This window comes from Peromyscus maniculatus, chromosome 13 (assembly GCF_049852395.1).
Source record: "Peromyscus maniculatus bairdii isolate BWxNUB_F1_BW_parent chromosome 13, HU_Pman_BW_mat_3.1, whole genome shotgun sequence".
Taxonomy (NCBI): Eukaryota; Metazoa; Chordata; class Mammalia; order Rodentia; family Cricetidae; genus Peromyscus; species Peromyscus maniculatus.
Genome location: NC_134864.1, coordinates 38,129,365 through 38,273,543, shown reverse-complemented (window position 1 = coordinate 38,273,543; position 144,179 = coordinate 38,129,365).

Below are 144,179 nucleotides of genomic sequence, written 5' to 3'. Positions count from 1 at the left end.
ATAAATTATCAACAAATTTGTATTATGTTTTACATGCATAAACTTTTAATTTTTACCAAAGGATTTCGGTATAGATTACATTCACTACCTCGTATTTTTTTTTTCACATCGCACTGTATTTGCTGGATCCATCCAAGTTCTAACTGCTTCTTCACCCATCATGGGACTCATCTCCACATGTAACTCCCCATAAGAACTGCTGCTGTAACTGTTTCAAACCTGTTCTTGAGTTTGAACTTGGTAATTTCTTTGGGATATGTACTTGGGGGAGAATTGTTAGATCAAATGGTAAAGCCATAGGAATTCAAATAAATACTGTCAGGTGATCCTAAACTAGTTGTACAAATATTCACCCCCACATCAATGTATCATGTAGTATTTTAAATCCACACATTAATTAGATAATCAAGAATTCCTTTTACGTGGTTATGCGCTCTTTGCAAGTTATTCTTTCCTAAAATCTCACATGAATATATTTACCTATTTTTCAATGGTCAGTCCTGATTTTTGCTTTCCATTTACTTTTTAAAAATTATTTTAATTTTAAAAATATGAGTATAATTTTCTCAATCTGCCATGTGTCTTTTTAAGAGTGCCAGGAGGCTCTTTTTAAATCTTTTTATTAGCATATATTACAATGGATTCCATTAGATATTATCATAATGTCATATGTGATGGACTTGGACCATATTTCAAACAAGAAAACCTGAATTCTGCCTGCTTTCTTTGCAGCCAAAGGGTACATGGTGACCTAGTTCTGGGCAATGAGATCTATGCAGATGCTTTTGTTTTCTGGAAAAGAGAACAAAGGCCATTAGTGGTTCTTTGAGGCTCTTCTTGCTCCTTGGAACATTGCGTTGGATTAAACAAATGCCATTTTCATTCTTGTCTGTCCTTCTGTGCCCCATCGAGTCTGGAAGCCTGGAGCTTGTCTTCACAGAGCTTCTGGCATCAGGGTTTCAGTGTAAAGCTGCTCCCTCATGTGGGATTTGGAAAGCAGAACTAGTTTCCTAGTTTTTTCAACCAGTCCTAAGGAGAGTCCTTTACAGGGGTGGCTGGACCTTTCTTTTCAAAGCATGTCCTTTTGGTTCCAACTGACAAAATGATGGTCAGCCATTTTCTGTGGTTCTATGGCTTTCTGCAGCCTCAACGTTGGGTAAAAGCACCAGTAGCCACCTATGCAGACGTGTGTTTTCCCTGACATACTCCAAATAATCTATAAGCCCTGGGTAACTTATACTAAAAAACGCCCCTTTTGTGCTTAACATACCTACAGAGTTTCCAACCTGAGGAAGAGGCTGATGCAAGAGAAAATTAGATCTTGGAAGGCACCACTGGGCTGCTTGCTGTATCAGCTCTACCCTGCACCACACCTTTCATTCCTTTGACATGAAGAAGCAGAAAATGTGTTGGTCTCAGGTGCTATTAGTCAGGTTCCCTCACATGTATCGCCCAAGCATTTCTAGTTTTCGCATTCACCTTTCTCATCTGTGAAATGGGCTCCCAGGTTGGGTATGCGCAGTCTCTGTAAGATACTTGCCCGAGAGGAGCCACTTCGGCGTCAGAGACTAATGCTGAATCCTTTGGCTAAGATCCGCAGTTTCAAAGACATATGTCTCTTCTCCTCAATGCCCTTTCAAAATGGAGAACTGGTGCCAAGAGAATCTGCTCTTGCAAATTCAAGTTGGACATTTGGTTAAATTAGTTCATGCTACGTGATATTTGAGTAGGACCGGCGAATAAAATTAGAGGATGTGTCATGCAGAGATCCATGTGTGAAACGCAAAAGTATCTCAAGGACATGCAGGAGAGGTTGAGCTGGTTAGACTTGTAAATTTGACTAGCGTCACCTGGGAAGAGGGACTGCCACTTGAGGTGTTGCCTCCTTTAGACTGGCTTGCAGGCAAGCCTGTAGAGCATTCTCTTAATTCATGACGGACGAGGCAGGGACCAGCCAACTGCGTGCTATACAGCCTGTGAGATGGTGGTCTTGGGTTGTGTAAGAACACAAGTTGAGCCGGGCGGTGGTGGCGCACGCCTTTAATCCCAGCACTCGGGAGGCAGAGCCAGGCGGATCTCTGTGAGTTCGAGGCCAGCCTGGGCTACCAAGTGAGCTCCAGGAAAGGCGCAAAGCTACACAGAGAAACCCTGTCTCGAAAAACCAAAAAAAAAAAAAAAAAAAAAGAACACAAGTTGAGGGGCTGGAGAGATGGCTCAGAAGTTAAGAGCACTGGTTGTTCTTCCAGAAGGGCCTGGGTTCGATTCCCAGCACCCACATGGCAGCTCACAACTGTCTGTGAGTCCAGTTTCAGGGGATCCGACATCCTCACACAGACATACATGCAGGAAAACACCAATGCACATTAAGTAAATAAATGGTGGGAAAAAAATAATAATGCAAGTTGAGCAAGTTGGTAAGCAGCATTCTTCCACGGTCTCCACCTCAGCTCCTGGTCTGACTTCTCTTGACGTTGAACTATGATGGGGATGTTTAAGCCAAATAAACCCTTTTCTTCCCAAAGTCGAATTCAGTCATGGTGTTTATCACAGCAGCAGGAACCTCACTAGAAGGGAGATTGAGCTGGAGAGATCCCTGTGCTATGTAAAGAAAAACAAACTTAAGTGTTATGGGTATGGTTCTCGGTAGTCTATAAACATTTCTCATTTTATAATAGCTTACTGTAAATAGAATAAGTGTTCTACTGGAATCAGAAAAAAAGAGAGAGAAAAGAAAATGTTGATTGTATCTCGTTGACAGAGGATAGCCAAGAGGTCATTATATTCCTTACAGCTTTCTGAAACCAAGACTATAATCAATGCTTTGGTCGAGCTAATCTATTTTTCTCACCCAGTGGTTTTTACATACTTAGTGTCTTTAATATGGAAAGGCATTTGGCTTGTCTAACTTCTCTAGCTGTGTTCATAAATCAAGATAATCATTATCAGCAGAACAAACAAGAGGAAAATATTGTGATAAAAGGTAAGTGAGACGTGAAATAACGTGTTCAGAGGTACAATGCTAATGAGAAACATAAAACCATTGCTTTTATCCCAAGGTGACTTATTTGCTGATGTCGAATCTTTCTAAGTTTATCCCACTTGAAGTGTTCTTAAGGACTACAGAGATATGTTCATATTCTGGCATGGAACTCTTCCAGTTAGCTAAATTTTCAAATCAAGTTTTACCTTGTCAGAGGTCTATAAAAATAAAATCTTCTCCTTTAGCGGCAGCACTGGGGCCTCATAATATTCTTTGAATTGTTATTGTGATCTGCAAGTTTTTTTTAACCCCCTGAAAGTTGAAGCTTTTGAAATGGCAATTTAAATATCTGTGACTAGCACCCCAGAATGTGTTCTCTCTCTCTCTCTCTCTCTCTCTCTCTCTCTCTCTCTCTCTCTCTCTCTCTCTTTCCCTCTCTCGCTTGCTCGCTTTATTCTCAACACATTGAACAATATTCTGCTCTCAGTGGATTGACAGCAAATTGACAAACCACAGCAAAATTGCTGCTGTACTGAACCTGGGAGATAAAATGGCTGAGTGACAGGTGGGACTAATCAGTTCATAGGTAAAAATCAAGATTGGATTTGATGAGGGGATTTCGTGGTCCGTGGTGGATTCAATCCTCTTTTCAATATACTGAAAAGCCATTTTTTTTTTTTTTTTGCCAAGTTTGATTTCCATTATTCCCCAGCCCGAGCTCTGTGAGTTTTCTACAAGGAGGCTTCTCAGGGCTGGCTTTCCCCAGGTCTGCAGTTAACCAAACTGCCTGAGGAAAGAATCAGAGTTAACAGAAGGGAGAGGAGAAAGATCAAATGCCTGCTCCCCTGTGAAATCTATTTGGGGATCCATTATTAGTTACGCCAGTGGTTAGTTGTGGAAATAAAACTAAGATGGCACACCATGAGGTGCCACCAACACTGTTATATTAAGCTGGTTTTAGATTGTTATATTCAGTTGGCATCTTGCCAGCTTGCCATACCACTAATAATGGCAGAGAGAAGTGAGTGATCATTTCAACATTCGATTCTATTTGCTCAGATCATCAGAAACCATTGGATCTTGCTCAGATGATTATTTTCATGTCCCACTCAGAAATTTTCAGTGAAAGGGTGCTTCCTTGCTCCAGAATGCACTTTGGCTATATAATCTCATGAATTCTTTCTCCACAGTTTGTTGTTGTTGTTGTGGGGAAAGGGTGGTATTGAACTCATGACCTTGGACACATGAGGTGAAAGCTCTATTCCTCTGCTGTCTTCCTTTCCCTTCCCCCACTTTGTCAAGGGCTTCGGATAAGCAAATTGCGAAGTCAATAAAAGTTGCCATGCCTTCTTCCTTCTCTTCTCCTCTCTCATTGCTGACTTACAGGGCTACCCTAGGTTGCTTTCAGGAGATAAATTGCTCATCTCTAGGTCCACAGGACTTCCTCGATGATGTGCACACTGATGTGGGTACCAAGTCAAGGAAGAGCCATTGTAACTCCTCTGTAGAACGGAACTGAGGGCCTATGTGCTATGTGGATTCGGGGCACTGAGGATTTAAGGATTACTGACAGAAAACCCAGCAGTTTAGTACTGCGAGGGAGTTCATCACCTCTTATCGCAAGATTGAAGCTCTTAAATTCAAATTGAAGATCCCATTTGAATTGCTTTTAGGAGCCAGCTAATACTGAGATGTTTATTTTAAAAGTAAACATTCCTGGCCACACCATCGTCTTGCCTCTTACCTGCATCTCTAAATGGATGCTTACATCCTTACTTGGTTTGTTCAGCAAGAATGTATGAGGTCCTCCTGTAGGTTTAGGCTGTGAGTAAAATAGTAAAAGTCACCATCTCTTGGGAGTTGACATCTTCAGTGGAGGGGGACAGTGAGCGAAGGAGAGAGGTGAAATACATATCACTGAGCAGAAAAGCAGAGCGGACAAGGGGGGAGAGCATTAATTACACCAAGGGGTGTAACTCTCCTGGGTGTAGGAGATTCCAAATAAGAACGTGCTGTTGGCCGGGCGGTGGTGGCGCACGCCTTTAATCCCAGCACTCGGGAGGCAGAGCCGGGTGGATCTCTGTGAGTTCAAGGCCAGCCTGGTCTACCAAGTGAGTTCTAGGAAAGGCGCAAAGCTACACAAAGAAACCCTGTCTCGAAAAAAACCAAAAAAAAAAAAAAAGAAAAGAAAAGAAAAGAAGAGGAAAAAAAAAAGAACGTGCTGTTGGAATGAACAAGCAAAAAAAAAAAAAAAAAAAAAAAAACCAAAAAAAAAAAAAAAAAAAAACCCAGAGGCAGTGACTCAGAAGGATATTTGAGGGTTAGAGAAATACAAGCATAGAAAACCAAAAATAGAGAGAGTTCCTATGTAAGAGCATATGAGGTGTGTTCCAGAAACAAGAACCTCTAGGAATCTCAGTGGCTGGAGGGGTGTGTGCAGAAATAATTGGCTGACAGTTGACACCAGAGAGGATTCAGGAGTTTGGAGACAATATGAAGGACCTTTTCATCATCAGGTTCTCTTGTCTCTAGGTGGCAGGGGAACCTGTTTGGTGTTACAAGTGAGGGCTTGAGAAGATCCCCAAACAAGATCTTAACTTACAAAGTGCCTGGCTGGTTCTGAGCCTAGCGCAGGAAGACAGGAGCAGGGGCGGTGAAAGGAGCGAGCAAGGATGCTACTTCAGCACAACCGAGAGGTGATGGTGGCCTGGATAAAGGAGAGACTCCTGTTTGGAAAGTAAAAGTTGGTGGGCTCAGCTGACTGATTGAAGGTGTGCTCCTTTCAAGGGGGACTTGGGGTAACCCCAGGCTTTGGGGCCTGAGGAACTAAAAAGAATGGATTTCTACTAAGGTGAGAAAGTTTAGGAAAAACAAGCGTTAGGGAAAAGAACCACTGTTTGGTTTGGACAGGCCAGTGAAGTCTGAAATGCCTCATGGGTAAGGTGCCTCTTGGCTGGCCTAGGGCATTTAAGTTCATGCTGTTTTCATGACATCATGCCTTAATCTTCTGCCAGTTGTCAGCATCTTCCTTTTGCTCTCAAAGTGACCCTGCTTTGATACTACATTGCTGTTGCATTCCTGTGGACGTGTGGCTAAGTAGTTTGAGCACAGAGACCAATGCTGGATGTAGGAATTTGGGGTGAGGGACAATCATAGAATAGATATAAATGCACAACAGTCTTTGGAGGCAGGTACCCCAGGAGGAAGAAGTGAGGCCAGTGGACAAATGGTACACATCTGGGTTTGGTTTCTGAAGAGTCTTGGAAGGGGAGGTCTGTTTACTTCTAAAGGCCGATAGTTGTTTAGATAATTATTTCTGACCATGGCAAAGGGAAACTGTAAACTTCTATCTCCCTTGGCTCAAGTGCTCAGTCTACCTCCTGTCTGATGTCTCCTGCAATATCTTTATGTCACAGTTTTTCATGTGTATGTGTGACGCACACCAGCATTGCTACTTAAAATTTTTTAATGCAAAGTATAATATTCACTGTTGACTTAAGCAGTATCCCAGAAATATGCCTTCTTTTCTCAATTAATCCCTTATTGACTTTATTTTTATTTGTGTGTGTGTGTGTGTGTGTGTGTGTGTGTGTGTGTGTGTGTGTGCCACCTGTGTGTAGAGATCAGAAGAGAGTATTGATTCTCTGGAGCTGGAGATATAGGCAGTTGTGAGCCACCTAACACGGAAACTGAATTTAGGTCCCTGTAAGAGCAGCGTGTACTCTTGACCACTGAGCCATCCCTGTACCATCCCGATGACTTTTTAGCTTAAAAAAAGAAGCAAAACATGTGTGTTTATATTTGTTCATGTGGGGGTGTGCACATACGCATGTGGGTGAGAGGTCAAAGGTTGACGATGGGTGTCTTCCAATATTGCTTTCCACCTTACCTTGTGAGACAGGGTCTCTCACTGAGTCCAGATCCCCCTGATTCTTGTAAGCTGGCTGGCCGGTTAGCCCAGGCATCTGCTTGCCTTTGCCCCACAGCCCTGGGGCTTCAGGTGTGCACCCGAATGCTGCATGTACATGAGTGCTAGGGATGCTGACTCGGTTCTGTATTCTTGTGCAGCGGTCATTTCACTGACTGAGCCAACGCCTCAGCTCCTACTTTCCAAACACTTTCAGCATTGTCTTCTGTATATTTTTAGACCTTCAACACCTCTATCGTATTCACATTGATAAAATGGTTAAATGCATTAACACTACTCTCCGTTCTCTTTGGTGATTTCATTCTGGGAGTTTATGTCAGCATTTCACAGTTCGGGGAGGGACAGAAAATAGAAGCACATTAACCATTTTTAACAGTGAGTTGACCTTTGGTATAAAACCTAGTCAGAAAAAGAAAGGCATTAAAAAAGAAATCCTATTTTATGTACATCTTTGAATTATATAAAAGGTGCACTGGAATGATCTTACCAAACCATGCTTCTACATAAGTTTCCATATTTCTAGATTGAGATAAAAACAAATGAGTAAGCTGGGTCAGTAGCTTTAAAGTCAAATTTGAAACATATTGGAGAAGAACAAGTATTGGTAACTGTTTCATCTTCTTTTGAAAGCGCTCACTGAGTCAGGAAGCTCAATTGACTATTTTAGCTGCCAGCTCTCCTGAGTGTCAAAGGCAGGTCTCTGTCAGCCCTGTTCACTGTGCTTCCATTTGCCTTTGTCTTCCTGGGACACAGGGTCAGGTCTGGAGATGTTTTGGATGAACTACTATAGGTCTTCTACCAGGAACAGAACCCAGTATCATGAAGCTCATATTCTAGACACTTTGCTTTGCAGGGTAGTGTGGTGGATTTCCCAGGAGGACAGGTAGGACCTCTTAGAAATCAGAGCAGAGTTGTAGGGGCCACTGGGGCCACACTGGTTGGACACAGGTCTGGCTGAGAGTCTCAGGACTGGTTACTCCACTTACCACCATTCCTCTTGGGTAGCTGCTTCTGGAACTGATCACAGTTTGAATAGAGTATTTGGTAATGAGAATGCCTACCTCCTGGAGTCATAGGATAGTTAAATGCGCTAAGTTAACACCTACACATGCCTGGCTTAGGGTCAGGACAGGGTACAGACTGTCATTATTTTAATTACTTTATTTTTAAAATAGTTGAAAATGGTATTAATCTTGTTTATTTACATGAATAAACTCTGACCATCGGCTCAAATTCTCCTTCAGAATCACTCACTTACTAGTGAGTTGGAAAGATGCCATTTTAGATTTTTTAAATAATTATATGCTCTCTAACTTGATAAAAATATATATTGTGGTATATAAATATATGTTATACATACTTCCATATATAGAGATTTATATGTCCAAAAGCTGAAAGTTAATCAGTTAAGTTATTCCAAGCTCCTGAGAAAAATTAATTCCTTAAGATATTTACCTATTTTTTTAATGAGTTAGTCCTAAATATTCTTGGAGATTTTTTATTTTTATTGTGTAAAAGAAATTTACACAAAAATCATGTTTTCAGGGTTCACTTATGAACATGTGCCTGCCTAGAGAAATATATGGTTTTCTGGTGTGTGTACATACAATTTCTCTTTTAAGTCAAATGCTAGCATGCTGCATATGTTGTCTGCGAGTTGTGTTTCTAGTCCGTGGCTTGTTTTTAAGATTTACCCATGCCGATTTGTGTAAACTTAATCCATTGCTTTTGACTGCCGAACACCATTCCAGCAAATAAATATGCTATATCTTATGTATTGGCAAGTCATCTGGATGCTCAATTGCCTCTAAACTTGGGACGTTCGCAGAGGGGTGTCTGAGTCATGTAAGCAGGTAGACACCTCCCCGAAACCAGATTTCTCTTCATTGCTCTCAGCAAGTCCCTCATTCTCCAACTGGGAGGTGTGTTTCCCTTCTTCACCTGACTGGAGACACCTGGCCAAGTGCCCTCACCTCCTATCCCCTTCTTATTTGATGAAATTCCCATGAGGTCAAAGCAGAGGCCTCAGGCAAATGCCCAGAGGTATCCAGGTGCTTGGCCTGCCTTTAATACCACAGATGATCAGGGCTGGTCCTGAGAGGAGGTGAGACAAAGTGTTTCAGGTGTTTCCTATGTCTCGAGCCTTACTGAGCTCATCTGAAATTAGACACCAGTGAATTGTTCAGGACATGTTTTGGGCAAGTAAACTCAACCATAAAATTATAAATACTAGTCACCCAAAGCTCTGAATGGTTGAGAGCAATAGCTAATTAAATAGACTGTGCAGTACATTTTATTTGCAGAACGCCCTGTTGGAGAGACAGAGGCTGCGAGGCTGGCATCGGGGCAACACAGAATCTTCTCAGGAAAACAGACTTCATCTTGCAAAAATCATGACGCTCTGAAATTTCTAATTTGAGGCTTTGTGAAAAGATGCACAATCTGGTGCTTCATGTAGTCCGTGGCTGGATCCGATCAGGCCCATCTGCTCATTGGAAAAGACTGGAGGGTGCTTTCTTTTCAGTATTTTAATTCCAGGTGTAGGTGTTTCAAAAAGGCAGTTCCTAAAATGAATCATCTTGAGACATGCAATGTAAATGTTTAAGTCAAGCTACTTGATGGGTCTGGCGAGCAGTTCATTCCCTCTCATGCTCCCTGTAGAAAGCTCTGGTGGACACAGGCATTTGAGACAGAGCCCCAGGCCTGTCTTTTCCCAGGAGCCAAAGGCATAGGAGGAGGATGGAGCCTGTGGCCCTTGGATGATTGTGGAGTAGAGTTCTCCTTGGGGTTTTCTGATCAATCTCCGACTTTGGTTTTTTGGATTTCTGCTCACCTGCTGGCTGTAAGCTATGAAAAAGGTGCTTTTGTGCATGGCCATTTGAATTCTCCTGGGGACTATCCAGTTACCATCTAAGGCAAAAGCAAAGGTTGACTCTCCAGGGCAGTGTTTTGTTGTTGTTGTTTTGTTCCCCAGTAGCTTGTCAAAAGCTGAATTTTATATTTTTATCTTCCTATAGCCTGAAAAAGAATAGAACACTATTAGGCCTCTTCCTATCAGTGTAGTTGATATGTAAGAGCATCAGAAAAACCTAACCAAACACAACAAACACACACCGGCCCCCCAAACACACACAAAGGTAACATGGTAGTAAGCTCCAGGTCATTTCGTATGGACTTTTTGTAACAATTTTTCACGCAACAACAAGCAAAACAGAAGATGTTTCAAATCCTGGCTCTATTGCTTTCTGTTCACGTCCATTTGAACAAGTTTCTTACGTAGCTCATCTTCAGTAAGCATCCTTGTTGTTGCGGATGTTGACAGCATCCTGTGCCTTGATGGAGGGAATGCATGGATGGATGGAGTACCATGGACATCGAGCCTGCTCTGAGCCATTTCTCCCCGATGTTAGCTCTTTTGAAGAGTGTCCTAACTGTGCTGACACAGTTTGAAGCTAGCATTGTAATGCCTCCATCTAGAAAAGCACAGCACCTTGCTTATCGCGTGGCAAATGCTGACGTTTTTTGAACTTACTTTCTTTTGAGCATTTTTCCCTTGAGATCCATGCCTCAGTTGTATTTCCCTGCTGGTTTCTTCTCTTCTAGAACACCAGGGTATTTATGTAGTCGCCATCTTAACTGGACACTGCCATGGAGAAAAGGTTGTTCTGATTTGAGACAAGGTCCCACTGTGTTGTCCAGGCTGACCTTGAACTTGTGAATGCATAATCCTGCCTCAGCCTCCAAAGTGCTGTAATTACAGACCTCTGTGACCAGGCTTGGCCATGAGAGAGCTAAATAAGTTAAAAGAGAATAATAAGTATTTGATATTTGGAAGGGTATTTGAGTCATCTTATCCAGACATTTCAAGTGAGAATTCTGAATCTGGGCTCTACCATACATTCATAAAATGAAAAAGATGGATTTGGGGACAGCCTATGTCCAGTCAGCTGATGGTTAGATGCCTAGCAGGAATGCCAATGATACTGCAACACTTACACCATGGCTAATTTCTATAAGCAAAATAAGTCATTTTCCACTGGATGTAAAATGTTCCTGTATACCATGACTTATCCAAATTTTCTCATTGATAGATTTTGGTGTGTGTGTGTGTGTGTGTGTGTGTGTGTGTGTGTGTGTGTGTGTGTGTGTGTGGTATGTGGTGTTATGTGCCTACCCCTATGGTGTCACAAACTAGGCATCCCATAAACACCTCAACAGATCCACCTATGCTCTTCCTCTGTGACTGTATCTAGGCTCTTAATTTCTGTTTCCGCCATCTACCTGGCTCTTCTACAGTTAATTTATGTAGACCTCACTATCCAGAAGAAGACTGAACTCAGGCCTGTATCCCCAAGTGTCTGGTAGCATCTCCCTTTCACCATCTCACGGAGAGGTCATTGAGGTCTACACTGAGGCAGAGTAGTCACAGGAAGCGCTTGGTTTGGAGAACAAGGTCTGAGTGCCAGTCCACAGAGTGACTTGGTAGCTTTGGCTAACTCTTTTAGGCCTCACTTTTTTAAAAAGCTTAAAGTGTACTGTGATATAGATTAATAAATCTCAACAGCTGCTTAGGAGCATGAGAATATTCATTAAATGAGGAACTTTTCATTCCACCCTCTTCTGTTTCCTTCCAGAACCCCCTCACTCTTCTCTCCTTTGACCATATCTCTTTGTCCCATTGCCCGCATATTCCTGGCACCTCTGCAAATCATCCCGAGGTTGCTAGTACTCTGGGGATGCCCAAATGCCCTTCTCTCTGTGGAGCATAGGTTTGGCCCTCACCCTGGCCACAATCGGAAAGAATTATTGTCCTTTCTACATCCCCTCTATGATGGAGAAATGGCCACTTGAAGCTTTCTATGGAATTTCAGCTAGCTAATCAAATCATGTCAGCCTGTTTATTTTTTAAAAGACTGTTTTTTAACTAATGAATTAATAGATTTATTCCTTCCAAATAACACCTGAGTTTTAGTCTGAGCTTTTGGAATAGAGTGCATTTGTTAACTCAAAGCAAGGGTTGCTCTGGAGGTAATCTGGTAGCTTTCAGGTAGTTTAAGAGTATTAGAGAAAGAGGAAATGCCCCATGCCGCTCAAATGATAGGACACATGGTAGCTACTCATCTATTAGTAATTCTTGTTGACTGAGTCTCTAACTCAGGGTACTGCTGTGGGTGGGGAGCCTCAAGTACAAAGTGATGTTGTATGTATCCCATAATAAGCTGTGTCACTATGGGCCTTAACATAATGCTTCTGTGATGCAGACTCCTCATCTGTCCTTTGCAGGTCTTAGAGCAGTGGTTCTCAACCTGTGGGTTGTGACCCATTGGTGGTCACACATCACATTTATAATACAACTCATAGCAGTAGCAAAATTGTAGTTGCAAAATAGCAATGAAAATAATTTTATGGCTGGCCTCCATAAAAATTCCTCATTACATCATGAGGAACTGTCTTAAAGGGCCATAGCCCTTAGGAAGGTTAAAAACCTGTCTTTGAGGGTCAGATAAAATAAGAAGCATGAAAACTCTGGTGCACATTTGTCTCAGTATATGTTCTTTACACTTCCCTCTGCGTCCTTCCCAGACCTCATATGCCTAGGAGCAAGAATCCTCATTTCGGTCTTAGGCAGTTTGCCTTTGATATAAAAGACCACTTTTCCTTTTTGTTTTCTTATCTCCTCCTTGATAAATTATCTAGAGAGTGATCAGAATCAGCAAAGTTCATAGTTTAAGAGGCTTTATAAGACTTTTTTTGGTCTCATTGTCTATCAGACACAGCGAAAGGTTAGATGGGATATTCAGTTTTTTTATGCACCGCTGTTTTGTTTTGTTTTGTTTTGTTTTTTGAGACAGGGTTTCTCTGTGTAGCTTTGTGCCTGTCCTGGAACTCTCGTTGTAGACGAGGCTGGCCTCGAACTCACAGAGATCCGCCTGGCTCTGCCTCCTAAGTGCTGGGATTAAAGGCGTGTGCCACCATCACCCGGCTCTGCTCTGTTGTAACCAAGCTAGCTGGATAGAAGTAACCTAAGAAGGGGAGGGTTTATTTTGGCATACAGCTCCAGGGCATACAGTCTGTCTGTCATGAACAGGCAGCATTTGACCAAATTGAGTCCACAGCTAGGGAGCAGAGAGAGAATAGCGTCACTTGAGAAAAATTGACCAGAGTGAGGGAGTAAAGTCTCCCACTCTCAGTGTGTGAGGGTGAATAGGAGACTTAAGCTGCAGAAGGGTTTCTTTTACAAACTTGGGTGCCCTTGTGCTTGGGGCACAGAAATGTACATCCTCTTGGTGGATTGATTTTTCCTCCGATGAACATGGAGTGTCCTTGCCTATCTCTTCTGATCGGTTTGGGTTTGAAGTCTATTTTGTCAGATATTAAAATAGCTACATCAGCTTAATGCTTAGGTCTACTTGCTTAGGTTCCCTGAGTATATATTATGGCTTCTAGTTCAGTGTTTTCAATGGGATTCCTGAGTGTGTGAATGAGTGGGTTTCTGATTTTTGTGCCTTCCCTTGGGCTTTTTTTTTCTTCTGCTGGTTTTTCTTGTCCTACTTCAGTGTGAGTCTTTGCTTTATCTTATTATATTTTGTTATATTTTTTAAAAAATGAATGCATGAATGAATGAATGAATGAATGAATGAATGAATGAATGAATGAAAACCAAGCCACTAGGGTAACTGAACTGTCACTTATACCTGCTGAGAAATGGATAATCAGTTTTCTCCAATAGAGTGACACTGGGTATATCAACCACTCCAGGACAGGCCTCAGGTTCAGGAGTAGCTGACCAGCATGTAGTGGACTCCACAGTTTTGTTTTGTATGTGCTTCTATTTGGTTACAGTTTGGTGGGTTTTTTCTTTCTGTTTTTGTTTGGTTTTGTGGGGTGTGGTTTATTTTGTTTGGTTGGATTTGGGTTTTTTTGTTGTTGTATTGGGTTGTTGTTTGTCTTTTTAGAAAGTGCCTAAAGTTGGGTGGGTACGGAGAGGGAAAGCATCTGGAAGGACTTGAAGGAAGGGAAGAATATGACCAAACTATATTTAAATTTAAAAATTGTTTTAGATAGTAAAACATATAATAATAATAATAATAATAATAATAATAATAATGAGAAAATGCCTTCAGAAGATCAGGCTGTAAATGGACAACTTGTAGGGCATTTTCTTAATTAGTATCTATGGGTGAAGGCCCAGCTCATTGTGGATGGGGACACCCCTGGGCATGTAGTCCTGGGTTCTATAAGAAAGCAGGCTGAGCAAGCCAGTAAGCAGCACCCCTCCATAGCCTTTGTATCAGCTCCTGTCTCCAGGTTCTGGGTGCTAGGCTGTAAAACCTCCAATAACCCACTTTTTCTGTTGAGGCTCCTCCTTCTGAAGCCTCCACAAGTTTCCCAAACACTACCCCAGCTGGGGACCAAATGTCCAAACCCATGAGCCTATGGGAGACATTTCCCCTTCAAACCATATAGATGGCTTGTTCAGCTTCCACAGGTATACAGTTAGTGCCTCCTCTAAGGGGACAGACCAAACTTCTTCAATTCCCAGTTACATCCACGTCCTAAACCAAGCAGCACACATACATCCTTAGGCTTCTATCCTACACAGAAGAAAGTGTTGAATCCAAACCTGCACCGACCGAATGCTTGGAGACGTTTGCTTAGAGCATCTCTAAGGCACAGAAGTGGCATATGCATCCTATTGTGTGGAGGAAATGATCAAACTCTTACATCCATGCAATAAGCAAGAAAATGGGTCATTTCGCTTTGACTGTCATTTTAAAGCCTGCTTCTGTAAGTAGCAGTGAAACCTGCCTTCATTGAATTTATTATGGGATGGAGGCTGAGCTTCTGTGTGCTGATGGCCTAACTCCGGGGAGTCAGCCTACCACTTGAACTTTAAATAGGCCTCTCATGTTGTATTCATTTTCCCGTGCAAAGCACTCCCTCGCCTTCTTGCTGGCATGTCTAACCATGGCACAGCCGGGCACAGCTGCCTCCCCGCGGCATAGTGTTTGCGGAGATAACTCGGCAGGCTGTGGGCCTTTCTCTCCACCCCTTTTCTCAGTCCAGAGCAACTGTTTGAGTCTCTCCTTGTCCCACCCTCCCTTTCCAAACATTACTGTCAGTAATTACTACAGCTCAAGGATGCTGTCCAATCTAAAATAGCTAATGAGAACCAGCCCTTCAATCCAAACCGTAATCAGCTTATAGCACGCTCCTGTTTCCTGTGCCTCGTTACTGTGACACCATCTATTTTTCATACCTCGAAATGATAAGGCATAGTTGGGGTGGGGTGGGATGGGGGGAGAGCGATAGCTCTCTATCACTAGGCTTGCAGGAAAGGGGGGTGGACTTGAGCATGCAGAATTGATTTATTTTCATTCTTCTATTGCTTTGGTGGCTGCATCTTTGAAAGCAGTTAATATCGCAGTTTTGATTTGGCCCTAAGAACAGCAGGCCCTGACAATCAAGCATGCTTATTACAGCCGGGACGGGGGTGGGGAGAAAAAAGAACCCGGCGTAGTTCAAGCAAATCGTGATGTATTTGGACACGTGCAGGGTTGGAGGCGGAAAGCATTTGAAATTTGGTTGGCGAGCCAGGCAGTACTCTCATGATCTCTGCGTTAAGTCCCCTGATCACTTCCTGTATGGTTGCTCGTCGGATCCCACTAGCGTCTTCTCTGTTTTCCTTTTTAGGTGCCTGTGTGAGCCCTTCATTGTTTATTTTTAAGGGAAGAACATGGAAGGCATCCATCACAGGGGTCCTCACTGGAAGTTTGGGGAATCTGCTTGGCTAACATTGTACAATCTGTTGATAAACACCCAGGCTATTTCAATCTCCTTTCCAAGTTTATTCTCCTGAGTTAATTTCCAAACTGTTATTTTTTTGGGGGGTGGGGGGGAGGCGCTGCTAGTGTGATTAAAGCTCCGCCTGTCTGCATGCTCCTGGCATGATTTTCTGGGCACCGAGGCTAGCAAAGCATGCCTATTAATCCCACCCTCATGATTAAAGCTGCCGAGAGCTGCAGCATTGATGGGTTAATACTGGCTTCTGCGTCCTTGGATTTAATCCAACTCAGCCATCACTTTGAATGAGGCAGTTTGATGGGCTTCAGGAAGGCTGCTTCTGCTGTCGTTGTCCATTTCAGACTCCCAATACCAAGGGGGGAAAATAAAAGCCAGCCTCAGTTAGACAGCTCCAAGAAGTATAGACGTCAACAACATAAAGATATAAAATGCAGATTGGGTTATCTTTGCTATATAAATGTTAATAGGCAGAAAAGTCTTACAAAGAGCCCCCCACTCTGCGTCACTTGCCTCTCTTCCCAAAACAGAAACAGAACCCACCAGCCAGCTTCGAAATGGTGTTTTTCCCTGCTTTGTCTGAAGATATGTAAAAGATGAAGCTAAATTAGAAAATCTTTTACTCCGTCTCTTCATTTGTATGAAATAAGTGCACACAACTCACTGGGAGTGGGAGGCCTGCAGATTTACTCATTAGAGACAATAACCAGTATGCTGGTGTCTGCACTCGAGTGGAGTCTTCATCAGGCAATTAGGGAAGGTGGTGCTTGGCTGCCTCTCCACCCTCAAGAGCCCTGGGATCCGACATGCTTTTAAAATAGTGGGGCTGTCAGAGGACTCCGATTGAGCATCTGCACTTCAGCTGAGTCCATAAATTAGCGTCTAGTACTCACGGCATTCTGGGGGAATGGAGCATTCTTCGGATTCATGATTTGGCTCTTTTAGGGGTGTTACATAACCATGCCTGTTATATGGGGAGAATTTCCTACCTCCAACATTTTCAGGAAAGATCTCTCTCTCTCTCTCTCTCTCTCTCTCTCTCTCTCTCTCTCTCTCTCTCTCTCTCTCTCTCTCTCTCTCTCTTCCCCCCCCAGCCCCAGAACATGTAAGCTGGAATGCCTTCACAACTTGGTGTCAGGATACAAAATTCACAGCCTCCTGCTGACTGCTCAATCAAGTCTTTCTTGTTTGAGTGTTAAATTTGAAGGAATTTGAGTCAGCTCATAGATGTCTGGATTTATACGTTATTAAATTATTTTCTTAAGGGGCATTGATTTCCCATATACATGATTTCTAACACTCTTTATACACCTGATAGTGAGTATCCCAATTCTGAATTGTACTGTAAGTGATTCATCTATATATGGATGAATCAGTAAACTGCCATTTGCTAATTTATCCACAGCTCTTTGCTAAACAGGAAAACAGGAGCCAAAGTTATTTCAGAAATAATATAAATTTACTATCCTGCGTTGTTACATTGAACTTAGTCAACATATTCACAATATGCACTAAATCATTGTTTTGTTTTTTTTTTTGACAAAATGAACATGTGTTGGTACTTTGTATGTACTGAACTAAGATACATGATGTTGAGGACATTCAGACTGACTGCGCTCAGTCTGAAAGCTCATGGGCTCATAGCTAGAGTTGATACATAAACAGACCTTTATTAACAGAAAGTAGGCAGATACCCTACTTTCATTTCTTATTGCTATGGTACGATAACCTAAAAAAAAAGCAACTTTAAATGGGGGAAGAGTTTATTCAGCTTGCAGTTCCAGGCAACAGTCCACCCCAGCAGAGAAAGCAAAGCAGGAGCTTTAAGCAGCTAGTCACAGTCACAGTCTATAGAAGAAAGAGAATACATGCATGGGTCCTCACTCAGCTCACTTCCTCGGCTTTTATACAGTCGAGGACTCTGGCCTAGGGAATGGTACCATATATCAAAGTAGGTCTTCCCACCTCCATTAATATAAGCAAGATAATCCCCAACAGATATTCATTCCCACAGACAAACATAATCTAGACAATCCTGCATTGAGAGTCTCTTTTCTAGATGATTTTAGATTGTGAGAAGTTGACAATTGAAACTAAGTAGGCAGAGCAAATAATAATAATGATGATAATAACAATAAAGGTCTGAACAAAGTATTTAAAAATGATTTTCAGATGGTTTGTGGTTTTTCTTTTTCTTCCTTTTAAAATCCATTATACATCAATGATACTAGTCATACAACTCAGTTTATTTATGACTAAATATTTGAAGTTGGCTAAATTAGCTGATAACTAATTTATAATTACAATGTAAGACTTCTCAAAATAAACCAGAAAGTAGATAAATTATTTTTAATACTAACTACCTGCAAATACTATTTAAGAGTAGAAAGATAGCCAGACAGTGGTAACACAAGCCTTTAATTCTAGCACTCAGGAGGCAGAGACAGGAGGATTTCTGTGAGCTTGAGGCTAACTTGGTCTGCAGAGTGAGCTCCAGAGCAGCCAAAGCTGTTACACAGAGAAACTTTTGAAAAACAACAAAAAAGAAAAGAAAAAAGAATGGAAAGATAAATAAAAGAATCACATGGAACCACTGAGATCTAAGCTGTTTATTCATATATTCTCTATTTATAAACCAGTTTAAGGAATGTTAGTACATTTTCAGTGGCTTTTAAGCAGAACAAAATTAAATAAGAGTTTTAGGGGCTAGAGAGAAGGCTCAGCAGTTAAGGGCATGCACTGATTTTGCAGAAGACACTAGTTTGATTCCTAGCACTCACGTTGGGCAGATCATGAAAAAGAGCTAAGAACTGAAATTAAAGTATCGTTCAATACTCATTGTTAAAAATTATAACTGGGCAAAATTTTCACATGATTGCCAAGAGTATGGGGCCATTGTAAAAAGGCAGGATGGTCATGCAGGGCACCTATATTGTGCCTTCCTAAGTCTTACTGCTGGTGCCAGAGCGGGCTCGAAATGTGGGTGGTGGGAGATAACACAGGCAGCAAGAACTAGAAAGATTCACATGCAGAGGCCAGTGTTCTAGAATTCATTTTCAGGGCAGCTTAGCCAGAGACAGATGTGGACATCAGTACTGGTACAAGCATTGCCAACTTCCGTAGGGCTCAGTCATGGTGAAGGAGCTCTCTAGGGAGATTTTGTGGAGGTGGTGTTTTAGATGCTGAAGCCAAGGGTCATCAATACTTGAATATTAGTAGAAAGACATTTTAGATAGAATGAACACTATACAAAGAAGAAATAGTCATGAGGCTGTTCAGCTGCAAATCATGGAAACCTCTCTCTCCACAGAACCACCATGTGGGGGCCATTGCTTTTAAGGGATGTGACAAGGAAGCTCATGTCCTCAGAAGTAGACAGGACAAAGGAATAGACAGGGTGCCCCTGACATTTCCCCACTTACTGTTCACAATGGGACTCAATCTATAGATATAATAACCTTGCGCATCAAAGACTCAAGAAAAAATGCTTGGCGATTTTCCTAAGAATTGTGGATCAGCTGGGTATGGTGGCATATGCCTGTGCTCCCAGTACTGCGGGCAGAGGAAGAAGGCTGGTTCATGAATTGAACCATGGATCTGGTCTATGTAATGAATTTCAAGAGCTTGAGTCTGTAAAACAAACAACCTCAATGAATGAGTGAATGAAAATGAATAAATAATTAAAAATAAGAATCACATCATTTTAGTACAAACAAAACCACAAGGTGTTATGAGGACTAGTATTTAGCTGGGAAAAACTACATTACAATTGTTAACGTGCTTACTGATTGTTAATTAAACATAAAGAAGAGAGTAAAAAATCCCTATTCTAGCAGAATTGTCATAGCTTTCTTGATGTTCTCTTTTTAGGTCAAAGTTAATCATGTGATGAGATCTGCTAAATAGAGAGTGAAGGATGTCTCCAGAGATGACTCTACTTTCTGGAGATGATCAAATGGCAATGAAATTGTACAAAACAAACAAACACCAAGTTTTGAAATGTCTAATTTCCTTTTGAATGAAAACCAGTACCCAGGGATGCTATTCAAGCTGCCTGTTCCTGCAATGTATGCTCTTATAGTGCAATGATCTTGCATCAACCTTCTACTTGTTAGATTTGCAACAATTCTAAGCAATGTTTCAGTGTGGCATAATTTTCCTCTCTGTCAGCTGTTCATGGAGGGAAGTTTAATCTTCTGTGATGAACATACTCGCTGGACGTGTTTTCTAGGAGCAAAGATCTAGACTGTATGTTGGCATGGTTTTCTGCTATTGTTTACTTTTTAAGTTTCTTCTGCTCTTCCAGGGCTAGAGGATGTGTGCATTGACACACACATGAAGCTGGAGAAAGCCCTGTAACAGGTGCTGGGAGACTAGACAGGCAGCATTTCTTAGTTCAAGCCTCAGATATCCCAAGGGCTTCTGGAAGAAGCCTGTTTGGTCACTGAGAATATGATGTCCAGCAGGATTCACTTCTATCTTCATTTTAGCTTTGGCCTTGACTTCACTGGGAGGAAGAATCATAGCTGCACACCTGTACCCCAAAACCTCTGTCCTTTTCATCTCCCAGCTTGATGGCATGACTGCCTCTTCAGTCATCAGCACATACTTGAAACATTTGTGTTTCAATACCACCACTGGCCAGCCAGACCTAAAGTCTGCAACTGAGGAAGGCACACAGACATGTCAAATTTAACATACTCATTAGGAATGGATAATGACTGTCATTCCTTTCTCCTTCTCTCTTTCCTTTGTGTTTTGTGTCTCTCCTGCATCCCTGAATCGCCTTCATGCTAAGGAAAATGGCTGCCAGTTTATTTCACTTCCAGATTCCAGGTATTCTGCCAGCAGTATCTCTTGGCGGCCATTGGTCTGTTATATCCACATTGTAGACAGGGTGTTAGTTATTTCTCTTAGCTGGGCTTCTTAAGCTGAGCACCGAGTCCTTTCAGAAAGAGAATTCTGAGTTGGGATGGTGCGCAGAGAGACTCTTGAGACCCCAGGCTGATGACCTCAGAGAAAAGACCTAACAGTTCTGAGCTCCAGTTTCCTCCCTGTCACTTAACAAAATGAAGACGTTGAGAGGATGACAGCAGAGATCCATTTACCATGCTTTGCCCGGCATCTGATGCGCATTAAATGAACCACGCCATTAGCTATTATTATATTCGTCTTCATCACCACCATCAAGATGTCAATAGTGTGGTACACCTCGTTGGGAGCATCAATTGTGCTTTAAGGCTTAAGGCACAGACTTAAATGATTCCTTCGGTAAATACTTTAAAGTATCATTTTACATTAGGATGCAAATAATCCCCTAACAGAAGACAAAAGTCACAAGTGTTTTAAGAGAAGGCTTAGCAGAGGTTGATTCTTGTGACAACCCACTCCCCACCCCCACTACCCGAAAAGGACAGAGTTGCTTTTTTTTTTTTTTTTCCTGTGATAGTATTCCAGGGAGACCTGGGAAGATTGTGGAGTGCTTAACACAATGGGATCAAAGAATCCCATGCCCCTTGGTTAAGAGTTACAACTTATTTTCTCATTTGTCTGCTTTTACTGAAGAAATCAGCAACTTTCAAATTCATATATTTTTAAAACTCCTTCTCAATAGTTTAAGTGTGTTCAGTGCATTTTATTAAAGTCTTACAGTGATTTTTAGTAGGAGTTTGAATATTTATTTTACAAGTGAGAAAGCTAGATAACCCTTGGGGTCACTGCACGATCCTCTAAAATTCCAGAGGATAATGTATGCCAGTTAGTTTTTCATTTTTTTTCTTTTTGTCAGTTTGACACAAGCCAGGGCCATCTGGGAAGAGGCAACTTCAATTGAGAAAATGCCTCCATGCAATTGGCCTGTGTGCAAGTCTGTAGGGCAGCTGTGGTACAATGAAATTATAATTATGAACACTTGAATTTCATGTAATTTTCACATGTCACAAAATTCCCATCTTTTGGTTCTTTCTAAGCATTTTAAAATGTAAAAAAAAAAAAAATATTCCTAGCATTCTGGGCATTGGATTAGAGTTTTTTGATCTTCTATCAAGAGAAAAGTCTCCATGATTCTAATTTAGCCTCAAATAGAAATGGTCACTAAGCTGGATATGGATGGTCACAAGACCATAGAGTCACCAGGGAGAGAGGTTCTAGTGTGGAATCCTGTGCCTCGTAAATGCATGTGAACAAGGACTGCAGATGAGCTATATGTATGATAAAATTTGAAACAATATTATTACATAGTTGTTTGATTCCTTCCCTTTCAGTTGTAAGAAGACAAAAATGTTGAGTGGGAGGCATATCTTAATTATAAAGGCTGTGACATACACATAAACAAATAAGCTCAATATTCCACTTACATATGGTGTGTGCACATACATCTATACATATGTAACTGGACATATATACATATGTAGATTCACCAGTGCATGCTCATATGGTTATGTATGTATGCACTGTTCTTCAGTGGTTCATTGTAGTGATGAAAATGATCAAATGGTCCTTTGAGAATAATAGCTGCTTCTATACCATGCATATGTTTTGACATGGAATGAAACAGAAATTATCATATGACACCCTCACCTCCCTCACCTCCGCTGAGCTTCAACAGAAGCAAGCATTATCTCCGCCAGGCTGTGAGCCTCATTAATATGTGTTGATGAAGTCCTCCATCACATCAAAGAATTACCGCCTTTAAAGGATGGTTGTTTTGAATAAGAGCTTTAAAATATCAGTACAAAGTAAGATATCTTAAAATACCTAAATGAGCAAACACATTCAAATATCATTAATAGAAACATTACTTTCTAATGGGCTCTGTAGTGATCTGATTCATTTGAAACAATTTTTAGATGAAAGAGGAAGCCATTCAATCTTCTGTCTTTAAGGTCATTCTCTTATTTGGGCATACTTTCATAGTCTGGTAATTTCTATAGTTTAGCTTTAACTTTTGAGTTCCCTTTCCCACTGAGAGAGATGTTCCCAAACACGAAAATAATTAATTCCTGGTGATGCTGCTGCTCAGGAGCTCTTCGCCAGCAAGAGAGGTGAACAGTGTAGCACATATCTCTTCATTTCCAATGTGACATATCATCTGTCAAGATAACACCCCAGCCAATTGTTTAATTGTGCATCAGGGTTAGGTGACAGAGCTTGGTTATGACACAGAGGTGACGGAGGAGGTAGCTCTCTTCTCTCCCCTAAGAACCGTGGTGTTGTGAATGAAGACATCTGCTAAGTCTCTATTTCCCCAGGCATAAGAATCAGCCTTCCAATCTTAGAATTTGGAAAGGGGTGAACTTCAAGAAGATGGGGTTATCATATTCAGTTTTGCTATTGCTGGTGAGTTTAATGGATCCCATCCCTTCCTCTTCTGATTCTCTCTGTTCATACCCCCAGGATGACTCCTCTTAGTTACATGTTCTTTGGTTTCCTTTTCTTATTTGCATATATTTCATTATTTTTGAAATGTTGGCCAGGGGAGGGAGAATAGAAAAATCTCTTTGCAGAAGTGATCCTTTCATTTATCCTTCTTTCCTCCCCTCCCTCCTTTCCTTCCTCCCTCCCTCTCTCTCTCCTTCCCTCTTTCTCTTTCTCTCCCCTTTTCTCCCTTCTCCCTCTCTTCTCTCCTTCCTTCTTCCCTTCCTTCCTTTGTTTCCTCCCTTCCTGCCCCCACCATTTCTCATGTCATTCCCCCTCCTTCTCTGTCTTCCCCCTTTCTTCCTTCCAAACTAGTGTCTATACTTTACAGCTGTTAAATGAATTCATTTAAGGAACAACTTCACTCATTGTCACATGCAAATAAATCTTTCTAAAGTTCAGCTTTCCTATAATTTTTACCAAAAGGCACTCAAAATAAAAGAGAATCTTCCTACATTGATCTTATTTTTATTTTAAGGTATGATAAAACTTTGAATACTCTTCTATTTTTAAAATTATTTCCATTTCAGTTCACATGAATGTTTTGTCTGCTTATATATCAGTATACTATGGATGTGTCTGATGCCTATGGAAGGGAGAAGAGGGCACTGAGTTTCCTAAGACTGGAGTTATAGATCGATGGTTATGAGTTGCCTGGTAGGTATGGGGGACCGAATCCAAGTTCTCTGGAAGAGTAGCCAGTTCTCTTAACTGCTGAGCCAACTCTCCAGCCCCTGCATTTCCTTCTTCTTATGAGTTTCTAACATTATTTTATTGAAACTGAAGATTGGGATTTTCAAATTACTCTTTTTGTAGGCATATTTGAATGCTCGAACAGTTGGTGTAGGATACGTCGGCAGTGAAGAGTGCTTCAACACCTCTTACCCAATGTGTATTTCCTACCAAAGTTCTACTGCGTGCAAATAAGTTGTTTTCACTTTAACCCCAAAGCTGAACCTTATGAACATCATATGGTATGTTGTCCATTCATCCATCCATCCATCCATCCATCCACCCACCCACCTACCCTTCCAGAACATTGTACCGAGTCTTTACTATTTAGTGGAGAGATAGAAGTGGGAGGAAATCAATTGTTTCTGTCTTAGGAAATTTTTAGTGAACTGTTAAGGGGGAAGAATATATTAAGACATCATAAAATAGAGCTGAGGACATGGACAGTGGTAGAATGCTTGCCTCAGTTTCCATGCCCAGATCCATATAAACTAGGTATAGTAGTTCATACTTATAATCCCAGGAGGTGGGAGCAGGGGGATCAGGAATTTATTGTCACCCTTAGCTATGCAGCAAGTTCAAGGCCAGCCTATGTTTCATGAAATTCTATTTTTTAAAAAAAGAATAAAGAAAAATCACACAAATCTTCCTCCTAGAATTTCAAAGATATGACATTTCCTTTCATTTTTAAGTTTTTTCCTTTCCTTTTCCTATGTAAATTTTATGCATGTTTGTCCATGTCTGGGTTCTTGGGGTCATAGAAGAATCTCTGGTCCCTGCTGGGAACCAAATACTGCATAACAACATCTGAGGGTCAATCATCTTAGAGGAAGCTTGACTCCTCATGACTCATTTGCAAACAGACTTCCCACTCTTCTCCATCAGTCTTTAAATGCATATTATCAGGAGAGATGTTTGATTGCTTTTCTTCTTCTTTAAAAGAATTTCATTTTGGGTTGACTTGTATATATTTACAAGGTAAAACATGATGGTTTTGATTGGTGCCTATACTGGGTAGTGATCAACACAATATAGTTAGCATATCTTATCTATCACCTTCGATGTTTATCACTTCTTTATCGTCAGAACCTTAGGAAGCCTCTCTTTAACTATTTGGAGATGGAGAATACATTATTGCTAACTGTACCCTGCCTACTGTGCCACATAACACCAGAACCCATTCCACCCAACTAAGAGTAACATGGACCAGCTCTCCACCTCCCAAGTTTCTCTCTGCTCCATCTCTGGTAGTCACTACTCTACTCTCAACTTACTTGCAGTCCTATATGTCAAGGGGATTGTGTAGTGTTTGACTCCCTCAACCTGAATTATTTCAGGGAGCCTAACAGCCTCCAAGTGTTTGGATTTTGCTGCAAATCACAAAAATGCATTCTGTTTGTGGCTGAATAATATTCTAGCATGTTCACCCATTATATTGTCTCTACCTACTCATGCATTGTCGACAGTTTGGATAGTTCCATTACCTGGCTATTTTTGTTTAGCAAATAAGGGTGGAAGTCCAGATGTCTTTTGATATGCTGAGTTCATTTCCTTTGATGCATTCTCAGCAGTGAGATTGTTAGTTTGTATGGTAACTCTCTGATTTTATGGGCTGTTTGTTTGTTTGAGGAATTTCTAATTTGTTTGGGAATAGTTTTGGGGTACTTCCTCCAAGAGCCAAAGACCACCTAACAAAAACCCCAATATCAGAGAGGAGAAGCCATGGATTTGAAGGATGGGGGAGGGGAATATGGGGGGTTGGAGGATGGAAAGGAAAGGGAGAACTGTTGTAATTGTATTATAATCTAAAAAATTTAAAGTGTTAACAAAAGAGAAAATTTGAGTTCTCTTTTCTTTACATCCTCACTAGGATTGCTCTTTATTTAGCTAGTTACTTAATTGGTATGCTGGATGGTTTTATGTCAACTTGATGCAAGCTAGAGTCCTGAGGTAGGATGGAGCCTTAATTGAGAAGATACCTTCAAAGAATTCACCTGAAAGGCTTTTTTAAAATTAGTGATCAATGGGGGAGGGTCCATCCCACTATAGACGGTGCCATCCCTGGGCTAGTGGTCTTGGGTTCTATAAAAAATCAGGTTGAGCAAGCCATGAAGAGCAAGTCGGTAAGCAGCACCCTTCTATGGCCTCTGCCTCAGCTCCTGCCTCCAGGTTCCTGCCCTGTTTGAGTTCCTGTCCTGACTTCTTTGGTGATGAACAGCAATGTGGAAGTGTAAGCCCAATAAACCCTTTCCTTCCCAACTTGTGTTTTGATCATGGTCTTTCACTGAAGCAGTATAAACCCTAACTAATCGGTGTGTGTGTGTGTGTGTGTGTGTGTGTGTGTGTGTGTGTGTGTACACATATGGAGGCTGGAAGTCACTGTCAAGTGTCTTCCTCAAGCTCTCTTCCACCTTCCTCAATCTGGGGCTCTCTGACTGAGCTGGACTGCCTGTCCAGTGAGCCCAGGCACCCTCCTGCCATCACCTCTTCAGGAGCTGAGCAGCTGTATCTGGCTTTAATTTTTTTTTTCGAAAAAATTTAATCTAATGTATTTTTGTTGCATTCTCTCTCTCTCTCTCTCTCTCTCTCTCTCTCTCTCTCTCTCTCTCTTTGTTATTCTTGGGCTTTTAAAAGTGATTTCTGGGGTACTGAACTTATGTCTTTGTGCTTGAGTATCAAGTATCTTACTGACTGAGCTATCTCCCAAGAACCTCTCCCCTTGTCCATAATAGCCATTTTAACTAGACTGAGATAGCAGTTCACTGGGATTTTGATCTTCATTTTTCTGCTACTCAAAATGATATTGAGCTTTTTTTTTCCATTTGTATCTGTTGCCATTTGCATTTAGAAAATGTGTATTCAGATCATTTACTTGTTTTTAAGCGGGAAAATCCGAGGGTTTTGCTATGTTGAATTTAAGTTCCTTATGAATCCTGGTAATATTATTTTAATGTTTTATATATGTTATGTGTGTTCTTGTGTCACAGCACCTGTGTGGAGGTTGGAAGACAAATTGTGGGACTCAGTTCTATCCCAGTGCTGCAAGCCACAGAAATAGGAGGCATAGATTTTTCTTATCTACTAACAGAGGCTATTTTTTCATTTAGTTGTATGCTCTTTGGTTTATCTCATGAATATTTGAATTTTTCACTGTACAGATTTTTATTTCTATGGTTAAATGTATTTGTATATATTTTACTTATTATATATTATAGTGGTAAATTGGTTTTTAAAGTTTCCTTTCAATACTTCTCACTATGTGTATATAGATATACTACCGGCTTGTGCAGCTTGCGGTTTTACTGAAAAAATTTTGTATTAGTTCTGAGAGTTTTGTTACAACCTTTAGGGCTTTTGACTATACAAGATTACATTGCATTAAACAAACTTAAGCCAAACTTACAGAAATAAAGGATAAAAGTTATGGTAGAAACAAACAAAACAGGAATTTAAAATACAATAGCGGCATGAATGTTGAGGGAGTAACCAACCATTTCATGATTGGCTCTAAGGCTTGTTCCATGAGATGGAGCCCATACCTGGCTAGACGTTGATATTGGAGGTCTTCCACAGCAGCTTTCTGTCTTACCTTTTGAGACAGAATCTCTCACTGAGCTTGGAGCTCACAGATTCAAATGGACTAGATTATCCCTGGAGCTGGCTGGTCAGAGGTGGGATTGTAGCCCATACTTGGCTTTTACGTAGGTGCTGCAGACAAAACTCAGGTCCCCATGCTTGTCCAACCAGCATTTCACTGGCTGAGTCATCTCCTCAGGCCCTCCTAGGTCACATTTTACATTGCATCACTCAGATTAGCCAAGGAGTGTGTAGTACATGACATTATGATGCTAACTTGGATTTGTACTTCTTTGGGGACCAAGAGGAATGGGAAAGACTAAGGTTACGGAGAGCGGAGATGGTGATCTTAAGAGGGTCAGTGAGACAGAAACCCAGATATTTACCATTGCAAGTGCAACTTTGTAACAAAGACCTCCCTAAGCTAGAAGTACAGTGGACCAGATATTGAGGGAAAGTTCCATTGGCTAGAGACCTAGCCTAATTTTCTAGAAACTATGTAATGATTCCCTTAGCTCTACTTTCTGATTTCCCAATAGGGAACCACATGCCAGCATAGGAACTTCTACACCAGAAGGAATCTTAGTGTTCATCAGTTCATGGACTTCTTCCTCACCATCAGGGGTTCCTTTGAAAATCTGTTCAAAATCCAAACCAACTGTTCATTATCACTACTAATCACATGCCATTTTGGGGGCAGGGGGAGGGTTTTGAGACAGGGTTTCTCTATGTAGTTTTGGTGCCTGTCCTGAATCTCACTCTGTAGACCAAGCTGGCCTCAAATTCACAGGGATCTGCCTGGCTCTGCCTCCTGAGTGCTGGGATTAAAGACGTGCACCACCACTGCCCGGCTTAACATGCCATTTTTACAGAATGACAGAACTGGTTTAAAAAGAAAAAAGAAAAATGAGTTCTTCAGCACAAGAAAGGACCTGGCTACAGTCCACCCTATGTGGTCCATTTTATGTTAGGGAAAATCAAGGCCCATTGAAGTGACAGTATGCCCTTAAGACTACTGTGCTGACTAGGCTTATGTCAACTTGATACAAGCTAGAGTTATCTGAAAGGAGGGAACCTCAATTGAGAAAATGCCTCCATAAGATCCAGCTGTAAGACATTTTCCTAATTAGTGATTGATGGAGGAGGGCCCAGGCCACTGAAGGTGGGGCCATCCCTGGGCTGATGGTCCTGGGTTCTTTGAGAAAGTAGGCTGAGTAAGCCACGGGGAGCAGGCCAGTAAGCAGCACCCCTTCATGGCCTCTGCATCAGTTTCTGCTTCCAGGAAACTGTCCTCTTCCAGTTCCTGTCCTGACTTCCTTTGATGATGAACTATGGAAGTGTGAATAAAATAAATCCTTTCCTTCCCAATTCAGGTTTCGGTTGTGGTATTTTGTCACAGCAATAGAAATCCTAACTTAGACAATTACATACAAGTTTACAATTAGATCTTGGCTTACATGATCCAAACTGTGTCTCAATGCTCTTGGCATAATGGGTACATATTGCCTTCATAGATTTAACATATTTGTGGGTGTCATGTTTAGTAATGAAGAGCCTTCGTGTCCCTCAGCATTTTTAAATCTTAGAAAGGCATTAGGCAGGAAGGTTTGGAGGTATAGATCTCCCACTAGTTTTCATTATTCCATTTTTTCTTAGTTCTCAGCTTCTATTTTAATTTTTTCTAAAATCTCTCCAGCTAACTTTTCTTTTCTCATGTCCAGGGCTTGCCTGGGGTAAGGCATTCACTGCATGCTCACCCTTCTCCAGTTAGTACTTTGCATTGATGAATCTCAACCCTGAGCACAGGAGCCCAGATCAGCTTGGGAAGGAATACTTGGGAGCAAGTGTTCTTTGTTCATCTCTTGGCTCCTGGCTCTGGCCATGTGTCCTAGGCAGGACTTCCAATTAGAACGCCTGAAAGGAAAGAGCAGATTGGAGCTTCTATGTCTTCCTTTGATGCCAGCAGGTCTGGGGGTGGCATTATGAGCTTCCCAAAAACTCACTGGGAAAGACTTGTTTCCAAAGAAAGAAAATACGGTTTATTAGCCAAGAGGTACAGAATGGGAAAGACAGTGTGGCAAGTATGTTAGACCTCGGGTGGGTTTTCATCTAGAATGATCCATCTGTGTCTATTCTGATAGACATTAGCCTAACCTAAAGCTGAACATGATCCTCTCCTCTCCTTACTGCATACATTCAAGTTCTGGCTTTCTAACTTAGCTGTCAGAAGCTTAAGTCTGATTTTGCTATTGGTATACCCAGTATCCATATTATGGCTTTCATGCATGTGTCTATTGGCCAGAGTAGAGGGGCCACGAATACAGGATCCAAAGCTTGATGTATTGCTATATTCTCAATGCCAGAGAGGCTGGCTCTCTCTCTCTCTCTCTCTCTCTCTCTCTCTCTCTCTCTCTCTCTCTCTCTCTCTCTCTCTGTGTGTGTGTGTGTATGTATCACAGTGGCATTAAAAGCATTTGACTGTTTGTGTCATTTATCTTTTCTAAACTTCAGATTTTCCTTGTGAGCTTGGGAGAAAGTAATAATAAATATGAACTATCCAACAATGGCCTTTATAGAACAACACACCCCTCTGAGGAAAAGGACATGGGCTTTGGGCTTGGGGAGGTCCCAGTTCTTATTCTTTGTCCTTTCTGTGTGACCCAGGACAGGTCAGCCAACTGTCCAAGTTGCTGTTTTTATCCACTGAATAATTCTTGTCTTATGGGACCATGTGAAGGATCCATGGTGATTCTATGTAAAGGCCTTTGCCTATGTCCCAGCACAATAGATCCATAGTTGATGGTTATTAATTGCTGCTTTGGGGAGGACTTCTCCTTTGTTATTTAAAAGGTTTGAAGTTTCTGCTTTTCCTGTTATGACCTCTGTGTCTGGATTAGAAGCATGTCAATTAGGAAAGGCAGGGAGGAAGGGAAGGAGAGCGCGGGAAGGGGAGAGAGGGAGAGGGAGAAAGAATGATCTTGGCAAAGTGAGAGGCAAAGGAGGTTTCACCCTCATGGCCTTCTGCCTGTCCTTTGTGCTATCACTCTGATCCCGGGGATGAAGGTGATATCCCAAGAGCAATTTCTGGGGACTAAAAGGTAGAACCCATGAGAAGAGTAGATCCCGAGGAATTACCCTGCGCTGTAAACTTGGAGTTGTAATTTCAAAGGTGTTATCTGGTGGGAGGGGGAGGAAGGGGGTACCTTAGCCACCCTGTTTCCTGCCTGTTCCCTTGTGACTCCTTACACCTCAGATCCAGCTGTTTACAGCTTGCAACAAGAGGACAGAGAAAAAGTGGTGGTCGTGTTATTCCCCCAGCTCTTACTATTTTTCACTTATATGTAATCAAACAAACAAACATAATTGAAATATAAAATCATGAACAGCTCTAAGCAAAGATTCATGCCAAGAGATAGGCAAGAATGTAATTCCGATTATAGCAAGTTGTCATAATTAATCTAACTTTTTAAAGTTGTGCCTCTAAGAGTAAATTAATACCAATGGGCTGACGATGTTCAGGCATAGTAAATTTTGTTTTGTATTCAACTTTTCTCCAGCAAGCACCTGCTTTTAATCTATTCCTGAGGCATTATTATTAAAATATAAGAAGTATTTGGGGAAATGGATATTGGTTTCAGGTATTCTCATAGGCTTCCTCCTTAAAACTTACATTTTTGGCTTCTGGAAAAATATTGGATAATATTAATATTCAGTACCAGTGAGGATAAATTCTTGGAATCAGTGAAAATACTTCTTTATGTTGGTAAGGGCTTACATACTTGAGTTAGAATTTAGATATTCTTATAGCCATAAACTAATTTGGGAAAATATGGCCAGGTCTCAGGAAACAAAAGTAAATTCTAAATTTTATTTTACCAATTTTTGATACAAGTAGGCTTGGGTCTCAACAGTACTGATAAATTGCTAAACGCAATAGTTAGCTAATCTCTTCCAAATCTCTCTCTTGATCCATGGTGGATTGGCTTTTCCCCCAAATAGATAAATGTTTATTTATAGCTGGTCTAGTTGTATGACCATAAAGAGATCCATGGTAAGCTGTTCCTTCTCTCCTAATGAATTGGCTTGGAAGGAGTACGAGATGGCAGTTTGCGAGTCTTGACTTTAAGGTCCCTCTCTGCCATTTGCCAGCTCGGCAGCCACTGGGAATCTACTTGTTCTGAACTCTGATCTCCTGTATTAATAGACTGCTTGCTGTGCCTTTTCAGAATAAACATGTATTCTAATAGTTGCATCAGAGGATTATTATGGGTAAGAATTTAGATAATGTATCACTACTCCAGAGCCTTATATAATTTGAACTCTGATTCTGATTTGGTGGAGATTGTCCATTTGCATAGACTGCACTGTTAACTTGATCAATGGCGTAGCTAATTGAATTAATGCAGATTTCAAGTCATATAATTAAGGCCTTAAGGGATTACTCGGAATAGGGTAATTCAAAGTCTCCCTGGGTAAAACATATTTTACCTTTTTCGGTCCCAGTTTTTCCAAATTCGAGGCAGATCTTTGTGTGAAGATGTGCGGAGTGGGTGCTAGGAGGATAAAGATTATTATTTTTTAAGTTATGCTCTAAATCTAGGATATTTGTAATAGCTTTAACTCTCTTCATTCAGACCATTCTGCAATTGAAAGTGAATCTGCTGCTGAGGTCTGTTAGGTTGGCACCACAGCTTCTAAAGATACCCAGCAAAGATAAACAGAGAAGGAAACTGGAAAGGTCAGACCGTCCTCGGGGAAGCTGGCAAACAGCACAGTGCCAGCCAGTCTCCACTTGCATGCTGGCCTGGAGGTTCAGAAGCAGTTGGCTTCCCTCTGCTTGTTGAGAAACTGATGTACGTCTCAGTTTCCTAATCTGGGCCTTCCTGTCATTTGGGGATCCATGCCTACCCCTGAACTGGCAAGCCGGCTTCATCAACGATGGAGTCTAATTGGATTCCCAGTCTCCCAAAGGCCTTTGTGTGTAACATGGTCTCACTGGGTGACTTGGATTTTCCTACTGCTACAACAGGGTAAAGCAGGGTGGGTGTGCACCAGGTCGTGAAAATGTGTGCAGTCAATGTTTCTACAGATGGATAGGGACTCAGAACAATCTGCCTCCACAGACACCCTGGTAAAATGGCACAGTCAGGATAGATGAAACTGCTCCATAAAATAATGAGTTACAGCATTGGGAAGACACACTGAGCACTCTTCTGCTTCCCACATGGGGCATTTGGTATTGAAGGAGGCACCATGACCTCCCTTCTCATCAGTGAATGATCAAATTGAGCCAGAGTGGGGTTAAATAATTGCCTACAACTTACACATATCAGGAAATTTTCTCTAATTACAGACACAAAACAAAAGACAAGTGGGACTGTGTCAGTCTGTAGCTCACTGAGCAGTGGGCACAAGATTCTCACTAATAGCTCTACATCTATGTGGGTCCTAAGCAAATCTGATATCGTCAAGTTACTGCACAGAGGAGAACTTCTTACTCTACAGCAGACAGTCAGTATTCTAGATTTTACTCAGTATCTATAGTCTATATTTTCTTTTCCATGGGACAAGAAGTAAGAATGACCATTTCAAGTTAGCTTCATATCGAGGAGGAAGGGTGGAGGGATGATGGATGCAGGGGTACCAAGTTCAAATGTCCTAACAAAAGTTGATTATAACACAACTTGATAATTCAACCAATTTGTGTGTGTGTGTGTACATGTGTACATGCATGAGAGAGGCGGGGGAGGAGAAGGAGGAGGAGATAGTCTGGGTGTAAGCATGTTCCTAGGACTATGAGGTTATTTAAGGAGAAAGTCTACTTGAAGAAAAAAAAAAGACCAAGTCAAAAAAAAAATAGCTTTCCTAGAATGTCTCAGAATTTTCCAGTTATATTCAGATTGCTATTTATTGCAGAAAAGTGGGGCAGCCTGGCATTATGTTCCTCACTTCTATGTAAAGTAGGAGCTGACTGACTGACACTAAGCCTTCATCCTAGCAGTTATTTTATGCCATGGAAAATGATGTCAATGTAGCTCAAAGCAGATATGGCTGAGTGGGATTTCATCCTGAGGGCAGCAACAGTGGCGATGTGGATCAAGTGGGAAGTTAAACAAGTTGAATATAGAACATATTTTAACTCTCTAGTATTATTTCAAGCTTTACCTAAAAATAAGAGCTTTATGAGAAGTCCCCTTAAGTACCTTCATGCGAATCTATTTTCACCTTGCTGGGAATTAGCTTCTTAAGTTTAGAATAGAAAGACTCACCAGAAACCCTTCAGGGCTAATACCAAAGTTGGATTCCCTCTGCAATTATGAGAGGTGTCATCGGACTCGACATTAGGGAGCTCCACACACATGGAGTGCATCTAACAACAGCACAGTGTAGCAGCTTGGAGAAGGTGGGGAGTAGGGACTTGATGAAAGACTGTAGCAAAATGGAGCTCTGTCATGACTGCGTTTAAAATGTTCTTTTGTTTGTTTGTTTTCAAGACAAGGTTTCTCTGTGTAGTTTTGGTGCCTGTCCTGGATCTCGCTCTGTAGACCAGGCTGGTCTCAAACTCACAGAGATCTGGCTGGCTCTGCCTCCCAAGTGCTGGGATTAAAGGTGTGTGCCACCACCGCCTGGCATTTTGTTTGTTGGTTTAAAATGTTTTAAAATGGCGTTGGGCCTTCTAGAACTGGAGTTACAATTAGTCTGTTGTAAACTGTTGTGTTGGTACTAGGAATAGAGGCCTGGTCTTTGGAAGAATAAGTACTTTTAACCTTTGACCCATCTCTCCAGCCCCATGGATTAGAAAATTCTACCAATGGAACTGTAGCCAAAATGTAGGTGTTACTAGAAACTGCTATATAATGGAAATTAAAGACTTGGTTCAATGACAGGATTATGGGTAATTTTGTCTTGGATTTATCTTCCTATATTTACATTTTTATTTAAGCATTATATTATTTTGAATAATTACAGCCTACAAATGAACCTGCATACCTTCAGTGAAATATACACTTAACATTTTCTACTCAAAAACTGCAGCATTTAACCTCAGAAGAAATGAGGTACAAAAGGCTGGGCATCATAGTTAGGTGCACTCATATGGTGGTTCAAATAAGAATGACCCTCATAGACTCATCTATTTGAATGCTTAGTCATCATGGAGTGGAACTATTTGAGAAAGATTAGAAAGATTAGGAGGTATGGACTTGTTGAAGGAGATGTGTCACTGGGGTTGAGCTTTGAGGTTTCAAAAGCCCACACCAGGCCATTGTCTATCTCGCAGCCTGTAGATCACAATGTAGCGCTCAGCTGCTGCTCCAACACTCTGGGCACTGCCCTGCTCCCCACTGTGGTAATAATGGACTAAACCTCTGGAACTCTAAGCAAGCTCCAATGAAATGTTTTCTTTTATGAGTTTCCGTGGTCACGATGTCTCTTCACAGCAACAGAACAATGACTAAGACAACTCATGTATTATCAAAGCAGGATTTAAATTCCTTCTCCACTGAGATTTCTATTTGCCATCTCCCACCCTGGCCAATGATTCTCCTTCCTTACCAATCTCATATTCTAATGACGCTTATAGTAGGTTAAATAATGGGCAACCAAATTTATTAGCTCCTAATCCCGGGACTCCGTTATCTCACTTGAGAAAATATGTTTCAGAAGATGTAGCTAAATAAGGATGTTGAGATCTGGATATTATTCCAGGTTATCAGGGTGGCCTGAAAGTGCTATTAAAGCATGCTTATAGTTAGAGGCTTATAGTTAGAGATAGTGGAGGATTTAACACACATGTACTCCTGGAGGCAAGAAGAAGAGGGAGCCAAAGACTGTAGTGAAGAGACTCCCGGCCAAGTATTGCCAAGGCATGGTGAAGTTCCAAAAGCTGAGAGAGTCAGGGGATGGATTCTACCAGAAGCCTCTTAAAGAGAGTAGCTGTGCTGGGTAGGCGGTGACACACATCTTTAATTCCAGCACTTGGGAGACAGAGCCAGGAGGATCTCTGTGAGTTCCAGGCCAGCCTAGTCTACAGAGCGAGATCCAGGACAGGCACCAAAACTACACAGAGAAACCCTGTCTCAAAAAATAAACAAATAAAAATAAGTGAATAGCTGTGCTGACAATGAGATTTCTAGCATGTATTCAGTCTTGAACAGTGAGAGAGTACATTTCTATGGTTATAAATTGCCCAGCTAGTGATAACTTGGAATGACCTTCCCCAAAGCAGTTCCAGTTCTCAAATGTATTTCCCTGACACTAATTTCTTTTGTAATCAATCAAAACTCAAAGATCTAATGTTGGTTACCCCAACTTCACTTCCTAAACCCCCTATCTGTCTGACCTCCTTCCCTCAACACGCTTCCTAGCTCAGCAGTTCCCTTCACTCTGGGGTTACCTTTTCCCTCTGATCCCCGATATCAGAATAGTTACAAAATGTGCTTGTTTGAATGTAAGTGGGCTTTATAATCTCATAGGGAATGGGCACTATTAGGAGATATGGCTTTGTTGGAGTGGGCATGGCCTCATTGGAGGAAGTGTGTCATCCCAGGGGTTGGGCTTTGAGGTTCCCCATGCTCAGGATACCACTCAGAGTCAGTCAACTTCTTGTTACCTGCAGATGTAGGACTCAGCTATTCCTACCATGGCTGCCTGCATGCTGCCGTGCTCCCTACCATGATGATAATGGACTCAACCTCTGAAACTGTAAGTCACACCCAATCAAATGTTTTCCTTTATAAGAGTTGCCGTGGTCATGGTGTCTCTTCACACAATAGAAACAAATCATGGTTGAGTTGACATGCTTTGGAACCTCAACTGCTTTCCTTTGCAAAGACTGCTAGTCTAGGCTGGGTTTTTTCTCACTCATGTCTCATCTCAGCTGTCTCCAGAGTCCTGTATTTTGATTGTCTAATTTTCTCTTTAGTCTACTAACAGATTTACCTTTCTAAATGGCAAACTTAATCTCCAGCTATTTGCTTGGAAATTCTTGTAGAGTCAAGTGCAGTATGAGAGCATTCTAGGACAACAACAGAAGGCAAGCCCAGGAAATGTGTCTGGGTCCACTCAGTCCCCCTGGTTACCAGCCATGCTATTCTAGGCAAGCTACTTGTCCATGCCTCAATCATGTTTCGGCAATTTAAGGATAATGGTAGCACCTGCTGTATAAGGGGCATCAGGATAAATGAACTGCATTCAGGTTAAAGTCTTAGAAACTCAAGAAATAAGCAGGAAACAGACAACCTCCAATCACAGCTATTATAATGTTGGAAGAGAGGTTGTTCTTAGTATTTGGAAATGACCTTCAAGATCTACTCACTGGTCCTGTTTGTTCTTTTATGACCATCTCTTTGGCCAGCCTGTCTTTGTTAGTCAGGATGTCCCACACTTACAAAACAGTAGGACTGTGTAAGGGTACCAGTATTCATTATGAAGCACCAGCTTCTCAGAAAGCTGGACGTTGACAAGGCCTAAGATCTGCCTCTGGCAAGCTTGAAGCCTGTGTGAAGATAAACAGCCATTGCCCCATTTCGAACAGCCAGGCAAGAGGCGCTCTGTGCTACTGGAGAGGGGCAATAGCTCTTTTTTTTTTTTTTTGCCACATCTTTAACTTTGGAAGAGGCAGGTGTACATTAGGAGGACAATCTTAACTTTCCCAGCCTATCAAATCAAATTGAATCTTATGGAAAATCCCTTCACAGAAATACTTAGCATGAATGGGCACGCTGTAGCCCATCAAGTTTATCCTATTCCATCTATACCAGTTCAATAAAGTCTTGGAAGTTTCCCAAACAAGGTTAGCTCTGTCTCTTATCTCATAGTCTTGCCATGGCTCAGATTTTTGCCATTGATTTTAGGTTTTTAAACAAAGGGGGGCATCTTTTATTTATTCTTTGACAATTCCATACGTGTAAACAGTTTATCTTGATCGTAGCCAGCCCCAATTTACACCCTGTCACTTCCTCCAGGACCCCCAACAAGTCTCCCTCCCATTGATGTTCTCTCCATTTGGGGTTCAGATATCTCTTGCTTCTCTATGCAGCAATTCCGTTATCTCTTCTCATCCCTAGTCAGGTTAGGCTATTCTGCCTCTACTCCCTGCTAACACTCCATTTATAGACATAACCATGCTCTGCTGAAACCAGACATGTAGCCATCGGCTGAAACTCAGACTCCACAGAGGACCTACGCCTAGCCTCACGTCTTGTTTTTCATAGCATTTCTTATGCCTGGCCTAATGCCTGGACCATCATAGGTGCTCAGTAAATATTTGTTGAATAGTCCTTGCAGCATTAGGAAAACAGAAGAGGCAAGAATTTCTAGTGAGCAAACTGTGGTTCTATTCACAAGCAATTCTGCCATTCCCTAAATGTAGACTTTCCAGAAGGCACCATGCCTCCCATTCATTCCCTCCAGAGGGAATTTGAGGACAACCAGCAGGAGGGCCCTGGCTGAGTTGAATCACTGTGGATGGTGCCTAGAGAGAGAGGCAATCTTTGAGGCACCCAGGCGGTAACCTTTATTTAATTGGCAAGATGGAAATCAGTGGTGCATATGGTACTCGCAATTTTAGATTTGGGATTAATTTTCAATGATAGCTGCTGATCAAAACAAAAAAATAAAGATTCAATTAATCTTCAAACCATTTGTGTGTGTGTGTGTGTGTGTGTGTGTGTGTGTGTGTGTGTGTGGTGTCCAGGACAAACCCCAACATATACTTAAAATCAGATATTGAAATTTGTGTGAAGAAAGGAGAAAAGGGCCCTCTAAAATGACATCCACAGTTATCTAAAAGGATGTGTATATTCAAATAAAACCTATAAGCTGAGCAAGCTGACACTGTTTGCCCCACCTCTGTTTTGGTACCAAGAAGGGGTGGGTACTGGTGAAGACATGTGTCCATTATTATTTCTTTCATTTAAAAAGCTAACAGGTGAAATATTGATGCACACTACAGCACTTCGAATGAGAATACCACCACCACCACCATTGTATCAGACGTTTGAATACGTGGTTCCTAGTTGATGGCACTGTTTGGGGAGATTTAGATGGTACAACCTTGCTGGAAGAAGTGCATCTCTGGGGGTAGGCTTTGAGAAAAACATCTGGCCTACTTCCAGTTGTATCTCTGCTTCATTTTTACAGAATATGATGTGAGCTCTTGGCCTTCTGTCCCTCCTTCCATGCTTGCCACTTCCTAACAAGTCCTTCCCACCCTCCAGTATGATGGACTCTTATCCCTCTGGAACCATAAGCCCCAATACACCCTTTCTTCTATATTCTGCCTTGTCCATGGTGTTTTATCACAGCAACAGAATGGTTATTAACACACACACACACACACACACACACATACACACACACACACACCATGAAGCTGAGAAAATTTTCTTTCCATTGGAATAAAATAATTGTCTTAATAATTAGTTACTTCATTTGAGTATTGGTGCAGAAAAATATTAATTTAGGTATTTTGGACAGCAAATAATTCATTCCGAGGAAAAGGGGGCCTAGACAAATGTTGGGAAGCCTAGAGATATGGATGTCAAGAGCCAGCAGTAGGGTATAGGGGAAGCAGCCTCGTGACCCGAAGCCATGATGGTACCACAGACTTCACCTGTCACCACCCACTCCTGATACCAGAAGCTGGTGATGCGGTTTGGGAAAGTGTCCCTGGTTCTTCACATCTCCATGACTTCCCTCACAGCAGCAGCGCATCCTGAAGAGCTTGTATGATGTCCACATTGCAGATCCAAACTAAGGCCTTTGTGTATTTTATAACACAAATGAAAATCTTAATTTACTACTGATACAAAGTGAGAAAACTATCTTCCATTTTTTTATACCGTGATTGGTGTTCTTCTATATCATTTTTACTTTTTTTCTATGTTGTGACATTTAATTTTCTTCTGCTATTATCCTTAGACCCTGGATCAGTTTACCAAGGCTTCCATAATAAGGTACCACAATTTGAGTGGCTTCAACATCAGACCTTGAACATCTTATTTTTCTAAAGACTACAAATTGGAGATCAAGAGGTCAGTGGGATTGGTTCCTCCATGGACTATGGAGAAGGCTCTATTCCCCATCTCTCACTTACTTTTAGTGGAAATATTAAGCATTTTCTACAAGCCTTGGCTTGTGGAAATATTACTCTGTTGTCTGTCTGCCTCTCTGCAAGGTATTCTTCCCATGTGTGCTTGTTGCTAAATTTTCTGTTCTTTTGCTTCCTCCTCCTCCTTTTCCTCCCCTTCGTCCTCTTGTATGAAGCATCAGGTGTATTGATTTATTTGTCTGACTCCATAGGAACTATTTTTGAAGTAATTAGACCCAGTGGCCCTCTTTCCACATTAGATCATCTTCTATGTCACTGGGATTAATAGTTTAATATATGAATTTTGAGCATGACACAATTGATCCCTGTCAATAAACTCTTACACACACCTTTCTGCCAATAGATGAACTACTTGTTTATAATACACTTATTTATTTGAAATATGATTTAGAATGTCTTGCTTGAAGACATTTTTAATCTTATCAGGACCTTTTCATAAAAAAAGAGTCCCACCAAGATTTTCTTCATAATTCCTATCCATTACCATGAAATCGGAACCCCAGTAGGGAACTTTTAGCAAAAGGCAGTGACTAATTAGATGCTCTTTGTTTTCAAGTAACAGCACCTCATTTCATGGAACAGCATTACAGTTGTGTTGGAGCCTTGAGATAAATGGCAGGCAGACAACACTTTCCAGTGCCTTTTGGAGAGAGTTTCTCCCTGATTTGTGTTTTCAGGTTTATCAGATCCCCCATGTAGACTTTGAGGTATGACGACTTCATAGTGATATCATGCACACTGGCCCATCCCTATGGAAAAAAGGATGTATATTTATTTCCCCAAAGGCTCCCACTGCCTCCTGATCCTGTGTCCCATTGTCTAGACCTGGACCACATTTGTCCCTGAGGCAGTCACTTCAGTTGTCAGGATTGACAGTACTCTAGGACTAAAGTGTACAGTGAGGAGGCATTTCACCCACAGGAAACCCAAGCTTTGTTTTCTTACTTTCTTATAGGGAAATAATAGATCCCAAGAAGATAAAACAAACAGCTCACCATATGACATCTATAGCTGCTGCTTACAGTTCTTTTCTATTTTGATTGGCACATCCAATAGATGAATATATGTGCATCTGTACAAATACGGTAGAATATCATCATATCTGCAGAAACTGCAGTGGCTATCATTTTTCAGCTATTAATTCAGAGTTTTCAGAACATACATCTCCATGGAGAAGCGTTACATGCTTTTAACTTGCAGGGATAATGTGTCAATTATCCTACATATTACATATAAAATTAAAATATGAATTCATCTTTTAATGATACTTCTTCTTGTGCTACCCACACTCCCTGTCTATGAGGAATAACATCAAGTGTCAGAAGTGAAATGTGACATGCTGGATCACAACGAATCATGCTGGGACCAAATAAGAGATGGAGGCAGATTCTTTTCTCTTGGATATAAAACCAACTCTAAACAGGAGTTGAACGTACTAAAATATAAATCACGTCCACTTTCTTCCCCAGCTTCTTTATGCATTACAAAAATGACCTTTAAACCACCTTGAGAGATAGCAGCTGACTAGAAAATTACAGTTATTAGCAGGATAACCAGAGATTAAAGTATTTAGAATATTGTAAAAAAAAATACTAAGAGACAGATGTTAACAATTTGCAACCTCAAAAGACAGCTACAATAAAACCCTATATTGTAGTGTTTCTGAAGGATGATTGGGGGATTTGGAATAATGCACTGTACCTAGAAATCTGAATGTGAATAGGTAAAATTACCTTTTTGGGAAACTATTCATGAAAGTTTGATTTCCTTAAATGATGATAAACGACTAATTATATTTATCAAGCATTCACCTCTGCCCCCAAGGTTTTTAAGTGTAATGCTTTCCTTTATTCTAAATAACTAAAATGTAGATTTACACTTTTGAAAGGCATCTTTAATATAACAGCCACATAGTGATTTTAGTCTGTTCACAGCCAACCCTTCAGCAAACAAGGCACAGGAACCACTGGCTGAAACCGTAAAGTGAGTATTAGAGATTATAGGTAGAGGAATCACTTTTAATTTTTGATCCTGGACCAATCATTTTATTTTTTTCGTGGGGGTGGGGAATCCCAGAGCCAGAGGACAGAGACGCTTGGGAACCCAACATCACTCTGCTGCCATTGGAGTCCCGAGTCCCGCCTCTTGCTTTTACTTGACCTCACTCAAATTCCCTGACTTCATATTCCAGAGTATCCTCACACCACACACGGGGCTACTGGTTGCCACTGGAATGATGAGAAATAAAGTTTCCATATTTTTTTACAGGATTTGAAGCCTTGTCTGGGGTAGGATTTGCTGCTACCTGAAGGGCTTTCGATGCTGAAAGCTCAAGTTATCCTCTTAGTAAAATAGAGTTGGGACAATAGAGTGGCATGTAGTTTACAAAATATTTAATCAGTTACTGGCATAGCTACCCAGTGTATGGTGGTTGATTTCTAGATGGTAAAACTTTTTTTTTTTTTTATGATTCTAGGACACAACCGCATATTTGTGTCCTCTGGTGACAACCTCTAATTTTAAGGATGTCTCTAGAATAGTCTTCTTTTACTGCTCTCACTGTATACTTTAGATGTTCGCTGTGGATTACACAATTCAGAAGCCACTTGTTAATTGTGTGCCAGTCTCATGGGTATTGGACCCAGAGACCGATTCAAAGAGCAAAACACATACTTGATATGTCTCATTAGACTCGTGTTTGCTCTGTTTGTGTAACTCTCATATGTTCCTTGCATGAGCCACGCTCAAGACCATCCCCTGGGTTCAACAGCCCGTTCTTGTGGAGTTTTTATGGGGGGCTTCCACTGCCTCTGTCCCAGGCTGGGTTTGCCTCATCCTTTGCTCACACTCTAATACATCCCCTATCTAGTGCATCCACCATCTCCTTTATTGTGTGCTCACACTGGGGTAACACATGATTGGCAGGACTTTGGCTACCTCGGAATGGCACTGGTTTCTCTGCTACAATTTCAGCATTCTTTGTATCTCTTCAGTGATTGCTTGAATCACTCAAATTGATGTTCTTCCCCCTGGTTACCTGTTTACTCATACAGCTTCTCCTTCAGGAGTTCCTACCACACATAACAGTTCCTATCCATCCTTAGAAGACAGTTCCAAATTTGTCCTGTTAGGCAACATCTCATTTCCTCCACTTCTTCACTTTAAGCCACAGCCCTGTCCCTGGCTATGGGAACAATCTCTGCCATTTCAGAACTTTCTAAATATTTTATCTTTACTTCTTTAACATCATTTGTGCTTACTTTGTATTATATTTATTTTCCTCCCTATATTTTATTCCCTGTGCTGTAAATTTTCACAGAATAAAATATAGTCTTATTTATTTTTATGTCTCTATAATGCTGAACATGGTGAATATGGACACTCAAAAATACTCATTTAATGACTGATGGGATAAATGGGGAAAAGTTATGGCATCTATCTTCCACAAGATCAGCATTTAGTATCTAGAGAGAATATTATGTGAATATAATCTGAAAAAGCAAAAAAATAACAAATACAAATATCTTAAGCAAATAAGCAAATGTAAGAAAATGACTACTTGGAGGATTTGTTGGGGCAGGACTTTAAGGGAGGGTAGAATTTAGTATTTCAGTTGGGGACTGTAAGAGAAGAATTTGAGGTTTCCCAAGAATCCATTTCTGGTGCGTGAGCAGGTTTTGTGGAGCCCACTACCTATGATGGGACACCTTGCGCAGCCTGGAGGCAGGAGAAGGGCTTGGACTTGCCTCTACTAAATGTGCCTCCCCACGGGAGGCCTTGCCTTCTTGTGGGTGGGATTGGGGGGGTTGGGAGGGGGAGGCTCTGGAGGGGAGAGGGAAGAGGGGGATCTTTGATTGGTGTGTAAAATGAATGAAAAATTTTTCTTAATAATAAAAAAAGAAAGGAAAAAAAGTTTGAGGTTGAGGCAAATGTTCAGCTAAGACCTAGAGGCAGGGGAGACCATTGCTATATTCAGGACACAGCACACAGCATCCTGACTGATCTCATTACCTGTGTGACTCATGAACTTATCTAAGTCCTTATTATCTGGAAAGATCTCAGGCAGATTTCTATACTGAAGGTTTTTCTTACCAATGTAGTTTAATCTGACTCAAGGTGAGAGAATCATTTCCTTAATATCACGGGGACAGCTCTGTCATTAGATAATAGTTATTTTGTGAGATGCAACCCCCTCCTCTTACTGATTGTAATTGATGGTTACTAAGAATCATGGGAAGAGAAGTGCTCATTTCCACAGTTTTATAACTCAACATTTTGTTTTATGGTTGCAGAGAATGCTGCAGATCAAACTTAATATGCCGTCAGTGTATTTTTCAGTGGTACACCAAGTTTAAAAGGAGTTGACTCATTTAAGTGTTATGATGAAGCGTGAAGATTGGCAAGCATGAAAATTTGAGTGGTGTAATGCCCTGTACATAAAAAAGCGATTAATAAATATTGGCTGAAATAGACTGGTCTAGTAGCTACCCGTTAGGTTGTCTGTGGAGTATTCTACACTTAGCCCTCCACATGACTGTGACAGTAGCTTCTATATTAAGTCTCTGTCTGTCTGTCTGTCTGTCTCTGTGTCTTTGTGTCTTTGTGTCTCTGTCTCTGTCTCTGTCTCTGTCTCTGTCTCTCTCTCTCTCTCTCTCTCTCTCTCACACACACACACACACACACACACACACTTATCTTGGGGTCTATAAAATGATCCATTATCTTTAAAAGTTAATTCCCTATTTTGTGTGCTTAGGTTTATTTGTCAATTGTATTTTTATCTTTACTCAAATAAATGGAACAAGTGCAGTGATTAGTTTCTTTTCTCATATATCATCACCCTTAATTTTAGAGCATTTTTATATAGCTTTAAAAATATAGATTAGGGGCTAGGGAGAAGGTTCAGTTGGTAATGTGCTTACAAGGTGAGCACTAGCACCTTAGTTTTATGCCCCCCAGAACCTAAATCAAGAAAAGCTGGGCATGGTAGTGTATGTTTTTAATCTCAACACTGAGGAGGCAGAGGCAGGTGGATCCCTGGGGCTGGCAGGCCAGCCAGCTTAGCTTACTAAGGGAATTCAGGGCCAGTGAAAGGTCTTGACTGAAAAGAAAAGAAGGAAAAGAAAAGGAAAGAGAAAGGTACACGGTGTCTGAGAAACCATCACCCATAGTGTTCCTCTCTATTCCGTGCCCTTGCATTCATGCTTGTATGCACATGTGCACCTGCATGTACCCGCATACATAAGCACATTACACATACATGCACACATACACACACACACACACACACACACACACACACACACACACAAACCTGAAAAAACTGACTTACAAGAACTTCCAAGTTGTGAAGGGTAGGCATCACACAATCCACTGATAAAGTGAAAGTAATAACAAGCATGGCTGTACACACATGTAGCCCATCTCCTGGGGAGGCTGAGGCAGGAACATTGCTAATGAATTTGAGGCTTGCCTGGGCCACACTGTGAGCTCATTTCTCAAAGACAGCAAACCCTACAAAGGATTTTAAGGTATCCTTCTATGAATGTAGTGTTAGTGGGTGGAGACTGGGAGAGATTTTCAACTGGTTATGCCCTCCCAAGTGTAGATGGCTGCAATTAGGTTCCTTAGAATCCTTTAGTAGGAATAAGTTCCAAGTGTCAGTGTATTAATGCTACTGTGAGGGTAAAGTTGCACATGCCAATGTTTTCAAATGCCCTCTCATTCTGGAAATGCTTCCCTTTCATACGATATAAACCTAAGGCTGATATGAAAACTGCCCACATCAGTGTATTATTTCATAAGGAGATGTGTTTTGATGGTGGTGGTTATTTATTTATATAGGGTCTCATAGTGTCATCTGAGCTGATCCTGAACTCGTGGGCTCAATGATCCTTCTAATTCAGCTTCTCAAGGAGCAGGGACTGCTGGTTCAGGACCCCGCTTCCAAGCTTCACAAGGATTTCTGAACCCTGTGAAGAGTTGCAGAGTTGAAATGTGTCTTGTAAGTGGCTGAGCCCTTAAGGATAAAACTCATGCATTATGTCTGCCATAGTCCCCACACAATACAGAACAATGGAGAGAAAATGACCATGGCTTCTAGAATGGAAAACTATAAGGGAAAAAGTTGGCCTTTAAATACAGGGGAGTTGTTGATCCCAGGTTCTGATTAATTAGCTTCCTTCATTGTTTTGGTATTCTAGCTTTCCAACCTACTAGTTAATGAATTTTTTTTTTTCTGTTTGAACTGCTTAGAAATAATCATTTGTGCTGGTGATGGTGGTGCACACTTAAGATCCCAGCACTTGGGGGTTAGAGGCAGGCTAGTTTACAGAGCAAGTTTCAGGATAGCCAAAGTTACACAGAGAAATCTTATCTCAAAAAACCAAAACCAAAGAAGAGGAGGAGGAGGAGGAGAAAGAGAAATAAAGAGGGAGAGAGAGAAAGAAAGGAGAGAGAGAGAGAGAGAGAGAGAGAGAGAGAGAGAGAGAGAGAGAGAGAGAAGAAAAGAAGTAAGCATTTGTCATGAATGATGAATGGCCCAACTCTGCTACTGTCTCTGGCCTTTTCTGCAGAAAGAAGCTGGAGTGAGGGTTGCCATTTGGTAAAGATGGAGGGATGGAAATATAGCAGACCCCATGGAGTGAGTGACAGATGTGTCCAATATTTAAGCTCAGCTCAGAAGGGGCAGAATGAAACCAAACTATCTTACTTGAAGCAAAAGGTGCTGAATGGAATTAGCTATGGTGATCCAGAGGGCAGAGGGAGGAAGGAACCCTCTATGAGAGAGAGAGAGAGAGAGAGAGAGAGAGAGAGAGAGAGAGAGAGAGAGAGAGAGAGAGAGAGAGAGAGAGATCTGTTCTCAAATGCCTGTAGACCCATTCATGAGTGAAGGGGTGGTGTTTAAAGATCTTGAGCTAGGCTCAGTGTGGGATTTCCCTTACAGGAATATAAAAACAGCGTGAGGAAGAAGCCAAATTCCCTTGTGAATAAATGCAGCAGGAAAGAGCAACGGGCCCTTCTTGTCTCATACCAACATCTTAGCCCATGGGGACTGCTGTGGCAATCATGACTCTGCAGCTTACAAATAAAGAAATACATTATTTCTCAACTCCTGGACCCAAAATGTCCAACACTGAAGCCTGACAGGTTTGATTTTTGTGAAGGCTCACTTCCTGGCTCATAGATGGCAACTCGGTCATTGTGTCCTTTTGCAGAAGGAAAAAGTGTGCTTTCCTGGGGAGAGGTGTCTCTTTTATAAGGTCACACAGACATTGGGGAGGGCTCCATCGCCATGATCTAATCACCTCCCACAGACCTACCTTGGGGATTTCATTTCTGCATACGAGTTTTGGCGAACACAGACTTGCAGCCTATGACACCTGGGAAATGAATCACCATCGCGCACTCTCATTAGATTCCATATGGCCCTGAACATGATGAACAAATGCATGGCTGAAAGAGAGCCAAGCACTCTCTGTGCCATTCTAATGACAGAATCGGTTCCCCCTTGGAGAACCGCTACGTCAGAATATGTTGACGTGAAAGAAAGAAGTCAGACAATAGCATCTTTGCCAGAATATTAGAATCACATAATCTCACACAAGTGCTTGGCCCAACTTTGTCTCTGATAAGTCCAAATAGTAGAAACTGGAGGTCCTAGGGTCCATCTAGACACTTGGTTCTTAATACAAAAGCAGGCAGATATGACAGCGGGCAGAGCTGGGTTCTTTATGTGTTTTAGAAAAGCAAAAGTTTCTCCGTCGCACAGTTGATGGATACAGAATTATGAAACACCTTCTGATTTAGTTCACTGGAAATGCCAGAAAATTCTTTCTTAAACTCCTCAACTTAACCTTCGGAGATGAAGCGACGTAGCTTTTCAAGACGACGCGCCTTAACTTTCTAAATTAGTTTACCACAAGTCTATAAATCAGGGCCATTTTTCATTCCTCACTCCGGTGGTCATCCCTCTGCCTGGTTACATCCTGAGGTGGAAGACCTTTCCCCTTCCCCAGATGTGTTTGGAATGCGGCCAGGCTTCCACCTCCCCTTTATCGCTAATTGCCTGGACTCTCAAGCAGGCGGGCGCGAGCTGAGTGCACGGGAGGAAGCGTGTATGGGACCTTATTAAATCCAGGGCAGTCAGGTTAGAAGCTGCGGCGTAACTTATGTCTACCCCTCTGACAGTAAACGGACTTATCCGGATTCCTGACCCTGAACTTGCTTTGCGGCCCGTATCACCATTAATTTTGGTGATATGAAAATTAAAAACAAAAACAAGAAACCCCCTTTGTCTTTTTGAGCCAAGGAAGTGTTCAAGAACTGCATTGGGTTTCCTTAGTGTGGTGCGTGTTCCCTGGTGATGCAGTTATTGTATTTACTCTTCCCTGCCATCCTTTTGCTCACTTAGGGAGAAACATCACTGCCCCATAGCTCTTAACTTTCCCTTCTTGTTCTATGCGGAGGTTAAGAACATGCGAATTTGAGATAAGTGGCCACTTAAATTATTTAACATTTATATATGATCAGTACACAAAACCCTACACACACAGTACTCATAAGCACTCTGGGTGGTAAGAATGAACTTGTCAAGGTAAACTGGCTTTCTTTGTCATGGTGGCCTAGACAGGAATTATAGGAGTCATATCTATCTTAAATTCTTTTCTAAGGGGGAATGTGGTAGGGCTTTTAATATGTTTAAATAAATGTGAAGTGAGTTTGAAGCCCATAAGCCCTATTTCTAAACAGGAGGCTCTATACAGCACAGGCAACGGGATTATATTTCTGCTTTTATTAATCACAAAGGAAGTGCATGTTCAACCAGCCAAAACCGGCTTTATTAGTGAACGGACTTTCCTTGCACCTTCGTTTATAGTCTGCATTCGGTGAGGGCTTCATATTCTTCCTTCTGCTTATTGCTATGCAGAGTAATTGAGTTCAGACTTAATCCTTGTGAATTTGCCAAATAACTCAGCTCGCTGAAGAGGAGAGAGTGATGCTGGCCTTTCTGTCTGGGTCTTTAGGATGCCACATAAAGACTTGACCCCTCAAACCATGAGACTGACTGGAGTTTTCGCTCTTCTCCTTGGTGCTTTTTGTCTTTTCCCCACTACTGTGCAAAGACTGTATCTGTGAACTGGAAACTTCCCTCGCTCTTCTCCAGAACTCACTGCAGGGACTCATGATGGATGATTGGATCTGCTGGCCTGTCATCCATCTCAGTGAATGAAGAGGGAGAGACCGAGCTGACACATCACCTCTGAGGACTGGGTTACAGGCTCCCAACTGATTTATCTGCCCATTTCTCCTCATTATGAAGAAAGGAAATGGTTTAGTGCAAATATTTTATAAAGACATTTGGTTAAGGTGAACCTATCTCAGGGAAAACACACCCCAACCCTGGCTTCATTATTACTTCCCCAAAGCCATTGTTCTTAAATCAGTATACAGCAATGATGCCTCCAAAACATTTTTTTTCCTGAACAATAAGAGATCAAGCCTGGATCTTGCTGATCCTGATAAGCTTTAGGCCTCCTGAAGGCCTCTCCGCCGATGCAGCAAGCCGAATCAGACCAAATTGGAAAGCCCAGGTTTAATGGGTAAAGGGCTCCTGGGCTATTCTCTGGCCTGCAGAGAAGAGACAGGGATTCAAGATGAGAAGAACCACTTGTCTGTTTTCCGGGATGCCACTTATTACCCTATGGGAGCAGACTTGAGCCTCTCTGGGGGAGGAGTTGTGTTTGGCGGGCTTTGAAGGGGCGGGTTTAGGGAAAGAGATGGGGAGGGGAGTTGATGTAGATCTTCCACCAGAACATTCCAGTCTCTTTGGGTATAGGGATGCCAGGGTGTCAGGGGTTGAGGTGGAACTCCCACCCAAACAGATCCCTTTTCTATTTGGGATATAATTCAATAAGGATAACTTAGGTCCTGAGAAGCCCAAGGCTTCCTTATTCCAAATGATGGTTAGAGAAAGCAATATGAAGAATCAGCTAGAGTCCACAATCATACCATTTGTGTCTCAGTTACATAACTCCATGCATGGTACCTATTCTCTGAGTCTCAGTTTTTCACTCCCTAAATTCATCACAGGCATTCATCACAATGCCTGACTCTTTAGGGTTAAGTGAGATGATACTTGCCTTACATAAGGGCTAGGTAAATCTGCCAGTGTCTTCATCCCCATCAGCCCCACAGCAGGAAGTTACTAGCAATGACTGTGAAGAAGACAGTTCATGGCTGTAAGGTTTATAGAGCCTCCGATTCAGGACCTGGGAGTCTGGAGATGGTGTGCCTTGTTTGACCTTGTGCATACTTAATCTGGCATCAGCTGTCTCTGGACATCTGGAAAGACTTCCTGTACCCTCTGCCTCATCTATTCATGCACCCTTCCTGTCACCTAACTTCTGTCTCTTTCCCTATTTATTATATACTTCCTGTTTAACATGTATTTTTTAAAATGGAAACTGTCTTCAGGCTCCTGCCCAGTCCCACTTTCATGCCTTTGTGCATGTTGTTCTTTGTCACAAACATAATTTCCAGTCCTTTTGAATTAATCCTCATTTTTTCCTTTGGAAACATTTGAGATATCAGTTTAGACATGCTATCTGCTCACTTCTCAGGTTGATGTAAGTGACTCCCCAATGCATTTTTCCCAACAATCTGTAATTGGCTATGTATGATGCACAATACTTATTGAATACGTTAATAAGTAGAAGAGAAGGTATACAAGTCCTAAGTATGATAATTTAAGAAGATACTCAGAACTAAAGGGCAAGTCAATAATAATTGTCAGTCTTTAATGCTGAGATGTGTTTGAGGACTCACTGCCAGAATTAGGTGTGTAAGGGAGAAACACAAGATCTTTGCATTAGAGGAAGCTGATAAGTACTACTTTAGTCAGAGCATTATTGTTAGACTCTGCTGGAGAAAGCATGTTGATGGTACGTACCTGACCAGACATGCAGGGGGAAAAAAACCCATGGTATTTCTCCTCCAAATTAAAAATGCCATTTTATTTTGTTTTTTAAGGCAGGGTTTCTCTGTGTAGCCTTGGCTATCCTGGAACTCGCTCTGTAGACCAGGCTGGCCTTAAACCCATAGAGATCTGCCGGCTTCTGCTTCCTAAGTGCTGGGATAAAAGACATGTGCCACCACTACCCAGCTAACCTGCTTGTCTTGGTCTTGAGAAATACCTCCCTAAGGAATGTTTCAGTTTCCTCTAATGTTGACTCCACAGTTACTGGATTTCTTTTCTTGTTGGTATGCTATGCGATGCTTGCATTTGATGTTTTGGGGAACTGAAGAAGTATGGAAGAGAAAGAATGGTGGGTTCAATCAGAGAGAACTTTTGGCGTTTTCATGCTGGCAAGGAAGAGGCATAGATCCTATGGCCCAGAACCCACAGCATTGCCAATGAGCTCCGGGCTGCTCTATTGCCGTATCCACATGCTAGAGATTTTTTTTCCAAGACAATAGACATTTTCGTTAAGGCAGGAACTGATGATGTTAGCATTCTGTGCTGAGTAGATTTATGTTAAATTGACACAAACTATACTCATCCGAGAGGAGGAAACCTTGATTGAGAAAATGCCTCCATAAGATGGAGTTGTAGGCAAGTCTGTAGAGCATTTTCTTAACTAGTGATGGATGGGAGAGGGCCCAGCCCATTGTAGGTGGGACCACCCCTGGGATAATGATCCTGGGTTCTATAAGAAAGCCATGTTGAGAATAGGAGGAAGTTGGGAAGAATAGGGTGTGAGCAGCCCCAGGCACATAAACTGTGAGACCCTGCGCAAACTGGAGGGGGTTCTTTTAATAGAAAACTTAAAAAAAAATTCAAGACCATAAAAGCAGAACATTGAATCTTTCTCACAGGAAAGCCTTCTAGGACTGTCTAAGCCACAAGTGCATGAAGCCAGCCCTGGCCTCCAGACACTAACAAAACAAAGCACTAACAAGAGTGGAATCAAATCTTCTTTCTTCCTTTTACCAGCCACGGAATTTTGGGAAAATTTCCACGTTCTTAGATTCAAGTCTCTAATAGTATGAACAACTCACTTTAGAACATTAAATAAGATGATTAACGTAACTACGTTGTACAGTAAGCACTTGATAAATTAGTAAAGATCATAATATTAACAATAATAGTCCAAGCAGGAATCAGAGGTTGCCTTATCGGCACTGAGTAACTTCTGCCCAGCTTTTCCTCAAGTCCAGACACAGTATGGCCAGGAGAATCTGCTATCTCACCTCCAATGGCTATCAATTATCTGTTCCTGCCGGTGGCCCTTAGAAAAAGGCCATCTGGAGCCTGAGTGTGACACTGCTCCCAGTTCAGACTGCAAAGCTAGGCCAGGAGACTGCTATAATGGTCACCTCCTCCCAAGGGCGCATGTTTCCATTTACTGTAGATGTGGCCTTCCAGCATTCCAGCCCCTTGCCGGGGTCTGAAATTTCCTGGGGCTCTTATGCTTGACCTCCACACCTGGGGCTGCTGCATGGGCTTCCTGCTGGCACAGCCTGCCTGTCCACCCGCTAGTTGACCTCCTGTGGGCCAGACCACATAGCGTGTGTGCCCTGTGGCCTTCTTGTCTCTACACTCTCTTTGACCTGACACCATGACGTCTGTATTTGCCCTCGGGCTGCCTGCTGACTCTGTTTGTAGCCCTTTGCAGCCCCTGAGCGTCCTCTGAGTTTGGCTTTTTGCCCAGAACCAGTGACCCTGAAGCTGCCTGGGCCTTGTGCCCCAGTGCCCCACGACACACTGGTAAAATACAGTCCCTGCTTGCCCTTGCTCTCTCCATGGTTTCCTAAGTCAACAGAGAAACAACGTCTAGAAACTTCTCTACTTGCTCTGAGTTGGGTAGTACCCAAGTATGTGATGCATTCTGTCTACCCATGAGCTGTATTAGTCACTCGGTTTTAATTAGGGCCACTGGGGTGAGTTGCTCTCCTCCAAAGACCCCCCCTCCCTTTCCCGGGTTCTCAAAAGGCAGAAAGATTGGGCATTCTTTCTTTGAGGTCAGCAAGAGTTCTCCATGAACATGTCTCTTTGTTCTTTATGGCTTGATTATATTCATTAAAAATTTTCAAGTAGACCCAGTGCAGAATTGCCCCTGTGGGATTATATATACTAGTTGACAATCCTTAATCCTAAACCATTTATTTTTCACTTGGTAGGTATTGTGGCAGTGAGCCAAATTGCGCTGGAAAGATTAATAGCTAATCTGCTCATGCTTTCCTGAGCTTTATATGGTGCAGTGCGAGCTGCCTTTAACTTACCAACAGGTTCCTGCAGTCTACCTCAGGAGGCGCTTTGGGCTTCAAACTGAGTGTCTCCAGACAACAGTTTTTCTATCAGACAGGTAGTTCTGAAAGTGAGTGTGGGTACCTAATTGTTTTCAGCTACAAATGAAATATTCAAGTCCCTAAGAAAGGTGAGCTTGTGAAAAACTGCCTTTCTTAGCTTAAGAACAACCTCTATGAGGTGACCCTCTCTGTGGACCACTGCCATTTCTCCCTGGATAGCTCTTTCTTGATTCTCCATCTGAACCACAGGCTCCTTCTCTTTTGTTCCCTTGAACTTTTTCCTTATATCCAGTCCTCTAAATTGGCAGTTTTCCTTAGGTTTGTGCCGGGAAAAAAAATCTGTTTGTCCCTTTCTTCCTCTCTCTCCCTCTTGCCTCTTTTCTGACTAGTTTTTGCCCTGGGAGGAAAGCGGGGTGGATTGTATCATAGCCTCAGTGACTGCTGTGGGTTGATGTTCGCCCTACTAAAGTTCCTATGCTGAAGTCCTTCCTCTAGCACTGCAGAATGCAGCCTTATTGGGTTGTTAGAGGAGCGCTTAGCGGAGATGGAGTTGCACCCAGGCAAGGCAGACTCCAATCAGAGCCGGGGAATTTCTGTGGTCGCATATCTACTTGCTCTGTCTCATGGGAATGGGAAGGTAAGGAAGAGGGTGATGCGCTTACAGCCTGGAGAGTCCCAGCGTTGTTCCAAACCACAGAACCCATGTTCATGAGGAGTGGAATGGGAACAGAGTCTCTCTTGCACCCAGAGTCTCTTGTGGCTGCCTTCCCACACAACTACGCAATGTCTTTATAAATAACCCTTTTACTTTATTTGAAATCATCTATTTCCCTGGGGCACTAATTATACAGACTCTTTTTCTTTAAAAATTACTCATTTTATGAGTATTAGTGTTTTACCTGCATACAGGACTGTGCACCATGTATGGGCAATGTCCACAGAGACCAGAAGAGGGCATTGGATGCCATCTGCTGGGACCCGGAGTTACAGAGGGTTGTAAGCCACCATGTGAGTACTGGCCATCACATACAGGTCCTCTGGAAGAGCAGCCAGTGCTCTTAGCGCTTGAGCATCTCTGTAGCCCCACTGATCATTTTTCTTGTACTCTTTTACTTCTTTGGTCATCTCTTCAAGGTACAGAAACTGTCTCTAAATATTTATGTCTATTTTAGACCCCCCCCATCATTCAATCTCAGCCTCTCCTGCTCATCTACTTGTTATTTTCCATGGGTTATTTAATAGGCATCATAAGTTCTCTTACAAGCCAAGTTCAGCTTTTGACATGGCCACTTACTTGCTCCTAGTACAGTCTTCTATTTCATCTTCTTCTTCTCATAGCTCAGTCCAAAAGAGATGGCATAGCACAGCTTTTTGCTATTCCAAAGCTGTGTCTCTGATATCTCACATTCAACCCTTCCACAAATCCTGTTGATCCCACATTAAAAGAAAGAGAAAGTGAAGGTTTGTTGTTTTTTTTTTTTTTTTTTTTCCCAGACAGGGGTGTAAAATGCTACAGCTACCATTGAAACCAATGTAGCATTTTCTTGAAAGTTAAGTGCAGACCTATGATGGAGTTCAGCAATTTGACTCAAGTATAAACCCCAACAAACTGAAAGTAAAGACAGGGTAAAGGTATTTGTGCACCAGACCACAGCGCTGTTATTTTCAATAGCCGCAAGACAGAAACAGCTCAAATGCCCATCAACAAATAACGGGCTAAACAAATATGGCACCTATGCCCAGTGGAATACCCTTCAGCCATGAAAAGAAATGAAATTTTTATGCTTGCTACCTTGTGGATGGATCTTGAAAACACTTCATTCAGTTAGTGAAATAAACCAGCGCAGGAGAACGAGAGAGGTTTTTACTTATAAGAAATATCTAGGATGTACAAATTCATCTAGACAGAAAGTAGATGGTGATGGCCAGGAGCAAGGCGGAAAGTTGCTTTTTATTAGGTCTAGAGCATTTGTTAGGGATTATGTTAGGTGCTTTTCTTGTTGCTGTGATAAAATACCTACTTAAAGTAACGTGAGGGAGGAAAGATTTATCATGGATGGCAGTTTGAGGGGATATAGTCCATTGCAGTAACAGGTCATTATTCCAGAGGTTAGGATGCAGTAGGTTGAATGCAGGACTGGCTGTAAACCTCAAGGCCTGCCTCCTCCTCTTGGGGACCCACTTTCCTCAGCTGGGACATGCCTCCTAAAGGTTCTGCAACTTTCCAAAATAGTACCACCAACCAGAAACCAAATGCTCCAACACAGGAGCTGGGGTGGGGGAGGGGCAGGTGGTGGCATTTCACATTCAAACCATACCAAGGCTGATGGGAAAAAAGTTGGGAGGGGATTAGATGCAATGGTTACACAGCACTATGACTTATGTTAAATGCTACTCAGTTGTAGACTTATGAATGATTTAAATGGTACATATCGTGGGATATATGTTTTATTATTACTCGAAAAATAAATATACATCTTTCAGGACTTTCTCCAATACCATCTGTGTTTCCTCCAGCAGCATGTCTCATGTGGACTGCAATAGCCTCCTCACAGGTCTCTCAGCTTAGAAAGACTGTGTTTCCTTACCATTTATACCTCACCTAAGCACCATGATCCTATCAATCAAGATATATCAGATCATATTACTTGTGCTTGGTGCTATGTAGTAGCACCCATGTATCTCGGAATAAAGCCCCAATCCTTATTCTACTACAAGGCCGTACATGTTGGGGCTTAGTCACCTTAAGCCTAGTGGAGATTAGACCTCACTTTTCTTTAATTTTCCTAGACAGGCCAGCCTCCTTATTGCTCAAACACACCCAGTATATTCACACCTTAGGGAGACTGTGCTTGTCAGGCCCCTACAGGAAAGGGCCTCTTTCTTACTTCCTTCTGTCCCTATATAGCTCGTATCCCATCTCTAATGATGCTCTGATACTGTCTAAGAAATGTTTTTGCAATACTCACTCCTGAACTTTATCTATTGCTGTGTTTTTCTCCACAGAAGGTCTTTCTAGTTGGCACATCAAACACAGTACTTGGGTCTCATCTAGATATCTCTCCCTACCACAAGGCTTGGAAACAGGGACTTGGTCCACAGATGCCTCCCATGAATGTAAGAAACTTCTTGGCTCATAAAATACTTTGGATAAAGATTTGTTGAACGAGTGATCAGAGGTCTCCTTCTGACCCAGATGAATAATTAATGCAATTAATAAAAGTCCAGACCATTCCTCGTTGTGATCTGTCTCTGACATTTAGCCTCTCATTTTGATGATATTTTAAATTTTAGAGGTTTTTTTTTTTGTTCTTTTCCTTCGGAAGCAGGAACATATGGAGGAGGTGAGCCACAGAACTTTGAGGCAACCTACATATAATTCTGACTGTTCTGTCCCGCTTTGGTCTGTAGGGTCATTGACTGACTTTCCAAGGTTGTGCCGCACCTGAATTTTCTCCAATCCATCATGCTTTCCTGGACTCTGACCTTTCGTGTAGTGTGTTAATAGTCTTCAGAGAGAAAGGAACAAGAGACACAACAGGAGGAGATACATAGATACAGGTATGTATGTGTGTGTGTGTGTGTGTGTGTGTGTGTGTGTGTGTGTGTGTGTGCATGTATATATATTTCATATATGTATGTGTGCATGTATATGTGCATATAGATGCATGTATATATATTTCTGTATGTATGAGTATGTGTGTAAGTATGTATGTATGACATGGATAGCAAGGAATTCATTTATATATTGTAAAGAGTTGACATGTGTCATCATGGAGGCTGAGGCATCCACAGAGTTGCTGCATGACAGATCTGTGAGAGCCCACAGTGCAGCTCATACTTGACAGCACACACTAAGATCAGGGGTCATTCCATGCTTTCCAGTCTGAAAGCTGGGAGATGTGAGCCTAGGAAGCTGATGTGAGCTGATGTTACCAACCAACTGAATCAAAAAGCGGGAGATCCGCGTTCCAGTTCAAGCAGAACCAGTGGTTTCCCCCTGCCTCTGACTCATAGACCAGGCTTTCTGTTCCACTCAGGCTGTTTGGATGAAGTGTACCCATTAAGGAGGATTTACATTCTACTCAGCCTAATGATCCAATGAATCCCATCCCCAACCACACTACAGACACACCTAGAGATTGTTTGAATGCACATCTGGGCATCCCATGACTCAGTCAAGTTGCCATGGAGAACTAACCACCCTGCTCTTCTTCCTCCCAGCTTTCAGCTGGGATGCTTCCTTGGGGAAAATGGACTACAAAGTGCCGTGGGTTTCTCTCGGAGGAAATTGTCTTCTCGCGTGTTTCTCCACTTCCAGATGACAGTTTGTGTTGGTTCACGGGGCAGTTCTTTCTGGTTTTGACTGTAGTATAAGGCCCAGCACAAAACCTCTGGCCCTGTTTCTCAATGCTGCAAAGGAAGATTTGTCCATAGAGGGCCTGCTGTCCCAATTCTATCTCAGCAGGAAACATGAGCAAAGGATGGTAAAGAATGAGTGAAAAGAAAGATAATGACAGTGGCTGGTGACTGGTGCCTGGGGGTATTCTGGGGCCAAATGGGAAAGTGTGGACAGGTGACACTTCCATCACTTTCACAGTTGGTGGCACCAGAGAAACTTCAAGTAATCTGGTCTGTGACCCGACAGGCTTTCAGATACTGCAATTCTTTCTCCATAGTTGTTCTGTTTGGGAAGAAGGACCTCAGACCCACTGGAACAAAATCTGCAGGTTTTTTTTTTTTTTTTTTTTGTGTGTGTGTGTGTGTGTGTGTGTGTAGCCTAGGTGACAGGGAAACTCAGCTCTGCCATTTGCTGGCTGAAGCTTGCACACATTGGGCAAGGTTTTTTTAAGAGTAAAATTGCCTCTGTAATGCAAAGCCAGTGGAGCCCAAGGTTGCACTAACTCAATGACATCCTTCTCCCCTGCTTCAGGGCCTGGGAGAGAGTAGAAACTCACAGGATTTAATTTAACTTTTATCATGGAAGCCAAGGGTGAACTTCAGTAGGCAAGATGGATCTGGGCATTTGCTTCTTTCCAGGGCTGGTTTATGTTCACCTCAGACTGATATTCTCAGGCCTGTTGGCTTGCTTTTGTTCTATTCTAGTAAATATTTTTTTGCACATAGCATGCTCAGTACCATATGGTTTGCACATATCAGTCAAAGAATTTGTTTCTTTTTGTTGACTTGGTTTGCTTTCTTGAGATATTTATTTCTGCTTCTACTTTGAAGTTTTATTTGACATCTATTAGTATTCAGCAAGTGCTAATCATATGCCAAGCCCTTATCTAGCCGTGATTATAGGCCTGGAAGATAAAGGAAGCAGAGGTCAGTTCCCACACAAAGCCATACTATATCAGGGGGTCATCAGCAGGTTTTGAAATAGCTCAGAAGTGGAGAGGTGGCAGTCAAAGGTGCCAAGAAAGTTAGAGAACGGAAACATTTCTTCTGAGAACTTATTTTATGTTTCTCTGGCAACTCTCGTTGGAATATATTTCTAATTATTGAAATAAATATTTAATAAAAGATACCCAGGCTCACCCTACAGAATTAATGTTCGCTTTTTACCATGCTCTTGTTTTGAGCAAGATGTATTCTCGTCCATATTTTTAAAATTGGAATTAATATGGTCTTTCTGAACAGTTCAATTTAATTACTACTTTAAAATTCAAAGAGAAACATCATTAAATATTAACAGGCCAATCTGCAAAAACAAATTTCACTGGAACTTTGGCTGAGGTAAACGGGGATTGGAGAAAGCGTGATAGAGCTTAAGAAATAATAGGAGCAAGACACAGTTTGCATCTTCTATGCTTCTTTTCCTTTCTTTACTAAAGTGGGTCTTAGAACTAAGGTCCTGCTGGTGTTCAAAGACGCATGAGAGTGAGAGCAGTGGGAGGAGGGGCCTGGGATGCTCTGTGGAGGGGAGTGATGAGGACTGCCGCAGGAGAACAGGCAGCTCGAAGGTCTAGGCCACACATCCGGAACCGCTTTGCTAGGAGCCATAAATCCATGTTGCAGTGTGATAATGTCTGAATGTTATTCTTGATTATTAAATATCAGTTCTGTGTTGAGCGTCATACAAGCCAGACCAAGTGTGACTGTATCTCAAATCAAGCCTCCTCGCTTCTTCACCTTTGAAATTCTCACCTGAAGCCAGGCTCCACGGACATCCAGTCGTCAGTCATAGTTCAAGCTATGGAAATCACCCCGCAAATAGCAATTCTCAGGCCAGCCGAAACCCCGAGAATACTCTTTACAAGAACAGGGCCCGGGCCCCACTGGCAGAAATTCTGATTCTATTTATTTATTTATTTATTTTTTTTTTGTGTGTGTGTGTGTGTGTGTGTGTGTGTGTGTGTGTGTGTGTGAGTGTGTGTGTGTGTGTTTTGGTTGTTGTTGTTTTTGTTTGTTTGGGTTTTTTGTTTTGTTTTTTGGCATGAACAGCTTTCAAAAACCTACGGTTCGTGTTACTATAGAGGCCGTTCTGAGAACTGAGGCCCGAAGCACACACATGTGTCCACCCCCACCCTGGCTACCACACCTAACTCTTGCTTTCCTGAATCTGGAGGACCCCAGGACAACCCCAAACCTTCCTCGATCAGCAGTGCCCCTGTTGTTAGGACAGAACATCTTTTGGCGAGCAAGGACGAAGAAGTCACTCAATATTCCTTTCGGCAGACTGTGATCTGGGCTCATGCGTGATTCATGGCACTAGCGTGTCGCCCTCCATTGTTTCCGGTTCTCGCTTTTCTATGTGCTTCAGAGTGGGAAGGAAATAACCAGGGCAGATACCACCTTCCTATTTTTCAATTTTATGCTGCCTAAGCAATATTCATAACAAGCACTGTGGTAAATCTCTCATAGACTGTCACGGTTTTTCTGCTGTTTGGGTGTATTTTTCTATCTTTGCTCCCTCTAAGTATTGAAAACAAATTAAATCCAGCAAAATAGAAAGACCAGGGAAATACAGCAAATAATTATTCCTGCCAAGCGTGAGTATTTAACACCTGTGCTTGGGAAACATTCAAATTGGTTTGCTTTGTATATTCTGTGAAAGTGTTCCCGGGAGCTGAGGGGAGCTCTTTCGGGTTTGTTATTTATGTATTTATTTTATTTGGAGAACGTTGGCAACCAGCAAGTTAGGTTGAGTTGCAGATCTCAGGGTGTAGCCGCGAGATTCTGGAGCATTGCATTTGTCTGGGTATCATATTGGAGTCAGGTTTGGTTTATTAATCTGTGAACTTGCGACCGGATGGATTCCATTAAAGTAAGACTTTGTACACTTTCATATAACTTACGTTTTGTCACGCCGCTTAGATTTCTCAATGGCTAAGGGTTCACAAATGGTTCATAAATAATTTTGTGAATGAAGGCTCGGGGGCGAGAGTTTGTCATAGCCAGGATGAATGAGGGGCAGGAGGTAAGAGGAAAGGGAAGCGAATTCTAGAGTTTTTGCTGCTCCCCTGTATCTTGAGGGAACTGATTTAGAGACGCATGTAGTTTCTCTTTAATTACCTCTGAGATGGCTCTGGAAAACGCAGCTCAAAAATGGAACTTAGTATGATTTATGGCATTATTTTATGGGATGGAATTAAAAATTCAAACCAGTGTGACTGTGGCAACCTGGAGCTGTTCATTAAGTGACAGTGCAAGCTGGCTTTCATTTGACTGCACCTGCTAGTGAGGAACAAACTGGAACTTTCCCCACTTGACTGAGGGCCACTCTGACAAGATGTTCCCAGATCAGTCACTCGTAAGCTCTTTGTGTGGAGTTGAACCAACCAAACAACCTTCCCAAGTTCTGAAGTGAGAACAATTAGCCACCTAGACCATGCCACCCGGTCCAAAGAATCAGTGTAATTTGACAACCAGATACACGACTAAACTCTCTTAAATTTATTTGCTTTATTTGTATACAAGTACTGGTCCATGTGTATGCACATAAGTGTGCAGGGTCACGTGCATGTCTGTGTGCATAGAGGTCATAACTGACATCTTCTTCAATGGTTTTCCATCTTTGTGAGACACAGGACCTCTCATTGTCTCTGGAGCTCACTGATTTGTCAGACTGAATGAATGCCCCAAGCCCCAGATCTTCCTCCCCAGTGCTGGGATTCAATCTGGTTTTGACATGGGTGCTGGGATCCAAACTCAGTTGTTTATGCTTGTGTGGCAAGCATTTTATAGACTGACCCATCTTTCTAGTCCCTCTGGTTTCTTTCCTTATTAAACAGGATTGCTAACATCCATTTTGTAAATACCAACTACAGTCATACATGGAGAAACTTCTGGCGAACTTGACAGTGGAATATGAATGTGAAATATAGTGTAATAGTCTAAAATCTTTAAGGAAACTACTTCAGGATCTTCCCAGGCATCACTAGCATGAATCAGAACAGTTGGTTCACATTTGCATAGTCTACTTAGGAGTTACACTAAGGCCCCAAATACCCTATGATGTAAAAACTTTATTAACTTGTTCACTAGTGTCTGTCCAAACTCCATGTGGCTCTGGCTTTGTGCACTGGGTATTTTGTTGGATCAGTATACATGATCTATGCAGATGTGTAAAGAGGCTCTCTGTCTTGCCTGTATCTAAATTCTCTTATGGTCACTCTTTATGTCCAGTAGACTTTCTTGGAGACTTGGTTTGACCTAGATTTTTGCCATCCTCAGTGAGTCTTAACAGCATTCCATTTCTACTCTGGGCACAGTTCTGATGTGGAGGGGTCGTTTTCTTCTCATTCTCTCTCTAATATTTTTTTCTCAACTTAACTGCTTTTTAATTCATCTTTCATGGACTCACAAAAAGATTCTGTATTCTTCTCATACCACCTCAATTCTGCCCCCCCCCAAAAAAAAACAGAAAGAAAGAAAAAGCGTCTAGAAACTGAAACCATGGCCATCCTTCTGATGATCATGCTGTGTTGTTCACTGTCTTTGATGTCACTGTTTCTTCTTACTGGGATGATGCAATAGATCTATTTTAGAATCTGTTTTAGAGTTCTTTGCTCTTTACTTCTTCAGCTATTTATCAAAAATGCTTCTTGATCTTCAAGCCAAAGACTGGAAAGGGGAGATTGGAACCCACCTGACTCAGACATTGTCTCAGCAGCTAAGGACTGCAAATGGTTGAATGGACCTTGTTCCATGGCACGTGCCCCTTCTCTAGCTAATAAGTACCTGGTCTGGCTATTGTGGGCAGAAGACACATGTTAGAAACACAATGGAACATGCGTTGAAATCTGAGTCCTATAGGTTTATTCTGTGTGTGTGTGTGTGTGTGTGTGTGTGTGTGTGTGTGTGTGTGTGTGTGTGTGTGTTGGGGGGGGGCTATGCACACATTTGTGTGTGGTTGTATGTGCCTATGCCCACCGAGGACCCAGAGGAGGTCATCTGGTGCCCTCCTTATCTCTTTCTATCTTGTTCCTTTGAGGCAGAGGCTCTTGTTAAACTTGGAGCTCAGGTTCCAGCTGATAACAGCAAATCCTAGCGCCTTCCTGTCTCCACCCATCTTGGTGCTGGGGTTACAGTCCTGCAGGATGTCACACCCAGCTTTCACATGAGTGCTGGGATCTGAACCCCAGGCTTCATGTGTAAGCAACAAGTACTCTCAGCAGCACAGCCTTCTTTCTAGACCCTTGGTTTACTTCTTTATGTGTAAAGTTGCTATAATCTTTAGATGATGATTTCTCAACATACTTTGGCTTTATCACTTATTGTCTTACTGGGAAAATCTTATTTTGCCATCAAGAAACACAACCTATCTTGATCTCTTCTAATGATAATAACTCAAACAGCTGCCCTCTCCACAGAGTACATATCAGATTCCATTTTTGATGCTAGGAATACAGTAGAAAAGGAAACAGAAGAAGGACGATCTAGCTTCTATGGTCCCAGTGTGTGTGTGTGTGTGTGTGTGTGTGTGTGTGTGTGTGTGTGTGTGTATGGCAACAAGTACACAAATAAATAAATGCAATTACTATGTGAGATGCTTATGTATTGTACAGAGGGGAAACCAAAATAAACTAAGAAGGAAATAAGCCATGCAGATAAGGGTCTGGGCTTGGCTGTAAAATTGACCTTTGGACAAGACTTGACAGAAGCACACGAGTAAACCATCGCTGTGTTGATAATCTAAGACAGCAGTTCTCAACCCCTGGTCTCCACCCCTTTGGGGATCGCATATCAGATATCCTGCTTATCAGATATTTACATATGATTCATAACAGTAGCAAACTTACAGTTATGAAGTAGAAACAAAGTAATGTTTTGGTTTGGGGTCACCACAACATGAGGAACTGTATTAAAGGGTTGCAGCATTAGGAAGGTTGAGAACCACTGCTCTAGGAAAAGCTTAACGCCACTTAGAGTTAGAAATATGTCTGAGGAGGTAGCTTAGTTGGTAAAATGTTTGGCCCTTAAGCACGAGAACCAGACTTTGATTCCTAGTGCCCACATAAAGAAGTCAAGTGTGGTGGCCTGCACTTATAATGCCAGCTCTGGAGAGGAAGGCAGACCACTGGGCACACTGGGCATTAGCCTGGCTTTGCTTACTTGCAGAGCTCCTGCAATAAGAGACCCTTTCTAAAACAGAAGGAAGCAGAGAGAAAGAGAGGGGGAGGGAGAAAGAAAGGGAGGGGAGATAACTCTGAAATTACTTCTGACCACCACACTTGTGCACCCATGTAAATGTGCACCTCCCCCAACACACACACACACACACACACACACACACACACACACACACACACACACACACAAAGTTGTCAGTCAAAAACATCAATATGGTTTCAAAACATTGTTAATATCTTATTACCTCCAAAATATGGTGGGTAGCTTCAGGCTGATTTGTCCATTTTGAATATTAACAGATTATGCCTCTTAGATGCTTCAAAGGTCAGGTCACATCTATGCAAAGAAGTCTTTGGAGAATCTCCATTACTGTATGACAGAATTATTTAGCAGAATATAATAAGATCTAGGGATACAAAGACCTAGTTCCTTCTTTCAAGAGCTCTTAATCAATTAGGGACGATGGATTTCATTATGAGTACATAATAAAATCAATGGTAGACATATGCCCGGGAACTGTTAAAATCACAAAGGAGGCATCTCATATACCCAGGAGAGAGATACAGGTTAGGAGAGGCTCCACAGAGGAAAGCCACACTTGAGTAGAATTTACCAGAAGCAAAAATCTGAGCAGTAGGGGCATTAGGCAGGTGGGACAAGCAGGTGAACTACATGTGACTCATAGCTCTCTCTCTCTCTCTCTCTCTCTCTCTCTCTCTCTCTCTCTCTCTCTCTCTCTCTCTGTGTGTGTGTGTGTGTGTGTGTGTGTGTGTGTGTGTGTGTAGGTGGGGAATAATGATAAACAAGGCTGGGATGAGGAGAGAACAAGGGAGGTAATCTTAGCAGTTTCCCACGAGACCCATCTTTCTTACTGGATCCTGCCCAGCAGAGCTGGCCCCTGAAGCCTCCACCCTGCTTAGGCTGAACTCCGTGTCAGGGTGTCTCCTCTCTCTTGCCCATTTCTTCAGCGAGCATTCATCTCTCAAATTCTGATTACAGCCTGCCACAGCCGAGGAGCCCTCCTTTATTATAGCTGTCCAGTGTGAGCTAGGGAATGTTTGCCCTATACCCTTAGGCTGTACTCGCGTTATCTCTGTCACTGATGACTCCTGCCACTTCACGGTTTCTAGGGTGTGCATCTATTTTTCTTTCACAGATCATAAATTTGAGAGAGCAAACTACCATTTCCCCATCCATCAACCTACTGTTCCTCATAGAATAGTTGCCCACCACGTACTTGTCTCAAAAGACATTTATTTCTCCTGCCTTGTAAAAATTTGTGTGTCTTGGTTTTCCTTTTAGGTAAGGTCCTACTGTGTCTCTTAGGCTGTCTTTGAACTCTTGCTCCTTCTATTCCCAATGCTGAGACTATAGGATGTTTTATTACTTTAAGTTTGCATTTTCCAATATGGCAGCCGTTGTCCACCAACAGTTTTTTATATTGAAATTAATTAAAATGAAATCAGATGAAAATTCATTTTCTGCATGTCCAAGGGCTTAATAGCCCACATGTAACTAATAGCTACTATGTTGCGCAGTACAGAAAAGATTTCACCATTACAGAGTTCATTTGACTATCACTAGGTTTACAATATTTTTTTTAAAGAAATTTCCAGATGAGAAGTGCTTCAGGCCACATGGGAACTGTACCTATAAACTGTCAAAAGAGCTCCACTCAATTCTATTGCACACGATGTTAAAGTTATTGATGAAACATTATAATTTGACTCCAGGTAATTTATTTTTATAAGCTTGGCAATACACAAGTAGATATTTATTGAAGGAATAAAAATAATAGCATTTTATTGATATCTACCCTGTGCCAGGCACTGTGCTAATAATATGCTAAAAATATTTTATGTCACATATATTTTAATTTAACCTTTAGAATGACTCCTAGGAATATATATTATTGAAGAAGAGGGAACTTAGGTCACAAGGGTAAAATAATTTGCCTGGGAAATACAGTCACAAAATGAAGAGCACTGGCCCAATCCAGGACTGCAGACCACAGTCTGCCCACAGAATGCATCATATAAATGCACATATGTGTATACACATAACTTGTCAAATCAGCTGCCCAGGTGAAAAAAGAAGTGATGCTGTTTTCCATTCCTGCTTCTTTCTATAATATCAGAGTCCATAGATTTGGATACATCTTTAAGTCTTCACATACTCAATTTTACCTTCCTTTGCAAGGCTAACTACTGTTTTGTAGTTGGTACACACCTTTCCATGCAAGAATGAGTATTTCCCCCAAACAACATATATGCTTTTTGAATATATTTCATTTAAAACGTAACTTAGTAACTAACATTTTCTGATTACTATTTTTCTTCTGGCCTTTATTCCTATGGGCACATACAGCTTTGGTTCATTCATCTCAATTTTTTTTAATTGTCCCCTATATGGTATAGTAGCTTCCCTAATCTTCTACTTATAGATACTAGACCTACTCCTCTTTTGTCCATTATGAGCTGTGACTAAAGAGGAGTTCTGTATGCATGCTTTCTCTAGCACATCTCTGACATATTCATCTCCAAAGATCATGGCGGACTTTCATGTCCATGTCAGTTTTTCTAGATAGCAGTAAATTCTTCTAAAAGTGCTTAAAACTTGTCATTTTCTCATTTCTATAGTGTTAGGCATCTTCAGACTTCAGATTTTTCCATTTCAACAAGGGTGAAATATTTTTGCTCTAATTCTTACTTCCTTGGTGAAGTTGGATGTGTTTTCTAGCACTTAGGGAACACACTTCTGAGCCTTGCCCAACTTTATTCATTGGCCAAGTGTCCACAAGTCTGTTGCTGCTCATTGACTTATGGAAATCAACTGTGTTCTGATTAATCCTGGCTATTTATGCGTCTGGCAAATCACTTTTTTTTCTTTTCTGTTTTCATTTTGTTCTTAGACATTTTAAATTTCAACGTCCTCAAATATTTCATTTGCTTGTTGGGATTTGACTTTTATTGTCTTTCTTAACATTGGATGCTAACTTTTCTTCCTCAGATTTTCATGATGCACACATGATGATCCTATGGTTTCTTCTAATGTAACAGTTCTTAACCTGTGGAACATGACCCCAGGGGGTTCAAAGGACCTTTTCACAGGGGTTGCCTAAGCCCACTGCATATCAGATATTTACATTCCGATTTATAACAGTAGCAAAATTACAGTTATGAAGTAGCAACGAAATAATTTTATGGTTGGGGGTCACCACAACATGAGGAATGGCATTAAAGAGTCACAACATTAGGAAGGTTGAGAACCACCGTGCTAATGGTTTTGAAATGTTGCTTTTTACATCAAGGATCATAGTTACTTGGGGTTTTATTTCAATGTGTGATGTGAAGCAGGTACCGGCTTCATTTTCACACAGATAACACTCATTTTATGTTTGACCACTTCCCTGCTCATCATAGAAAAAGAAATTCTGTCAATCACTGTGTCCTCATACTTGTGGGGAACAGAGCCCCAGGTGCTTCTCTGCTCCTGAATTTTTTGTTCACCTCACTATATAACGCTATCACTTCTGAAATACGATCATGCACTTATTTGTCCTTGTAAATGTCTTTTTGAAATTGCCTAGGGTGGTCTTAATTCTTTGTGTGTGTGTGTGTGTGTGTGTGTGTGTGTGTGTGTGTGTGTGTGTGTGTGTGTTCTTCCTGCTTTGTTTTCAGAACAGTGTGGCAAGTTTCAGTCCTTTCTGTCTGTCACCTTGGGGAACTGCCTCTTTATTGGAGCAGCTTCTATTGTACTGCTATGAGGGGTCACTTCCTTGGGTGCTTCTGAGGTTTGGGGTAATGTTCAGATTGAGGATGAGATGGCCAGTACTATGCTTTCATCCTTAGCACATGATGAGCCAGGAGAGGACCTATTTCCAGGGCCCAAGGAGAGTCACTTACTCAACTCAACTTGGAAAAGACCCAGGCAACCACATCCATAGTGGATATTGTTAGGTGTGGTTCAGACCTAAGTGGTCCTGGCGTAGGTCCAAGAACTACATTGTGTCTTTCCTTGGCCTTAGCAGGAAGAGAAGAGAAAGTTTCCCTTTCTAGTTCGAGTCACCACAACTACATTGCAACTTCCGGTTAGGGCTCTTTATTTTTGCATATCATACCTTCCCACCTTCTTCCCAAATTCTGAGACTGGACCAGAGAAGCGTAGGGCAGGAACAGCCAGTGTTCCAGCCACTTTACTCTGTTTGCAAGCTGGGGCTGGGCAAACGGAATCAAGAAAGACAAAGGAGGGAGGGGATTCGAATGCCTTCACTCTGGAAAAAGCTCCAAGTAGTTACATATAAAACTTCAGTCTCGCGGCAGTGGTGGTTATCCACCCAAAAACGATCTTCACCGCCTGTGAACTCGATTTCCTCTTCATTAGTGGCTCTCCCCCAGTCGGTGGGTATGTTCTAATCATAAATGAATTCTTAATGGCTTCAAACCAAAGGCATTACAGCACAAAGGTCACTGTTTATTTTTTAAGTGGCTTTTTGTAACCTAATACCAAAGATTCATGATAAGAAAATTCACCCCTTCTGGAACTGGTTGGAAGATGAAAGGCCAGGTTGACAATGTCACATTAAAGACGCTGAAGGAAAGAGAGGCCCCAGAAGTAGCCCTACACCGGATGCATGTAATCATAGGCCTTTGTTTAAGCAAAATTGGAGCTTAGTCTCTAACAGAGACCGGCATTAGCTAGGGTACAAGACTGGATGCCCTTAAGAAAAAACAAATTAACAATAACTTAAGCAGGATAAAAATTAACGTATGGCCATCTTTAAAACGTAGGCTGCTATAGAGATGCTGTTGTAGCATGGAGCTCTCAGCAGGACCAGCTCTGTGTAGCCTCTTAAGATTGTGTGATCTGTTAGCATGCGTTTGGATCCTGCTGCAACAGGGAAGACACAAGCCTTGTTTGTAGGACATTCCAGAAGCCCTACAACTGTTTTCTCCTCTAATGACCTTGGTCAGAATGTGGTCATGTGATAAATACTCTGCAAGAAAATCTGGGAATCTTGACTCTTGTTGTGGGTAGCCATATTTCTTATCAAAAAGGGCAAAGTGGCAGAGATGAAAGAGATCAAGATAGAGGAGATGTCGGTTCTGTTTGTATAGGGCCTGTTGGCTTTGATCCCTGTACACCATAGAGTCCAGGAGAGGTTCACACGCTTCAACCATCCCAGAATGACTAGCTGCCCCTTTGTGTCCCAAAGCAGATGCCTAAGGAATTGGTTGTTCAGATGGTGCTCGTATTTTAGTCTTTTTTTTTTCTGTGTAGTCTGTAGAGGAGATAAGACGATAGAGGACAGATGTGCACACCCCACAGAGATTGCAAACATGTGACAGGAAGTTCATGAAGTACAGGTGAGATGTCCCATACAAATGGGGCTTCACACCTGACACAGACATTTGTCACCTCTTACCTATGTGCAAATCTGGTAGATGAGTCAGGGGATCTGGGAAAAGCTGGAGGAGTGAATGGGGGATGGATATAATTATAGTTCATTGAATACACAGATGAAAATATCAAAGTTACAAAAAGCAGTATCTGAATAAGACCGAAATATTAATGAGAAATTAAATTTGACTTTCGTAAACCCATCTCTCCTGTAGGAAAACAATGCAACCAAGACTTTATATTCAAGATCTAGCATTCATTCATTAAAATTAAAATTTATTTTATGCACATGATAGTAAAATTTAGTTTCCTCACTTGATTTTTCCTTTTTTCCCCCATGTCACGGAGTAGAATCCAATTCCCTCTGTGGAAATCCAGTTTCAGTTTGAGATTCAAAATATTGACAATTTTACAAGGAAAATGTGCTTTTTATATTCAATATCAAAATGCATGTGCACACACACATATCCTTACATGCACATATCTTACATACACATATCCTCACATGCACATATGTAGCTGGAAGTATTCCTGTGTCCTGGCCTGCCAGTGGTCAGGACAAATCTCTCCCACTCGCGTCCCCCAAGTAAACACACAGAGGTTTATATTAATTGTAACTACATGGCCATGGCTCAAGCTTTTTGCTAGCTAGCTCTTATATCTTAAATTAGCCCATAACTATTAATCTGTGTGTCACCACATGTTCCATGGCTTTACCTGCACCCCATCACATGTTGCTCCTTGGGCAGCTCGCTGGTGTCTCCTGACTCAGCCTTCCTCTACCCAGAATTCTCCTTGTCTGCTTATTCTGCCTATACTTTCTGCCTGGCTCCTGGCCAATCAGCATTTTGTTTATCCACCAGTCAGAGCAACACACATTCACAGCATAGAGAATGACATTCCACAGCACACATATCTCGACACCCACATATCCTCATACACACCTGTCCTCACTCACACATATCCTTACACGTACATGTCCTTACATACACATATCCTTACACATGCATCCTCACCCATGGGATCCAGAAGTCTGTACCAAAGCTTGCAAAAAACTTAATAAAAGAGCAAATACAAAAATGAAACAAATATTCTTACTATACTTAAATAACAGAACTTGAAAGATTGACTTGGAAGTATTAGACCACAAGAAACGAAGAAGCATCCTTTAATAAGAATCAATTAGGACAGCTAGAAACCAAAAACTGCAGCCCCAGCACTAAAAGCCTTCCAGGTTAAATAGTAACTGTGTCAAAGGGTAAAACTAGTAACCTGAATGAAAGTCCAAGCCAGGTGTCGGAAACTCAGCCCAGGCAGACACAGCACAAACAAATGTGAAACGGATATTAAGAGAAATGGTAGTCAGAAAGCGCGGTGTTTACTTAATTGAAGTAATTCTGGAAGATTACATAGAATGGAACAGAGGAAATACTCAACGTCTAATGGGTTGACAGTGTTCTCACACTGCTGAAGGACACTGATGTAAGATGGAGGAGTCTAGGTGTGCCAAGAAGAAAAACGTGAAGAAGCCCACATTCGGACACTGGAAATTCAAAACAGAGGTGCAGGTAAAGGGAGGTAAAGAACAGCTAAAGGGAGAGAGATCAGATGATACTGGAAAGGGATTAGAGCAGCGGTTCTCAACCTTCCTAATGCTGCGACCCTTTAATACAGTTCCTCATGCAGTGACCCCCGACCATAACATTGTTCCTTTGCTACTTCATAACTGTAATTTTGCTAGTTATGAACCGTAATGTAAACATCTGATATGCAGGGAATCTGACATGCGACCGCTGTGAAAGGTCATTCACCCTCTAAGGAATCGTAGCCCATAGGTTAAAAACCACTGGGTTAGATAGAGAGCTGACATCTCCATGACGGAAGAATATAACAGGAATCCTTCACAGCCCGTAACTCTATGCCCAGTGAAGCCATCCTTACAAACACTAGAGTGAAATCAGGACATGCTAAATAAACCTCACAGAGAAAGGATCACTGTAAAGGGATTGTAAAGGGATTTTAGGTGGCATATACTGCAAATGGGGGTTGGGGGACAAAAAGATCAGTGGTAGGGAGTCAGAAATACAGAATGGGACATCGACAACCAGTATCGGGAAAGCCATGTGCAATTAACCAGCGCTGTTGGCTAAAGCAGCTGATAATACAGCATTTTATTTTTCTGGATTAAAGAACTTTAGAATAGAATTATTTGAATATAATAGTAGGTAAGTCAAAAGCAATAAATTAATTTCTAATTTCAGTAAAAGGATAAATACATGATTACCCTCTCTATATAGATGTGGTTTTTTTTTTTAAATGTTTATTTTGGTTTTATGTATGTGTGTGTGTACACATGTGTGTGGATATGCAGGTACCTACAGAGGCCAGAAGGAAGAGGATACCATATTCCCTGGAGTTAAAGTTGTACATGATTTTGAACTGTCTGACATGGTAGTGCTTGAAAGAACAGAGCATGCCCTTAACCAAGACATCACTCTAACTCTGAATGGTGTGTGTGTGTGTGTGTATGTATGTATGTGTGTGTCAGGAGAAAGAGAGAGTGAGAAGGAGGGGGAGAGAGAGAATGTATTTATAAACACACACACATACACAAACTTAGGGGTAGATCCTTAGTTCTCAAGGTGACATGACTCCAAGAGTCTTTACAGATGTCAAACCTGCACATGATCATGTCCATTATTCAGAATGGTTCAGTTTGTGCATGTGACCTGCACACATCCTACCACACAGCTGAAACCATATAGGTAGCTTATAGCATGCAACACAATGTAAATGCCCCTTAAATAGCTGTTCCACTGCTTTGATTAAGAAACACTAGGAAGACATTATCTTTACATGTTCAATGCAGACATATTTTCCTCAAGACTTTTATCCACCGTTGGTTGCAACCACAGATGTAGAGTCAGTAGACACCAGGAGCTGACTCTGTATACGAACGTGCGCACACACATGCACAAATGTGCATACAGTCAAAGATGGACAATATATTTACTTGGAGATTCATCTATGTGGCATTATTATTGCATCATGAGTCTATAACTTAGGACAGGAGTTTCCATTGTCAAATAGTGGAAAATGTGCTCAGTATGGGACAGAGATGGATTTTAATAATCTATGTGGTGAGCTCATGAATGCAGACTTTATTATTATCATTTAAAATACAAAGGCATTTTCTATCCAGTCTTCTGTAGCAATGACTCTTGTAGGCTCTGGGTCTCATAGTTTGGTTCTGTACCTGTGTAATCTTTGACAAGTAATTTTCATCTCTCCAAGCTCCTGGTCCCCCATCTGTAATAATGCTTGAAGATTTCCATTTTCTCTGTGTCCAAGAGGTTTATACAGTTTTGAGCATATTTTCCTGGGAGTCATTAAGAGTCCCTGGACCTTAGACTGGTGTTGCTGGGTGTAGAGCAAAAGTGTCCTCTACTCTCTGTAGTTTTAGAATCCATAATTTTGTACAGTAAAGAAAAGACAATAAAAAATAGAAACGTGGTCTAGAGAAAGACGTTCAGGAACCAAGAGAAAGTCAGCACAAGATTAGAAGCAGATACAGTTAAAAGCAAAAGTGAATTCTGTTATTTGTTCTGTGAAGAATAGAATGTTTATATTTGTTGATGAAACTTGTGTGTCTTACAAACAGTAGTGGGAGAAAAAAGAAGTCACGTTTGTCATGAGTGAATGGAACAGGCAAACAGCACATTTGAGGAAAATAAAGACAATTAATAAAATCTGCCATTTTCATTTGCTTTTGGCTCCCCGGTTAAACAGAACAACGCGAGGACTGTAAATATCCCACATATGTAAACACTACCACCACGTCTCTATTAATCACGTAGTACAACAATTGATATTCTCAATTAAAACCCTTAATTTGCCTGCTACAGTGCCTGTAGTCCCTGGAGTAATTACTCTCTTATTTTTCTCGATAACTTATTTAGGGGGAAAATAAAATAATGAAATGATCTTAAAATGAAAAGGCCTGAAAATAGCGCTCTCATTTAAATTATAATACAACACGCATCTGAGGTTCTTCTCTCTACAATAATGCAGCTGTTTTCCTGAGGGTGTTCTCGTAAGTTTGGAAGGAAAAAAAAATTGTTATGAGCCTCCCTTAACCCCAAGGAAAGCAGCTGTGTTTTTGATAAACTGGCCTAGAGTTTCAACACTTCAAGCTATAGAGAAATTTACATGGGAATTTTCTGCATACTATATCCGTGAGCAATATATTTTCAACTGTAACAACGCACACCGCCTTTACTTGACACGGCGGAGTGGCCAGCCAGAACACTGTGGAATTACAAACCTGACCTTCAGCGGAAGACTTTGCCCTAAAGCAGCGGACTGCCATTGCCTCTGACCTCTTCAAATACACGAGGGGAATCAGCAAGCAGGGAGAAGATGCTTCTTCTTCGGCTGAACCGATCATCAGACATTCCATGTCGTTGGTGGCGGGGCTGTGTCGTGAAATGGTGGCAGGACCAAAGATGTCAGTAAGATGTTGACCAGGCTTGCATGATTGAAGAGCTCGATGCAATATTCTTGCTTCACAGGCTGTGCTACCATCCTGCCCCTCACCTTTCCTCTCAAAGGCTGTGTGCTCCTGACTTGGGACAAGTAAAACAATCTTAGCCCCTGATGCATATTTCAAGGTTTCCTTTCACATTCTCAAGAAGCGACCTGGGTTGTATCCGCCAATGGCATTAAAACATGCAGAGGCAAAACTAGACATTCACGACTCCTTGCTGCACTCTACAATGGAGTGCCCTTGCTTTTCCTGGTGGACTCCATCCTCACAGTTGCGTCTGCTACAGCTAAACAGTCTCCTGGGCTGTTCCTTCGGGCAGAGAGTCATTGTTCTCTGTCTGATTTGGTCTCCATCAAAACAACGCATGCTCATTCAAGGCTTGCTTTTCCTTGTGTGCATCATCTATCCTGCTGGTTTTTCCTAATTCCCATTGCTTCTGTGCTGGGCTCAGAGCAATGAACAGTCAACTCTCTCCTTCTTCGGGGAGCAGCCTCTATTTTAAGAGTGCTGCTAAGGCGGTGATTTTTAACGTTCGCTTGTTTTATGGAGAAGGATGGTGTCTTTATAATAAACATTCCTCAACCAAATTCATTGAGCACCATCACTTGGGAGTCCTGCTACAGTTTAAGTGTCCCTGTTTTCTAATAAAGAGGACAGACAGACAAGGAAATGAGTGCCTGGCCATCATAGAATGAGCCAATCACACAGTGGGACTCAAAGGCGATTTCTGCTGAGGGAAACTTGCAGTTTATTCTGGAGGAGGCACGTCAGCAGAGTCCGGTGTGCTGTGTTTGTCATTGCTGCCTGTGTGCGTGTGTTCTCACAGGAGAGTGCCAATGTCCCCAAAGTCATGAAACTAGTCAACGACAGAGGCAGAATTCTGTTTCTAAAGTATTTTACCTCCGCATGCCTGTAGACAACCTTCCTCCTCTCCTTTATCAACCCAATCTTCTCCATCTGCTACAGAGTCCCAGATCGGATATGAAAATTCGTGTTTGTTTATGCATGAAGAAGAACAGTCACCTCCAAATATGAGAGGAATAGATTAAGTTGACTTGATTGGCGTTCCATGTTCAGTTGTCTTCATGGCTTCCTGTTCACTGGGGCTGCAGATGTGCAGAGTTACACTCATCAGGGCAGCTGCATCTGTCTTCTGAGGGTATCCCCAAGCAAAGCCAACCTCTGGTCTGCTGGTCCCAGGCATGGCCAGGGGGACTGTCCCTGCCTGCTACTCCAGGCGGTTCTGCAAGTCATTCAGCTTTGGGAGATAGGATGGCTTCAACTGTGTCTTCCCAAATTCATCATTTTGAAGTGTTAACCCTTCATCTGCGAATACTGCTTTAGTTGCAGATATGGCTGTTCAGTGGGGATCAAATTTAGTGGAGGTTAATGTTGGCCAATGAGAACAATTTCCTTTTATAAGTGGGAGTTTTAAAGATCTATGACAGGAAGAATATTATTATGATACTGAAGGCAGAGACCTACAGGCCAGTAATAGAAAGTATGGCTGTGGTCACTGGAAGCTGGAAGATAAAGAGGAACACAGTCTCCCTCACAGCCCACAGAAGACACCAAGCACATGGGCTAGCACCTTGATCTAGGATTTACAGCTTTTAGGATTTTGAGACAATACATTCCTGCTATTAAAATTGCTTATTGTTTGGTACTTTGTCAAGGAGCCCTGACAAACTAATGGAGCAGCAGGCAGAAGAGAGAAGGTTGGAAAACAAAGAAGAAGGGATAAGATAAAGGGAGACTAGAAAGAGGAGAGAAAAGAGAGAGTGACGGAGGAGCAAAAGAAAAACATAAGGGTAAATCAGCTGTCATGTCTTCTCCTGCTGCTGTGATGTTGCTTATGGGTGGAAGAGGTTGCTGTTCCTCTAGAACATGTCGCCCTTCTTCAAAATCAGTTTTCTCGTTTTCATCAGTATAATGTATGGTTCCACAGAGCAGAACAAATTAGCAACTGATCAAACTGGGTGACATCTCCATGCAATGTTCCTTGGTTCTTGTGTAAGTTCAGATGTGGACTGAACTCCCTTGGAAGTTGAGCTGACAATAGGGAAGAAGTGTGATAGCTGTGCGCGACAAATCTCGCTGCTCCACAACAAATGTGCCGCCTGGAGGCCCACGTGGAAGCCCACTGGGAAGTGTAGTGCTGAGATAGTAAGTGGAAATCTCAAGTTTACAAACCGCTATTTTTGTCTTTGTAGCTCTCTTCCCTCAATGTTATTATCTTTCCATGGATGAAAGTGATAAAAGAAAAAAAATATTATAAAAGAATCACAAGAGCTTCATTGTCAGGTACTTCGGAGCACAGTGAATAGCTTGTCAAGAATGAGGATTTGCACTGAAGGGAAACAAGCTTAGAGATTCCCTTCCACTCCTGTTCTGCTCTCTGAGCCAGCAAACTACAGTGTTTTAAACAGAACGACAGGATGTGGTGAAGGAAATTTAAATGAGCTATGTGACAAAGCAACACCGTGTTTGTGCTTCTCACTAGAAGTGGCACATTGCTGAAAGACATCAGGTGCAGACTATGTCACACCTGACCACGAGAATGCTGTCCCGGCTGAAACCCAGCGACTGGCACAGGAAACAGGAGACTTTTTAGTGATGCTACAGATGTAGTTAAGGTTCCAACAGCATTCCCTCCTGCTTTAGGAATGCTCAGAATGCAAATTATCAAGCCCAAAGACACAAATACAGTAAATTCATCCGATTCTTAGATTAAATAAGAAATCATTGGCAAAATCAAATATGATTCAGTAAAAAAATTTTCATTCAACATTTAAAAGATTCCAGAAGGCTTGATATTTTTCCAAAAATAAACATAGCCTATACTTTTATTAAATAAAAACATTGAATTATTTTTTTCTAGGAATAGAAGCAAACACTGGTAAAATATGCCATTTAGGTTTATCCATTAAACTTATCTAGAATCATAGATATCATATGGAAGAATGTTTGACTCAGACGTTTATCTCACTCTCTTCTTTAATATGGTTTTGACAATGGTCTTACCTATTTCCACATAGGGACTTAAAGTGCTTATTATACTGTTAAGACCTTGGATTCTAAACACACAAGGGTTACAGGATGTGTTAATTGTCTGGCCATACTTTCTGTTTCTCCTCTGTTATATGTAGATGAATTGCAAGCTGGAGACCCCAGTATTGCTTCTCCAGCCTCAGCTTCTTTCTTTCAGTCTGCCATTTATGATTTCTCCATCTATAATGTACCTCAGAACTCAAAATAAACTGTATGAGGTATTTTCAAGTGGTAAGAAAAGCTACTTCTTTTCTATAGCTGTTCCAATATAGAAATCAGTGAGAGAAAGATATCTGGAAATTTCTAATAAAGACTGAATCTATAGATAGAAGGTCTCCCTAACTTGGAACCCATAACTGGCACTGCTTGGTTGACCAAGAACCAGAGACTAGATAGTCTAGGGATGTAGGGCACACCAAAATACTACTGTTCTTAAAAAAAAATCAAACAAAGAGAATTCATAGTGATAAAATTATTCCTATTGAAAATCTGCTATACTCATAGATCAGTGTCTTATTCAGTCATCATCAAACAAGCTTCAGCAGATGGAACAAATACAGATACCCACAATCAGACAGTGTCCAGAGAGAACCCTTGGAACACTCAGCCCTAAATAGGCAGCGGGGGGTGGGTGTTCCTCCATCAAATCCCTCCCCTAAGAGCTCAGGAAACCCTGACTAGGAGAAGGCAGAAAGAGTTTAAGAGCCAGAGGGACTGGAGGACACCAAGAAAATAAGACACTCTAAATCAACATGAGCAAAGCTCATGAACTCACAGAGACTGAGGCAGCATGCACAGGGCCTGCACAGGTATGCACCAGGTCCTCTATGTACAGAGCACAGCTTTCAGTTTAGTGCCTTTATGGGAATTTTGGATATGTGAACTAGTAAATCTCTGATTTTTGTTCTTCTCTTGGGCTCTTTACCTTCTGTTAGCCTTGTTCAACTTTGATGTAATAGTTTTTGTTTTACCTTATATTTTATTATTACCTTTTAGAAGCCTCTTCTTTTCTAATGAGATACAGAAAGGGAGTGGATCAAGATGGGAGGGGAGTTGGATCGGGTAGAGGGAGGGGAAACCATAAGCAGAATGTATAAGACAAGAATCTATTTTCAATAAAAGGAAAAAAAAGTTTTTTAGAAGTGTAGGGCATAACCTGATTTCAAGAGTTTCACACTCATTTTTTAACACCAAATTACTGTAAAACAACAAGTGTTCTTACAATCATGAAACTGAAAAGATAGTTGACTGAGTTTACTTAGTATCTCAAAAAAGTTTCCCTAAGAATTGGGATTTTGTTGTTCTGTGCTTACCACTGTCTACATGAAGTTTTGTTTCTAAGAATAGTTTTCTTATCCTGTAATGATTTAGTATTATAACACTGAATTGTTTTGCTCAGGCTTTTCTGAGTTTTTGGACTGAGCAATATGTGATGGTTAGTTGTCTGCCAACTTGGCTAAAGTATAGGCTATGTGATCAGATAGTAACCTAGGCATTGCTCTAGAGGTATTTTGTAAATGTAGTTAATATCTGCAGTCAGTTGACTAAGTAAAGAGCATTGCCCGTGGTAGTGTGGCTGGACCTGATCCAAGGAGGTAAAGGCCTAAAGAGCAAAGCCTGATTTTCTTGAAGAAATTCTGCCTCAAATCTTCTGTAGTCCTCAGCATGTCAGTTATCCATGTGAATTTCAGACTGAAGACTGCAATACTGACTCCTGCCTTTGTTTCTAGCATGCTGTGTTATTCTGTATAGTGTAGTTTAGACTTGTTAGCTGTATTAGTTAATGTTGAGATAGACACATAATTGATATGGTAGGTTCCAGTGAGTTCACTTGTTGAAACTGTCTTGTTCACTAACAACACAATTAGAAGCTTATTAAAGTGAACAGAAATAGATCAAAATTAATTGCAATTGCAAATGACAATGGAAACAAGCACAAGCTGAACCATGTGAATGACTAGATTTAGTGAAGGGTAGATAGACTAATCATGAGGGATTAGCTTATATGATTAGAGAGGTCAAGCAGATTCATGAGATGCATCCTGCAAGCTGAAAGCCTAGTGAACAGATGGGTACAGTTCCAACATGGACTCAAAAGCCTTAGAACCAAGGAATATAATGTTTACATCTCAAGGCCCAATGACCAAGAGTGATAGCCAAGGAAATCCCATCTGAAGCAGAGAACAAATTTGTTTCCCTTCTATCTTCTTTTAGTCACATTCAGGTCTTCAATAAACTATAATGCCCTGCTAAGAAAGAAAGAAAGGAAGAAAGGAAGGAAGGAAGGAAGGAAGGAAGGAAGGAAGGAAGAAAGACAGATGGAAGAAAGAAAGATGGAAGAAAGAAAGAAGATGGAAGAAAGAAAGAAAGAAAGAAAGAAAGGAAGGAAGGAAGGAAGGAAGGAAGGAAGAAAGAAAGAAAGAAAGAAAGAAAGAAAGAAAGAAAGAAAGAAAGAAAGAAAGAGAGAAAGAAAGAAAATCCATTGCTCAGGTGGTTTTGACTAAAGATTCTATCCAACATTTAAGGAAACATTTGCACTTTTCTTGTTTAATATTTTCTAAGCAATGGAAGAATGCATCATGATATCATAACAGCAATATATTAAATTCCACACAATGTCCCATCATAGATAAAAATTTCCAATTCAATTCAAATGCATCAGTATATTAAAAATGCATCATAAATATAGTTCAATCCAGAATGCAATCAACATTTGATGCAAGAAAATCCAACATATATTTACTCCAAGCTGATGATCTTAGAGAAGATGATGTTACCAGATTCAAAGTTAATAAGATATAGTGCTGAAAGCAATACACAGATACACAGAGAAGTCAGTGGGACAGATGAGTTGGTCATAAACAGACCCATCAGCATGTACTGTTTTGTGAGAATGGTGAGACTCTGATTCCACAGAGGAAAGCTAGCCCTTCAGTAATTGATGCTGGAACAATCAAATGCTAGTGCAAAAAGACAAATTACAACATAGCCCGCAAGGCTTATACAAACAGAAACTCTAAAGAGGTCCTGACCAAAAGGGAAAACTTTTAAAATTAAAACATCTGAAGTAAAACAGTAGAAAACCTATGCGATCTTGCATTTGAGAAGGGATATTTTTCTTTCTTTCTTTTTTTTGATGTTGTTGTTATATAACAGAAAAACATGACCCATAAACAAGACAGATTAGTTCTATAAAAATTAAAAACTTACTCTCAGTGAAAGGCTTGTTTAGTAAAAGGTTAAAAAAAGAAACAACACTGACTGAGGGGAAATATTCGTAAAGCCAAATCTGGTAAAGAACCTGTGACTAGATATATAAAGAACATTTAAACTTCAGTAAGAAAATAAATCAGGCATGGTCATGCATGAATGTAAGCTAGCTCTTCAGATGTTAAGGCAGGAGGGTCAAGAGTCTGAATTTGATGACTACATGAGACTACATCAAAATACATACATACATACATACATACATACATAAAATCCAGTCATACAAACAAACAAAACTGAAAAGAAAAAAGTATCATCCTCAACAAAAAAGTCTAGAACTCTACCATGAAAAAAAGAAAGGAAGGAAGGAAGGGAGAAAGAAAGAAAAAGAAAGAGAAAAAGCAAATGGGCAAAAGACTTAAGACAGCTTTTCACCAAAAATTTCTATGACAAAAAAAATACATAAGAAGATGGTTAGCGCCGGGCGGTGGTGGCGCACGCCTTTAATCCCAGCACTCGGGAGGCAGAGGCAGGCGGATCTCTGTGAGTTCGAGGCCAGCCTGGGCTACCAAGTGAGTTCCAGGAAAGGCGCAAAGCTACACAGAGAAACCCTGTCTCGAAAAACCAAAAAAAAAAAAAAAAAAAAAAAAAAAAAAAAAAAAAAAAAGAAGATGGTTAGCATATTTGTTCTAAGTAAACTATGTTACAAAAACTTATAAAGGTTTAGACTATTCTAAAAGTGAGGATTCATATGAGTGGTTTGGGTGAGCATGAATACATAGTTATCTGTTTAATAGTTTAGTTACTCAGTGCCCCCTCCCCCCCAAAAAAAAAAACCACTAGACAGTACTTAGCATTTTCAAATAAGTGGTCATTGTGAATCCACTAGAAATATTTTTTTTTGTATTTTTAATTGAGAAATCACTATAATCCTCATCATTTGTCAAGGAGTGATTGTTGTTATCCTGTTAAATGTGCTAGGCTTGTCCTGATTAACATAGCAGTTGAGAACATTTCCAAAAGCTGGGCGGTGGTGGCGCATGCCTTTAATCCCAGCACTCAGGAGGCAGAACCAGGTGGATCTATGTGAGTTTAAGGTCAGCCAGGTCTACAGAGCAAGATCCAGGACAGGCACCAAAATGACACAGAGAAACCCTGTCTTAAAAAACAAAAAACAAAACAAACAAACAAACAAAAAACAAAACAAAACAAAAAAGAGAACATTTCCAAAGACCAGTCTTACTGGTAGAATGCATGCTTATCATTCAGTCTAGTCTTATGCATACCTAGGAATTATTGTGATGAATTCACCGAGTCTCAGTCTTTTGAAATGCAATTCCAGTGAGTTCACTTGCTGAAACAACACAATTAGAAGCTTATTAAAGTGAACAGAAATAGATATAATTAATTGCAATTGCAAATGACAATGGAAACAAGTACAAGCTGAACCACGTGAATGACCAGATTTAGTCTCTTGAACAATATTTCTCATGGGTCACAGATGAAATATGTTATTTAGTATGTGGGACCCCATTTTCCTCTGGTCTCCTTCAATTACTAAAGGCAAATGAGCCTTTTGAACTTCCCAACATTTATTTCCCTTTTTAATGTAGTGATTCTTACAACTGAAATCAGTAGAACTGACTTTTAAGAAATATGTGTGTATGTATGTATGCATGTAGTAGGACAGGCCCATAGGGTTGAGGAAATTGGTTCAGACCAGTTTCCAAGGCACGCACATAACATACTCCTTAAAAGCCAACCTGGAGTCTGCCTGAGGGCCTAGCAACAGGAGCTGTCAGAGTTCCTGGTCACTGTCAGAGGTCCTGATCATGCCCATCCATGAGGGAGGACCACACCGACTGGGCGCTGGGAGGAGGGTATATACGGCCTTCCCTGTTATTGAATAAATGAGTCTGTTATTTGCTTTCAATGGACTCCCAGTGACTGTGCCATTGACACAGCACCTTTTCACCCCCTCCCCCAAGGAAGCTGTTAGAATCTAAGCAACATATGCATTTGTGTGTGTGTGTGTGTGTGTGTGTGTGTTAGTTCATGAATACCATGCTTCACATGTGGCAAACAGAGGACAACTTTTGCTAGTCTGTTCTCTCCTGTTTGAAGCAGGGCCTCTCTTATTGGCTCTGTCATACTGGGCACTCCAGGATAGCTGTTTCTGAGCTCCTGGATGATTTTCCCGCCTTTGCTTCCCATTTTACCATAGGAGTGCTGGGATTCTAGAAATGTGGCACCGTATCTGGCATGGGCTTTAGGGATTGAACCCAGGCCCTCAGGCTTACATGACTAGTGTACTTACCTGTGGAGCCATCTCGCCAAACCAGAACTAATCTGCATCTGTGCTTTTATGGGAATTTCTCTTTTAAAGGAAAGCATGTGGGTTTACAGTTAGAGCTTGTTCTGTGACAGCCCAGCGTTCTGGCCTCCATCAGGACACTGTGCATCTGAAACGCATTGCTTTTGTCTGCATGTATGTTGGTGTGCATCTATATAATCATGTGTGTGGATGCCTGTGCATATAATGTAAACAAGGCCAGAGGACAGCCTCACCTGTCATTCCTTGTACGCCCAAGCACCATCTACCTTCATTGACTGGGCTAAGAAGGGTGGGCAGGATCTCTCCCTGGCTGGCATGGTACTAGCCAAATGGGCTAGGCTTTCTGGTTAGTTAGCCAAAAGGGTCCACTTGCCTTTGCCTCCCCAGTGCTGGGATTATAAGTGTGTACCACTAAATTTGAATTTTTAATTTGAGATATGGGGACAAAAGTCAGGTCTTTAAAATATTAACACATTTTGTACTGAGCTGTCTCCTCAGTCTCTGAAGCCTAACTTACTTTCTGTTCAAATTAAACTACTAACTGACTTGTGCAAATTAACTGAGATAATGTAAAGAGTGTATTGCCCAACCCATGGCTGTCACTTACTAAGTTTGTTAGTGATTTCTTCTCTTTCCATCCTGAATCCTCAGAGTACAGGCTACTCAACTTTTGTTGTTGTTATCGACACCTGGGAAGAGCAAGAGTTAGTCAAATGCTGTAGGAAGAGAATAGAAGTTTACAATCTATTCGATGAACCTTCCTGAGCTTATAAAATGGTGGTTGAAGCCTGTGTCATGCAGGATGTTAGTGATGTCACAAGAAGTTATTCTGGAAAGAAACCAAGTCAACTTATGAGACATATAGTGACCCCGGGATCCTGTGAAAGCCTATATGTTATATAGGTGTTTGGAGATACACAGATGAATAGGGTTAGGCCGTGCCCTGGAGGTACAGATAATTTGATGGAGATGTAAACTAAGCTGAGAAGTGCCCATAAAGCAAAGTCGAATAAGATAAATGCTGTGTTGTGGCATAAACTGTACTTTTAGAGGTGAACAAAGAAGCTTGCTTTTGACTCAAGAAACACTAGAAAAACGGCATAAAGTCATGAAGCAGAGGCAGGTGGAGACTTTAAGCGCACTAGCCAACTGGCCTAGGCTACTTGTCTAATACAAGATCAGTGAGAGGTCCTGGCTACCCTCCTCATGCCCAAAATAAATAAACCAAGTCGATGGTGCTTGAATGTCCAAGGAATTGATCAATCTGACAGTCTGAGTTTGATTCCCAGAATCCATTTAAAGGTGGAGAGAGTCAACTCCACAAAGTTGACATCCACAGGCATGTGGTGTGATATAACTGCCCCCATCCATAACACACACACACACACACACACACACACACACACACACACACACACACACACACACACCACAAATAAACAAAATAAAGTTGGCACCCTAAAAAGGCAAGGAAAAACAGTCCTCTATCTGAAAACATGATAATCTGTGGTACAGAAGGCACAGAGCAGCTTATGAACTTAACTCATTTGAGGATGCCTTTGACATAGTGACTTAAAACTCCCTTTTCACCTCCAGCTCAGGAGACTTAGGACTGTTTTGTAGTAACTCGGGAACATTCTGTGCTTCAGGGGAAGTTTCCAACCTCTTCTTGTTTCACATTTGTGCCTCTATTTGTCCCTCTTTTTAATCTTATCCCTTCTCATCATTCTGACAAAAGTTATGCTTTCTACCCTCCATGAAATTGCTAGCATAGGTTTATCTTATTTAGTGAGGTATCTCTGACCAGTTTTGAGGGGTTATTTATTACTGAAAAGTTTTACATAATTCTCAACTTCAGTCTTTTGCTTTAGTCCACATACATACCAATACATATATATATATATATACATATCTATTTATCTATCTATCTATCTATCTATCTATCTATCTATCTATCTATCTATCTATACACACCACACACACACACACACACACACACACACACATATATATATATACCAAATACATATATACATATACACCTACATGCATACCAATACATGCACAAACTAAGGTAAGCATTTTCTTTCTTTACAGGTTTATTTTGTTCTGTTGGATTTGTTTGTTCATTTCTTTTGAGACAGTGTCTTACTTTGTAGCCCAGGCTGGCCCCAACCTTTCCTGACTCAGTCTCCCAAGTGCTGGGATTACAGGCTTGAACCACAATGGCTTTATATTTTCTTTTATTATTTTAAATAATATATGATTTTGGGACCTAGTAATTATTTTAAAGTAATTACTATTTAATACGAAAATTAGCACTTCAGTTAGCAAGTGTTCCAGGTTTCCCTGGGAAAAACAGTTTTCTTCTACCTATTGGCTGCTTTGACACCTTTGTATAAAATGGGTCTAATTCTGGACTATATCTGTTTTGGTATTAATATTCAGTTAACATCTATAGATGCATCAGCAGGATTAATATCAGGTGAGTCAAGCTCTTTGTCCATTTTACATTCTTTATACTTAAATCTTTACAGTTTATCACTTAAAATCAAAGTTTGTTCTATAACTATTAATTTTTCTTATTCCTAGAACTTTACGCATGTACACCATGTATTGTGATCATATTTACCCTTGTTACACTCTCACCCCCTCCCATTGCTGATCATGTGGTTCCTCTTCCCAATTGTCTCACTCCCTGCTTTGTGTCTTTTAGTGTGTGCAGGTCTTATATGCACATGTCCCCAGCCATGTGTGTTGGTGACTACAGCAGGCATGTTATATCCGGTAGGCAACATGTCATGAGGCCCCGCTCTTCCCCAGCTCTTACATTCTCTCCCTCTACTTTCCAAGATGGCCCCTGATATTGAAGGGGGTGATGTCAGTGTCCAATTTAGAACTGATCATGGGATAGCCTCCACTTAGTCTCATTCTTCCGATCAGTTTGAAGAAAATGGTCTCTTAACAATATTGCACCTCATAGTTCATAAATATAATTCTATCTGTTTGATTTTCTTCCATTTAGGTCTTTAATTTTGTATGGGGGGGGTAATATTCCCCTGGGTAAGTCTTCTATATATTTTGTCAAATTTATTCCCAAATGCTTTTTACTTCAAGTTTGTCCCCAGGAACATTGTTTTAAATGTTATTTTCCTACTGCTGGAAGCTAGTGCACAGGTTGAAGTTGAATTTTTAATTGAACTTATATCCTTTGAGCAATGTAAAAATAATGTATTAGTTAAACAATTTTTAAAGAGTGTTAGGGGTTTCTATGTTAATAATAGAAATGCCTGTGAATAAAAGCAGGGCTCCTTCTTCCTTTCCGATGTTTTGCCTTTGTGTTTAATTCTTTCTTTAAAAAATATTTTAACCTGTATTTTGATTTTATGTGTGTGGGTATTTTGCCTGCACGTATAGCTGTGTACCACATGTGTGCAGTAACCATGGAGGCCAAAAGGAGGCAATAATAGATCTCTTGAACTGGAGTTGTGGTGGTTGTGAGCTGCCATGTGGGTGCTTGGGATGGAACCCATGTCTTTTGGAAGAGCAACCAGTGCTCTTAACCCGAAGCCATCTCTCCTGTTCTCAATTTCCTAAGTCCTTTAATATAGTGTTTAATGTAAATGCAGATCCTACTCTTTCTTCATATTCAGAGCAAAGTGGTTCATCCCTTCTTTCCCTCTTTTAAACAGTGGGAGCATGCTTCCAGTAGTAGCTTACTTTAGTTTGTCTTCATGTTTAGGGAAGATGGTTGTAAATTCAGAGTCTCAGTGCAGGGATATATGTATGATGTTAGTATAAATGATGTTTTATTATGTTTTCGAAGTGATTGTTTCTGATGGTTAAGTTGGTCTGTTTTCTATCATTCCTTCCTTGCATGTAATATATTTTCCATTCTTCAATACACTCACCTATAAATGTATATATATATACATATATATATATACACACACACAAATAAACACACATACCTATGTTCACATATTGATTTAGCATTTTCAATGTGTGATTGTCTTCCTAACGAGGGGTTGTAGTTTTATGCTTCTTTATGTGCTTTGTTCATTAACTTCTGTGTCTTCTTAAAATACCTATGATATCTTACCATAATTGTGAATGTGCTTTCCTCAGAGTGTTACATTTTATTTTCTCAGGCTGATAATTAGCTGTTTGATAAACTTAATCCCTTCAAGAATGTGATTTATCTGAACTTTTCAGATTCTGGATACATTCACACAAGGTATTGTATGCAACAGGCCACCATTCTTTAAAGAAAATTAAAAAATAAAATAAAATGGTGACTTGGTTTTATGATTATTAGTTTGGATCTCCCTGAGCCCTTACTTGAATAAGGGCATAGTTTTTCTTCTTAAAGTTTGCTTGTCTGGCATTTTGGCTGACTGATCATCGTCTTGATCAGGCCTCTTCACTGGTAGAATTATGCAAATTGCAGTATTATATATGCGTTAAAACATCCATTCTGCTGTCTGCCCCCAGTAGGTCCCACAGAGTCTTGCATATTGCATGCCTCACTTAGCATTTGGCCAACAGGAAAAAGGTAGCTCTACTTGGCACATGTTCTCAACACAGCTTTTTCTTCCCTTAACCCACCCCATAAATTTTCACTGCTTCAGTGGTCTTGAAAGTCTGATCTTGGCTTTCTGTGAGCGGTGGTACGGCTGCTACCTGCTTGGCTCTACTTGACAGTATGAAGGGCTGGATGTGATCCCAGGGAGAAAGCTCAGATGAATGTGGTACAAACCTTCTGTATACACTTTTTCTTCGAGATCCCGGACCTGTGGCTCCGTGGTTGATACATAGACAGAGTTAGTTCATGTGATACCAAGGCTTCATCTAAGCTAGGATCAGAAATATGCTGGGATACATAATTTTTAAGGATCCTTACAGGCATGTACACACACACACACACACACCACCACCACCACCACCACCACCACCACCTCACCCCACACACTGATTTTCAGAGAGAAGAAACAGAAAGAAATTTCTTACCTTTTTCTGTTACTCATTTGGATTGTCTCAGGATTATCTTTCAGTTTGATGCCAACTTCAAGTGATGTCTGTGAATTTTGTCCTGTTTTATTCCAGAGCGGCAGTACAGACTGTAATCCCTCTACACACGGCTGCCCTACCCGATGAGTGTCCTCATGAACTGGCCTTGCTGCAGTGTTCGGGGTTTTGAGAGCTCAATTGTTCATTCTGTTGTGATGAGCACATTGGGGACTGAGTAGAGAACTCATTAAAATTTTAATGCTTTCCAAAAAGAACCATGCCAATAAAAATGTAGAGGGAAAAGTGCTGTAACAAACTGTATTTTACAATTTCTAATTTTATGAAGCTCTAACAGGATTTATTGAAAAGTCTCTTAGAATGTGATTAATTCTACTCTGTGAATAACCAATAATCACTTCAAAATAGATTTACTTGATTTCTTAATAATTAATTGGTTCAGCATGGAATCTGTTTAGGTTAATTATGAATACACCATAAAACAATTTGACTGTATTTCTAATTAAGGAAATAAGCTTGATTGTATATATAGATAAGATCATGTTCACAGATCAATAAATTCAGAATTAGTTGCTCTGGGTTTTTAGACAATCTTACCACTAAACTTGAGTCACTGTCTTACAAATGATATTGAGCAATGACAGCTTGGTAAACTTCCATGAACTCACAGCCTACAGAGAGTTTTAAGTCAGAAATGGAAAAAAAAAAGAGCACAAGAAATCAAGAACATATTCAGTATTGTTGTATTAGTCTGCTAAGATGGCCATAACCAAACCCATGCTGCATGGCTTAGACAGCATACATTTATGTCATATAGTTCTGAAACTTTAAGTGTCAAGGATCAAGGTACTGAAAACCTGGATTTCTCCTGTGGCCTTCCCCTTGTCTTACGATGTCTTATATGGTCTTTCTTCACTGTGAATCACAGCCTGGTGTCTCATGTTCTCTTCTTGTGATGTCACAGTAATAGTGGATCAGATCCCAATTCTTAGCAATTTATTTAGTTTTAGTCACCTATTGAAGGTCCCATTTCCATATACAGTCACATTGAGGATTATGTGTTCAAATGCTAATTTTTTAAAGGAAACAATTCAGCCTCAGGTTACAGTGTATTTATATATGGAATTTCGATCAAATATGAAGAAAGTGGGAATGGGGGCTGTTAAAGTCGGAAATGTTCCTTGAAAACTCATTTCTTAATGGCTGGGGTACGAGCTTTGGGGAAGTGAATAGAGAATAAAGGCTCTGACTTCACCAATGGATTAATCCAATGATAGTTTAATAATTAGAAGGCATTATTAGACAGTGATAAAAAATATGATGTGGGGCCTAGTTGGAGGAAGGTTACTGGGGTATGCCTTTGAAGGGTCCAGTGTTGTGGGGTGTTTGCTCACTGTGTGAAGATATATTGCTATAATGGGTTTAATAAAAAGCTGAATGGCCAATAGGTAGGCAGGAGGTTTAGGTGAGACTTCTGGGTAGAGAGAGGAAGTAGGAGGAGATAACTGAGGCACAAAGGAGATGCCAATGAGACATGGAGGGAGTCAGACATAACAGAAAGAAAACAATGTAAAAAGCCACATTGTAAAGTGTAGATTAATAAAAGCAGGTTAATTAAGTTATAAGAACTAGTTAGAAAAAAGCCTAAGCTATGGCTGAGCTTTCATAATTAATAATAAGTCTCCGTGCCATTATTTGTGTGCCTTTGGTCTTTGTACTTCCTGGACTCCACAAGCTGATGTGTTTTCTTCTTCTGCACGATAGACTGACTCAAAGGAGACCCAGGAACTCTGAGCCCAGTAGCCATGGACTGAATTCCAACTTTGAATTGTTCTTTGTACAACATTTTCTCACAGCTTTCGAAATCAGCATATCTAAAGAGCCCAACCTGGTCTGGCTTGGCAAACACCACCATCAGGCCATTGTTAGCATGGCTTTCACCATTGGATAAAATTGTCTTCAGAGCCAAGGGTAGAGTTACCCAGAGCACGTGCTTGGTCCATGTTATTACTAGTCTCCTCCCAGAATTCTTCTTTTCAAAGACCGAGAAGCAGCTTCCTGGACACCTGGGGGTTTCTTTTCTGGTTTTTCCCTCTATGGGCAGACTGAGTTGTGAATATTCATAGACAGAACTAGCTATTTGGGGAGGAGAGTACAGATATGTGCTCTAAGGAATCCACACATGTGGGCGTTCCTTAGGGAATGCATTAGATAAAAAAAGGAAAGACATACACGAGAGCAGCTAAAGTCTTTCCCTGTACCCACAAAAGTTTGGGCTGCACAGACTCCTTACCTACTTTTCTAAGCTCAGTGCTTTTCCTCAGGCTCTCTGTGGTTATCAATGCTGTCTTCATGTGACTTCTTCTTGCTGTGTGCCTGTGTGAGCATTGTTCCCTTTGCCTCCATTTACTCTTTCCTGATTCATTCTTGGCTGGCTCATCTCCAACTACTCAAGCCTGAGATGAGAAGTCACCTCTTCTCTTGAAGCTTTTTTTGTTTTTGTTTCCCTTTTTCATTTTAACCAGTTTTTTTTTCTTTTAGCATATTTGCTGTGAAACAGCCTTTTAAAGTTATTTACTTGTTGTTGTTGATGTTGTTTTAAGGCAAGACAGATGTAAGCTTTATGTTAGCTCACAGCTTCGGAGGATCACAGTTCACCATGGTGGCAAAGGCAGGATAGAGTGAGTTACCTATGGTGGCAGGAGCACGTGACAACAGCTTGCTTACATGGTGAGGACCAGGAAGTAGAAAGTGTGACAGGAAGGACCCATGGATAACACAACCCCAAGAACCTACTACCATTGACCACTTCCTCTAACATAGTTCCCACAGCATCACCAGCTGGTGAGCAAGTGTACAATTATGGAAGCCTGTGAGGGACATCTCAGATTCAAATTATAAACACCCATTTTTGTTGTTGTTGTTGTTGTTTTGTTTTTAACTTCTTACTGGGATATAAACTACACGTAGAAAAAAATTTAAGTGCATAATCCCTTTCCATCTAATATTTTAAGTGTGATTGTTTTTGATACATCTATCAATTTTTATGTATATGCAGGAAGAAATGACAGAAAACCAAGTGTATTTGCCTCTTCCCAACGTCTGGCTCAGTCATGGCTTTGTTCCTGCTGAAGAGCAGTACACATTACACTGCCAGTCTCTATGAGTAAGGATGGGAGGCTCACACATTTTTACTGGAGTGTGCTTCCCCGAGTCTTCTGACAAGCAGTGTCTCTCTTTCCCACGGTGGCATGGGTAACCCTTGATTTCATGCCATTATGGAGGAGGCATGTGACACATCACTCGTAGACAGCATCTTCTAGACTGACTTTTCAGTTATCATCTCCTGCTTCTCTTGTTTCCTTCTGCCTGTCACTTTCTGACTCCCAGTTACCTATATGTAAACAATCTGGGTATGTGCAAAAAAAAATGTGCACAAAGTTTTTCATTAAAATGCCCACATATTGTGCCCAAACAGAGAATTAATTAAATCAGTACAGGCATGTTCACAATTTAAAGATATTTATTTTTCTTCTTTAAAAAGGGAAATAATGATTTCTTTATTTTTAAATTGTTACGAGCCTTTGAGCCCAGAGGTAAAGAGAGTCTTTCTATAACTCTCTGTTTCATCAGGAAAGTGGTAGGCTGGACATGACAGGCTGCCTAACCGCTCTGAGAAGCAGCTAAGGCTTATTTCTTATCATAGAACTGGGTGTGCTTCTCCTTGGAAAACAGTCCGTAGATCAGTTCAACCTTCACACTAAATGAGACTTGGAAACACCTTCATTGTGAATGCTTTGTCATTAGCTGCTTAAAGAGCATTAGTTCATCATAATATTCTTGGAATACTTACATACTAGAGAACATGGAGCATTTTCCATTCCGTACACAGACGGGTGGGAGATGGGAGGAGGCTGATTAATCTCTCCAGAGCCTTGCTGTGTGCTAGTCATCATGGAATTGCTTCACCTGGGACAGTTTATTTCATCTGACTCCTGACAACCCATGGGATAGCATTTGTCTGTTTGGTTTCCCTGAAAGGGTGAGGTATTGCAGCCTTACAGTGGAGGACAGCAAAGAAGCCATTCTCACAGTCTTAGCCATGAGAAAGAAGGTGTCCTGGTGGACCTAGGCAGTTAAGCCATCCATGCCTGTGACATCATTTGAAGTCTGGTCCTCTGGTGATAGGATCACCAAGAGTTTCTAATAAATACCACTGAAATTGCTTCCCATGTAAACATTTCATGTCAGTTGAATAAAACCGTCACATCATAGAGACAAATGTTTATTGTTTTATTAAAGTATTCATTTCTACTAATAATATGAAATCTGGAGCCAGTGGACTAGCTCAGCAGACAAATGTACTTGCTGCCAAGCCTGACATCCTGAGTTCAATCCTGAGGATTCACATGATGGAAGGAGATACCTGCCTCCTGCGAGTCATCCTCCGCCCTCCACATTAGTGCATGGTATGAATGCCACTCCCCCCACCAAATAAATGATTTCTTAAGTAATAAAAGCTTCAGATATTAATTTAGAGTACTTAAAGTGTAATAAACAACATCAGCAATCATCTTACCACCAGGAAATAACTGCTACTTACAATTAGTATATTTGTCTGTAGTTTATTTTTATGTGTAATGTATAATATTGATATTATATATATTTTAGTTTTATAAAGCAATCTTTTCCCATGTACTGCTTCAATGCTTTTGCTCTCAAATTTTCATGCTTGTGTGTATGCATATATGTACATGTAGGCATGTATGTGTATGTTGTGTGAATATGAATGTCTATGCTCTATACCCATGTATCTGTGTGTGTACATGTTGTGTGAAGATGAATATCTGTGCTCTCTGCCTGTGTATCTATGTATGTATATATTTTGTTAAGATGAATCTCTATGTTCTCTATGTATCTATGTATGTATATGTTGTGTGAAGATGTCTAAGCTCTCTGCCTATTCCTTTAGTTTTCCCAGCTTCTTCCTTGCTAACCAGACCACCACAGCACCTGTTTTAGTTCCTATAAACATATCATTCCTGAATCACATTTGTTACTTTTTCATTAGCTATCATCAGGACTCTCTCTCTATTTTTTTAAAGCAATGGCATCACTGCATCCTCTATAAAACCATCACATCAAGAAATCAGGTGCAGTGTATGCCTGAGTTATCTGAGATGAGTGAAATCTGCTTCTCCGAGTACCCAAGGGCACTGACTTTGGCCAGTGAATTTTTCTCACATTCTCTTTTCATCCACCCCATGGCTAATAGGATGAAGACTTGAATTTAATACTTGGTTGAAATAAATATATAGAGTCCAAAATTTTGCTGTTCAATATGGTAGCCACTAAACACATATGACTACTTCAATTAAGTTTAAAATGTGATTCCTCAGCTACAATAGCTAAATTTCCAGTATCTAATATCCATCTCCCTACTAACCCACCTTCATTACCTAAACATGCACAGACTAGTTCCATAACTATAGAAACTTATATTGGATGACACTGGTCTAAATTGTGGACCAAATTATACATTTCTAGCCTTTCATACATCTTTATATTTTATACTAATTTAAACTGTCTAGATGATTACTTATTATTGCATAATAATTGGCACCTTCTATTTCTTACTTATTATTTCAGAATAATTGCTACCTTCTATTACCTTTAGAGTTAGGTGACATATAAATTGCAAATGTGTCATTAAAATAACATCATAAATTCTCACAAAATTGATTTCCAACCATTAGGAGATGACTGGATAAGTGATCAGATTTACAAAAGGGATTTAAAGATTGATTATATCTAGGCTGTTTAGATTTACATTATTGTCTTTTGTGCAAGTCTTTCTCTTCTATGTGGTTATCACTCTCTGAATCTCTGGTGCCCCTCATTCAGCATAACGCTCATGTTCTGGTCACCATTACCAGGTTTAGTGACAGGTAGATGAACAGCAGATAGGTGTCAGCAAATAGAAGTGTTAGTCTGAGTTAGATGATTTGGGGCATTTCTTTTATATCATTTGGAAATTAGGGTTTAGCTGGAAAATCCAAAAACAACATTTATATTTTAAAAATACCACACACCTAGAGTTTCCACTGACCTGGCTGGATCTGAAGCAAACATAGCAACAGTATGTCTTGGAGCTGGCCTTGGCACCTCCTTTCAGAGTGCTTAGGTATAAATAAGGTAAGCACACATTTCCTGGTCTGACTATGTAGTCATAGACTGCTCTGCCATAAATCAGCATAGGCCACTTTAATTTCATTCCTTGCCTACATAATCAAAACATGAAGCTCCCTTCTCTTTAACACATAATTCTTCTCAATCATTGCATAAATTGCCATATTTCTTTATAACAAAGTAAATGCCCGGGTTCAGCTATGATTTACAGATCGGGTAAATTATTAGCCATATGGTTGTTATATGCTGTTCTGCTTACAAAATATGTGTTTTAAGTAAACACATCTAGGGCTGGGAAAGAGGGCCATCCATTAGCATTTAGAGCTTTTAAACATCTTCTATAGAGCAAGCACAAGCACATACAGCTGGGTTATGTCGCCCTAATACTTATATTGTTTTTCAATCTGTAAGCATAGGTAAGGATAGGACTTCACATTATCCAATCTATCATTTCCAGTACAATTATCGTATTCTGTCTGTGGCTCTTCACCTTTGCACTTTTAGGAATTTGAAGTTTAACTGTGTGTGTTTACTCCCAAGGCTCTGAGATCTCACTGATTCCATGGCAAACCATGAATTTAGCAATAATCTTCCTACAGGCTGAGGAGAGATCCAGTTCAATGAAAGTCACACAGACTGGTGATCGGGTGACAAATATTTACTTCTTTTTCCAGAAAGCAGCATAATTTTTCAGAGGGAGCAAGATATTTTGGTTTGGGAAAAACATCCAGGTCATGCATGTCTTGAGATTGTATTTGAGGGAGATGAAGCTCAGACAAAAGATTTCCGAGTCCAGGGCAGTGATACACAGAGTAGAGTAAATCAAGGAGGCATTTTAAGGGGAAACAAAGTAAGAACATTTCATATATTTCCATGTTCTAAAAATCTTCAGCAAACTATGCACCAAAGATGGATTTCTGTGGAAGCGTGTGTTGAGACTGAAGCCGTCTTCCTAAGCACAGATAAGTTTAGGGTATCAATGAATACTACCAGAGATGCAGGAGCTGTGCATCTGTGATGTTAGGCCATGGACCAGTCTGAGTTGGTGTCTACGATCTCATTGCACAGGTCTCTCAGTTCACTTATCCTTCCCTGTGTAAAAGGATCTTAGTTCTTTCTTGTGTTTCTACTGCTAGACACAGTGCTACCAAAACCATACGTGAATGTCTCTTTGGACACCAGAAAATGTGCCTACAAGTGGCATGTTTGGTTTCCTACAAAATTTGCTATGTATAAATTGTCTTCCAATGCAATTGTAGAAATGTCATCTTGGATTTTCCAGTGTGTGGAACTTCTCCTTTGCCACAATTTTAAAAGTACATTTATTCATTTTGTGTGTGTGTGTGTGTGTGTGTGTGTGTGTGTGTGTGTGTGTGTGTGTGTGTCGGGGAGAATGGCACACATATATCATGATACTTGTGTGTTGATCTTAGCATAATATGATGAACTGAAGTCATCAGGCTTGGTGACAGATCCTTCAGGATCTCTAGGTGAATCACTAGACCATCTCACCTGCCCTACCATAATTTTTGCCAACTGAGGACATCCCCATCTCATAAGGCATGTGTGATAGTCTGAAAGAAAATGAGCTACCTAGGCTCATAGGGAGTGGCATTATTTGAAAGGATTAGGATTTATGTTTATAGCCTTGTTGAAGTAGGTGTGGCCTTGTTGGAGGAGTGTATCACTGGGGATGAGCTTTGAGGTTTCAGAAGCTCACTCCAGGCCTCATGGCTCACTGTCTCTTCCTACTGCCTGCTGTTCCAGATGTAGAACTCTTGGCTCCTCCTCCAGCACCACATCTGCCTGAGTGCTGTCATGTACATCCTGTCACGTTGATAATGGTAGACTAAACCTCTCAACCTATGAGTTGGCCCCAATGAAGTGTGTGCCTTTATAAGAGTCGTCATGGTCATGGTATCTCTTCATAACAATAGAACTTTGACTAAGGCGGTAAAAAATGCTACCTTATTGTTCAGCTTCTTTATTTTTAATTAATTAAAATTTGGCTGATTAGAAGCAATTTTGAACAAGTTTCCAGCAGGGACTTATTTTATCTGAGATTCTCCTAAGTTCAGCTAGGTTCAGTTTCTACTTTTTGAGACAGAGTCCCTCACTGACTCTGGAATTTGAAATTTCAACTAGACTGTTGTTTGGGGGCTTCTATGATTTCTTGTAGCGGGGCTGGGCTAAGGTAAGAAAATTTACTATTCTGTGTCTGCAAGACTATTTCTATACATGCTCGAAAAGATGGATGACTCCAGCGCTAACCAAAGTGGTTTGTGAATAGTCTCTTAAGTGATCAGTCTGGACTGTGTGATCAATCGGGCAGGGACAGCAAGAAGTTTATCAACATGACAGGTGGTGGCCAAGCATGCTATTCTGTCCTGTTGTTCAAAGATGTGCTTATTAAGCATGTATTGTGCACTTGGAATATAAGGGCTAGACAGGTCCCCAAGGAGTCTCTGACCATCATTTTACAAAAGATGAACCCAAGACCTAGAAGAGAAATGCTTTTTTTTTTTTTAAACCAGAATACACAGTTGAATTAGAAAAAGAACCATTGAGAAGAATCCCTGTCTCTGGGGGAAGATGTTTGTGACTTATAAACATATAATGGACAAAGGAGTTGCATATATAACATGTGAAGAACACTTGGGAATTGATAAGAAAACCGAATAAGCTAATTAAAGAGAAGGGGAAGATATTGTGACATCCTGCTGCTTACTACAAAAATTCAGCTAGAGATACTAGCCCAATTCAAAGGAATGATAAGTGTAATAGAAGCCTTACATTCCATGAAAGCATAAAAACTAAGGCTTTGTGCTGGCTTGTTTTATGTCCACTTGATGCAAGTTGGTGTCGTCTGAGAGGAGGGTACTTCAATTAAGAAATTGTGTCCGTGAGACTGGGCAGCAGGAAAGCCAGTACACGGCCTTTTCTTACTTAGCGATATGTAGGAGGGTCTAGGCCATTGTGGGTGGAGCCACCCCTGGGCTGGTACTCCTGGCTTCTACAAGAAAGCAGGCTGAGCAAACATCACTCTTCCATGGCATCTGTATCAACTCTTTCTCCAGGCTCTCCTCTGGTTTGTGTTCCTGCCTTGGTTTCCCTCTATGGACTGTGGCTCAAGATATGTGAGCCAAGTAAAACTTTTCCTCCCCAAGTTGCTTGTGGTCATAGTGTTTCATCATAGCAGTAGTAACCTAACTAAGACAAATCAATACTAGGGTATCTCTTGGTGTTACTATGTCCTGTGATTAAAGTCAGTGGGAAATTACAACCTAATCCAGGAAGGATAACAGAGGGTACAGAGCCTTTGGGAATGGGTCACTCCTCCAGGAAAAGAATCAAGACCTGCTAAGGTACTTGATAAAGGCGGAGGAAATACAGAATGGGTAGGAGAAGGAGGTAGTGTAAATACCAGCAGAGGCTATTAGTCATCCTGTTTTCCCTTATAATTCAGTCTGTGATACCTTTGCAGAGGTGGCTGCTCACCTCAGTCCTCATTCTGACTCCGTACTTCTAAAACTTCCATATAATTCAAAGTTCCTCAGGAGCCCAGAGTTCCCTCTCATCCGATCAAAGGGTAAGTCTAATTCATCACTTAATGAACTGAATGAGTGGTCTTGACTTTTCCATGGTGGAGTCCAGGCCTCCTTCTTGCTCTCACTGCTCTGTGATAAATAGCAGAGGGAGACTGGACACATCTTCACTCTGCTGACCCCTTAGGTAATCTACATGCATGCTGTCTTAGTTAAGGTTTCTATTGCTGTGGAGAGACACCATAACCACAGCAACTCTTATAAGGAAACACTTAACTGGGGCTGGCTTAACAGTTCAGAGGTTTAGTTCATTATTATCATGACAGGAAGTGTGGTGGCATGCAGGCAAACATGGTACTGGAAAAGTAGCTGAAAGTTCTACATCTGGATTATTAGGCAGCTGGAAGAGAATGTGCCACTGGGCCTGGCTTGAGCATCTGAAACCTCAAAACCCACCCCCAGTGACACACTTCCACCAACAAGGCCACACCTCCTAATAGTGCCACTCCTTATGGGCCTATGAGGACCATTTTTCAAACCACCACACATGCCCACCCTCTGATGCTACCCACAGAACAAACCATACTCGGGAGATGTTTAAACCTAGCCTAGGAAAGACTGGCTATCATTTCTTTGTGGCCGTAAGGGGCAAGTGCTCACCTGTCCCCAGATTCCTTCTGTTTGGATTCTCTCTAGCTGCTAGCAAAGTGGTTCTTCTGGTATTCCTGGCAGCAGTGGGAACAGGAGCCTTGATGACTGTTTTCCAAGCTTATCTCTAACCTCTAGGTACCCTCCACAGGCCAGCCGAGCAGATTGTGGCACCAGCTCTGGAACAGCCTTCCCTGTAAGACTTGAGAGTCATGGCCGTTTCCACCCATCCCCTCCCTGCCCCAAGGCTCTACCTTACTGATGAAGAGTTCTCTATCAAAGCACTCACGCCTGCCCTCTGTCCCTTGTCCAGTCAGCCCACGTGACCAGAGTCATCGGAACTCTAGCGCTGGCCAGTGTGTTAGCTCCTCTTCTGTCCCCGTGATAAAGCACAGTGACCAAAGGCAGCTTTTGAAGTTGACTTTGGCTTGCAGTTCCAGAGAGATGAGAGTCCATCATGGTAGGACAGGGGCATGCATGCCAGCAAGTGACAGGCATGGTGACAGGAAGCAAGAGGCAGAAAGATCACATCTTTAATAGCAAGGATGTAACAGAGAGTGGACTGAAAGTGGAGTGAGCCCTTAAACTCCTTTTTCGGTAATTTTTATTCTTTACATATGTTACATCCTTACCACGGTTTCCCCTACCTCTACTCCTCCCAATCCCTCTTCCCCTCTCCCCCAGATCTACGTCTCCTCCATTTCCAGAAAAAGAAAAAGAGCAAGTCTCCTAGGGATATCAACTGGACATGACCTAACAAGTTACAATAAGACTTAGGTCGGCGGGGCGGTGGTGGCGCATGCCTTTAATCCCAGCACTTGGGAGGCAGAGGCAGGTGAATCTTTGTGAGTTCGAGGCCAGCCTGGTCTACAGAGCAAGATCCAGAAAAACGCAAAACTACACAGAGAAACCCTGTCTCGAAAAATCAAAAAAAAAAAAAAAAAGAAAAGAAAAGAAAAAGACTTATGTCAAAGCTGGACTAGCAACCTAGTAGAAGAAAAAGGGTCCCAAGTGCAGACAGAAGCAACACAGATATGCCCCCACTCCCATTGTTAGAAATTCCGAGAGAACACAGCATATATGCCAAGGACCTAGCTCAGACCTGTAAAGGCTTTGTGATTGCCACTTCAGTCTCTGGGAGCCCCTATGAGCCCTGCTTAGCTGATTCTGTGAGTTATGTGCTCATGGTGTCCTTGACCCATCTGGTTCCTAGAATCCTTCCCCCCCCCCTCTTCTGTGGGATTCTCCTGGCTCCACCTAGTGTTTCATTGTGGGCTTCTGTGTCTGTTTCCATCAGTTGCTGGATGAGGCCTCTATGATGATGATTGGACTAGGCCCCAATCTATGAGTATAGCAGACTATCATTAGGAATCATTTCATTGACTTTCTTACCAGTTGTGTTTGGGTCTATCCTGGGTCTGTGGGCTGCCCAGCCTCTGGTTCCCAGAGACCTTAAACTCTTAAAGCCCATCCCCAAGTGGCAGACTTCTTCCAGCAAAGATATGCCTTGCTGAAACCTCTCCAAAAGGTGCCACCAACCACACCTCAGCCTATGAGGGAAGATTTCTCATTCTAACCCCCAAAGCTAAGATGCAACAATTTCTTCTGTGTGCATTTGTGGTTTTGTTTATTTTGTGAATTATGGAGCATGTTGATTCTTTTCTCTTGAACTGTTACAATTACCTTCAATAGCTCACCCTATAGTCCCTTAAACCACCTAGGTTTTCCAAGAGTGGGATGCTTTTAAAAATTTTTATTTTTTTTTTAGATAAGTGCCTTGCAAGTCTCTACACCCAAGCTGATTAAAGCTGAAACCTCCCACCCGAAACCAAACAAAAACACATACCAAAATAACTTGTTCCACTTTGTCAGCTTCCTTTGTTGTATGATCACAACCTTTGTGCCTTCTTTATAAGTTAATATCTTGTGGAGGCCAGGTTTGGTTTCATGGTGACTGTTTTGTTTATTCATTTTTTAAATGAGGAAAAACCTTACAAGTGTCAATGTGAACATGATGAATGGATCCCTCCTCCCTGTGGAATGCTCAGTCTCCATTTGGCCATTATTCAAATTTTGCATCAAACAACATGTTTTCCATTACAGTAGCTTCATATTCATAGCTTTATATCTGGGAAAGTAATCACAATCAATAGCGATGTTTTTCCAAGGTTCCTTAGTCACCTGAGAGCAATTACTTATGGCAAATCTCTGTCTCCCCCGCCCCTTCCAGTCTCTCTCCATCTATATTCCTCCTCTCTGTCATCTCTCTCCCTTTCTCTTCTTCTCTTTCCATGCCATCTCCGATCTCCCCTCTCTCCTGCCTTTCCTCCTCCTTTTCTTTCTCCACTTCTGGTTTTCTCCTTTTCCCCCCTCTCCTCTTCACCCTTCCTTACTCTCTATCTGTCTGTCTGTCTGTCTGTCTGTCTCCTCTCTTCTTCCTCCCCCTCTCCTCCTCCAAATTCTCCCTCCCTTTCCACACCAACCCACATACTCTCTTGGAACTATTTCTTATAGGAACTCTAAGTAGTGTACCTATCCTTTCAGTAAATGGAAATTCATTCCTACATGTATTTGAATGGGAAATGTGATATTTACAAAGCTACCATGCTTTGGAATAGACTGGGTACTTGATTCCCAGTAATATCATGAAGTGATGGTCCTGTGAGCAAAATTAATTAAGAAGGGAAGACCTGCCCTTCCCTATAAGCTGAGGTTCTGGAAGGGGAGTGAGCTGAGCACCAGCATTCTCTTTCCATTTTCTGATTACAGATACAAGGTGATGAGCTGCTGCCCCCTCTTTGTTTTTTTGTTTTTGTTTTTTGAGACAGGGTTTCTCTGTGCAGCTTTTCGCCTTTCCTGGAACTTGCTTTGGAGTCCAGGTTGGCCTCAAACTCACAGAGATCCTCCTGCCTCTGCCTCCCGAGTGCTGGGATTAAAGGTGTAGGCCACCACTGCCCGGCTGCTGCACGCTCTTGACGTCATGATTTCCCCGTCATGATGGACAGCACCCTCAGACTGTGAGTCATCCTTGTCTTTACAGTTGTTCTGTCACAACAATGAGGAAAGTAGCTGAAAGTACCTCCAGGCTATTGTCTCCGGGACACAGATACAGAAGTATGGAAAAGTTCAAGTCCCTATCCACAGCAGTGTGATGTTTACATATAACCTACACACCCTCCTGTCTACATAGCAATCTCTGGATTATATGTAATTGTTAAAACAATGTAAATGGTGTGCTAATAATTCTTATATTGTACCATCTAGGGAATGCTGGCAAGAAAATATAGATGTAATTGTGTTTTGAAAATTTTTGATTCAAGGTTGGTTGAATCCAGGGATGGAAAACCCATGGATTGAGAAAATTAACTGTATTTCCATTTTTACATCTATTTACCTTGCTTCATAATGACAGAGATGACATTTGCCCATGGTCATACTTTTATTCTTCTAGAAATTTATTAAATTCTAAGAAGCCTCACTTTGTGGGTTTGGATTTTGCTTTTCAAACTTCATTTCCATGTGGTGAGAAACAAATGTGAACTATCATTTCGCCTGCCAATATTTTAAAATAAAAAAATACTAATATATTCCATATCAAGATAGAACCCTATTTAAGGTCTGAAACATTTTTGTTATTCCTAATTTTCTTAAAGGTTTCAAAAAACAGGAATTTTGGCATCTTTTGAGAAATATTTTTTTACATAGTTGTATTTTTTAACTCTCATTGGATTTCCCCACTTCCTTAATCCTTCAGCACTGATTGTTCACTGTGTTCTCAATCCTTAAGAGACAGACAGACAGCAAAACATCTTGGGCCATTTTGTAACTTCTATTGCAGTTGAGAACGTGTTTATAAGCAAGACGTATAATTAAAAAATGACAAAATAGATATATAGAGAAAATGCTCTAGGGATCAAAGGAAGACACGATTGACCAGAAGTGAGACTACAGGGGGGACAGTCACAGCGGAAATGGTATCCTTTATGTTGTAGTTGGAATATGAGGATACATTTTCCACGCTAGTAGTAGGGAGCAGTGATGGATTTGCAGTAATGTTATAGACAAAACCTAGAAGTGTGAATTAAAAATTAGGATAGAAAATGGAAATATGTTTTCTGCTTGTTCTTTCTGGTGTATGAAAGAGGATATATAATACAAAATCACTTTTGGGTCAGGCTAATGAAAGTATTACAGGATTTTTGTCTTCAGCCTATATGTATGGGCACTCAGATATGTCAAATTATTTGGACTATGGCATTATGCTCAAAATTCTCTTTTACCAAAATGAATGTGGAGAAAGTATAGATGATAGATTAGCAAGACAAAAAGCAAAAACAAAAAACTAAACAAACAAAAATCCAAAACAAAACAAAAAACAGGACATTGCTGAGAAGGAGATCAATGTAGCCCAGACTAAGGCGATATGAGATGTGCTAACTACAAGGAAATTCACTATAAGTATGTAAGTTGTACATGCCATCAACTAATTAAAAACAAGGGATATAAAATGCAGAAATAAAAATACTTTGAGTTTCCTAGCCTGAGTGACTTGAAGGGTTGCAGTGTTTTCCCCTGATGAAGCAAGGAAAGATATGATCGCAGGGAGATAAAGGAAGGCCACAAAGGCACTTGCAATAAACACTATGTCTGGACATACTGCTCAATTTTTTCTACTCACAGAGCGGAAGACTTTGCTCTTTCTGGAATTGTCCAAATGTCCCTAGGTGTAGCAAAGTTCTAGCTTCATAAAGTATGCTGCTTATATCTAGCAAGCTTTAGAACTGCTAAAAACTCTAGGCAGTCATGGTCTTGGGCTATAATAATCTTGGGCTATCATAGGTAACCATATCTGAGGTGCTTAAATAGTGTAAGGGTGAGATGTGGTCAGGAACTGGCTCTAACAAAGGTGAAGAAGCTTGAAGATGAGATTCATACAGATACATGTGGGAACAGATGTATTCTGCTGTGCAAAATTGAAAGAGAATGAATTAATAACAATCTGAGTGTTCTTCAACCCAGAATTGAATGCCGTGGGCTTGACTATACCTTGACATCATTGTTACTTTAAAGTCATGGTGGGGTGAAAGTCTGTTTCATTATATAGCAAGTTATTTTAAGGAAAGATATGCCTATGTGTCTTATGTCCACTCAAAATGAACAGAGAAACCCATTGGATATCTTTGCATGCTTTCGTTCCAGCCTAGATCAGTTGTAACTCTCCTGGAGCCAGGCTGAACAATCCTCTCTGATGCTAGCTCAATGCTCCACAGGCTTCTTTCCTGGGATGAACATTCAGCATCAAAGCCCTACAAACGCTACCTACTCTGGCCATTTAATCAATACTAGGACCATTCTAGAGACATGGGACATGGTAAAATGGAGGGCAGAAAGGGCAGTGCTTTGTTTCTTGTGCCTGGGTGCTTTGTAGAAATTAAGCACTGCTGCAGTGAGTCCTAAAACACACACCACCACTACCACCCTCTTGCACAAAATGTGCACGCATGTAACACATGCGCAAAATTAAAGCAACAAGATCAAAAATAATAAAACACTTCCTGTTGGCACTAATACTGCTCCCGAGAAACTAAGCTATGGCAGAAACACAAGAACTTGAAGCTGACACTGTCACTTTAAATTTTCATTTTCCATAAACAGTCTGCCCACCCTCTCTAGATTGAACTCGTATAACTAGGCGTATTTTCCCAATTTCCCTTTTCTGATTTCCTGGGCAGTGTGACCACCCCTCCCCTTGAAAACCTTTAACACACTGCTAGTCTTCGGACAGACCCACTTTTCTTCCTTCTATCCAATACACTTCCTGAAATGCTCAATCCCTAATTAAATTGATTAGTCAAGAATGTCCTTTATTTTAATTTTATAACTACAGTGTAACTTTGTTAAGACATTTTGATGCAGAGTAATTTCCCTTGGGTCCTCCAGTGGCCTGGAGCAGACTCTAGGATGGAAATTAAAACAATAAAGGCTAAAAACAATAGAATTTTCCAGGCAGTTCAAGACCTTTGGGTGAGGAATGTGTGATTGAATTTTGTATACGTGGCTGTTTAGGTGGTAATAAGCAAATTCTGACCTTGGAACTTGAGATGGCTGACTCTTGGGGCAGGGCTGTGTGACACAGCCTCACGATACAGGAGTCAGGGTTTTAGGTGAAGTACATTTTCTTAAAGACCTTGAAACAGAGCATAAGTGGCGATGCCATACACAGTAAGGTGCTAAAGCTCTCCTCTGGCTGTTGTGGCAGGCATGTTGTCCAAGTGCATCTTGTATTGGGTTCTCAGCACTTATGATTATCCTGGTTGGCATGGCTACAGGAAAAAAATACCTATAAACAGAGTGAGCCATCACCTTAATGACACTACATTTTGTTTTTATTATAGTGTTGTTCATCTAGAGGAAGCATTTGCCACCATGATCATTTCCTAGGTTTTCACTATGTGTAACCCTCTTCAGTTTATAAAGCTCTGCACACTTAATCTCATCCACTCCCCCTCTGACCCAGGCAGTTGACTTCGTTAACCTCGGTTCACAAGAGCAGAGACATAGAACTCAGGAGACTAGAGCAAATTCTCCAGGTCTTCAGCTTCTCAGGTATTTTGACTTCTCAACTATATGGTCAGGGCCCTGGGTGACTCTTTAACACTGGCTTAAAACTGTTTGGAGAAATGGAGCTACTTTGGGTGTTTCTTTAGAATCTGCCTGCTTGTTCCCACAGTCATATCCTATGTATACATTTGCCTCTTCCATGGCTTGCTTAATGAGGACTTTCTCACACCTTCAGCTGCAGCTAAGTTTTTGATCTCTCTTGGAAGTTGTCTCTGGCATCACTTGTGTGCATCCCATCTTACGTTCTAAGACAATTGGCTTCTCTTTGCTGTGATTGTGTGAGAGATGTTTACGTCCTCCTTCAGAGTCCGTCTGCATCCATGAGCAAGGCAAATCCATTCACTGTTATGTCCCAGTGTGGAGCAATTTCTAGCCCAAGTAAGCACTCAATATATATTGTTGAATGGATGAATGAATAATTAAGTCTTACTTGAATAAGTTGACCTGTTTGTTAGAAAAGCAATAATTTAATAATCCAGTCCTGGGAATGGTTTAACTACTTTTCCCCTACTAGGCACATTTTCTTATTGTGAAACAGACCATGAATTCAATCCCTCTGCGCCTTAAACTATTGCATGTAAGTAAATGAAGCTACATAAAATTAGCTAAGTCAAGCAGAAGAGTATTGGAGAAATTTCTATTTGAGGATCTAAAGCCAGTTTCATACACAATGAATTATTGAACCAATCAGAGATGTCAGATATTTTATTGTTTCTCCCCCCCCCACACACAAAAAAAAAGTTAGCTAGAGACACACTCACACCAAGTAGATCAAAGTCACTTCCCCTGTACATTTCTATGTAAGTAAATGCATCTTAGCTGGCGTGGAACATAAATGTCAGCTTGTGCCACATTTACACATACACAAGCTTCCCCAGAGGATGCTAAATCCAATAATGCACCGATGATATGATATTTCCATTTTATTCCTTTAATGTTAACGCTGGAACAGAAAGGCAGACATATAGTTACTTACAGGTAGGATGGGAGAGTGGTTAGAGAGGTAAGACTGAATTTCTTTTTTTTAAAAATTAAGAAATTTTTTATTCATTTTATATAACCAACCACAGAGCCTCTCCTCTCTTCCTTCTTCCTGCCATTTAAGCCTCTGCCCCCAACCCTCCTCCCACAAGGTAAGGCCTCCCCTGGGGAGTTGGGAGAGCCTGATCCATTCAGAAGAAGCAGGCTCAGGCCCTTTCCCCTGCATCAAGACTGTACAAGGTGTCCCACCTTAGGTAATGGGCTCCAACAAGCTAGCTCATGCACCAGAGATAGATCCTGTTCCTACTGACAGGGGGCCCCTTAAGCATATCAAGCTACACAACTGTCTTGCTTATGCAGAGGGCCTAGTCCAGTCCCATAGAGGCTCCACAGCTATTGGTCTAAAGTTCATGAGTTCCCACTAGCTTGGTTTGGTTATCTCTATAGACTTCGCCATCATGATATTGATGCCCCTTAATCATAGAATCCCTCTTCTCTGTCTTTGACTGGACTCCTGGTGCTTGGCTGTGGATCTCTGCATCATCTGCTTCCATCAGTTACTAGATGAAGCCTCTATGGTGACAGTTAGGTATTGTATTCACTGATCTGATTACTGGGGTAAACCAGTTCTGGTACCCTCTCCACTATTTTTAGTGGTCCAAGCTAGTAGTCTAATCTTGGGGATTCCTGGGAACTTCCCTAATGCCGGGTTTCTCCTTCTCCCCATGATTTCACCCTTTTTCATGGTATCTCTTCCATTGCTCTCCCATTCTGTCCCTGCTCCAGCTGGACCATCCTGTTCCCTTATGTTCTCATCTCCCATCCCTTATCCCCCATTTTCCACCCCTCATTCCCAGTTTCCTCACGGAGTTCTCATCTATTTTCACTTCCCAGGGTGATCCATGCATCCCTCTTAGGGTCCTCCTTGTTAGCTAACTTCTCTGGAACTATGGGTTGTAGTTTGGTTATCCTTTGCTTTACATCTAGTATCCACTTATGAGTGAGTACATACCATGTTTGTTCTTCTGAGACTTGTTTACCTCACTCAGGATGATATTTTTAGTTCCATCCATTTGCCTGCAAATTTCATGATGTCATTGCTTTTTACTGCCGAGTAGTACTCCATTGTGTAAATGTACCACATTTTCTTTATCCATTCTTTGGTTGAGGGGCATCTAGGTTGTTTCCAGGTTCTGGCTATTGTGAATAATGCTGCTATGAAGATAGTTGGGCATGTGTCCTTGTGGTATAAATGAACATTGCTTGGATATATGCCCAAGAGTATCCATTGGGTCTTGAGGTAGATTGACTCCCAATCTTCTGGGAAACCGCCATACTGATTTCCAAAGTGGCTGTACAAGTTTGCACTCCCACCAACAGTGGAGGAGTATTCCCCTTGCTCCACATCCTCTCCATCATAACCTGATATCAGTGTAAGATGGTATCTCAGAGTCACTTTGATTTGCATTTCCCTGATGACTAAGGATGCTGAGCAATTCCTTAAATGTCTTTTGGCCATTTAAGATTCTTCCATTGAGAATTCTCTGTTTAGCTCTGTAGCCCATTTTTTAGTTGGATTGTTCATTATTTTGATGTCCAGTTTCTTGAATTCTTTTGGAGATTAGCCCTTTGTCAGATGTGGTGTTGGCTAAGATCTTTTCCCATTCTGTAGGCTGTCGTTTTCTCTTATTTATTGTGTCCTTTGCCTTACAGAAGCTTTTCAGTTTCAGGAGATCCCATTTGTTAATTGTTGCTCTCAGTGTCTGTGCTCATGTTACTATATTTAGGAAGTGGTCTCCTGTGCCAGTGACTGCTTCCTACTTTCTCTTCTATCAGATTCAGAGTAAGTGGATTTATGTTGAGGTCTTTGATCCACTTGGACTTGAGTTTTGTGCATGGCAATAGATATGGATCTATTTGCAGTCTTCTACATGTTGACATCCAGTTATGCCAGCATCATTTGTTGAAGATACTTTCTTTTTTCCATTGTACAGTTTTTGCTTCTTTGTCAAAAGCCAGGTGTTCGTAGGTGTGTAGATTAATGTCAGGATCTTCAATTTAATTCCATTGGTCCACATGTCAGTTTTTATGCCAATACCAAGCTGTTTTTATTACTATGACTCTATAGTGGAGCTTGAGGTAAGGGATGGTGATGCCTCCAGAGGTGGCTTTATTGTACAGGATTAGCTATCCAGGTTTTTTTTCCCATATGAAGTAGAGTATTGTTCTTTCCAGGTCTGTGAAGAATTGTGTTGGGATTTGATGGGGATTGCATTGAATCTGTAGATTGCTTTTGGTAAGATTGCCATTTTTACTATGTTAATCCTACCTATTCATGAGCATGGGAGAACTTTCCAATTTCTGATAACTTCTTCATTTTCTTTTTTCAGAGACTTAAAGTACTTGTCATACAGGTCCTTCACTTGCTTAGTTAGAGTTACCCCAAGGTATTTTATATTATTTGTGGCTATTGTAAAGGGTGATGTTTCTCTGATTTCTTTCTCAGCCTGTTTATCATTTGTATATAGGAGAGCTAGTGATTTTTTTTTTAGTTAATCTTGCATCTTACCACATTACTGAAGGTGTTTATCAGCTCTAGGATTTCGCTGGTAGAAAATTTGGAGTCACTTATGTATACTATCATATCATCTGCAAATATTGAAAGTCTGACTTTTTCCTTTCCAATCTGTATCGCTTTGATCTCCTTTTGTTATCTTATTGCTCTAGCTAGGACTTTCAGTACTATATTATATAGATATGTGAAGAGTGGACAGCCTTGTTTTTTTCCTGATTTTAGTAGAATTGTTTTGTGTTTCTCTCCATTTAATGAGGTTATCTGTTGGCTTGCTGTAAATTGCTTTTGTTATGTTTTGTTATGTCCCTTGTATTCCTGATCTTTCCAAGACCTTTATCAGGAAGGGGTGTTCAGTTTTGTCAAAGGCCTTTTCAGCATCTAATGAGATGTTCATGTGGTTTTTTTTCTTTTAGTTTGTTTATATGGTGTGTTCCATTGACAGATTTTCATATGTTAAACCATCCCTGCATCTCAGATGAAGCCTACTTGATCACAGTGGATAATTTTTTTGATGTGTTTGTGGATTTGGTTTGCCAGTATTTCATTGAGTATTTTTGCATCAATATTATGAGGGAGATTGGACTGTAATTTGCTTTCTTTTTTTTCCATCTTTGTGTGATGTGAGTATCAAGGTAACTGTAGCCTCATACAAAGAGTTTGGTAATGTTCCTTCTTTTTCTATTGTATAGAACAGTTTGAAGAGTATTGGAATTAGTTCTTCTTTAAAGTTCTGGGCAACTTCTGCACTGAAACCATCTGGTCCTGGTCCTGGGCTGGGTTGGGAGAATTTTAATGACTGTTTCTATTTCCTTAGGGATTATAGGTCTATTTAAATTGTTTTTCTGGTCTTGATTTAATTTTTGTTTGTGGTACCTATCCAGAAAATTGTCCATTTCTTTTAGATTTTCCAATTTTGTGGATTACAAGTTTTTGAATCCTGATGATTCTCTGGATTTCCTCATTTTCTGTTGTTATGTCTCACTTTTCATTTCATTTCTGATTTTGTTAATTTGGATGTTCTCTCTGCCTTTTGGTTAGTTTGAATAAGGGTTTGTCTATCTTGTTGATTTTCTCAAAGAGTCAACTCTTTGTTTCATTGATTCTTTGTATTGTTTTCTTTGTTTCCTTTTTATTGATTTCAGCCCTTAATTTGACTATTCCTTGGTGTCTATTCCTCCTGGGTGAGTTTTCAGGTATGCTGTTAAGTCACTAGTGTGAAATTTCTCCAATCTCTTTATGTGGGCATTTTGTGCTACCAACTTTCCTCTCAGTACTGCTTTCATAGTGTCCCATAAGTTTGGGTATGCTGTACATTCATTTTCATCGAATTCTAGGATGTCTTTAATTTCTTTATTTGCTTCTTCCTTGACACATTGGTGATTCAGTTGAGCATTATTCAGTTTCCATGTAATTGTGGGCTTTTGTAGTTTTTGTTGTTGTTGAAATCTAATTATAAGCCATGATGGTCTGATAAAATACATTTTTTTGTACCTTTGGGATTTGCTTTGTGACTGAGTATGTGGTCAGTTTTAGAGAAGGTTCCATGGGGTGCTGAGAAGAAGGTATTTTCTTTTGTGTTAGGGTGGGATGCTCTGTAGATAGCTATTAAGTCCATTTGAGTCATAACATCTGCTAGATCCCTTATCTCTCTGTTAAGTTTCTGTCTGGCAGCCCTGTCCATTGGTGAGAGTTGGGGGTTGAAGTCTCCCATTACTAGTGTATGGGGTTTGATGTGCGATTTAAGCTTTAGTAAGTTTCTCTTACATACATGGCTGCCCTTATATTTGGGGCATAACTGTTCAGAATCGAGACTTCATCTTGGTGGATTTTTTTCCTGTGATGAATATGTAATGTTCTTTCCAATTTCTTTTGGTTGATTTTAGTTCAAAGTCTATTTTGTTAGATATTAAGATAGTTACACCAGCTTGCTTTTTAAGTTCATTTGATGGGAAAGTCTTTTCCCAGCCTTTTACTCTGAGGTAGTGTCTGTCTTTGAAGTAGAGGTGTGTTTCTTTTGTGCAGTAAAAGGATGGATCCTGTTTTCGTATACATTCTGTTGGCCTGTGTCTTTTTATAGAAGAATTGAGTCCACTGATATTAAGGGATATTAATGACCAGTTATTGTTAATTCCTGTTGTCTTTTGATGGTAGTGTGTGTGTGTGTGTGTGTGTGTGTGTGTGTGTGTGTTTCCCTTCTTTGAGATTTGCTGCTGTGGACTTATCTATTGCCTGTGTTTTCCTGGGTGCATCTACCTTCCTTAGGTTGGAGTTTTCCTTCTAGTGCTTTCTCTAGGGCTTGATTTGTAGGTAGGTATTATTTAAATATGGTTTTGTCTTGGAATAATGTCTTGTTCACTCAGTCTATGGTGATTGAATGTTTTGCTGGGTATAGTAGTCTGGGCTGGTATCCATGGTCTCTTAGTGTCTGCATTATATCTGTCCAGGACTTTCTGGCTTTCAGAGTCTTCATTGAGAAGAGTGGTGTTATTCTTATGGGTTTGCCATTATAAGTCACTTGGCCTTTTTCCTTTGCTGCTCCCAATATCCTTTCTTTATTCTGTATGTTTATTGGTTTAATTATTATGTGGCGAGGGAACTTTTTTTTGGGTGGGTGTCTAGTCTATTTGGTGTTCTATAAGCTTCTTGTATCTTCATAGGTATTTCCTTCTTTAAGTTGGGAAAGTTTTCTTCTATGATTTTGTTGAATATATTTTCTGTGCCTTTGAGTTAGCATTCTTTTTCTCCTTCTATCCCTATTATTCTTAGGTTTGGCTTTTTCATGGTTTTCCAGATTTCCTGGATGTTTTCTGTTATGACTTTTGTAGCTTTAGTGTTTTCTTTGACTGGTGAATCTCTTTCCTCTGCTGTATCCTCCATGCCAAAGATTCTCTCTTTTATTTGTTGTGTTCTGTTGGTTATGCTTGCATCTGTAGTTTCTGTTCATTTACTCAGATTTTCCACTTCCAGCATTCCCTCAGATTGGGTCTTCTTCATTGCTTCTGTTTCAATTTTCAGGCCTTGAACTGTTTCCTTCACCTGTTTAATTACTTTTTCTTGGCTTTCTTTAAGGAATTTATTGATTTCTTCCAATTTCCCATTTGTCTTTTCCTCAATTTCTTTAAGGGAATTTTTCATTTCCTCTTTAAAGGCCTCTATCATCTTCATAGAGTTATTTTTAAGGTCGCTTTCTTCTGTTTCTTCTACATTGTGATGTTCAAATCTTACTGTTATAGAACCACTAGGTTCTGGTGGTGCTATATTGCTCTTTATGTTGTTGTATGTATTTTTGCACTGTCATGTACCTATCTCTTCCTCCAATAGGTACAAGAGCTGCCTGTGTCTGAGTGAGCTGCTCTTGGTCCAATCTATGCTTGCTGTTTCTGTGTCTCAGGGGGTCACTCTTAGTCTAATTGGAGCTGGGGGATTCTGTGTCTCAGGGAGCTGCTCTTGGTCCAATCAGAGCTGGCAGATTCTGTGTCTCAGGAAGCTGCTGAGATCATATGGAGATGGGTGCGTTTGGGGTAGAGAGTGGGTCTTGCGGATTGCAGGGTCCAATGGGGGGTTTTGGTGGGGAAGTCTGCCAGCAGGAGTCTTCCCTGCTGATGGCAACTGTAACAGTGATGTCTGGGGGTTCCAAGCATGGCTTGTGTGGGGCACAGGTTGTACCCAAGGCCTAGGTCCTAGAGGCTGAGATTGAATTTCTTATCTTAGTCCTTGCTGTATTTTTGTTATTAATTTGTTTGTTTGCAACAAGTCTGGTGATATAGCTCAAGTTGTCATTGAACTTCATCTTGGAACATTCCTTCCTTGCTTCCTGAGCTGGTCTTTGTTTTTGATAGTAGCAGTAGACTAAAAAAAAAAAATTACTCAGTGGGAGCGTGAAACTATTCCACTGCATAGACTGAGGGAACGAGCCAGAGGATGCAGCCTACTCGGGGCTCACCGCATCAGAGAAGCCTGAAATCAATGCCTCTGTGAAGTGAGTGTCTTAAATGGACATGCGTTAGGCTTTTCTATGAAATTTTAATCTTTTTATTTGAAGAATTTTTAATTGACTTATTTAGTTTTTGTTTGATATATGTGTCTGTATGTGTGTACCTGTGTGTACATCTATGTCTATCTGTATCTGTGTGTGTCTTTGTGTGTTTCTCTGTGTCTGCACATGTCTGTGCATGTGTGTTTCTGTGTCTCTGTGTGCACTTGTCCCACAATGCACATGCAGAGATCAGAGAACAACTTGCTGAAGGAGTTGGTTCTCTTCTTCCACCACATGGGTCCTGTGGATTGAAGTAAGGTTTTCAAGCTTAGTGGCAAGTGCCTTTACTCATTGACACATCATGCCAGCACAATTTTAATTTTAAATTTTTTTATTTTTTAATTACATCTATATGTGTGTGTGTTTGTGGCATGGTATATGCAAGTGAGTACAGATGCCCACAGAGGCCAAAAGAGGGCATTGTGTTCCATGAAGCTATAATTACAGAGTTGTGAACTGTCTAACATGGGTACTGGGGGTAAACTTGGGTCCTCTGCAAGAAGTATATGTTCTTAACTTTAGACACCCCTCCATCCCTCACCTATTCTGACCTTTATGCCAGGTGCGATATGAAATTCAGACGTCATAGTGGAAACAGTCTTGAGCTAAAAACCTCACAGGGGTGTTTTTGAATTTATGTGCTGGAGTTAGATAACCTATGTAAAGGGACCAATCAGGCTGTGAAGTGGGAGGCCTGGGCCTCCGTTGTGGTTTGCAGCAACTTCTGATGCAATCATTGGTAAACCACTTTCCTCCTTTTGGTTTCAATTTTTATATCTGTCAGTGAAGAAAATAAACTCTGTGTCACTCCCTAAGCGGAATTGCTCAAGGTCTTGTACTATGCAGATCCTTAGGGAGAGCAGAGGGAGTCCGTGCTTTTAATAACTTCATAGATGAATCTTAGAAATTACTGAGATACAGATGGAATACATCCCACCACACATTACAAACTTTGGCTTCCTTCCACAGCCAACAACCTAATCACATTGGACATCCCAGGGCAGCAATAGAGTCTGCTGGAGGTATGTCTTGACTTGAACCAACACAAGTATTCATTGGCTTATGGGGCGATGTATCTATCCATTCAAGGAAGACAAAGATATTATTACCTTCTTCGAGGTCTATGCATGTCATAAAATAGAGATGGAATAAATTTTTTCTAACAAGATTCATAGAAAGCTTGAAAGGAAGGGCTCATCATGTACAACTTCTTATACTGAAAAATGATCTCTTGCTGTAGGTTGGATATTCCCTATTAGATAACACCTGCTATTCAGGTGCGGAGCCCAGAACTGGAGCAGTTAACTGCTAGATAGGTAGCCTTAGCCAGAGGCTGCCAAAGTAAGACTTTTGCTATTGAGAGGGAATAGCAGTGCCTTGGAGGAAACATGCATTATATGTGTGTGTGCATGTGTGTGCCTGTGTGTTTTCTTTCCTGTCCACTTATATTTCTTATATATATGCACTTAAGAACATAATGTATGCATTTAAGCAGGGTTTTTTTTTTGGGGGGGGGGGGTTGAGACAGGGTTTCTCTATGTAGCTTTCCGCCTTTCCTGGAACTCACTTGGTAGCCCAGGCTGGCCTCGAACTCCCAGAGATCCGCCTGCTTCTGCCTCCCAAGTGCTGGGATTAAAGGCGTGCACCACCACCGCCCGGCATTTAAGCAGTTTTATGGTGCTTAGGGGGAAGTAAGAGATTGAAGTTAGAATTTGGGTTGGAAAAGTGACACTTTGTAGACTTGCATTTCTTTCATTTAAGCAACTGATTCATGGATAAGACATCCTTTTGACATGCTTATTATTAGCTTTGCTTGTTTTCTGACAAGTTTTAAATTTAGAACCATGATAATACTTTTTAATTAAGACTTTTAAGCACCACACTTAAAACTGAAAATGAAAATTTTCAGTATTAAAAGCCTTTACATTTCAAAGGAGCATGGCTATATTCAGCCTAAGTTTTTATAGCAGCCAGTGAATGTTGGGGTATTTATGTATCTTGGCTTTGTTCATCCTTGTCCTTCAAACTGATAGTTAACTGTATATGAGTTTCAGGCCAATATGCATAATTTGTTCTTAATTTCTCATCTCTAAATTCTGTGCTGGAGGATTCGTAGGCTCTGGGAGTCTCTCTGTAAGATAGCAATATTCTAAAAACTCATTTGGTTACCAAGATGCCAGTTCAAAAACTAATGACAATCAGTGTTTGGGATTGTATGTACAGTCTTCAGGCAATCCAGTGCAGACTGGGACTCCCTGCAGATGCTCCATGTAACACCTTCCTAAGGACATACTAATCACTATTAAGATATCAAACAAAAAGTTTCTGCCTGGCTCTTTGGTTCCATGGGCATTTACTGAGCTGCTCCTGCAAGCTTGGTGCTCTACTCAATACGTTCAGACAAAGATCTGTAAGCAGCCTGGAAACTCGGGGCCAAGGACAGGACAGGCTTTATTTGAAAGCCTCTAGTTGAAAAACCTGGTATATTAAAGCTGACTTTGCAGATCGCCAGCACGGTGACCTCACGGTGGAGGAAAGGATGCCGCTACAGGAAGGAAGCTGCCAGTTGAGCAGCATGGCTCCGCATTTGGCTGAAATCAAATAGGCCCTTTCCTCTTTGTTAGACGCCTTATTACCTAAGAACTAAACCAGCGGGGAACCCGTATCTGAGTTCTTCATCCTTTCTGCCCAGTTCAAAGGGTGTCAGTTGGCATCACTCGTTCAGCAAGGAAAGTTTTGCCACGCCACAAATCGTTTTCCCAAGAGAAAGTAAAACTCCCACATAACTTAAGAGAGTAAAAAGTGAAGTTGCACATGTAATTTAATCTTTCTATGTGTCAGATTGGGTATGATATTGGAGATTGAACCTAGGGTCTTGAATATGTCTTGAATATGCTCTGTGGCTAGGTAGCTGTCCATTCTCACTAGGATACCATTCTCACTGGGATCCATTCTTTTCAGTTTTTATTTTGAGTCAAGATCCCTGTACATTACCAGGCCTGGCCTTGAACTCACTCTGGAGCCCAGACAGGCCTTGAACTTGCAATCCTCCTCCTCCCACTTCCAAAGTCGCTGGAGTGACAGGACTATGACATTAAGCCCAGGTTAAGAAATACTTTCTATAGGTATAATCTTGGCTTTTTAACTTTGTTGTCAAACACAGACCTCTGTTTTAATCCTGAATCTGCTACTAATTAACATTTGACTGAATTATTTATGTTCTGAGCTTAAATTTAGTCATTTATGAAACAGAGATGATGGTAATAACTCACAAGGTTGTTTCAAGGATTAAATGCCACAGCCAGTATATTCAGGTTTTACAAACCTATGATTACTCCACCCTGAACAAATCCTCCAATCACCTCAAATAACAGGTGTGTGTGTGTCCGCGCGCGCGTGCGCGCGTGCGTGCGTGCGTGCGTGCGTGCGTGCATGGGTGTATGTGTGTGTGTGTGTTTTGGAACAGGAAGGAGACTCCTGTTTTAGGCCCTGTCTATGCTGTGTCCCAGTCACAGGACTTTGAGCAGGTCACATTCTCCCTTTGTCTCTGTTTTCTTCATCCAGGTGGAGAGGGCGGTGACTAGTCATGATAATTCACACCCTGCAGCTGGGACACGGCAGCTTCTCTATGACAACACTAGTCTCCTTCCCTTTCCTCCTTTGACAATACAGTGGAGGATGAAACAGAGAAAGTGAAATGCTACTACCATATATTTCATCCTTCCATCAGACTGATGATTATATTGATCACTACAAACTGATCAAATCACTTACATGTATTATCTTATTTAATTTCTTTCATGTAGTCCCCTCTCTGGCATTTGGAGGGGGTACCATTATGACTTTTGTTTTATAAATAACAAGGCTTAGGGTGACTAACTAAGGTCAAACATGGGTCTCTCCAGCTCCCAACTCAGACCAATTGTCAGCCAATTGTTCCCTCCTTTACTTTGTCAATTAAACATATCCATTGGTTTATCATGAATGCCTTTGTTTGTTAATATTTGTAGTTCATTTGTTTGTCTGCTTTTAACCAGTCTTCTCATTCAAACCTGGAAGACTTCTGCCTTGGACTCCCAGACAAGCCTAACCTAAGCTGTCTTTGGACTTACTCTAGGCAAGACCATATCAGTTGATTTCAGTTTGAGTATTTGATTGTTGCTCTTATAAGTACTTAATTGATATGCACTTATGGAAAAAAAAAACAACAGGGTTGCAGTTTCTCATTTGCTTGGCAACAAAGGTATATGACTTGAAGAAGCTTTGCCCTTAAATGATTAGACAGCTTGTGTGACTAATAAGAATATTGTCCCTAAAGGAAAGCAGAACATCTTGCAAACACAAGAGCATTCAATTAGAGTTTTAAATTAGAATGTAATTATGTGGGGGATTTTTCCTCCTTTTTGTTTTTGAAAGAGAAGAGGATTGCTTTTAAGAGCTTTTAATCTTTTAGGTGGCCTTGATTTGGTGACAAGAAAATTTTAAGAAATGTTCAAGCTTTAGAAGCTGATCACATCTTGCTTAATTTTGGACCCAGTCCAATTTCAGAAGGACTGAAGGCAGGTACCTTTGTTCGTACCTGGCCTTTTAAGTCATTGAATTTTATAATTCAACACAGGGATGAGCTGTTGATATGGATTACTGCACTCAGTATAATGAAATTGTCAATATGCTTTGAGATGCACAGCGTGTAATCAGACATGGTGGGAAATAGCCCATTCAACCTCTAAAACAAAGCGTTTGCCTTTGAGACCATGACTGCCTGAAACAGCTGTGATCTTCACCTGAATGTGGATATTTGCCTTAACATTAAACTAAGTATTCTCTTGGTTCCACAATACTCGGTAGTATCCATGGACATTTTATAAATGAAAGGTCATTGTTTGATGTGGGTAGGTCAGGCTTCTGCATTCTCTACTCAGTAGTTCAATGTGGATAATAGACACCCATGGAAACTATCTGGAAATCTATTCATGTTCCAAGCTTTCCCTGGAACAACTACATGGGTTTAAATCTCTTAGCAAATTGCAAAAACAACTTAGTGTAGAAAGGAAATATATGCCCATTTGTTTAATGTGCATTGATATTTTCTGGTAAGGACTCAAGAAACAGCCATCAGTTGGGCTGTGCACTGTCCTGGGGATTCTCACAAGTGTTCTGCATTAGCTATAATCTCTGTGTTACATGTTCTGAAGGTAGGTCTTGCCTCCATTCTAATTGAAGGGATGTAGGGGCCTTCGAATCTCAGAGCTATGATGAGGTAGGAGCAAACTTGAATTGTGCAAGGGTCCTCATTGGGGTTTGTTCTACACTACACAGAAATTTTCAGATAGGGAAGAAGAAATTAGATTTTTTTTAAAGATGTTGTTTTTCCTTTAAAGCCTACACAGGGATTAAAAACCTCTTGTTGAGAAAATAATTATAGACAAAACTACAAATAACGGCAGTGCTATTTAGAGACATATGTAGCCAGAAGAGGAGGCTGAAAGTAGAGGAATAAACAAGTGCCTGAATTCAGGAGCTGGGAGGGTATTTAAAATCATATTTCCAAATGTTTCTCATAGAATGTCCACACATATGGCTTAGACAGAAGGATGGCTAAGGGATACATGGGATGTGTTACAGTTACATAAGCAAATTTTAATATTTAAACTCAGCTATACATATACGTGTATTTTTGTATTTACTGTGTATATATACACACTTCTTCTTGTTGTCAGGTGTCAGATTCTGTCTGTTCTACACCTGGGATACCTGAGGGCCTGAGACAAAGATCATGGTTCTCAGGAAACTGACATTGGTCTAAGATGGCTGTCTATTCGACTCAAGGACTGTGCGAAGTTAAAAGTCTCCTGGGCCAAATGACATTGAATATTCTATGTCAGCCTCACCTGTAAAATCTGAGCTCTGGCTGTAGGAGTGGCTAGGTACAGCTCTAGGCCGAGGAGACAAAGACTGTCATTACACTGGCCGAGGTCCTGCCACAATAGATGTGTCTCATTAGCCATTCTCAACCTCATGGATAATGCAGCTGTGGATGGAATCGTTTGGTCTCGTGAAGAATTGCCCTGGAGATCCTGTTGATGTCTGAGATTTATTTTAATCCCTTTTTGCAGATTTTATAACGAGCCTTGTATCAAAGTATGCCAAAGAATCATTACATAGCTTATAAAATCTTAATAATACAAAAATTAGAAACGTTTTTCATGCATATGTTCAATTTCTTCAAAACCCATTGGTTTCCCTTTACTGATTAGCATATAGTGCCCTGTGTGGAACCCCTGTCCTTCACAGGTCACACTGCCTGGATTGCTCTGCACATTTGATTTTGTAATGAACAGTCTTCACAGGATGAAGGCAGGCTGCCATCACCAAAAGTTGCAGTGTGGGCAAATACAATGCTGGCTGAATGTTTACCTGTTCAGACATCTCTCCTCTTCCCACCAATTCACTGGGTGGCTAATGTTAGCCTGTGTGGAACATAATGTTAGGCACGAAGCAGGTGAGAAGTAAGACTTTAGAAACAAGAGCTCCATTGTTGAACCATGTGTTATGGAGATCAGTAAGGAAAAATCACAAGATTCTTACAAGGGCAGAGAGCTAGGGGAATGGCCAAACAGGAGTCTGGGACCGGTGGTTAGTGACATGCCTTCTCTTCCCGAGCCCGTCACTTTATAGCTGTGGGATTTATAGCATTGAATGTGCAATGCATTCAGTTATCTCAGCCAGCTTCCTCATTTGAGAAATGAGATTATTACTCCCTGCTTCATTACTCTATGGTGAAAAAGAAAAGGAGTACCGGGCACAGAGGAGACATCCAGCAAAGCTGTTTTGTACACAAGACCTCAAGCTCTCAAGCCACCCAGTTGCTCTCAAAAACTAGGGCAGCAGTACGCGGTTCATCTCAACACACCTTCAGGAGACCCTTGCGGTGGCTTGACATCTCCATGCAGTGTTCTCTCTACCCCCACTCCCAACCTCCAAATCTGGTTGATTTTCCATTCTTCTCTAAATTCCCCTTTTCCAGGTCCTGCAAGCCTCTGCTCTCTCTGACAAACTACCTGCTTTCCTTTACATAGCTTTCCCTGGATATTTTCTTCAGAGGTCCTTTTCACTCAGGATCTGCCGTGGGCAACACTTCCATCCTGTTCTTCCTTTCACCAAAACCAGAAGCTAATGCTTTTCATTTTGAGGTTTTCCTGGTAACAACTAGAGATAAAGAAAATAGTAGCTATAAAATATTTTCTTTCAAAAAATCATACTAGAGTTACATGGAAAGATTGGGGCAATTGTAACAGAACTTGTTTTAAGCATTTTTTTAAACTCCTAACTCTCCCCATTCAACCTAAGGAGATCAGGATTTGAGCTGTGATTTCCACTGAAAAGCTCACTTGGGAATCCTGTCTATCATCCTCCAAAGTCACCGTGCCCGAACCGTACCCTTCTTCAGACATTCAGAATTTTGATTTCTAAAATTAAAATGACTGGGCACATATATTAAAAGGAACTGATGGAAACAAAGTCCTTGGTGTTTGGGAAGGGACATATGAAGACAAAAGAGGAGTCACCAAAAATGAAGACAGTATCCTCCATTTACCTGCATAATGAGGACTGGAGCAGAGCTATGGGAAGTAGGGTAGAACTTCTTAAATACATGATGAATTGCGGTTTGTGGGACATTCACACAATTCTGGAATGGCTAGGGGAGAAGTGGCATTTCCCCTCCGTCAGTCGGATGAAGGCATGATGTCAGATTAAAGTTGATGAAATAGAATGCACATTTGTTTTTTGTTTGTTTTGTTTTGTTTTTCAAGATGTTTTCTCTGTGTAGTTTTGGTGCCTGTCCTGGATCTCGCTCTGTAGCCCAGGCTGGCCTCGAACTAATAGAAATCTGCCTGCCTCTGCCTCCTGAGTGCTGGGATTAAAGGCATTCACCACCACCACCCGGCTGCACAATTGTTTTATAAATGTATTCTATATCATATAATTTGTTAGAATGCATTAGATATGATGGAGGAAGTAAGTCAAACATTATGTAAGGAATGCCATTGTTGGGAGAGGTTGTCATTTTGAATATTGTGTAAAAGGGCAATTTCATTGAAAATAAAACACTTGAAGAACATTTTAAGAGAGGTGAAAGACAGTCAGAAAGCAATCTCAAGAAGGGTATTCCAGACAGAAGAACAGGAGCTGTGCAGTATAGATATATGACGCGCCTGGTGTAGCAAAGTAATTGGATAGGAAACATACAGAAATGCATTGTCCAGTACGCTGACAGTTGGCCATGTGTGGCTGCTGAGTATTTTCAATGTGCGCTATTCTGAGCTGAGCTGTACTTTGACTGGAAACTCTGCCTCTGGTTTCTGAGACTTTGAATAAAAACAGAATGTAAAATATGACATATGTAATGTTTTTCTGACTACATGTTGTGAAGATAATATTTTGGATATATTGTATAAAATAAACTCAGATATTAAAATTAATTACATCTGTTCTTTTGGATTTTTTAAAAATGTGACTACTGAAAGATTTAACGCTGTATTCTGCCTCTCATATGGCTCATACTATATTCTACTTGCAACACTATTAAAGAAGATAGTATCAGCCAAGTGATAAGAGGTTAATTTTTAATCCTTTTAGGTCACCGGAAGGGGATTTGCATATGCTCTAAGTGAGAAGAAAACTATTGGAGGATTTTGAAGAGTAGATGGGCATCATCTGCCATTTTTATAACAAGATCACTAGCTACTCTTTCCTATGTTGTTAGACGACAAGGACAAAATGAAGGAGACACATTGCAGGGTATTCAAATAAGCCAGACCATATGTCTGCTGACTTGGGTAGCAGGATATAGATGGTGAGAGGGCGTTGGGGACCAGAGGGGGTTATGATGTACTCAAAGAGGAATGTGAGGAGAAGAAAATAATTGAGAATTAGTCCCCCATGTATTGGCCTTGAGCACATACAAGGATTGAGTCTGCTATTACTGAGATATGGAGGAAAATAAGCCTGGATTGGGCCAGACTCTCCATCCAGACCTGTTCATGTTAAGTCTGAGATGCGCGTTGAGCTTCCAAGTAGAGGTTTAAGGAGGCTATTTGCTGTCGCAGTCAGGGAGAGAGATTAGCACAGGATAAACTTCAATATAAAGTTGGCATTTAGAGCCACAAGGTTGGATGGTATCACTGACAGAGTGAGTTAGAAATAAAGACAAAAGGCGGGAGGACACAGTCAGGGTCACTCAGAGTTCAAGAGCGAGTCCCTGGTAGGCTGGCGCTGCACTGAGCATGCTCTCTCCAGCATTCCCCTCTGGGTGCTCACAGACTGATGCAGAAGAAACAGCAGGATTAATTAGAAAGGTTCTGTTTGTTCTGGGCTGGGGAGTTACAGCAGGAAGACTGGTAAGCAGTGTGAAAAGAGTCAGATACAAAGTGTATTTCCCTGTGTGCACATATGTCATGGCTTTAACAGAGAAATTGCATTTGTGATGAACTCGTAGCAGCGTACTCATCTTAATAAGGAACTGGATATCCCAACGATCCACCAGTGATCTTTAAGAGTCCTTCCCACAGTATCCTGGCAAACTTAATTGTATCTAATTTTCATTTGTGAGGCTATACTTGATAATACTTATTAGTGGGGCTATCTAAGCACTCTGTAAACATCATTCATTTTTATCTACCTGTTCATCCATCTGTGTTTTTATAGAAAATGCTAACTGTAAGGAAGCATTTGTCCATCTCTCATTTTTTAAAAAAAGTAATCTTTATCTTTGGAAACCCCACCATTTTGGGACTTTAGGAAATTAAGATTGCCTTTAGCTTTTCTTAAAGCTTTTTCATACTGCCTACTTTCTCAGACCTTGGTCACGTTAGTTAGTTAGAAATCATCCTTTAGCTGTAGACTTTCTGCCTTTTGTGCCTTGAACCTTGGCTGCCTCTGTGCTACAATCACACTGTCACTTCCCTCATGTAGTAGTGAGTGGGTTTATCTCCCTGCCCAAAACAATGACAAAAAGCATCCAATGCATGGAACACAGCTTTGTGAGACACTTGGTTGGCACTAGGCAATCATGTGACCTCTGAAAAACAGGAAACAATTGGAATCCTACAACTGTGTGAGTTCACAATCAGGAGACAGTTTCTTGGCTGTTTTATGGTAAATGGATCCTACCAGGATTTGACAGAGCTCTGAGTTGAGAAGATACGAGTGCGTGGAAAAGACAAAGCAGCTACACTTTGGAGGACTGAGCAGTGGGGAAAACAAGGATGCACTGAAAGAAGGTTCTAGAGAACCATGAATGCTTCTCCTTGACATCCTGTATGCATATGAAGAAGCTAAGCAACTTTAGAGAAGAAAGTACTTAAAGGAGTCAAGGTTACTCGGCACCTACATGGGGGCTGGGAACAAGGCTGCTTCCCACTAGCCATACAGAAGACCATGAGTCACAGGAGGCAGTGGGAGGAGCTTGCCTGAGCAGAAGCACTCATTTGTCAGACAGAGAGCAAAAGGGTTAACCTGCTTCCAAACAAGTTCATACTGAAGCCGATTCCAGAATATCTGCGGGAATTCAAACTCATCTCCTAGCAAGGTCAATGTCACTGTCTAAGGAATTATTGATCATTAACAAGCAGGATTATTCATTCACTGAAACCAACCCAGGACTGGCTGAGGTACTGAAACAAGTGAATAAAGATACGGGCGGAGTCTTGTGTCCTATGTATTAAATAAGCTACGTGAAGACCCAGAAACGTGAAAAATAGCTATCAAATGTTTACAGTAGAAAGCAGCAATTTCTGAAATTAAAAAAAAACTGATCAGAATTAGATATTATTAAAAAAAATAGTGACAGAAAAGGCATAACAATAGAAACTGTATGTAATTAAATGAAAAAAAAATTGAAGAAAGGAAAAATGAATTTTGGGACAGCCTCCAGAGGCCTGGCATAAGTAAGTGTGCTGTTATCTTTGAGGAGTAGGGAGTCATAATACACAATTGGAAAAAAAGAGACTGAAAATTTTCTGAATTTGGTGAGAAGCATCAATCCGCAGACCTGGAACGCTTGAGCTTGGGACACACCTGAGTGTGGAGTGCTGGCCTAGCTGGTGTGTTTCCCCGTGTATAACACCAGTGTTGACCCCAAAACTTACATAAAACTCATGTTGAACTACTAAGCTCAAAGACTCTCAACACAAGAAGCTTGAAAAGCATTACACCCAGGCACAAGACAATCAACTGCTCAACAACGATGCTGTTAGCAATGTGGATGGGGTGGCCCCAGAGTGTCTGGGATTATTGTGAAGAGAAAGGGCTTATTAAGCTCCCAGTTCTGCAGTGTCCAGTCCAAGATTGGAAAGAACCATAGAAGCCACAGCTTTGGGTCTCTAATGGGGGTGCCAAAGATCAATATAGCAGGACGTATGTGGCAGGGAAATCCTATACTTCCTCTTAAGCCAGGAAACAGAAGGGAATGGAACCACAGTCCTCTCTGATGATGTGTCCTCCGGTTCCCTAAGGATCTGTCTGCCCTTTAAAGATATTACCACTCACAAAAGCACTTCCCTAGGGACTAGGACCTTAACACAGGTACCTCTCAGGAACGTTAAAGACCAGAACTCTAATATCACTTTTTAAAAGTCTTTTAAGTAGCAAGGTGGAAAGAATGGCACATAATGTAAAAAGAGCAAAAATAAGAGTTGCTGAGGAATTCTCATCAGAAACACTGTAAAAAGAAATGGACAAACACTTTTAAATTACTGAAGAAAACAAAGTCTGTCAAACCAAAAACATAATCAGAGTAAACATTTCGTTAAAAATAAAATTGAAACAACTAGTTCATCCATAAAATATTGCCATAAATCACTAGCAGGTCTGCCACATAGGAAATGTTCAAATCAGTCATAAGGGCAGAAATAAAAAGAAAAACCTAATATAATATTTGGTTACATATATGAATGACAGATAATAACATACGTGTCAAGAGGCAGAAATGGAAGTACATCAAAATATTCTCACAATAGATACGAGGTGGTATTAGAAAAAATACATATCTAGTGGTATACATATATAGACACAACTCTAGTTAACAATGAAACAAATATACTATATACATACTGACAAATCAAAGGAGTTCAGGTAAAATTATGAAGAAAAATCTGCTGTTTATTCTACTGCATTTTGCTTTAAGTCAGGAGATTATCCGTTCAACTCCTGGAAATACATGCCTTTGATGAGCTTATTCGTTGACTTTGAGGAAAGAACAAAAAAACAGTTGGGGAACAGAGAGCAAACTTGAGCTCTGAATAGCTCACTCACTGCTGATCAGTCCTTGCTGGTCCCAGGGGATCGGTCTGTCATCTCTGTCCAGCAAAGAACCTGAGAATGAGAAGCTCACCCCAAGATACAGGATTAGTTGATTTAAAAGGGTCAAGGAACAGCCTGTCTCCTTCCCTGGATCAGGTAAGTTGCTCAGTTAGGTGTCAGGCCTGATTTGTGAAATGTGGTTCTCCACCGTAAAGCTGAGGCGGCTGTGGGAAAGGGGTTCCTACCTGCTGTAGATTCAGTCTTAATAACTGATGCCATTAAAATAAGTACTTATTTCTTTTAAAGTGGTAGGATCTTTAAAACAAAGAGTAGGTGTTATCTACCTACATATGCCAACCAGTTTGGGGAGGGAGAGATAAAATATAGATGACTTCATGATGTGACCTGAGAAGACAGAGTGGACAGAAGGGAGAGGCAGCAGCAGCCAGTCCTGTGGCAGGAAAGAAATGCATCTTCCTGCCTGAGAAGCAGGGCAACAAGATGCTGATTTGACAAGCAGTGGGTATCATTAGTGCGCATCTATAAAACAGTCAGCATCCCTGCTTCCTCTCTGTGTAAACAACACGTGACTGCCAGATGCTTGTTTTCCGGTCAAAAAATAACGGAAAAAATAAAATAAAATGAAAGAAAGAAAAGTGTTTTTATTTACTTATATTGTTCTGGTAGACCAGGAAGCTATTGTTAAAATACAGCAGGACAAATACTGTGCATGTGGTCACCTGGAGAAAAACCTTCCCTCACTCATATAACATTCGTGTAAGCCATCTCATAGAGCTAAACATTATATTTCTTCAATATCAAATGAAAAGTAATTGAGGGCAGGATAGATAAATGATATTCCATCCCCCACCCTAAATGGTCTGTTTGCTGAATAGTCAAGGACTCAGAGATCATTTGGTATAACTCATGTTAGATATTAGGAAAATAAGGACCCAATCAATGACATCACTCTTAATGGCAGAGCCAAGATTAGCATCTATTCTTCTGTTCAAGAGTTTCTTTCTGATCCCCACTGCCTCACAATTATTGACTGTGTTACATATTCTAAGAGTGTAATAACAAGTTTGTAACAAAACATGGATAGATTGAAAGAAATACAACCCCGGGGATGAACTAATCGTGTATACAGAGATGTCACGAACAGGTTAACGGCAATTAACAAAACTGAAATGTACTTTTCAGTTATTTAAATCAAATGAGTGGGAATTACATGATATCATGAAGCCGTCTATTTGCTGATCTTGTGAGATCCTCACCAAAGGGTATTTTATTTTCTGTCTCACTTTCTACTTTTTTTTTCTTTTGGTTTTGTAATCCTTTTAAGGGAAAAAAATCTTGCTAAAACTGAAGTGAATACATTTAATGCAGTATAATCAGCTTCTAAATCTACTTAACTGGAGCCCCATCATGCATTTAGTGTGCAGAATGAATGGTACAAATGGGAAACATATTATAATGAGGACCGGGTGAAATTTGTGAGACTAAAACTTCACTTTCCTGAAATGTTTTTAAGCATCTGATTTTGTAGTCAAGTATATCTCAATTTGCATATCTCTTTATTTGCATTTGACCTAGACACCTGCATTACTTTTTGGAGAATTCTGCTTTTATGGTGCTTTGGAACACTTCAATGACACCCCACTATGACAAAATGCATTTTCCTTGTTGTGGAGCTTTGGGGGGTGTGCTGTGATTATTTTTAAACTTTTCTCTTGCTTACATTTAAATTAGAACTATTTGTTTACTTATGTTGCAAAGCTGTTTCCCTTTTTTCTGGGTTTATTTTCCCATCTGATTTTTTAAGTGCTAGATGTAGTTTTAGCAATGTGGACATTTTCTGAAAATTGAATACGCATGCTAACTACTGACAGTGTAATTGCTAGTGCAAACATAGAAGGCTTCCTATTTTTGCTGCACTGGAGCCTGCTCTTCTGTCTTTCTTGGTGTTGAAGAGACAAACATCCATACCTCCCAGGTCCCAGACTGATCCTATCAGTGTCCAAGTGGCTTTGCTACAAAGCAAGTCAAAAGGATGCATCCCTCGAAATGCCACGCTTCTGAGTTGAAAACCCGGAGTTACCCCAGAGTCTTTTCTGCACTCCCTATTCAGTGCAGTGTATCCTTGAGTTGGTTGGGCTGGCATTGACTGGACTTCTTGCTTCTCTATTTCCATCATGTCATTGGCTGAATTCAAGCCCCCATTCTGCCAGGTTTGGACCTTTTCAAGAATCCATCTTACTGCTGCATTTTCTATCTATAATTAACATCGAAATATTACACTATTTTTGCTCAACATACAGAACTCAGCATATCCCATTTGTATTTAGGATAAAAATGAAGTACCCTTGTGCCATGTATTCATCTTCAATGTCTGGCCTAGATCTCCTCATTAGCCTCACACTTACCACTGACTCCCCCTCAAATATTAGCCATGTGGCATTCCTTCTTAGGTATCATTGCATGATTTTTCACATACTTCTGGAGTCATGTGCATATCCCACGTAGAACTCCCTCTTCCAGACTACATAGCTGGTGGTGTATGTCATGAACTATGTAACACATGGTTTCAGAACATGGTTGGTTATTTTATCTCAACCTTTCCACCTAATAATTAGCAGGGAACTTCACCAAATTACTTAGTGTCCCCAAAAGTCAGTTTCCCCAACTAGAACATGGTGGTAGTGATGCTGTGCATATCCCTGAGTTTTTGTGATGCTGTTGTGGGGGTGGAGGATAGTGTGTGGGACATTGTGATCAGTGGGTGAGATCAATTAAATGCTTACAAATAATTATGCATTGTCAACAAAGAAGACCAAAGCTAGTAAGGCAACTGCCTAGACTTGTACTTAATAGTTATGTTAAAGAGGACATTTTTAAAGCTATGAATTTTCTCTACTGTGCTTTATAAATAACCATCAGATTTGCAAGTCAAATCTGTGTGATTATATGTAACATAATCCATCTTTCACAGACTTCCATGGGAAGAGGTGAGAAATTGGTCACCAAGAATATATTGATTGCTAGCTATTGTTATTTGATTAATAAATCATAAACTTCTAGGTCTCATATCTTGGACTTTCTTAGGTAAATGAGTTAGTTATCTGTAATTTCCTGGTCATGTAAAGATGGGTTTCACAGAGGCCATCTTCTATGAAGTACAAGGTGCAAATGTGTCTATCTTCCAGAAAATAGAAGATATTTTGCTGTTTCCATCCTCTGCCTTTGAGTGTGTGTGTGTGTGTGTGTGTGTGTGTGTGTGTGTGTGTGTGTGTGTGTGTGTATGTATCCTACTCAGCCTTTTCTGCTAGTTTTACTTTGCCTCTGGGTTCCGACTTCAGGGCCTGCCTGGAGGGTAGCAGGGGTGGCCAAGAGAAGCCTTGGTTTAACAAGTCCTTTAAGCAGCTCCTCCAGGGCTCACCCAGAGGCTTGAGCTGCCTCCCCTCCGCCCCTATCCGACATCCTCTGTAGCCAGCGCCTGTTCGCACTCTCTTTGTGGTCAGAGCTACCTCTGCTATTGAAGTGAACCTTTCACCCCAACTCCCAGAGCAGCTATCAGTGCCTCCTTCTCAACAGGCTAGAGAGCAGGAGAGAAAAATCTTGCTCCCGAGTTGTTTGAAATAAGTAATTATTACAGTTCCCAGAAGATGCAGGCAGAGAAAAAGAGGCAAGCAAAAGGCATCATTGGGTGATGCCGGGTTCTCTCTGCCCCAAGACACACTTTAAACTTTTCCGTGGAAAAAAAAAGTAATAAAGTACAATAAAAATAAAGGGCATGCACAAGTTATCTCACTTACATTAGAAAACAGTGAAGTTTGCCAGAGTAAGGAAGAGGAGCTTGCTTTATGTTCTCTGCCAAGGCCCCTGGGACTGCTGGTGTGGGCCTGTTAGCTGGAACTCCTCATTTTTTTGTCTCTAGAGCTGGTTTCCATCTCAGAATAAAAGAACATCATGATTTCAAGGTAGGAAGCCACTATGGAACTCTAGTTATATCCTCTATACAGTGCTAGGAGTTCTGATGTCCAACTAATGCCTCTTAGTGGTCCAGAGAAAAAGGATGCTGGGTTGGGGGGAGATAAGTAGACTAGAAGCTTCCCTCAGAGTTCTAAATTTGTCATTCCCTTATTTGGCAGACTGTCACAATACTTTTTCTAAGAGAGATGTAAAGACTTGTCTACTTACCCCAGATAAGGAGAACACCGACCGATCAAAGAAAACAATATGTCCATTTTGGAGAACCAATTAATCTATTGGGGTAACTTAAGAGCATTGGTGACACAAAAGCAATGGATATCTCCAGGTCAATGTCTCTACACTATGCCACACTTTGAGTCTCACCAGTCTACATTTTACTAGCATATAAACGGGAAGTCCTCATGAACACTTGTGAGCCATATGAGCAAGCCTCTGAAATTCCCGATTCCTCCATCCCCCAAGATTTGATGTAGTTGAATGCTCCGTTTAGATTCCAGATCACAATATCACGTCTAATTCATAGGAAACAGCTCCACAGCACAAATGTTCACTGAGTCCCTCCATGTTTCAGGTGCTATGCTGGGTGCTGGTGGCAATGAAGGAAACATCATCATCCAGGACTGTACCCTTTGGGTGGGAACCAGAGGGATGAAATTCAGGCAGGGAACCAATGGGATGAAGAGGTAGGGGAGCTTGTGAAGAAAGAGTGAGGAGAACAAGTTTAACAAGTGATCAGAACTCTAGAGAAGATGCCAAGAGGTTTTCCAAGTACACAGTTGGACAGAGCTGAGGACTCAGCCAAGGTGCATGTTCAGGTATGGCGGGACTTGAGAAAGAGTGGGAGGGAAGGCAGGAACCAAGTCACACGCACCTTGTGAAGTACTATCCATAGTTTTGTTTTTTTTTTTTTTTTTTTTTTTTTTTTTTTTTTTTTTTTTTTTTTTTTTTTTTTTTTTTTATTTTTTTTTTCACTGATCCCTTCATTTTATTTTATTTTATTTTTTTTAAATTTTTAATAATACTTAATAATTTATATCAACATAATAGCCACAGAATCCCCTGTTCTCCCCCTCTCGCCCACCCCTCCCCCCAGCCCACCCCCTTGATCTATCCATAGTTTTGATGTCATTGTTACACGTTGGATTTTAGATAAACTTTCCTGTGGGAAAAGGAGTCCAACCAGGAGGCGGAGACATACTGGGGTTTGTGGGAGGTCAGGATAAATGACTACTAATTATGACTATCAGCAGTTGTCCGTTCACAGAGTATGCATCCCTAGTCTAAGGCTAGACAGGCCTCGCATAGTGGCTCAGCCTTCCCAGAATAGAAACGTTTGTCCTCTCACTGTGCTATGGAGCCCGGCAACCAGTCCTGGGCGCCACTTCAGTAAAGCCTCTCAAGCACTCTCCACTGAGGAAGGCCAATACCGCTCACTTCAAGTGAGATGCACTTCAGTGAGTGGATTTGATCAAAACACATTGTATTCACGTATGAAATTAAACAATGGATTAAAGTGAGATTCACTTAAAGGAATTTCATTTATAGACACAAAGCAGATATTGAAGAACATATGGAGCTGAGAGATGCTTAGTAATCTGCTGGCTAAACATAAAAATGAAAAAAAAAAAACTTCTACTCAGTAGTGTCAGGCTTGCTTCCTAACTTCCCTGCTCTAGTCTTGGCCTTCCGTTCTGGTTCCTGTGCTGATTAGATGATGTTAGGTGGCTGAGTCCTACTGCTCTGGACTCTCTCTTCCTCCATATTATAGCAGAGGCTACTTTGCAGAAATGTTTCTCTGCGATTGCAAGAGCTGATGGATTTACTAAGCCAAAAGCGCGGGCTCCTGCATTACTTCTGGGGAGTTCCGTTGCTGGGTTGTTGTGAGGACTGAGTGGAAGAACCAACCTCAAATGATAAGTACTGAGTACAATGTCTGGCACATGGCAGACACTCAAGTCATGCTACCCTCTTCCCATCTTAGGGGGCAGCTCTCATCCTGCTCTTAGCATCACCTAGGTGGTCCTAGTCTTTGTCACTGCCTGACTCATGACCATTATTTCCAAAAGATAAGTAAAACAATGCTAACAACAATAAATAGCAGTTGTTTATCAAGCCTTTAGTATTTCCCTGGAGTTTATAACCATTAAATCATTCCAACATCAAAACTCTTTTATGGAGACATGTCAAGCCCTTTTAAAAATGAAGAAATAGAAGCTAAGAGACTTTAATTCATCCAAGGTCACCGAGAATGGAGCTGGCTTTTTCAGGTGTCAATGTATCATGGCTTCTACTTGTATGTTTTTAGCTTACTTCCAGGATAACTTATCAAAAGCTCATTGGGTGTCCTGGACCTGAGCTAGTGCTAACATTTGCTGTTGGGTATCTCCTGTGAAAGATCCTAAGCCCTGGTGCTTCACAGGGTTATTTGGGGATAATGGCACTTACCACTATCAACACCACATAATAAAGATTAATTAGTGGATTTTGGTAAAGCACTTCAGCAAAGGTTGATTTGTGCATAATTGTGAGTCTTACCTCTCATTGATCTTCAGCATCCTTTTTATTTTGTATTGATCCAATGTTATTGACCAACTTGATGGCCATTAATCAGGCTGCTTCAGGTTTTACTATTTCTAAATCAAATTCTGCAAATGGGTAGTCTAAAGTAGCTCATCATAGCATTTCCACACTCACAAGTCTTATTTTTAACTGTGGATTTGAAAGATTGAATTAATTCGACCTTTGACTGTTTTTTAGACTTTTAAAATAGCCATTAACACATAGTATTATAATTTATTGCATGCCTGTCATCCAAGGCCCTCTATTTGAACTCTTTGGATGAAGATGATAATTTCTTAGTCATTCCAATTTCAATGTTTCTGGTAAATGCCAGACATGATACTCAACATGTAAATGGACCAAGCATTAGTTAAATGAAGCATTTGGGTAAAACATCGGGTTGTATTCAGATACTCTCCATCCAGTGTCGCTTTAGGAGCAGACACTTAGGGACCATCAGATACAAGCTTGGAACACTAAGGTGAACCAATAATTTGGTTTCTTTTACCCTTCCCCCTATTGTTATACTCTATTAACTCAATAGCTACCATGAGATTCTTTGCAGTCAGTCACCCCCAATTCTCAATGTCTCGGTTTTACATTAGACCCTACATAGCCATAGCACAAGACAAGAATTCTGAAGACTCCATCTTCTTCCTTTCAAGAGAAAGAACCAATGCTAAAGATTCTGTATATGTTATGTGCATATGAATTCTAGACAGAAATGTACAGAGGGATTATATGGCAAGTTACAGGTACTGTATCATTGCCAGTGAGCCGACTGTATCTCTTCTTGCCCATTAAATACCTTGTTTCATCTCTAAGACCAGTAAGTAAATTTTCGACTTAAAATAAGACTTTTAACTGTCTCCTATTCCTGTCAATTTAAGCCACAATATAACTCTTCTCTACGTTCGCATCACAGAATATGCTCTGGTAAATATTTAGCAAATCCCAATAATGGGACTTTCTAACTCATTATCACTTATTTTTACTTTATTTTACATTTTTGTCACCTAGGAAAATAGAAGAGATGGGGAGGTGGCTATTGTGCTGTTTCTCTGAGAGGCTGTGAGTGGGCAGGAACAATAGAGCAGGGATGTACCAGCCCTGGGCACTAGGCAACATCCTCCCTAAGAAGCGGGTTTCACTGGGGGAAGCTTATGCTCACAGAGCTATGTGTTCAGGAAAGATGACTAACAGGACTGGAAAACTCTTGAAAACGTCAGAAGGATTGGGATGTGGCTCAGATCTTAAAGAAAGAGATATGAGTTCTCCCTCTGGAATAGTGGACTGTTAATGTGAAGCCACAGGACTCGGTGTTGTAGTTTATAGGGGTACAGCAGAACACTGGGGGTCTGCAGTGACTGTGGAGAGAGAGCAGGAGACTATCCCTGTAAGTAGAGGCATTCCAGGTATAAAGGAGCTTATAGTCTTCTGGAATAACTCTGGGAAAAGCCTGTTTCCCTCCCTCTTGCTTCTGATCCCTTTACTGCCTTTCACCCTGTTCTTTCCACATCCCTTCTTGCTAAGAAGTCCAAATACAGCATACATCTGAAGCTCCATGGCAGAAGCAAGGCCTGTGCACCATGGGCAGGGCCATCGCTAGGCTGATGGCCCTACTCTGTGTAAAAAAGCTAACTGAGCAAGCCAGAGGGAGAAACCAGCAAGTGGTGTTCCTCTATGGTCAGATGGAAATGGAGAAGCCATGACTTCTACCTTCCAATATGACCCCGAAAGTAGAGAACATCTCGATGCCTCTGTGCTACTACATAACAAAATGGAAACAAGAACGGGACTATGTTTGTAACTTCTTCAGTTTACAGATACTTACCTTGGCTGAATAGATATCAAAGTGTCTTGGGCTCTAAGGAGATAATCTAAACTGACTGGAGCACTAACATTATTTAGAATGAATTTACTTTAAATTGCTGCCAGACAAATTAACTAGCATTGCTATTACTTGTCTCTGTGCTAATTGTGTGTGTGTGTGTGTGTGTGTGTGTGTGTGTGTGTGTGTGTGTGGTGTGTGGTGTGCGTTCATGCGCGCGCCTTCAACAGCAAGGATACCCCATCCAGCTCCATAATTGCCTAGCAGATTGCTAAGGGCTGGTTTTGGATCTCTGCAGATGGTGCCTCCTACAGCCAGTTCCTCGGTCCTTGTTTCCTCTGCCAGTGGCCTTGGTCATGATCTTCTAATAGCTCATTGAGAGAAGAGGAGGGAAGCATGGGGCCTTTCTGTTCACAGTTCACTCGAATTCAGCAGCCAATATCTCATTGTCATGGATACAATGGTGCAGGCGGTGAGCAACAGCTGAGCATGGCAAGCTCATTTCCAAATTACTGCTCAAATATATCGTAAAGAAAGGACATATACAGTGTATTTGTCAAAAGTATTAAAATGATGACAGGAATAACCTATTCATCAAGTCATCAAGACCAGGGTAATTTCTGATACATAGACCACTTGAATGCAGTAGGGAAATGTGTTTAGTTGAGTTCCAGTGAGAGGTTTGAAAGCCACTGTGGTGTTTTCAGCTTGTTATTATCCCCATATGTGCTGCGAAGCGGCTAGCAGATCATCCATCGTGTTTTCTTCATCCCGTTCTGAAACACATCTCCAAGAGTTCCGGGATGTGCTGTGTGTGAGAGCACTTTGCACAGAATCAACAGTAGTCAGATGGACCCTAATCATCCTTCTTCCTCCTCCTCCCTCCTCTTTCTTCTCCTCCTCTTCCTCTTCTTACTTCTCCACTCCCTCTTTCTTTGTTTTTCTTCTTTTATTTTTTTTGGAAGAATTGGGAAAAAAGTCACTGTAATTACTTCTTTCTCAAAATGTTCAAGTTAAGAAAGGAAAAAAGGTACTTGACGACTTATATAGCAACTGAAGTGGAGTGTTCATCGAACGGTAGACTGACCTCTATGTATCTGCACCAGCATTCAAGTGGATATTTTGTTCTCTTGGGTAGGCAATTCAAACCTCTGGGGGTTTTTTTCCTCCAGATTATCTGACATAGGTGATGTACCATCACTGGACAGTTGTGGATGCCTTGATGCATCATTTCCTCATGACAATGTGGTCCTGTTTCTTATCTTCAACTACAAGCTCTAGAAGATGTTTCTGAAATTATCAAGAGAAGGAGAGTGTGCAAAAGGAGGCGTGGAAAGGGAAAAGTAAGAAGGGAAGGGGAAGATAAAGACAGGGAAAGAAAACAGAGACAGTCAAAAACACAGTAAAAAGAAAGTAAATAAACAAACAAACAAACCCGTTGGCTCTTTCTGTCTTTTGAAAGGTAACCAAGGGCCCTGCAGTGATTTGATGGTTAGTATTTGATTAATGCTATCAGGAGCAATATATTCAACACCTGAAGTCTGATCTATAAAATGCCACTTTTGGAGTTAGAAAACAGAGGAGACAGAGCTAACTCAAGTTAATATATATGAAGGACATCAAATAGTTATACGTAAAATTTAATAATTCTGAGGTTAAATATTTAAGCACCAAACTTAATAACTCTGGTAAGTATCTCAAGTCAACAAACAAACTTAATAAATGGCTAATCTAAGACGAAGTAAATTTCTTTTAAAAATCCCCACGGCTATGTGTGTAAAACATTTGGCATGTACACATGAGGACCCGATTTTGGACGCCCATAACCTACATAAACCAGATGTGACAGTATGCGTCGCTAATCCCTATACTCTATGGCAGGATGGAAGGTGGAGATAGAATCCTGGCAGGCTCTTAGTCCAGCTAGCCTGGTGTGAGCAGTGGGAAAACAGTGGAAGAGCCAGTCTGCAACACAGTCTCACACATAAAGACCAGTGCTAGAGATAATCCTCTAACTTCCACACATGTTCTACATCATGTGTGCACACACTGACACAAGTGTGCACACATGCATATACACCATAGACATATACATAGTACACAATTACAATTATACTATATACATACATACAATACAAAGATTTTAAATATTCACCTCCCATCATCTATTAAAATTACTGCTGTGGTAATAGAAATTTCACATATATATTAAAACGTCCAGTCCAGATCCTGAACCAGTGCTGGCATTTGTCACTCACAATTCATTAAATTTCATCCGAGAAAAAAAAATTAGGCCAACATTTTTCCATCAAACAAAATGTCTATGACATTTTAACATATGACCATGAAGCTAGCCAAGTTTGAATTTCTTTCTTTCTTTTTTTTTCTTGCCTTTCAGGATGTTTCTAAATTTTTTGTCCAATTTTTTTAATGGCATCTATTTGGAAAAATAGAAAATATTCTGTGATGAAAGAATACAACTGAACTAATCCTAAATAATAGTCCTTGTGAGAAAGAGACAAAGTACAATGGATTTCAACTATGTCTTTGAAATATGACATGTGTTTTATATATACCATATCTGCCCAAGGTAAAGTTAGAGAGATGACATTGTCAGCTGGGGGTCATGACAGGGAAGTCAAATGCTTGTCTAGACACCGTCTTTGATAACAATGAGCATTTATAGATGGCCATAGAAAGCGTCTCCTTTTCTAAAAGGTAACTAGATAGGATGATGTGTTCTCACATTACCAATAATTGCTGTTAGAATTGAAAGTATAACATTGTCCTTTGCCTAACTGGCTTGTGTATCAGGTTAGAAACCATCCTCTATTTCATAAATCATATTCAGTGAATAGAAAATTATTTTGGTTTTTATAAAAAGCAATGCATTGTTACAGACATCATTATCCCATTAGGTAGTACAGCAACTTTTATAATGACCTCCTCTTTCCCTTGCCTATATGAATCTATATGGATGGACAGCTTTAGTCATGACTTCTTAACATTTTCCTTTAATGGCTCCTATTATGCTTTCCAATCGGATTGTGCTGTCGTGTGTTTGTTCCTATCTACATCTTTTGTTATTATCAATAATGCATATATAATATATAACAAAGTACTGCAGGCATTCCCCTCTTTTCTCTTTCTCTTCAAGGTCAGGGGGAGCCGGTTGCTATCCTGAGTAGCAGGCAGCCTCTGGAAGCACAGGGGAGGAAGCGGAATTGGACCTTCATCAGGTTACAATGCAAAAAAATATCGTGACAAAAGCCTGTGTTCCATCTTGTCTTTTGACGGGTGCAGTTCAAAGCAGAAACTGTTCCCATTTAGCACTGACTGCCAAATCTCTAAACTGGCGTCCTAATTACAGCCTCACAACACAAGGACCCGTCCATTTGCACATCAGTGGAAAGTAAATCCTGTATTGTACTGGGGGTCCTCATGCTGTCAGTGAACTTCCAGATTGTGTAAATGACTCTTTGTCTTATGTGGGATTTTTTTTTTGTCCCCTACAGTTTAGAATGAAAATAATTTCAAATGTGTAGCAAAGTTTAGAGGAAATGTCCTTTGAACATCTGTATGCTTTGCCCTCCGATTCTCCCATTATCTTTTTATTACGCGTACTTTAGCACAGGTCTTGCGTTTCATCTATCCTCCTCCCTCTCAGTCGTCCATCCTATTCTTGTAATGCTTTTCCAAGTAAATCACAGCACTGCTCTCCCCTAAACACTTCCGCCTGATGCAATGCTTTTGATGAAGAAAATGGACGTATTTCTCCCTAACCAACATTGAAAGAGCAATTTTAGAGAGGCAAATAAAGGTAGAGAAAATTATTTCTCAGGAACAAAGATATGAGGAAAAATAAGTTTTGAGGCACCACCCAGGGCCATTTTCTGATGGGCTGCTCCAGTCTTGCAGGAATTTCAATCACTATACTTTCTTTTTGCTCCTGAGAGCAGGAGAGGATTGCTCATCATCAGAGTTTTGTGACGTTTTGGGGGATCAGGAGTACACTAGATTGACTCAGAGCCAAGTAATGCACAAACTCTAAGAATTGCTAGTGGATTTTGTTGTTAAGTCTCTGAGCAGACTGTGAACAATCCTATTAATATATGCTGTTAGAATTAAAGAGTGTGCTTAGAACAACTTGGTCTGGGAATGAGATCGTAGTTGCCCTTTTATGAAGCTATTTGACTAACCTAATGAACAACAAAGTAATTGGGACTTTTCCATATCCCACAAGTTATCACAATGGCTTTCAGCTGGGCAGTACATGAATCTTCCTCGGTCAGAGATAGTTGGGTAGATTAGCAAGAAAACTTAGGGTGTGGAAATTGAGGAGAACGAAGTGTCCTCACACAGATGGTGGAATAATCCCCTTCAGAGGAGTTTCTAAATTAGAAACAAATAAATTGAAAAGGGCAGCACTCAGACTAGCTCATGAATGGAATGAGGGATTATTAAACTTCAGTGTTCCAGGTTTCAGTGATCCGGGGATTGAAGTCACAGTGCGGAGTGTACATTGAGTGTACAGCACAACCTGTGTGACAAGGAGACCTCCAAACACTCCTATTGCCCGAGGGCAGGGGGTAGGGGGTGGGGGGCGCAGGGGGCGGGAACAGCCATGGCAGGCTAACTGGAGCCCAATTCAAGCCCTTTCTCCCAAAGGTTTCATGTTTCTCAGGGTTATAGATAATGGGTGTAGGGTTGGGGGTGGAAGAAAATATTGGACTCATTATTCTCTTTAAGAAAAGAAAATGGAGAATGGATAGGTATAGGATATTAAGGTAGATTATTGTATATTATGCTAATAAACTAATTTAGTAAAGTATCAGCCTTAGATAAATTGCACTGTTATGGATTCTTGTATATTGATACAAATATTTTTGTATTCCTATTTAAGATAATTTGTATATTGATACAAATACAGAATTGTATTTTTTGTAATATGCATATATTTCTACTCTTATTTGAAATATTTGTATATTGATACAAATGTAAAATTATATTTGTCATACTGTATGCAAGTTATACCTCTGTTTAGGATATTTTGTATATTAGTACATATTTAGGATTATTGTCATATTGCATATTGTATACATACCTACCTCTGATTAAGCTATTTTGTGTAATGTCACAATTTTGAGGTCATTGTCCTTAAACCATACACTTGTTTACAGACTGTTTATCTTGTTTACATGAAGCCTTAGTCCTTAGGTTATTTGGGTAAATAAGACTTACAGATTTATAATCACCTATGCTTGTCATCTCTGTGGTTATATAGTTAGCTATGTGGTTCAGATTTACAGTTATATAGGCCAGATGGACAGGAAATCTTCAAACACTTCTTAGACCTAGAGAATATGGCATTTCAATGTTTTGATAACTTAGAATTCTGTTGACATGAAACATGGTTGCTCCTGGCAGGACCGATTTAATCCCAAGAAATGTTGGGTTCTAAGGCATTTCCGCTTGGAAATTTGTCTTCTTCTTGGCACAAAATGGCCTGCTTGGCAAATAACTGCCCTTGCCTCGACTGCTGACAGTATGAACACTGTCCTTTCTAAACGAACAGAACACAAGGAAAAGTGACTACTGAACTCTGCCAAGACAGGGTATGATGGTCTTTCAAAATTCCTACTTCTGAAAATGGTCTCTCAGATACTCTAAGTCTATAGCCAATTTGAATGCACCAATGATGCTGAGAAACTTTAGATGACTTTCCAGGCTGCCAGCTATCTCTGTCTACTCTCACAAGACTCCTGAAAGACACCATCTCTCATTTTCTCAGATATTATTATATTCCTTCTCAGGTCTTTGATGGGATTAAAGACTAACAATTACAATTACAATCTTCTTGTATCTTAGCTAGAACATATTAAGTATTAGATTCAGGTTCTTCAGGATAGGACACCTTTTGGAATGATTTCTGTAACACGCCATTTACCTATGCTCCAGACTTCTCTGGATGTTAGTATGTGTCTCTTGTTCGATGTTGGTTGTAGTTCCATTTGTTTATGTCATCACCCTTTATTTCTCCCTGATAATTATTCCTATTGTATATAGTTTTGTGTTAGGTTAGAACTTTCTTCCTTAGACAAAAAGGGGAGATGTCGGAGTGGTTGTCTGTGCTTCACCCCTGAAGCACCACCCCTAGCAGGCAGCAGGTAACTGCTTGGTACCTGCCCCCTTCCACAGGGAATGGCCAAGGGGGGGACCCCTTAAGACCTGGGATGCATACATGCTCGTTCTCTTGGCTACCTCATGGTCTTGGATGCTGAATGCAGGTGTTGAGGATCAAGGCAGAGCTGGACCACACCTCACCCCTCCTGGATCCCAAGACCAACTCCTTTATGCTTATTGTGAGTTAACCCAAAATAAATCCATTTAATTATCAGATAAACTTCACGGAATTGCCTCACTAGGGGATACTTCAAACTTCATCAAGGTTAGAGAGAAACAAGCAAAATGTTTCAGAGGTTTAAAGAGGATCAGCGGTTGGCATGAGAGATTAGGAAGGAAAACAATGTCAGAGATACAGGAACTGATAGGTGTGTACCTGTTTAGCGAACATGGAATTTGGTCCATGTGATTCTCCAGAGCTTGAACCCCTGATTTTTTTTTCTTTTGTCTGAGAATTTCTACACATCCCTAGTTAAAGTCTAGACCAGGTTTCACCCAACTTCCACTCATACTTCAAAGTATTTCTATTCATGTAGGTCTGGAATCAGTGTCATGCCCCTGTCTCACCAGGGGATGCTCATCAAGAGTGTGATTGGGGGGGAAAAAAGGCCAAAGATGGCAGATTATTTTGGTCCAAGGGAGAAATGCGACAAAATGAGAAAATTATGAGCATATGAGTGTTTCAGTATTAGGGAAAGTTTAAGCAGTTCTCTGAAATCCAGACTGAATGTTAACTGATATCTTTACACTTTCTTCCAATGCAACACTGATGGGGGATGGGAGGGGAAGGGAGAAAGGAGGAAAGCAAAGGAAGGAGAGGAGGGAGGCAAATAGACAGAGGAAGAAAAAAATAAAATGATGGGGGCAAAACATTTCCCAGCATTCCACTTCTCATTTTATTTTCAAATCCCCCTTTTCTACAGAAAACTACGTGGCATACAATATTTTCTCAGGAAAACTGAACAACTGGATATATACTTTCTAAAGGTGTGCTTGTTTCACTCACATTTTAGTTAAAAAGAAAAATAATTCCCAATGTGTGAAAATGTCCACAAATTCTACACATTGTATGGGTATGTGTGGATATCTCTCTGTGTGAGTGTAAACAGCGTCTGGTTGCCAGCACAGGGCATCAGATCCCCAAGAACTGGAGTTACATGTAGTTGTGAAATGAAGGACCATCTGATGTGGGTGCTAGGAACCAAAGTTTGGTGTTTCTAAAGAGCAGGAAGTACCCAACCTCTGGGCCATCTCTCTAGCCCCAGTGAATTCTAATATTATATGTTTCTTTTTTTCTTTTTTTTTAAGCTTAAAAGTTCCTGCTAAATGCCTTTCTAAAAAGTCATGGTTGTGTTCAGTTCAGAGCTCAGTGGACAGTGAGCATATGTCCAGGGGACTCTTCTATTCCTAGCTTTCTTCAGTACACTGTATGCATGAACATTTCACATGAAAAACGTAAGATAGTAATGCTTTAGTGGTAAAAAAAAAATTCCATGGAAAGGAAATACCATTTGAACTTTTTCTGGAAGAGTCCTCAGAAATCACTAGCAAAAAGCTCTGCTTTGCCAGTGATGTGCAACAGCCTCGGCCCCTCCCTCCAGCAGCCACTCTGCTCCCCTTCAGCCTTCCCTTGACACACGTGAACCCTTGGTTCATGGAAGGTTTGTCACTTGCCCAATAAGAAACAAGTTTAAAGTTTATCAAATGAGGGCGCATGTCTCCTCATCCTTTATTCTTTTTCACAAAAAACAAAAGTCAACGTCCGTTTTCTATACAGTCGCCTTTGCTGGCAACCACCCATTGTCTACTTGACAATGGGATAAACGTGGATTTTAGCATAGGCCTAGTTTAGAATAGGTCCAATCAATAAGCAATAAATAGAGGCCCAGGGGATTCTGAGAATGAAAATAGTTACTACCTCGTGCATGCTGAAGGGGAAAAGGCTGGTCTGGATGCCCGGAGAAAGGAGTTCACACCATTAATTGGATACAGAAGTTTGCTACTGCATCTTTGCCAGAAAATGGATAAATAAATGCACCCTTGATTTTTGACACTGTGTATGAGATTTTCATATCTATTAGAGCAAGGTTTCCAGTACTGTGCAAAGGGTAAAAAGACCACACGTTAATTATTATTATTAATTAGTTATATAATTATAATTATGTGATTGGCACATACAAATATTTTTTATTTGTCTTTACAATTTTCATACTATTTACTCATATACCTATACACCATCTCTCTACCCATACACCTATTCGTCTACCCATCCATGTCCACCTTCCACCACCCACCCATCCACCTCATAAAGAATACATTTAGACATGTACTAAAGTTATAGAAAAGAATGAAATGTATTTCCTTTTCCATGTGAGTTCACAGTGTAATAACATGCCATATTGTAACCGGAGGTTTTCCTGTGTCCTGTAGCTGCTCAGTCCCAAATGAACACACAGAGGCTTATATCAATTCTGGACCGTTTGGTCTATGGCTCAGACTTCTTGATAGCTAGCTCTTACATCCTAAATTAACCAATTTCTATTAATCTATGTATCACCACATGTCTTGTGGCTTTACCTGTGTTCCATTCCATCTTGCTCCCCCAGCACCACTCAGGATCTCCCCTGACTCTGCCTTTCTTCTCCCTGTATCTTTGCTTGGATTTCCTGCCTGGCTATAACCTGTCTTGTCATAGGCCATAGCAGCTTCTTTATAAACCAATGGTAGCAACACATCTTCACAGCATACAGAAAGACCATCCTACAAGCACCATAACTTTCAATTTGTGGTTCATATTAGGTCCATGGAATGTAGCCTCCAAAGATGGGGGATAAACATGGTGCATCATCCTGAGAGTTTCAATTTTGCTTTGAGGCTAAATTATTAGACACATCAATTCACAATTCATTTAAACATTTTTCCATAGATGAACTTTTCCTTTAGATAAAACAAATAGAGATAGTTTAAGGAATTTGCAAAATGTCTTAAGTTTTTAAAAATATGGAAGCAACATTAATGAACCCGTCTGATGTTCTCTGATTCTGAAAAAATTTGGGTTAAAGCTCCCAGAATGAAGCAGAGCAGGTGCAGATGTCCTAGGGAAAGCTTTGGGAATGATGCTGCCTGGCAGCTGGAGCCAGCCTGGGAAGGTCCCAGAATGCAGTGCTGGGGAACTGGGTCTTCATCCCAGAGGTTCCAGGAAGCCAGCATAAATGAAACAATGTGATGAAACTCCCAGAATGGTTTCGGTCCTTTGGTAAGCTGATATCAGGTACTGTCTCAAGCTTGTTGAGTTAGCAAAATAAACCGGATACAGGGCTAGAGACTGTGAGTCAGAAAGCCTCCCTCTGGATGCCACCAACCACTACCATGTGAGTCAACTTGTATAAGCTTCTCATTCTGATTAGAGTCAGTCTCTGCATCTATCAAAAAGGGAGAAAGCTTTTGTTCCTCTGCCTCTCCAGGGCCATTGTGTGTCTCAAGGGAGACATGCCCATGGACACTGGGGGTAAACAAGGAAGCAATGAACAATGCATGGGATACTAATGAGAATGAGTCACCGCAACTGTAGCATAAAAGCGCTCAGTAAATATTTTCATAGATTTTCTAAGTAGGTTACTAAATGCTGCTCTCTCTTTTTCATTTTAAATTCATGTAGCATGCCCTTAGTCAGAGGATTAAGGGTTCATGTTCCTTCCAGGTTATTGTTTCTCTGTTTTTATAGCTTCTAAGCACAGCCTCCAGTACAATAATTCAGCAGGTACCAAATAAGCATTCTTGCATGGCACTATTCTGGTAGCCAGCCATTCGATAGGTAGCCCCCTTTTCCCTTACCCTCAAACAAATACAACCTCCATTTCTCTCTTATTTCTGAACTTCAGATTAAAAAGTATGTTTTGAATCCCCAGGACTCCTTGCCACTGTTTCCTTTGTGTTCTTCTAGGCCATTTTCTACTCTCTTCAAGGTATGCTTAACCTGGTTTTCTTTTACTCTATCATATATTTATTTATTCCTACAGCAAGCATGGGATGTGTCTCCACCTTGCACAGTACTGGATTCTAGCAAAAACAATAAAGATATTGAACGTCTCTGTATCTGATGCAAAGGAACTCCTGTAGGGGTGATTGAACAATGATGGAAGAGATTGCATACAAAGCAATACAAGATGAAGAAAAAACAGGCAAGGGAAGATTTGTGGAGGGCCTTGAGCAGGCAGTGATTGACATTGTCTGCAAAGTACTGAAGAAGAATCGTAAAAGCCAAGGAATTAAAGGATGTCAGAGAAAGGGAAATTGTTGATTAATTTAATCTAGTACAAATTGCTCCAAAAAATGATTTCAGATGTATCTCAAAATTATAGAGACTATGTAATGAAAGTGGATGAGGAAATCAGGACCCTGAGCAAACAGGAAGAGGGAAATACAGTGAAAGCTGGGTGGGATTAGCCTACACAAATAATTAAGCCAGATCCCAAAGGTTCATTAGCTGTTCATTGCAGATTTGTCTCTGAACTCCCACAAAAAGAAGCAACATCGTATGAAATGAATCACAGTACACTTAAGATAAAACACAAGTCAACCATTAGTTGATCTCAACCTTCCTTGACACTGTAAGACATGGCCTTGGTGACCACCTGAGGACAGTCCAGTGAAATATAAGCCATACTTTTTACAGTATCACTGCAGCCAACAAGACAGTTGAGGGGTGTGTCCTCATAGCCTTTTTGCTGGGAACCAGTGACTGATGTCTATGCCAAGTTCAATGAAAGCACTTCTGTGTTGTCAGGTATATAACTCAGAACAATAAATAGGGTTTTGCCAGGTGTGGCTGGTGTTGGGAGCTGAAGGAACAAGATCTGCTGCAGCAAGAAGTTGAGAAAGCGGCGAGGGTGGCTGCAGAGAGAGCCATGTAGAGTTTGGCATGCCCATAGCATGGGGTGTGTCTGGGAGCTCCTGTTGCCTGTCGGATGAAATCCAAACTCTTAGTGTTACATCAAGGCCCTTGATGATACGGTGTCTGCTTTTGTGTGCAGCTGTAAATATTGTCTTGGCCTCACCTTGTGCCCCATAGGTTTTAATCTCCCTGAACTCTTTCTTGTTTATTTTTGTGTGTGTGTGTGTGTGTGTGTGTGTGTGTGTGTGTGTTTGTTTGTTTGTTTCTTAGCTGTCTCACAGTCTATCGTGACTCTCAGCCTGTGTTCAAACAATCCCCTCTGTGCAGATTGCCATACCTATCTGTCTGTCCACCAGGTCTAGTTCTCATGTTTACCCAAGACTTGGCATGGTCCATCAACTCTGGAAAGAACCTACCAGGCTGGGTTTTGCAATGCCTTTACCATTTTTTTTTTTTGTCTCCGATTGGTTTTGTGATTGTAGGTATGTTGGACTTGGTTCTCTCCTCCTCTAATCTGCACTGATATGACAAGATTCCTTCCCATTCATTTGCATTTCTCTATCACCTGCCCAAATGTCTTACACAAGTGGTCACTCAATAAATATTTGTGAAAAGGAGCGGAGATAGCCAGGGATGGACGGAAACTGAGGGGACAGGCTGTCCAGGACACTAGTGCAGCTGACTGAGGAAAGACCGAAAAAGGTCTCATATCTTTGCTGAAAATGTTGGGTTTTGTCTTGTTGAGAAAATGGAGACTCGAGGAAGGCACATGAAGGATAAACGTGATAAACAATATTTAGGGGGAATTACTGGCTGCAT